General features: G+C 45.0%; 3 protein-coding genes and 2 long non-coding RNA genes across 57 annotated transcripts; 3 read left to right on the plus strand and 2 right to left on the minus strand.

The window, feature by feature from the left end:
• Positions 1 to 29,806: 29,806 nt before the first annotated feature.
• Positions 29,807 to 31,344, plus strand: LOC118376703 (uncharacterized protein C18orf19 homolog A-like). Its single transcript, XM_035763449.1, is given in 4 exon segments — positions 29,807 to 29,889; positions 30,113 to 30,133; positions 30,782 to 30,908; positions 31,075 to 31,344. Coding segments are annotated over 4 exon segments (501 nt in total).
• A 4,948-nt stretch (positions 31,345 to 36,292) lies between these two features.
• LOC127910080 (uncharacterized) lies at positions 36,293 to 42,338 on the minus strand. 50 transcript variants are annotated; one of them, XM_052473101.1, is made up of 5 exons: positions 40,555 to 42,338; positions 40,411 to 40,469; positions 40,267 to 40,325; positions 39,953 to 40,156; positions 36,293 to 39,868 (listed from the first exon to the last, which is right to left on the minus strand). In XM_052473101.1, the coding sequence occupies exon 1, from the start codon at positions 42,336 to 42,338 to the stop codon at positions 40,755 to 40,757; it is 1,584 nt and encodes a 527-aa protein (XP_052329061.1). In that variant the 3' UTR covers positions 36,293 to 39,868; positions 39,953 to 40,156; positions 40,267 to 40,325; positions 40,411 to 40,469; positions 40,555 to 40,754. The 50 variants fall into 50 exon arrangements, with proteins under 50 accessions (XP_052329061.1, XP_052329062.1, XP_052329064.1 ...); XM_052473102.1 differs by lacking the exon at positions 40,411 to 40,469; XM_052473104.1 differs by lacking the exon at positions 40,267 to 40,325.
• On the plus strand, positions 39,526 to 40,644 carry LOC127910082 (uncharacterized). 3 transcript variants are annotated; one of them, XR_008073892.1, is made up of 4 exons: positions 39,811 to 39,936; positions 40,081 to 40,194; positions 40,250 to 40,363; positions 40,394 to 40,500. It is a non-coding gene; the product is annotated as an uncharacterized LOC127910082 (long non-coding RNA). The 3 variants fall into 3 exon arrangements; XR_008073893.1 differs by lacking the exons at positions 40,081 to 40,194; positions 40,394 to 40,500 and adding an exon at positions 39,526 to 39,647 and having other exon boundaries at positions 39,767 to 39,936; positions 40,220 to 40,326; XR_008073894.1 differs by lacking the exon at positions 40,081 to 40,194 and adding an exon at positions 40,538 to 40,644 and having other exon boundaries at positions 39,789 to 39,936; positions 40,220 to 40,507.
• Positions 42,339 to 44,634: 2,296 nt separating the features above from the next.
• On the minus strand, positions 44,635 to 113,863 carry ldlrad4a (low density lipoprotein receptor class A domain containing 4a). The gene is made up of 4 exons (XM_052473135.1): positions 113,499 to 113,863; positions 47,508 to 47,674; positions 45,500 to 45,553; positions 44,635 to 45,218 (listed from the first exon to the last, which is right to left on the minus strand). Exons 1-4 carry the CDS (start codon positions 113,596 to 113,598, stop codon positions 44,637 to 44,639), a joined length of 903 nt encoding a protein of 300 aa, XP_052329095.1. The 5' UTR covers positions 113,599 to 113,863; the 3' UTR covers positions 44,635 to 44,636.
• On the plus strand, positions 57,693 to 59,864 carry LOC127910083 (uncharacterized). Of its 2 annotated transcripts, none has more exons than XR_008073896.1 (3): positions 57,693 to 57,737; positions 58,145 to 58,173; positions 59,701 to 59,864. It is a non-coding gene; the product is annotated as an uncharacterized LOC127910083 (long non-coding RNA). The 2 variants fall into 2 exon arrangements; XR_008073895.1 differs by lacking the exon at positions 58,145 to 58,173 and adding an exon at positions 58,507 to 58,535.
• Positions 113,864 to 144,179: the final 30,316 nt, after the last annotated feature.

Consider the following 144,179-nt stretch of genomic DNA (forward strand, 5'->3'; position numbering starts at 1 on the left):
CCATTCTAACATGGTGGACCATTCTAACATGGTGGGAGGAGAGGACCATTCTAACATGGTGGGAGGAGAAGACCATTCTAACATGGTGGGAGGAGAGGACCATTCTAACATGGTGGGAGGAGAAGACCATTCTAACATGGTGGGAGGAGAGGACCATTCTAACATGGTGGGAGGAGAAGACCATTCTAACATGGTGGGAGGAGAAGACCATTCTAACATGGTGGGAGGAGAAGACCATTCTAACATGGTGGGAGGAGAAGACCATTCTAACATGGTGGGAGGAGAAGACCATTCTAACATGGTGGGAGGAGAAGACCATTCTAACATGGTGGGAGGAGAAGACCATTCTAACATGGTGGGAGGAGAAGACCATTCTAACATGGTGGGAGGAGAAGACCATTCTAACATGGTGGGAGGAGAAGACCATTCTAACATGGTGGGAGGAGAAGACCATTCTAACATGGTGGGAGGAGAAGACCATTCTAACACGGTGGGAGGAGAAGACCATTCTAACATGGTGGGAGGAGAAGACCATTCTAACATGGTGGGAGGAGAAGACCATTCTAACATGGTGGGAGGAGAAGACCATTCTAACATGGTGGGAGGAAAAGACCATTATATCATGGGAAGAGAAGACCATTCTAACATGGTGGGAGGAGAAGACCATTCTAACATGGTGGGAGGAGAGAACCATTCTAACATGGTGGGAGGAGAAGACCATTCTAACATGGTGGGAGGAGAAGACCATTCTAACATGGTGGGAGGAGAGGACCATTCTAACATGGTGGGAGGAGAGGACCATTCTAACATGGTGGGAGGAAAAGACCATTATATCATGGCCAGAGAAGACCATTCTAACATGGTGGGAGGAGAAGACCATTCTAACATGGTGGGAGGAGAGGACCATTCTAACATGGTGGGAGGAGAGGACCATTCTAACATGGTGGGAGGAGAAGACCATTCTAACATGGTGGGAGGAGAAGACCATTCTAACATGGTGGGAGGAGAAGAACATTCTAACATGGTGGGAGGAGAGGACCATTCTAACATGGTGGGAGGAGAGGACCATTCTAACATGGTGGGAGGAGAAGACCATTCTAACATGGTGGGAGGAGAAGACCATTCTAACATGGTGGGAGGAGAAGACCATTCTAACATGGTGGGAGGAGAAGACCATTCTAACATGGTGGGAGGAGAAGACCATTCTAACATGGTGGGAGGAGAGGACCATTCTAACATGGTGGGAGGAGAGGACCATTCTAACATGGTGGGAGGAGAAGACCATTCTAACATGGTGGGAGGAGAAGACCATTCTAACATGGTGGGAGGAGAAGACCATTCTAACATGGTGGGAGGAGAAGACCATTCTAACATGGTGGGAGGAGAAGACCATTCTAACATGGTGGGAGGAGAAGACCATTCTAACATGGTGGGAGGAGAGAAGACCATTCTAACATGGTGGGAGGAGAAGACCATTCTAACATGGTGGGAGGAGAAGACCATTCTAACATGGTGGGAGGAGAAGACCATTCTAACATGGTGGGAGGAGAGGACCATTCTAACATGGTGGGAGGAGAAGACCATTCTAACATGGTGGGAGGAGAAGACCATTCTAACATGGTGGGAGGAGAAGACCATTCTAACATGGTGGGAGGAGAAGACCATTCTAACATGGTGGGAGGAGAAGACCATTCTAACATGGTGGGAGGAGAAGACCATTCTAACATGGTGGGAGGAGAAGACCATTCTAACATGGTGGGAGGAGAGGACCATTCTAACATGGTGGGAGGAGAGGACCATTCTAACATGGTGGGAGGAGAAGACCATTCTAACATGGTGGGAGGAGAGGACCATTCTAACATGGTGGGAGGAGAGGACCATTCTAACATGGTGGGAGGAGAAGACCATTCTAACATGGTGGGAGGAGAGGACCATTCTAACATGGTGGGAGGAGAGGACCATTCTAACATGGTGGGAGGAGAGGACCATTCTAACATGGTGGGAGGAGAAGACCATTCTAACATGGTGGGAGGAGAAGACCATTCTAACATGGTGGGAGGAGAGGACCATTCTAACATGGTGGGAGGAGAAGACCATTCTAACATGGTGGGAGGAGAAGACCATTCTAACATGGTGGGAGGAGAGGACCATTCTAACATGGTGGGAGGAGAAGACCATTCTAACATGGTGGGAGGAGAAGACCATTCTAACATGGTGGGAGGAGAAGACCATTCTAACATGGTGGGAGGAGAGGACCATTCTAACATGGTGGGAGGAGAAGACCATTCTAACATGGTGGGAGGAGAAGACCATTCTAACATGGTGGGAGGAGAAGACCATTCTAACATGGTGGGAGGAGAGGACCATTCTAACATGGTGGGAGGAGAGGACCATTCTAACATGGTGGGAGGAGAAGACCATTCTAACATGGTGGGAGGAGAAGACCATTCTAACATGGTGGGAGGAGAAGACCATTCTAACATGGTGGGAGAGAAGACCATTCTAACATGGTGGGAGGAGAAGACCATTCTAACATGGTGGGAGGAGAAGACCATTCTAACATGGTGGGAGGAGAAGACCATTCTAACATGGTGGGAGAGAAGACCATTCTAACATGGTGGGAGAGGAGAAGACCATTCTAACATGGTGGGAGGAGAGGACCATTCTAACATGGTGGGAGGAGAAGACCATTCTAACATGGTGGGAGGAGAAGACCATTCTAACACGGTGGGAGGAGAAGACCATTCTAACATGGTGGGAGGAAAAGACCATTATATCATGGCCAGAGAAGACCATTCTAACATGGTGGGAGGAGAAGACCATTCTAACATGGTGGGAGGAGAGGACCATTCTAACATGGTGGGAGGAAAAGACCATTATATCATGGCGGGAGAAGACCATTCTAACATGGTGGGAGGAGAAGACCATTCTAACATGGTGGGAGGAGAGGACCATTCTAACATGGTGGGAGGAGAGGACCATTCTAACATGGTGGGAGGAGAAGACCATTCTAACATGGTGGGAGGAGAAGACCATTCTAACATGGTGGGAGGAGAAGACCATTCTAACATGGTGGGAGGAGAAGACCATTCTAACATGGTGGGAGGAGAGGACCATTCTAACATGGTGGGAGGAGAAGACCATTCTAACATGGTGGGAGGAGAAGACCATTCTAACATGGTGGGAGGAGAGGACCATTCTAACATGGTGGGAGGAGAAGACCATTCTAACATGGCAAAGGAGAAGACCATTCTAACATGGTGGGAGGAGAAGACCATTCTAACATGGTGGGAGGAGAAGACCATTCTAACATGGTGGGAGGAGAAGACCATTCTAACATGGTGGGAGGAGAGGACCATTCTAACATGGTGGGAGGAGAGGACCATTCTAACATGGTGGGAGGAGAAGACCATTCTAACATGGTGGGAGGAGAGGACCATTCTAACATGGTGGGAGGAGAAGACCATTCTAACATGGTGGGAGGAGAAGACCATTCTAACATGGTGGGAGGAGAGGACCATTCTAACACGGTGGGAGGAGAAGACCATTCTAACATGGTGGGAGGAGAAGACCATTCTAACATGGTGGGAGGAGAAGACCATTCTAACATGGTGGGAGGAGAAGACCATTCTAACACGGTGGGAGGAGAAGACCATTCTAACATGGTGGGAGGAGAAGACCATTCTAACATGGTGGGAGGAGAAGACCATTCTAACATGGTGGGAGGAAGACCATTCTAACATGGTGGGAGGAGAAGACCATTCTAACATGGTGGGAGGAGAGGACCATTCTAACATGGTGGGAGGAGAAGACCATTCTAACATGGTGGGAGGAGAAGACCATTCTAACATGGTGGGAGGAGAGGACCATTCTAACATGTTGGGAGGAGGAGACCATTCTAACATGGTGGGAGGAGAAGACCATTCTAACATGGTGGGAGGAGAAGACCATTCTAACATGGTGGGAGGAGAAGACCATTCTAACATGGTGGGAGGAGAAGACCATTCTAACATGGTGGGAGGAAAAGACCATTATATCATGGCCAGAGAAGACCATTCTAACATGGTGGGAGGAGAAGACCATTCTAACATGGTGGGAGGAGAAGACCATTCTAACATGGTGGGAGGAGAAGACCATTCTAACATGGTGGGAGGAGAAGACCATTCTAACATGGTGGGAGGAGAAGACCATTCTAACATGGTGGGAGGAGAAGACCATTCTAACATGGTGGGAGGAAAAGACCATTATATCATGGCCAGAGAAGACCATTCTAACATGGTGGGAGGAGAAGACCATTCTAACATGGTGGGAGGAGAAGACCATTCTAACATGGTGGGAGGAGAAGACCATTCTAACATGGTGGGAGGAGAGGACCATTCTAACATGGTGGGAGGAGAAGACCATTCTAACATGGTGGGAGGAGAAGACCATTCTAACATGGTGGGAGGAGAGGACCATTCTAACATGGTGGGAGGAAAAGACCATTATATCATGGCCAGAGAAGACCATTCTAACATGGTGGGAGGAGAAGACCATTCTAACATGGTGGGAGGAGAAGACCATTCTAACATGGTGGGAGGAGAAGACCATTGTAACATGGTGGGAGGAGAAGACCATTCTAACATGGTGGGAGGAGAGGACCATTCTAACATCCCAAACAAGGGCACTGCGTTCATCCACCTCTGGCCTGCTCGCCTCCCTACCACTGAGGAAGTACAGTTCCCGCTCAGCCCAGTCAAAACTGTTCGCTGCTCTGGCCCCCCAATGGTGGAACAAACTCCCTCACGACGCCAGGACAGCGGAGTCAATCACCACCTTCCGGAGACACCTGTAACCCCACCTCTTTAAGGAATACCTAGGATAGGATAAAGTAATCCTTCTCACCCCCCTTAAAAGATTTAGATGCACTATTGTAAAGTGGCTGTTCCACTGGATGTCATAAGGTGAATGCACCAATCTGTAAGTCGCTCTGGATAAGAGCGTCTGCTAAATAACTTAAATGTAAATGTAATGGTTGAGAATCCAACATCAAGGCTGTATTCGTTAGCTGGATTCGGCAGCAAAATGTTATATTTTTTGCTAAGCATTTCGCAAAGAAAACAAAAACAAGTCTAATTATTATTATTATTATTTATATTATTATTATTATAAGTCTCTATTGGACAGAGTCAGGTCCCTCCCATTTCCGTTCCTTTTGCTCTGTTTGCTTCCGTTTGCTTCCTAGAATTAACGGTAAACGGTTTCTCTTGCAAAACGTTTTGCAGAAGAACAAATGTTTTGCACCGCAATCAGACTAATGAATTTACACCAGGTTACGCTACTTTGAACTGGTGACTCCGTTACAAAACAAACACAATGGGTCTATTGAGATAGTGTGAACACTATCTGTGTTAGCGTCCCTGCATGACAAATAGGTTTTCACTAGCTCTGATGAAGTAGCTGCTGCTGCTAACAGAAGAACAAAGAGGCTGACAGAGTCAGGAGGGAAGAGAACGAGCTCTATATCAATACAACTATTGAACTCAGATTCAGTTAGCAAACACCACAACTTCATTGCATTTGATGGTAAGGGTTTTCATTGTGTTTTGTCAATTTTATGCTCCCTTGATCATATGTCTGACTCATACTGGTTACAGTATCATATTCTGTTTAATTCACGATTATATATATCATTTTTTTCTTTGGTCTACAAAAACAAATGAATCAGCAGATGAATCCATCTATTGTACATGTACATATGGGACAGCATATAGGCCCAGAGAATCAATCTCGGTTTCAAGAGCTGTCTGTGACGCTTTCAACTTGTCCAACACACAATCATATCCATATCTCTTGAATCAGTGTACTCAGTCCATCTCTCTGTGTGAACCAGCTGTCGTAGTGCATGCTATTTTCAGCCAGTAGAACATACACGTAATAATATCCATAACCTAGTCCATAGGCTGCAGTTGCTAGCGCATAGAGCCTGAGAACATTGTGGGACTGTATGGAACTAAGGGGGTGACATTTACTGAGAGACACGCTATTAAATTCAAAATCCTTCCCAATCACACGACTATTGGGGGTGGATCTAAATCGAGGCGAGAGTGGGTAGTCACTAGTAAACACAAACACAAAGTCATAAACCTATTTCTATTATTTCTCTTTTTTTAAACTTTAACCTTGCCTAACCCTAACGTTACATTTAATTATTACATTTTTGTAGCCAATTTTGACTTTGGCTGTGGAATCAGACTTTGTGGCTATGGAAGCTGGTGGAAACTGAGAGGGAGTGAGCTTGAATGGCGAGAATCGGCAATAAAAATACAGGTTCTATTACGTTAATAATATATTTGATTCTGACTTCGGGCATAAGTTTCTATGCGAAAACCATTTCTACGATTTTAGAACTTCCTTGTGTACTGCTTGTGCTTTAAAGTCCACCATGTAGAGGGGAGGGTCTAAGGGTTGGGCTAGATAGTGAGGGACTGAGAGAACAAACAATTAAAATGTTTTGCCACTCCTGCCACAGACTCCCATTCAAGTTCCATTCTGAGGCGCTGTGAAATGGTGGTTCGACAGAGAGAGATGGTTCGACAGAGAGAGAGAGACAGCTAAGGGACGAGATTATAATCTCCAAATCTGTTGAGTCAGTCAAAATGGCGCCGGAAGAAGTGGCAGCAGTTTTACGGGCGCCCAACCAATTGTGTTATGTGGGTTTTTTCATGTTATTTGTAACGGTTTTCTTGTGTCGAAGGAGAGGTGGACCAAAACGCAGCATGGTTTTTATTCATGGTTCTTTAATAAAGAAACTATACATGAATAGACTAACAAAACCAATAAATGTGAAAAGCCAAAACAGCCCTATCTGGTGCAAACACAGAGACAGGAACAATCACTGAGGCATGGTCCTAGGGCTCAGGTCCTCAGAGAGAGAGAAAGAAAGAGAGAAAGAGAGAATTAGAGAGAGCATACTTAAATTCACACAGGACACCGAATAGGACAGGAGAAGTACTCCAGATATACCAAACTGACCCTAGCCCCCCGACACATAAACTACTGCAGCATAAATACTGGAGGCTGAGACAGGAGGGGTCAGGATACACTGTGGCCCCATCCGAGGACACCCCCGGACAGGGCCAAACAGGAAGGATATAACCACACCCACTTTGCCAAAGCACAGCCCCCACACCACTAGAGGGATATCTTCAACCACCAACTTACCATCCTGAGACAAGGCCGAGTATAGCCCACAAAGATCTCCGCCACGGCACAACCCAAGGAGGGGGGTGCCAACCCAGACAGGAAGATCACATCAGTGAGTCAACCCACTCAAGTGACGCACCCCTCCCAGGGACGGTATGAAAGAGCCCTAGTAAGCCAGTGACTCAGCCCCTGTAATAGGGTTAGAGGCAGAGAATCCCAGTGGAAAGAGGGGAACCAGCCAGGCGGTTCGTTGCTCCAGAGCCTTTCCGTTCACCTTCACACTCCTGGGCCAGACTACACTCAATCATATGACCCACTGAAGAGATGAGTCTTCAGTAAAGACTTAAAGGTTGAGACCAAGTTTGCTTCTCTTACATGGGTAGGCAGACATTCCATAAAAATGGAGCTCTATAGGAGAAAGCCCTGCCTCCAGCTGTTTGCTTAGAAATTCTAGGGACAATTAGGAGGCCTGCGTCTTGTGACCGTAGCGTACGTGTAGGTATGTACGGCAGGACCAAATCAGAGAGATAGGTAGGAGCAAGCCCATGTAATGCTTTGTAGGTTAGCAGTAAAACCTTGAAATCAGCCCTTGCCTTGACAGGAAGCCAGTGTAGGGAGGCTAGCACTGGAGTAATTTGATCACATTTTTTGGTTCTCGTCAGGATTCTAACAGCTGTATTTAGCACTAACTGAAGTTTATTTAGTGCTTTATCTGGGTAGCCGGAAAGTAGAGCATTGCAGTAGTCTAACCAAGAAGTTACAAAAGCATGTATTAATTTTTCTGCATCATTTTTGGACAGAAAGTTTCTGATTTTTGCAATGTTACGTAGATGGAAAAAAGCTGTCCTTGAAATGGTCTTGATATGTTCTTCAAAAGAGAGATCAGGGTCCAGAGTAACGCCGAGGTCCTTCACAGTTTAATTTGAGACAACTGTACAACCATTAAGATTAATTGTCAGATTCAACAGAAGATCTCTTTGTTTCTTGGGACCTAAGAACAAGCATCTCTGTTTTGTCCGAGTTTAAAAGTAGAAAGTTTGCAGCCATCCACTTCCTTATGTCTGAAACACATGCTTCTAGCGCGGGCAATTTTGGGGCTTCACCATGTTTCATTGAAATGTACAGCTGTGTGTCATCTGCATAGCAGTGAAAGTTAACATTATGTTTTCGAATGACATCCTCAAGAGGTAAAATATATAGTGAAAACAATAGTGGTCCTAAAACGGAACCTTGAGGAACACCGACATTTACAGTTGATTTGTCAGAGGACAAACCATCCACAGAGACAAACTGATATCTTTCCGACAGATAAGATCTAAACCAGGCCAGAACTTGTCCGTGTAGACCAATTTGGGTTTCCAATGGTGGTATCAAAAGCAGCACTAAGGTCTAGGAGCACGAGGACAGATGCAGAGCCTCGGTCAGATGCCATTAAAAGGTCATTTACCACCTTCACAAGTGCAGTCTCAGTGCTATGATGGGATCTAAAACCAGACTGAAGCATTTCGTATTCATTTTTTGTCTTCAGGAAGGCAGTGAGTTGCTGCGCAACAGCCTTTTCTAAAAATTTTGAGAGAAATGGAAGATTCGATATAGGCCGATAGTTTTTTATATTTTCAGGGTCAAGGTTTGGCTTTTTCAAAACAGGCTTTATTATCGCCACCTTTAGCGAGTTTGGTACACATCCGGTGGATAAAGAGCCGTTTATTATGTTCAACATAGGAGGGCCAAGCACAGGAAGCAGCTCTTTCAGTAGTTTAGTTGGAATAGGTTCCAGTATGCATGTTGAAGGTTTAGAGGCCATGATTATTTTCATCATTGTGTCAAGAGATATAGTACTAAAACACTTGAGCGTCTCTCTTGATCCTAGGTCCTGGCAGAATTGTGGAGACTCAGGACAACTGAGCTTTGAAAGAATACGCAGATTTAAGGAGGAGTCCGTAAGTTGCTTTCTAATAATCATTATCTTTTCCTCAAAGAAGTTCATGAATTTATCACTGCTGAAGTGAAAGGCATCCTCTCTTGGGGAATGCTGCTTTTTAGTTAGCTTTGCGACAGTATCAAACAGGAATTTCGGTTCGATTGTTCTTATTTTCCTCAATTAAGTTGGAAAAATAGGATGATTGAGCAGCAGTAAGGGCTCTTCGATACTGCACGGTACTGTCTTTCCAAGCTAGTCGGAAGACTTCCAGTTTGGTGTGGCGCCATTTCCGTTCCAATTTTCTGGAAGCTTGCTTCAGAGCTCGGGTATTTTCTGTGTACCAGGGAGCTAGTTTCTTATGAGAAATGTTTGTAGTTTTTAGGAGTGCAACTGCATCTCTGGTAATGTGCAAGGTTAAATTGAGTTCCTCAGTTTGGTGGTTAACTGATTTTTGTCCTCTGGCATCCTTGGGTAGACAGAGGGAATCTGGAAGGACATCAAGGAATCTTTGTGTTGTCTGTGAATTTATAGCACGACTTTTGATGTTCCTTGGTTGGGGTCTGAGCAGATTATTTGTTGCAATTGCAAAGGTAACAAAATGGTGGTCCGATAGTCCAGGATTATGAGGAAAAACATTAAGATCCAAAACATTTATTCCATGGGACAATACTAGGTCCAGAGTATGACTGTGACAGTGAGTGGGTCCAGAGACATGTTGGACAAAACCCACTGAGTCGATGATGGCTCCGAAAGCATTTTGGAGTGGGTCTGTGGACTTTTCCATGTGAATATTAAAGTCACCAAAGATTAGAATATTATCTGCCATGACTACAATGTCCGATAGAAATTCAGGGAACTCAATGAGGAATGCTGTATATGGCCCAGGAGGCCTGTAAACAGTAGCTATAAAAAGTGATTGAGTAGGCTGCATAGATTTCATGACTAGAAGCTCAAAAGACGAAAACATCTTTTTTTTTGTAAATTGAAATTTGCTATCGTAAATGTTAGCAACACCTCCGCCTTTGCGGGATGCATGGGGGATATGGTCACTAGTGTCGCCATGAGGTGAGGCTTCATTTAACACAGTAAATTAATCAGGCTTAAGCCATGTTTCAGTCAGGCCAATCACATCAAGATTATGATCAGTGATTAGTTCATTGACTATAATTGCCTTTGAAGTAAGGGATCTAACATTAAGTAGCCCTATTTTGAGATGTGAGGTATCATGATCTCTTTCAATAATGACAGGAATGGAGGAGGTCTTTATCCTAGTGAGATTGCTAAGGTGAACACCGCCATGTTTAGGTTTGCCCAACCTAGGTCGAGGCACAGACACAGTCTCAATGGGGATAGCTGAGCTGACTCCACTGACTGTGCTAGTGGCAGACTCCACTAAGCTGGCAGACTGGCTAACAGCCTGCTGCTTGGCCTGCACCCTATTTCAATGTGGAGCTAGAGGAGTTAGAGCCCTGTCTATGTTGGTAGATAAGATGAGAGCACCCCTCCAGCTAGGATGGAGTCCGTCACTCCTCAGCAGGCCAGGCTTGGTCCTGTTTGTGGGCGAGTCCCAGAAAGAGGGCCAATTATCTACAAATTCTATCTTTTGGGAGGGGCAGAAAACAGTTTTCAACCAGCGATTGAGTTGTGAGACTCTGCTGTAGAGCTCATCACTCCCCCTAACTGGGAGGGGGCCAGAGACAATTACTCGAAGACCTCCGACAGACTCATAGTGTATCTCAGTTTTATTCAGTAGTACAGCAATGTACCAGGGCCTAAAATGAATACCCGCCACCTGCCAAATGCGGGTAGATTTTGGCATTGATGGGTAAGATGTCCATTTCACCAGCCATGTTTGCGGGTGGTCAGTGCTCCACAGTGCGAGCATTTCACTAGCATTCAATACAAGAGTTGATCTGTTTAAGTTCTTTCTCAAGATTAAACTTAAGCATGTGTTTTCGCAAAATACTGATTCGGACCGAGAAATACATCAAAGAACTGGTACCCATTTTAAGCTCAAAAGCAAATTCTGTCCAAATTCTGTCCAACTCCTCGATTAATACCTAGTGTAGGTTTGTTGAACAAGAAGCCATGACAATATATAGGAGACAAACAAACCACATCCAGAAGAATCTCACTAGAACAGAAGAACAGGCACTCAATGAATTAATGAAAGATTCACCTTAGGTTATTAAACCTGCAGATAAGGGGAGTGCTGTGGTTGTTTTAGACTATGATAAATATAAAGAAGAAATTCAAAGACAACTCAGTAGTGAATGTTTCTATAGAGATCCCACACAGGTGTTCCAAAGGGATATATGCTCTAATCTGGAGCGCACTTAAACCACCTCATCTCAAAACCTGAATATGAATACCTTTGCTGCAAATGTGCCATACGTGCCTGTACATTTTACAGAAATTACACAAACCTAAAACACAACAAGGCAATTATCCAGGGAGAGGTTGCAGGAATAGGCTCAATGCTGGAGCCATTGTCAAACTTTGTAGACTCTTTTATTAAAACTCACGTGCAAGCATTGCCATCATATGTAAAAGACTCTATAGACTTCATAAACAATATCTCACCAATAACGGGTTTAAAAGAAGACTGTATTTATGTTACATTAGATGTTGAGATTCTAAATACCGCAGCATTCCCCATGTGTGTGGGGGGGCTGAATATGTTTTGACATATAACTATTGATGATGAATACTACCTCCAAACGAATGGAACGTCGATGGGATTTTTTTGTTATTAATGAAAATGAAAATCCATTTTTTTAATAAAGTCCTGAAGTGGTATCGATATATTGAAGGCATTTTTTTGCAAATTGGAAGGAACTGAAAAAGAGCTGTCAGATTTTATGGCACTACTCGATGACATTGACCCCAATCTCAAATTCACTACTGAACGTGACACTCAACGTGTTCATTACCTCGAGATGTGGATTGAGAAATCAAATGGAACCCTGTTTACAACTCTGTATAGAAAATAAAGGACAGAAATACTACAGGGGGACAGCTTCCATCCTGAGCCATTAAAAAGAGGACTTCCAAGAAGACCGTTCTTCAGACTGTGTCGTATGTGCCACTCCACAGAGGATTATCTAGAAACAGCAGAGGAGATGCGCATTAGGTTTCTAAGAAGAGGCTATTAGCCACAATGTGTGGATGAAGCTCTTAATTTGGCATTGGAAAACACATGAGATGAACTGTTACAAAAAAAGACCCGGTAAAGCTATAGAACACTCCGTAATGTTCACAACTACATATACTATGAACTCGAAAAAAGTGGGAGGTGTGGTCAAGAAACACTGGCATATTTTATCATCGGACCCAGTTTTGCCAGCTGAATTTAAAAATCCACCACTTATTGTCTATATATAGGAGAGGTCGCAATTTACGCGATAAATTGGTTCATGCCAACTGCCAGCCACAAAAGAAAATCAGCCAGGCTCTTTTACACCCTCTTCCAAATGGTAGCTATAAATGCAGAGGATGCGCACAGTGCAACAATATGATGAAGTGTGAATATTTCTGCCACCACCCACATACAGGAAAACGGTTCCTAATCAATGACATTATTACGTGCTCCACCACCCATGTTATCTACATGATTAAATGATTAAATGTCCATGTGAGCTCTGCTATGTCGGTAAAACCTCTCGTTATCTCAAACAGGGAATTAATGAACATAAAAGTTCAATCAGGAGAAACGACAGGGATTATCCAGTCGCAGTACATTTCAATGACCAAAAAGCATGACATTTCTACCTTTTAGATTTTGTGGCATAGAGAAAGTTAAGATATCAGACAGGGGAGGTGATATCAATAATACTCTGAGTAAAAGAGAATATTTTGGGATTTTCACCCTCCAGACATGATTTCCTAAGGGACTTAATGATGAAATGCCTATGTATGATATCTTGTGAATTTGAGCATGAATTATGTGCCTATTTAAGATTACTCTGTTTTTCGTACGATGTACCCAATGACTAATGAAGACTTGCTATGTCCTCATTGTGGTTTTACAGACGTGCTTCATACGTCTTATTTATACACTTTTGTGATATTTATTAAATGCATATTGATATATTTGGTAGCACTGTTTTTCCTTCAACCCCATTCGATGTGTGAACGGTCTGTGGAATTGATTTTAAATCACAAAAGCTCTGACGAAGACCGTGAGGCCGATACGTAAGCTTATTTAAATATCAATGATACTATCAAGAGCAGTGTGCGGTTTCCTTTTTCCTTCCACTAGCATTTGTGAATAAAAATAGTCAAGATTGATTAGCTGAGTGAAGAGCTGAGTGAAATATTTCTTTCTTTTGGAAGTGTTGAGCACAGGTATAACAGTTGGTCAAATTATAGTCAAATAACAGCAGTAGCTGTTTTCACAGTATTTCTGCCGTTTTGTTCCATTGCTGGTAAATTGATCGCACAAAGTCAGAGAACTAAGAGTTCTATAGCCTATCCTCACCCTGCAACACTGCCTGGCTAGAGGCTGTGCACACGTGAAGAGCTGAGTGAAATAGTTATTTTTGGAAGTGTTGTGCACAGGTATAACAGTTGGTCTAATTAACTTGAAACCAAAGTCTACTGAAGTGAGTCCTTGAGTTTCTTGGCTATTTACATTGTTTTGTTCACAAGGTTTCAATAATTGAGTTTCAACTGCTTGGGATGAGAAGACAACGCGGCTACTAGTCAGACTCTCAATCTCACAGGCACATGACTCTCGAGTCACAAAAAGCCTTAGTTGACACCCCTGCATTGGTGATTGGTCAACAGTAGGGATTCTTCAATAAAGTCTTTGCTGTCATTAAAGAAGAGCCTGCTCATTTTCATGCACATTTTTCCATTGAGAAATACTGCACAAAAATCTTAGTTATATTGTAATGTTTAACATATTCGAAAGTCTCAGCCTATCACACAATGTTATGCAAAGTAGTTGTTGTATGTGAGTATGCGAGGTGCATGATGAGGGACAGTTTTTGAGAAGACGTTTTGTGTGGCGAGTCAGTGCTGTGGTCCACTGTCTGTTCATTCAAATAAAATACAACTTGACATTTAATGGGAAATCAGTTTCCTAGACTGTTTACTGGTAAAAGTTTCTTTGGCCTTACAGGTCCGTTACAAATTGGTGACAGTGGTGGGATCAGCAACTCGCGAAACTTGGCTAAATGTAGCTGGTGGGAAAATGGATGGAGAAGTCAAACAACCCGGAAACAGCTGGTGGTGGATCAGCTGGGTGCCATGTACAGTGGGGAGAACAAGTATTTGATACACTGCCGATTTTGCAGGTTTTCCTACTAACAAAGCATGTAGAGGTCTGCAATTTTTATCATAGATACACTTCAACAGTGAGAGACGGAATCTGAAACAAAGATCCAGAAAATCACATTGTATGATTTTTAAGTAATTAATTTGCATTTAATTGCATGACATAAGTATTTGACCACCTACCAACCAGTAAGAATTCTGGCTCTCATAGACCTGTTAGTTTATCTTTAAGAAGCCCTCCTGTTCTCCAACCTGTATTAACTGCACCTGTTTGAACTCGTTACCTGTATAAAAGACACCTGTCCACACACTCAATCAAACAGACTCCAACCTCTCCACAATGGCCAAGACCAGAGAGGCTGTAAGGACATCAGGGATAAAATTGTAGACCTACACAAAGCTGGGATGGGCTACAGGACAATAGGCAAGCAGCTTGGTGAGAAGGCAACAACTGTTGGCGCAATTATTAGAAAATTGAAGAAGTTCAAGATGACGGTCAATCACCCTCGGTCTGGTGTTCCATGCAAGATCTCACCTCGTGGGGCATCAATGATCATGAGGAAGGTGAGGGATCAGCCCAGAACTACACGGCAGGACCTGGTCAATGACCTGAAGAGAGCTGGGACCACAGTCTCAAAGAAAACCATTAGTAACACACTACGCCGTTATGGATTAAAATCCTGCAGCGCACGTAAGGTCCCCCTGCTCAAGAGAGCGCATGTCCAGGCCCATCTGAAGTTTGCCAATGACCATCTGGATGATCCAGAGGAGGAATGGGAGAAGGTCATGTGGCCTGATGAGACAAAAATAGAGCTTTTTTTGTCTAAACTCCACTTGCCGTGTTTGGAGGAAGAAGAAGGATGAGTACAACCCCAATAACAGCATCCCAACCGTGAAGCATGGAGGTGGAAACATCATTCTTTGTGGATGCTTTTCCGCAAAGGGGACAGAACGACTGCACCGTATTGAGGGGAGGATGGATGGGGCCATGTATAATATATGCCATTTATGCCATGTATCGCGAGATCTTGGCCAACAACCTCCTTCCCTCAGTAAGAGCATTGAAGATGGGTCATGGCTGGGTCTTCCAGCATGACAACGACCCGAAACACACAGCCAGGGCAACTAAGGAGTGGCTCCGTAAGAATTATCTCAAGGTCCTGGAGTGGCCTAGCCAGTCTCCAGACCTGAACCCAATAGAAAATCTTTGGAGGGATCTGAAAATCCGTATTGCCCAGCGACAGACCCGAAACCTGAAGGATCTGGAGAAGGTCTGTATGGAGGAGTGGTCCAAAATCCCTGCTGCAGTGTGTGCAAACCTGGTCAAGAACTACAGGAAACGTATGATATCTGTAATTGTTAACAAAGGTTTCTGTACCAAATATTAAGTTCTGCTTTTCTGATTTATTAAATACTTATGTCATGCAATAAAATGTAAATTAATTACTTAAAAATCATACAATGTGATTTTCTGGATTTTTGTTTTAGATTCCGTCTCTCACATTTGAAGTGTACCTATGATACACATTACAGACCTCTACATGCTTTCTAAGTAGGAAAACCTGCAAAATCTACAGTGTATCAAATACTTGTTCTGCCCACTGTACATGCGGATTGACCCGAAGGTGTTCATCTGCCGTTGCTACTGTCGAAGTCCCTGGAAATTATGTGGCTGCCTCGCTGCCAGATACTGGACTGCAGTCCGCAGCTGTGCACGGCTCTCACACAATGACTCAAACATCTCTTTTGGAACTCTGACATTGTCTCCAACTGGAAGCAACCTTGCTTGTCCCACACATGTTCACTTTGTATTGAGCAGTGTCTTTGCGTGAAAAATAAATCATGTTCTGTTTTGGGGAAGTAGATTCCCTGATTTTCAGGGAAGGGGCATGGGAAGTGTGTAAAGTGGTGGTGATGAATGACATGATTATCCCCTCCAGAATTGAAATATATATTACTGGTAAAGTTGAGGGTACAGTAAACAACTGAGGGTTCTTCTTGAGCACTGTGTCAATAAGGATCGGTGTCCCGCTAGTGGGACAACTTCCGGTGAAACTGGAGGGCGCGCAATTCAAATAAAACAATCATAAATATTATGGATTTTAAACATTTAGATACTTATAAGTGTCTTATATCGGTAGAAAGCGTAAATTATTGTTAATCTAACTGCACTGTCCGATTTACAGTAGCTATCATAGCAAAAAAACATGCCATGTGATTGTTTGGGGACGGCGCCCCACATCAAAATATTATTCTGCAATATTTAGCTGATTCACCCCTTTAAAATATAGATATGTTTTAAATCCCACCGGCACAGGTTTCATACATTCACATATAACGATTAAATATTAACTTACTTTTTGAAAATCTTCCTATGATTTGTCATCCAAAGGGTCCCATAGACTGCTGACACCCTGTGGAAGTCATGGGAATTGCATTCAGGGAGCAAATGTACAATATGACTTTTCTCTTGCATTTCAATTAGGGATAGGTCTCTCCAAAAGATTATTCTGGTTGTTTTTTCTTTGGATTTTCTCCTACCATATCTATTGTGTTATATTCTTCTACATTATTTTAACATTTCTATAAATGTCAACGTTGTTTCTTTCCAATGCTACCAATTATATGCATATCCTGGCTCCAGGGCCTGAGCTACAGGCAGTTTACTTTGGGCATGTCATTCAGACAGGAAATTGAGAAAAAAGGGGCCTAATCCCTAATTAAAGTCACTGATACAAGTAACCTGTTGGTAGCATGAAACGTTTGCAGCTCAGTGAAGGGGAAACTGCCAGTGTGTGTGATGAGTGGGACTCCAGAATCACAGTTAATGAGGAAGGTGACTGAACTGCAGGGTTGCTCTGTCTGGGAGAAGGGTAGTGAAAACACTATAATTGCTAACCTACATGATTCTAACAAGCCGCCATACTCTCCCACCACAGCAAAGTGGGATGTAGAACAGTTAATGCACCTAACTGAGGTGCAGCTGAGAGCTGTAAAGGAAACGGTGGGAAGGTATGTGGGAGTGTTTAGCACTCGTGAATTTGATTTGGGCTGCACAAAACTGGTTGGATTGACACATGGGACATTTTGCAGGACATGTTAAAAAGGGGAAAACCCCTCCCACTGTCCATGGGCAGCACCAGTGGTGTAAGTCAGAAATAAGGAAATCAGCTCAATCAGGTTCTGTGCGGATTACAGAAGGTTAAACGAGAACAATGTTAAGATGCTTATCCACTTCCTAGGATCGACGAGACCTTGGACTCGCTGTGGTTCTCCACTTTAGACTTAGCCAGTGGGTACGGGCAAGATTCACCCCAAGGAGCATTACAAAACTGCTTTTGTGACAAATAAATTCCAGGTCATATGGGGTTTGGGTTGACAAAAGCAGCTTCCAGCATCACATGGACCTGGTTTTGACTGATTTACAGTGAACAACATGTTTGGTGTACTTAGATGATATCATAGTGTTTGATCTTACATTCCAAGAGCATGTGAAGCGTTTAGACAAGGTTTTCAGACGATTGGAGCAGGCAGGACCTAAGGTGAAGCCATCAAAGTGCCATTTGTTCAGGTCACATGTGAGCTACCTGGGACACATCCTCTTGGCTGAGGGAGTGTCCACTGAACCCATGAAAACATAGACAGTCAGGTCATGGCCTAGCCCCAAGTCACTGACAGAGGCAAGAAGATTCTTAGGCCTGACGTCATACGACAGGAGGTTTATAACACGTTTTGCAGCTTTGGGGGAGTCTTTGTACAGATTGACAGATAAGGGGGAAATGTTTTAATGGAATGCAGCTTGTGAAGTGTCCTTTAATTAATTAGTCCAAGCTTACCACATGGCACACACGCTTTCCTGGACACAAATCTAGATTTTATAATGGATACTGACTCACGTGACACCGGTATAGGGGCAGTCCTCTCCCAGAAACACGAGGGTTGTGAGAGAGTAGTAGAATATGCCAGTCGGCCTCTGCCAAAACAGAAGAGGAAGTATTCAACTACCAAGAAGGAGCTTCTTGCTTTAGTGGTGTTTCTTAAACATATCAGACACTTTTATGGGGAGGAAATTTCTACTGAGAACTGATCACAGCTCACTTATGTGGCTGAGTAACTTCAAACAGCCTGAGGGACAGTTGGCTAAATGGTTAGATAAACTGTCCCGGCTTCTTCCGAAGTCGGTCCCTCTCCTTGTTCGGTCGGCGGTCGGCGGTCGGCTGTCGGCGTCACCGGTCTTCTAGTCATTGCCGCTCCACTTTTCATTTTCCATTTGTTTTGTCTTGGTTTTCCACCTGGTTCACAGTCCCTCATCTGACTAAATGTATGTTACCCTCTGTTCCCACATGTCTGTTTGTTACGGTTCACATCAGGCTGGTTTGCGCCGGGTATGTGTTTGACCCGTGTGTTTTCTTTATTGTACCGTTTGTGTACTTTGGGCGTTATCGCTGTTTTCCTTGGGCATGAATTGTCACGCGGGACTAGGTGGGTGAGGAAGGAATCAGGCGCAGAGCGTTCCACTGGGAAAAAAGTGCTCTTTAATAAGGCACACAAAATTAGACAAGCCCAACAACATAGGGCGCGGACAGTAAACGTGACTACCCAAAACACAGGGTGCCAAATACAGAAAATACACACCTTTACCTAAAACGCACACACGTAACAATAAAGACAATCCCGCACAAAACAAGGACGGGTACACGTACTTTAAATAAGGAAGCTCATTAAGTACATACAAAAGAACACAGGTGAAACTAATAAGACAAAACAAACAGACAAACAAAAAAGTGATCGGTGGCAGCTAGTAGGCCGGTGACGATGACCGCCGAGCACCGCCCGAACAGGCAGGGGAGCCAACTTCAGCGGAAGTCGTGACATGAATAAAGTACGCCTGTTATCTTCTTTGGGACTGGGGGGCCGTATTGAGTAGCTTGGATGAAAAAGGTGCCCAGAGAAAACTGCCTGCTACTCAGGCCCAAAAGCTAAAATATGCATATAATTAGTAGATTTGGATAGAAAACACTGAAGTTTCTAAAACTATTTGAATGATGTCTGTGAATATAACATAACTCATATGGCAGGCAAAAACCTGTCCAATATACAGTGTCTATGGGGTCATATTGCACTTCCTTCGGCTTCCACTAGATGTCAACCGTCTTTAGAACCTTCTTTCATGCTTCTTCTGTGAAGGGGGAGCGAATAAGAGCTGTTTGACTAAGGGGTCTGGCAGAATGCCATGAGCTAAGTCAGGCGTGCGGCCGTGAGAGTTAGCTGTGTTCCTTTTCATTTCTAAAGACAAAATAATTGTCCGGTTGAAACATTATTGAAGATTTATGATAAAAACATCCTAAAGATTCTATACATCGTTTGACATGTTTGACATGTTTCTACGAACTGTAACCTTTTTGACTTTACGTCTGAACTAAGTGATCGCTCATTGAGCATTTGGATTACTGGGCTAAACGCCCGAACAAAAAGGAGGTATTTGGACATTAATTATGGACTTTATCGAACAAAACAAATATTTATTGTTGATCTGGGATTCCTGGGAGTGCATTCCGATGAAGATCATCAAAGGTACAGTGGGGCAAAAAAGTATTTAGTCAGCCACCAATTGTGCAAGTACTCCCACTTAAAAAGATGAGAGTGGCCTGTAATTTTCATCATAGGTACACTTCAACTATGACAGACAAAATGAGAAAAAAAATCTAGAAAATTACATTGTAGGATTTTAAATTAATTTATTTGCAAATTATGGTGGAAAATAACTCATCACTCAGTTGAATGCGAAGACACCCGGAAGATTTTCCACAATCCAACTTGTGCCTGGAAGAAATGGACTGGTATTCAGCTATGAGCTGGATGAGTTTCTTCTTACCAGCAGGAGACACTTGACAGGAGTCGACGTCATTATCAGTCAAACCTAAGTCATCTTGGCAGTCACTCATATATATAGTATATCAGCCATTCTCTGCACTTGCTGCTGGAAAGCTGCTGATGAATCATCCTTCACACATTAACAGTCAAAGTCCTCTAGAGCCATGCAAGGAAAGACATCGGCTAGAGTGGAATTTCGTCTCAATGTCACTGTCTCCTGAGAAGGGTTTATCACTCTAACAGGGAGCCCCCCTCCCCCCTGCAATAGAGCTATTGTCCTCCATACCAGGATTGACCTTGGTGTTGACCTTGAACTGCTGGGCTCAATGAGAACAGCACTGCCTGCTAATAGATTCTGAGTGTTTTGTAGTCTGCCCCAGACTAAGTGCTCATCCATAGGCTCTAGAGTCACAGCCCCTTTTAGTCTCACAGTTCCAACTTTGTCAGGTACTTCCCTGTCTCTCCATCTCTCCACATTAGCCATCATGTTGATTAGCTTGCTCTCCTCACCCCAGTCACACACAGGAGTATAACTCTTCCAGAGATCTCCATTAGTCTGCAGGTGGCGAATTAAGTGCTTTAGGAGATTGCTGCCCAAGATGAGGTCATCATTCTGGCCCTCAACCACCAGTGTAGGCACAGCAACTCTACATCCGTACACCTCCATCTCCAGCTCACATACTCCCAAAGGCCTCGTCTTCAACCCACCACAACCAACCAAGACTACCTCTGTAGGACTCAATGATGGACTTTTCAACACTCCAGCATGCAACAGTTCAGGTAAGACCCTAGAGCTCAAGGTACAAGCCATGGACCCACTGTCAAGCATAGCTCTCACTTCCACTTCTCCTCCTATTAACACCTTGGCATAGAATAAATCATCATACGGGGAAAGTCTCTGTGTGTTCTGCATTATGATACTCTTCTCAGTCTCCATTTCGTCACAAACACTTTTATATACAGACTCCAAATCAACAGCTCTCACTGATGGGGACTCTACAAAAGGCCCAAAACTTTCCTCTTCTACATGCAGGCCTACTAGTTTTCCCGGAGCTGAGCAGTGATTACTGTAGGGACTCCACCAGCTGTGCTCAAAGTTGCTGCCTTGGGGCACTGAGAGCGTGCGTGGCCAGCTACATGACAGAGAAAGCATTACATTTACATTTAAGTCATTTAGCAGACGCTCTTATCCAAAGCAGAGGTGATTGGCCCTGCAGTGAAAGTAAGTATCATGTCCAGCATCCCCACACACATCCCATGGCACATTAGACCTCAATTTGCTCCTATTCCCTTTATGGAACTGACGGTTAGACTGTTGTGGCCTCTGCTCCAGCACACGCTCCAAATCAAATCAAATCAAATTTATTTATATAGCCCTTCGTACATCAGCTGATATCTCAAAGTGCTGTACAGAAACCCAGCCTAAAACCCCAAACAGCAAACAATGCAGGTGTAAAAGCACGGTGGCTAGGAAAAACTCCCTAGAAAGGCCAAAACCTAGGAAGAAACCTAGAGAGGAACCGGGCTATGTGGGGTGGCCAGTCCTCTTCTGGCTGTGCCGGGTAGAGATTATAACAGAACATGACCAAGATGTTCAAATGTTCATAAATGACCAGCATGGTCAAATAATAATAAGGCAGAACAGTTGAAACTGGAGCAGCAGCACAGTCAGGTGGACTGGGGACAGCAAGGAGCCATCATGTCAGGTAGTCCTGGGGCACGGTCCTAGGGCTCAGGTCCTCCGAGAGAGAGAAAGAAAGAGAGAATTAGAGAGAGCATATGTGGGGTGGCCAGTCCTCTTCTGGCTGTGCCGGGTGGAGATTATAACAGAACGTGGACAAGATGTTCAAATGTTCATAAATGACCAGCATGGTTGAATAATAGTAAGGCAGAACAGTTGAAACTGGAGCAGGAGCATGGCCAGGTGGACTGGGGACAGCAAGGAGTCCTCATGTCAGGTAGTCCTGGGACATGGTCCTAGGGCCCAGGCCAGTTGAAACTGGAGCAGCAGCATGGCCAGGTGGACTGGGGACAGCAAGGAGTCATCATGTCAGGTAGTCCTGGGGCATGGTCCTAGGGCTCAGGTCCTCCGAGAGAGAGAAAGAAAGAGAGAAGGAGAGAATTAGAGAACGCACACTTAGATTCACACAGGACACCGAATAGGACAGGAGAAGTACTCCAGATAAACAAACTGACCCTAGCCCCCGACACATAAACTACTGCAGCATAAATACTGGAGGCTGAGACAGGAGGGGTCAGGAGACACTGTGGCCCCATCCGAGGACACCCCGGACAGGGCCAAACAGGAAGGATATAACCCCACCCACTTTGCCAAAGCACAGCCCCCACACCACTAGAGGGATATCTTCAACCACCAACTTACCATCCTGAGACAAGGCCGAGTATAGCCCACAAAGATCTCTGACACGGTACAACCCAAGGGGGGCAACCCAGACAGGCCGACCACAGTGAATCAACCCACCCAGGTGACGCACCCCCAGGGACGGCACGAGAGAGCCCCAGCAAGCCAGTGACTCAGCCCCGTAACAGGGTTAGAGGCAGAGAATCCCAGTGGAAAGAGGGGAACCGGCCAGGCAGAGACAGCAAGGGCGGTTCGTTGCTCCAGAGCCTTTCCGTTCACCTTCCCACTCCTGGGCCAGACTACACTCAATCATATGACCCACTGAAGAGATGAGTCTTCAGTAAAGACTTAAAGGTTGAGACCGAGTTTGCGTCTCTGACATGGGTAGGCAGACTGTTCCATAAAAATGGAGCTCTATAGGAGAAAGCCCTGCCTCCAGCTGTTTGCTTAGAAATTCTAGGGACAATTAGGAGGCCTGCGTCTTGTGACCGTAGCGTACGTGTAGGTATGTACGGCAGGACCAAATCAGAGAGGTAGGTAGGAGCAAGCCCATGTAATGCTTTGTAGGTTAGCAGTAAAACCTTGAAATCAGCCCTTGCTTTGACAGGAAGCCAGTGTAGAGAGGCTAGCACTGGAGTAATATGATCAAATTTTTTGGTTCTAGTCAGGATTCTAGCAGCCGTATTTAGCACTAACTGAAGTTTATTTAGTGCTTTATCCGGGTAGCCGGAAAATAGAGCATTGCAGTAGTCTAACCTAGAAGTGACAAAAGCATGGATTAATTTTTCTGCATCATTTTTGGACAGAAAGTTTCTGATTTTTGCAATGTTACGTAGATGGAAAAAGCTGTCCTCGAAATGGTCTTGATATGTTCTTCAAAAGAGAGATCAGGGTCCAGAGTAACGCCGAGGTCCTTCACAGTTTTATTTGAGACGACTGTACAACCATTAAGATTAATTGTCAGATTCAACAGAAGATCTCTTTGTTTCTTGGGACCTAGAACAAGCATCTCTGTTTTGTCCGAGTTTAATAGTAGAAAGTTTGCAGCCATCCACTTCCTTATGTCTGAAACACATGCTTCTAGCGAGGGCAATTTTGGGGCTTCACCATGTTTCATTGAAATGTACAGCTGTGTGTCATCCGCATAGCAGTGAAAGTTTACATTATGTTTTCGAATAACATCCCCAAGAGGTAAAATATATAGTGAAAACAATAGTGGTCCTAAAACAGAACCTTGAGGAACACCGAAATGTACAGTTGATTTGTCAGAGGACAAACCATTCACAGAGACAAACTGATATCTTTCCGACAGATAAGACCTAAACCAGGCCAGAACATGTCCGTGTAGACCAATTTGGGTTTCCAATCTCTCCAAAAGAATGTGGTGATCGATGGTATCAAAAGCAGCACTAAGGTCTAGGAGCACGAGGACAGATGCAGAGCCTCGGTCCGATGCCATTAAAATGTCATTTACCACCTTCACAAGTGCCGTCTCAGTGCTATGATGGGGTCTAAAACCAGACTGAAGCATTTCGTATACATTGTTTGTCTTCAGGAAGGCAGTGAGTTGCTGCGCAACAGCCTTCTCTAAAATCTTTGAGAGGAATGGAAGATTCGATATAGGCCGATAGTTTTTTATATTTTCTGGGTCAAGGTTTGGCTTTTTCAAGAGAGGCTTTATTACTGCCACTTTTAGTGAGTTTGGTACACATCCAGTGGATAGAGAGCCGTTTATTATGTTCAACATAGGAGGGCCAAGCACAGGAAGCAGCTCTTTCAGTAGTTTAGTTGGAATAGGGTCCAGTATACAGCTTGAAGGTTTAGAGGCCATGATTATTTTCATCATTGTGTCAAGAGATATAGTACTAAAACACTTGAGCGTCTCTCTTGATCCTAGGTCCTGGCAGAGTTGAGCAGACTCAGGACAACTGAGGTTTGGAGGAATACGCAGGTTTAAAGAGGAGTCCGTAATTTGCTTTCTAATAATCATAATCTTTTCCTCAAAGAAGTTCATGAATTTATCACTGCTAAAGTGAAAGTCATCCTCTTGGGGAATGCTGCTTTTTAGTTAGCTTTGCCACAGTATCAAAAGGAATTTCGGATTGTTCTTATTTTCCTCAATTAAGTTAGAAAAATAGGACGATCGAGCAGCAGTAAGGGCTCTTCGGTACTGCACGGTACCGTCCTTCCAAGCTAGTCGGAAGACTTCCAGTTTGGTGTGGCGCCATTTCCGTTCCAATTTTCTGGAAGCTTGCTTCAGAGCTCGGGTATTTTCTGTGTACCAGGGAGCTAGTTTCTTATGAGACATTTTTTAGTTTTTAGGGGTGCAACTGCATCTAGGGTATTGCGCAAGGTTAAATTGAGATCCTCAGTTAGGTGGTTAACGGATTTTTGTCCTCTGGCGTCCTTGGGTAGGCAGAGGGAGTCTGGAAGGGCATCAAGGAATCTTTGTGTTGTCTGTGAATTTATAGCACGACTTTTGATGTTCCTTGGTTGGGGTCTGAGCAGATTATTTGTTGCAATTGCAAACGTAATAAAATGGTGGTCCGATAGTCCAGGATTATGAGGAAAAACATTAAGATCCACAACATTTATTCCATGGGACAAAACTAGGTCCAGCGTATGACTGTGACAGTGAATGGGTCCAGAGACATGTTGGACAAAACCCACTGAGTCGATGATGGCTCCAAAAGCCTTTTGGAGTGGGTCTGTGGACTTTTCCATGTGAATATTAAAGTCACCAAAGATTAGAATATTATCTGCAATGACTACAAGGTCTGATAGGAATTCAGGGAACTCAGTGAGAAACATCGTTGGTGCCGACGTGGATAACAATATCTCTATACTCTCTACACTCGCCAGTTTTAGCTTTAGCCAGCACCATCTTCAGATTAGCCTTAACGTCGGTAGCCCTGCCCCCGGGTAAACAGTGTATGATCGCTGGATGATTCGCTTTAAGTCTAATACTGCGGGTAATGGAGTCGCCAATGACTAGAGTTTTCAATTTGTCAGAGCTAATGGTGGGAAGCTTCGGCGTCTCAGACCCCGTAACGGGAGGAGTAGAGACCAGAGAAGACTCGGCCTCTGACACCGACCCGCTGCTTAATGGGGAAAACCGGTTGAAAGTTTCTGTCTGCTGAATGAGCGACACCGGTTGAGCGTTCCTACAGCATTTCCTTCCAGAAACCGTGAGAAAGTTGTCCGGCTGCGGGGACTGTGCCAGGGATTTATACTACTATCTGTACTTACTGGTGGCACAGACGCTGTTTCATCCTTTCCTACACTGAAATTACCCTTGCCTAACGATTGCGTCTGAAGCTGGGCTTGCAGTACAGCTATCCTCGCCGTAAGGCGAGCACAGCGGCTGCAATTAGAAGGCATCATGTTAATGTTACTACTTAGCTTCGGCTGTTGGAGGTCCTGACGAATCGTGTCCAGATAAAGCGTCCGGAGTGAAAAAGTTGAGGAAAAAATAAATATATGAACGGTAATTAAAAAGTGAAACCCGTAAAGTTGTCAGGTAGCAAAATAGGTTGGCAACAAAACGCACAGCAATTCGAAAACAAGCCTGCAAGTTGTGGCAAGGATACGTGGCAAGGATACGTTCCATGGGCTCAGCTGAGCCCTGAATAGTCTGGGCTGGGTAAGGCAACGTATTGGGTACTTCCATGTGGGTTCTCACAGCAGGCATGGTGATCGGCATGACAGCACCAACTTCCTGCTTCATTGTTGTGATGTCTGGGGTCAACTTAGATAAGTGAGAGTACCTCCGCTCCCTCCTGTATTCATCCAGCCTCTCATGAACATCTGCAGCGGTCCATTGCTGTAATGGCTTGTACTTAAAGATAAGCGACAGTTCAGCATTAGGGCAATGTCTGATGAACATGACTGTGAGCTCACGAGATGGGTCTTCAACACTCAAGTCTCTTCAGCAACCTCCATAGCCCTGTTTAGTCTGAGCCAATGGTTGTTCATCAGTCAGAGGTAATGTGGCATAAAAGTCAGCAAGGGGCATGCTTGAAAAAGCAGTGTCACTAAAATGTTGTTTCAATACAGGTATGTCAAAGATGGGACTCGGGCCTTTAGATAAATCAACAGAGGGATTGCTGCGTATGCCAACTTTAACAACATCGCGGGCCCTTCCCATAAGCCAACCGATAACTTCAACTGCTAGGTCCATCACAGATACGCCCCTCTTACGCATGTAAACCATGACCATATCCTCCCACTCATGCACTGTGCACTTTCCAGAGCCATCCCCCCGAAAATACACCGGTTCCCTGATATCAGACTTCAATACCAGGTTCAGGCCTGACACATCCACACCCCTCGAGCTGCATACACTCCCCATAACATTGTCCCCAACATGTCCAACAATTGCCTTTGACTCCAAACAGGAGGCAATGTTCTCCCCAATGGAATGACCAATCTGCTGTACTATGTCTGCTATGAAATCCATGGAGACCTCCCCACTCCCTGTATTTGGCAAACCTCTTTCATACACATCAAAACATCCAAAACCCTCCAGTTTGGGCATAGGTGTAGAAGTAACTGGAATTTTGGCTGAACCCCTACCAACAGATGGTAACAGATTAAATGACAGGAAACCCCTACCTCTCCCAACACATTACATCTTAATAATGGGAAATCAACACACTAAAATTAAAATGCAAATAGCAAAATGTATATTTTTTAACCTCACATCAAAATCTAACCTATATCTAGTACACTGGTAAAACTTACCTTAGTTATATCAGATACACGTTAGAATTGCAAATAAACAAGTAACACAAAAGTTATATTGCTTATCTGTGAAGAGAAAGTCCCAATCAATATAGAAAGTCTCAATCAGAGAAATCATACATTTCGATAATAAAATGTTGTAGTAGTGCCCTCTTGTGACGAAATGTGATATCGCCATAAACTGCACCAGCAGCGTCTTATCTGATTCTCCAACGGCAACCACAGAAATGGAAATCCAGCCAGGGATGGTCCGATCCAGAAGAACGGCACCACTGTTTCACAAGACGACAGCCTGGTTTGCTGGTTTTCTCAAGAGTCCCTAAAACATTTAACATCCTCAATAACAATTTCATATTCATGTCACAATGCCCATAAAGCTAGCTAGCTCGCTAATGTTAGCTTGTCAGCTAGCTTGCTAAATATAAATTTTTGTAAATTAACTTTATGACAAAAAATATGTATAGTCATTTGTCTCTACATGAACTAACATATTCCTCTCAACTCTAATGTTTCTGCATGACTCGTTATGACATTATAATTACTTACATTTGCCTCCATCCCAGTATTTTTGTCAGCCATCATTGCTGAATAAAGTCTCCAGCGTTGGGTTCATCATGAGAACCACTCGATATGATTCGCCGCTGGTGATTTGCACAAAGTTGGGAATTGCTGAACTTTTTCACCTCCTCTCTCTCTTCGCGCCACCCAACGGTCCCCTAGTCACCATTTTCCTTGTTGTGTTTCACTGCACAGTTTTGCCAGTAGTGTACAGGACTGGGAGTATGTGAATACACTCGCTCGGTTCGCCTAGCTGAACAGCTGAACTGAAGCATGCTGACTCCTTTAACCCCTAACCGGCTAAATAACGGTAGCTACCAACATTAGCTAAAATGGAAAGTGAGAGACTGTGTACTGTGCACAGGTATTTGCCTACTTTTCTTAAACTATTAATGAAAATCATGCTTTGGTTTGTTTTGTGTATTAACCAGCGGGTGGACTAGGCAGCAGTAGGAAGAAGCTGCAGTGTCTCTTTAACCAGAGAACCTTGTGGCAACCAGCTGCCATGCACTCTATGCTTCTGGGCCCAGCTACCTGGGAGTCTATATACAGTCTATATATATAAGTCTATATACAGTGAGTGCAAATGAGGTAACATAAGGGAGTTAAGGCAATAAATAGGCCATGGTGGCAAAGTAATTACAATATAGCAATTAACCACTGGAATGGTAGATGTGCAGATGATGAATGTGCAAGTGGAGATACTGGGGTGCAACGGAGCAAGATAAATAAATAAATACAGTATGGGAATGAGGTAGATAGATGGGCTGTATACAGTGGGCTATGTACAGGTGCAGTGATCTGTGAGCTGCTCTGACAACTGGTACTTAAAGCTAGTGAGGGAGGTAAGAGTCTCCAGCTTCAGTGATTTTTGCTGTTCGTTCCAGTCATTGGCAGCAGAGACTGGTAAGGAAAGGCGACAAAAGGAGGAATTGGCTTTGGGGATGACCAGTGAGATATACTTGCTGGAGCGCGTGCTATGAGTGGGTGCTGCTATGGTGACCAGTGAGCTGAGATAAGGCGGGGCTTTACCTAGCAAAGACTTGTAGATAACCTGTAGCCAGTGGGTTTGGCGACGAGTATGAAGCGAGGGCCAACCAACGAGAGCGTACAGGTCGCAGTGGTGGGTAGTGTATGGGTTTTGGAGACAAAACGGATGGCACTGGGATAGACTGCATCCAATTTGTTGAGTAGAGTATTGGAGGCTATTTTATAGATGACATCGCCGAAGTCGAGGATCGGTAGGATGGTAAGTTTTACGAGGGTATGTTTGACAGCATGAGTTAAGGAGGCTTTTTTGTGATATAGGAAGCCGATATTAAATGTAATTTTGGATTGGAGATGCTTAATATGAGTCTGGAAGGAGAGTTTACAGTTTAACCAGACACCCTGGTATTTGTAGTTGTCCAAGTCAGAGCCGTCCAGAGTAGTGATGCTGGACGGGCGGGCAGGTGCGGGCAGTGATTGATTGAATAGCATGCATTTAGTTTTACTTGCATTTAAAATCAGTTGGAGGCCACAGAAGGAGAGTTGTATGGCATTGAAGCTCGTCTGGAGGTTAATTAACACAGTGTCCAAAGAGGGGCCAGAAGTATAGAGGTATAGAGGTGGATCAGACAATCACCAGCAAGAGCGACATCATTGATGTACACAGAGAAGAGAGTCGACCCGAGAAGTTAACCCTGTAGCACCCCCATAGAGACTGCCAGAGGTCCGGACAACAGGCCCTCTGATTTGACACACTGAACTCTATCAGAGAAGTAGTTGGTGAACTAGGCGAGGCAGTCATTTGAGAAACCAAGGCTGTCAGGTCTGCCAATAAGAATGCGGTGTTTGACAGAGTCGAAAGCCTTGGCCAGGTCGATGAATACGGCTCCACAGTAATGTGGTTCAGGAGGACTCTAAAGCAGAATAGGAAGGTCATGATCCCCCTTCACCTCATCACCTCCTCCATGTGGTTTGGGACATTTTACCCTCTACTCAACAAATTGGATGCAGTCTATCCCAGTGCCATTCGTTTTGTCTCCAAAACCCATACACTACCCACCACTGCGACCTGTACGCTCTCCGTGCTTTTACACCTGCATTGTTTGCTGTTTGGGGTTTTAGGCTGGGTTTCTGTACAGCACTTTGAGATATCAGCTGATGTACGAAGGGCTATATAAATAAATTTGATTTGATTTGATTTGATTTTACTATGCTGCCATGCAGCAAGTTTTTATTTCATGTGTATCTATGCAGGGAAGTCCCAATGTCTCTTTTGCAAGGGAGCAAAAGTATCTGTATCACAAAAATGCAGCATGAAATAAATAGTAAGGAATTAGTTATTCAATTACAACAGTTTTTTACTATGCAGAAAGTTAAAAGTAATAATATTGTATCAAGACATTATTTAGCAAACTGAAATGAGAGGAAGTCCAGTCCTTCTGTGGCTCAGTTGGTAGAGCATGGCGCTTGTAACGCCAGGGTAGTGGGTTCGATTCCCGGGACCACCCATATGTAGAATGTATGCACAAATGGCATATATATAGGAAGGGACAAAGACAAACCCATAAACATTCATGTACAATGTGAGATGTTTCTCTGATGCTGTTTCTGTTACTCCTCTCCATATGGGCTTTTCTCCATCCCTCGGTCAACCTGAGGTTACTGAATGACACAGACACCACTGAGTCTCATTGAGATGTACAGTATTCTGATTAAACAATCAGGGTTGTGTCTGTCTGGCCTGGCCTGACAGTGAGAGTTGACAATAAGCCGTCTTTAATTAGGCTCAGACTAGGATGGGCAGAGTGATGGTCATTCGTTTAGTTGTTGACACTTGACTGACTTGATGTAATAGAAAATTAACCATTTAGGGGTGTAAATGTTGTTCTGTTTCTGGATTATGTTGGACTCCCGCAGGAGCTTGTTAAACTGTTGGAGCATTCCCAGAGTTGCTATGCACTGAATGCTCATATCTCATTTCACGTTTGGACAGCAATTGTTTGTGATTGGATTCTCATACTATGGCAATTCCTTTGAGTGTTTTTGTATTGAAAACGATGTCCAGAGCTAAATCACCACAATATTAACACATCATAGTAATCACAATAACACTAACCACAATACTCATGTTTATTGTCTGATTGTCACAGTGTACATGGCTGAGGTGGCAATAAGGGGGACGTCATTCTCGATCAGGTACCTCCATAAACACAGCCAAATGACCACCCCACTGCCCATTAAGGAGTATCTGCAGGACAAGATGGAGGAGACCAAGGAACGCCTCTCTGAGAAGATGGATTGAAACCAAGGACGGGTTGTCTGAGAAGATGGAAGAGCTCATCGGTCGGGGAGGATTGGGGACAACAAGGACAAGTTGGCAGAGAAACTCCAGGAGACCAAAGACCAAGTGTTTTTCAGAAAGAAACCAGAGTAGATATATGTTAATTCCTGAATATGATTAAATATATGTTCATATGGCCACTTTTGCACTTAATAATTACATGTATAAAGAATGTATATTGTGGGGTCAATGGACTGAGGATAAGAACTAGGGTTATGGAAGTTACTGAGTTAGGAAAAAGGCCATCACTGATAAGGTTGTATAGCCGTGGATTAGAGAGGACTGAGGAATGTGGGCCGAGGTCAGGTAAAGTGACAAGGAACCCTTTTATTACACACATCACTTAACTTCCTGCCTAGATGTGCAAGGAGGAGACTCCACCTAATAGGCGGGTATAAATACTTGTGCTGGGGGAAACATGTCTTTGTCTTTGCAGCTGTTTGACCCAGTGGGTGAATAAACTTGGTTTGAGCTTTAACTAGTTGTCCATTAGGTTCTGACAAACAGAGTGAAAAACGAACAGTTGGCGTTGTCGGCAGGATTCACAATGATTTTTTTTGTCGACCTGGACAGTCTGAATCATTAGAGCAGGAGCCGGCACAAAAACAAGGCAGGCACAGTTCCTACACCTGTTACCACTCATTCTGATATCTTAGGGAGATGAGAATAGTAGGCTGAACAATAATAGGATACGGAGCTAGAAAGCCTAAGCTTATTCAGTAGTTCCTTTGTGTTAGGACATATGGTTTAGGGTAGGTTCCATTAGGATAAGTCCCGAGTGGAGGTGTTCCTCTGCGAGATCCATATAAATATATGGTTTAGGGCAGGTTCCGTAAGGATAAGTCCCGAGTGGAGGTGTTCCTCTGCGAGATCCATAGAAACATATGGTTTAGGGCAGGTTCCGTAAGGATAGGTCCCTAGAGGTACTATTCCCCTGCGAGGCCTGTAAGAGGGACGAAAGTCCCAGCCACAGTAGCCAGGAAGCCGTAGGATGAATATATAGGATAGGATGTGTACATCCGTAGGATGAATATATAGGATAGGATGTGTACACCCGTAGAATGAATATATAGGAAAGGATGTGTATGTACATCCGTAGGATGTGTGTGTACATCCGTAGGATGTGAGTGTATGAACGTTTGAACATGATTTGTGTGTAGTAGCAGTAGCACTAAAGAGAGGTTGGTTTATGCCCTATTGGGGCGGCGAACTGTGGCTGATCAGGTGGGTTGTTGGGAACAATGGTATTTTAGTCAAGAAATTGGACTAAAACCCCTTCCCATGCTACACATTGATCATACACAATTACCTGTGGGGAATTGACAGAAACAGTGTCGTCCAACACCAAAAGTATACAGAAGAGTGAACAAATTATTGGTAGCCTAAGCTGTTACTACTTAACCAGTTGAAGCTATGGGGGCGCTATTTCATTATTGGATAAAAAAGACTTTACCGTTTTAAGTGCAATATTTTGTCACGAAAAGATGCTCGACTATGCATATAATTGGCAGCTTTGGAAAGAAAACACTCTGCCGTTTTCAAAACTGCAAAGATATTATCTGTGAGTGCCACAGAACTCATGCTACAGGCGAAACCAAGATGAAACTTCAAACAGGAAATGAGCAGAATTTTTGAGGCTCTCTTTTTCCATCGTTTTTCCATCGTCTCCTTATATGGCTGTGAATGTGCCATGCTCTCTGCCGTTCGTCCAAGGTGTCTGCAGCATTGTGACATATTTGTAGGCATATCATTGGAAGATTGGCCATAAGAGACTACATTTGCCAGAGGTCCGCCCGGTGTCCTTTGTCTAAATTGGTGATAATTTTCACTGCAAGCATTTTCCCATGGGATTCAGAGGGGAAAGCACACTTCCACGAACGATATATCTTTGAAGAGATATGTAGAAAAACACCTTTAGGATTGATTCTAAACAACGTTTGCCATGTTTCAGTCGATATTATGGAGTTATTTTGGAAAAAGTTTGGCGTTTTTATAACTGAATTTTCGTTTTTTTTTGGTAGCCAAACATGACGCAGAAAACGGACCGATTTCTCCTGCACAAATAATCTTGAATGTTTTTCTGGTTTTTGTGAAAATGTTGCCTGCTGATGCTAACGCTAAATGCTAATGCTAAATGCTAACGCTAAATGCTAAATGCTAGTTTTTTGACAGTGTTGTTAACAAAAAGGCTGAGCTTGAGAGCTAGCATATTGATTTCATTTCATTTGCGATTTTCATGAATAGTTAACGTTGTGTTATGCTAATGAGCTTGCGGATAGATTTACACAATCCTGGATACAGGTTTTTTAGTAGCTAAACGTGACGCACAAAATGGAGCGATTTCTCCTAAACAAATAATCTTTCAGGAAAAACTGAACATTTGCTATCTAACTGAGAGTCTCCTCATTGAAAACATCAGAAGTTCTTCAAAGGTAAATGATTTTCTTTGAATGGTTGCCTGCTGAATGCTAACGCTAAATGCTAATGCTAGCTATCAATAGCTATCAATACTGTTACACAAATGCTAGTTTTGCTATGGTTGAGAAGCATATTTTTGAAAATCTGAGATGACAGTGTTGTTAACAAAAGGCTAAGCTTGAGAGCAAGCATATTGATTTCATTTTATTTGCGATTTTCATGAATAGTTAACGTTGCGTTATGGTACTGAGCTTGAGGCTGTATTCACGATCCCGGATCCGGGATGGCTCGCCGCAAGAAGTTAACGCCGTCAGGGGGCCGCAGAGTCTATAATAACTTAAATGGCTTATATGGCCAGGAGACTCACGGAGTGGGAGGAGACTCCGAGTGGGAGGGGTAGAAGGGAAAAAGTTACAAAAGCACTAGAGGCAAAAAAATATATATGACCTACTCCAAGAACCAGATAAATGTTGAGGAAAATTAGGCAAATTTGACAAAATTGGTACACATTATCCCGTCGAAGGAAAGTTGAAAACCAGCCAAGAGTGTATGGATGCAATCATAGTGTGGAACACTGAAATCAGAGAACGGTCCAGACCACGATCCTATCCATGGGATTTTATCAGCAGCAGATAAAGATGTGAAAAATAGAGACCTGCGGGGTGAAATAGAGCAGGCAGTAGACAAGAACGAGACGACAAAGAAAAAACTAGGCATATCCGAAGGTCATGCGCATAGATTAGATGAGTTCTCAGTTCACTGGTCACGATGGCAACACCCATCCGTAGCACGCGCTCCAGCAGGTGTATCTCACTGATAATCCCTAAAGCCAACACCTCATTTGGCCGCCTTTCGTTCCAGTTCTCTGCTGCCTGTGACTGGAACGAATTGCAAAAATCGCTGAAGTTGGAGACTTTTATCTCCCTTACCAACTTCAAACATCAGCTATCTGAGCAGCTAACCGATCGCTGCAGCCGTACATAGTCTATCGGTAAATAGCCCACCCATTTTTACCTACCTCATCCCCATACTGTTTTTATTTATTTACTTTTCTGCTCTTTTGCACACCAATATCTCTACCTGTACATGACCATCTGATCATTTATCACTCCAGTGTTAATCTGCAAAATTGTAATTATTTGCCTACCTCCTCATGCCTTTTGCACACAATGTATATAGACTCCTTTTTTTCTACTGTGTTATTGACCTGTTAATTGTTTACTCCATGTGTAACTCTGTGTTGTCCGTTCACACTGCTATGCTTTATCTTGGCCAGGTCGCAGTTGCAAATGAGAACTTGTTCTCAACTAGCCTCACACAGGAAGCGGCGCAGGTCCTAATCCAGGCACTTGTCATCTCCCGTCTTGATTACTGCAACTCGCTGTTGGCTGGGCTCCCTGCCTGTGCCATTAAACCCCTACAACTCATCCAGAACGCCGCAGCCCGTCTGGTGTTCAACCTTCCCAAGTTCTCTCACGTCACCCCGCTCCTCCGCTCTCTCCACTGGCTTCCAGTTGAAGCTCGCATCCGCTACAAGACCATGGTGCTCGCCACGGAGCTGTGAGGGGAACGGCACCTCAGTACCTCCAGGCTCTGATCAGGCCCTACACCCAAACAAGGGCACTGCGTTCATCCACCTCTGGCCTGCTCGCCTCCCTACCACTGAGGAAGTACAGTTCCCGCTCAGCCCAGTCAAAACTGTTCGCTGCTCTGGCCCCCAATGGTGGAACAAACTCCCTCACGACGCCAGGACAGCGGAGTCAATCACCACCTTCCGGAGACACCTGAAACCCCACCTCTTCAAGGAATACCTAGGATAGGGTAAGTAAGGGTAGGTAATCCTTCTCCCCCAACAAGATTTAGATGCAAGTGGCTGTTCCACTGGTTGTCATAAGGTGTATGCACCAATTTGTAAGTCGCTCTGGATAAGAGCGTCCGCTAAATGACTTAAATGTAGCCTACCTGGTTAAATAAAGGTGTTCTCAACTAGCCTACCTGGTTAAATAAAGGTGTTCTCAACTAGCCTACCTGGTTAAATAAAGGTGTTCTCAACTAGCCTACCTGGTTAAATAAAGGTGTTCTCAACTAGCCTACATGGTTAAATAAAGGTGTTCTCAACTAGCCTACCTGGTTAAATAAAGGTGTTCTCAACTAGCCTACCTGGTTAAATAAAGGTGTTCTCAACTAGCCTACCTGGTTAAATAAAGGTGTTCTCAACTAGCCTACCTGGTTAAATAAAGGTGTTCTCAACTGGCCTACCTGGTTAAATAAAGGTGTTCTCAACTGGCCTACCTGGTTAAATAAAGGTGTTCTCAACTGGCCTACCTGGTTAAATAAAGGTGTTCTCAACTGGCCTACCTGGTTAAATAAAGGTGTTCTCAACTGGCCTACCTGGTTAAATAAAGGTGTTCTCAACTGGCCTACCTGGTTAAATAAAGGTGTTCTCAACGAGCCTACCTGGTTAAATAAAGGTGAAATAAAAATGTTTTTAAAAAATGAACAGCAGCAGGAATTGGCTAGTGTACTAGAAAATAGTCAAAAACTAAACCAAGAATTAGAGCCCTTGAGGATAGACAAAAACAAATAATTATCAGGGCACAAGGCGAGACCCAGATGCAGACGGTTGGAGTCTTATATGTTTATTGATCCATAAAGGGGTAGACAAGAGAATATATCTATATATCTGGAGACTTCGCTATAAGATAAAACAGGGCCACCATTATACCCCTCTCTTGGATAGTGGATCAGCATTATCCAGGTAATAATAGAGATGTGCGCCCAGTATGAACAAACATGGTTACATATTATCTTGGACAAATAGTACTAGGAGAGGACAACCCTATTCCCGATGACACACAACCCGAAGTATGGATCCAAATTCAGCAGCACCATCAGCCACTGAGCGTGAGTGAAATGCGAAGAATTATGAAAGTATTATCAGTTTTTCTGAGGAAACGGTAGAATTTTGGGGTTTCATACTCGGTATTATGCTCATATTGTACCCTCGCTTTTGCCAAATGCCATACTTTCAACAATCGCACAGGGATATAAAGGGATATCTGAGGGATATCCCATGTTCTCATCTCACAGGGATATCTGAGATTTCCATACCCAGCTACAACATTTTCCGTCAAGATAGAACTGCCAAAGGGGGAGGAGTTGCAATCTACTGCAGAGATAGCCTGCAAAGTTCTGTCATACTTTCCAGGTCTATACCCAAACAGTTTGAAATTCTAACTTTATCGACAGAGGGTACTGGAGAAGACTCATGAGATGAGAACATGTACTTGGTACAGTAACCCATAAAGGTTAAGGACGACTGGAGTATAGAATGGTTCTATACCCAGAACATTAGATTCTAGAGCATAACACATTTCCTTTGTAGCAGATTATATAAGGAGTATTTTTCTGTCATTATGTGACCATCATAACTGTAGCATGTTTTATTTCCTCTGTTCTACAAAAAGACAAAGCACATTTGAGGCATTCACAAAAAAACTGATGCCCTCTTGCCGTGTTAAATGTTATTTTTAATATTATCATCTATACACATTATATTACTGTATTAACAACGTTCTCTTGTGGTTTCTACCCATTGGGTAGGATATGTGCATAATATATTAAATACATATACAGCACCGTACGAATAAACAGAGTCAGACCACTGAAGAAAGCACCATCAGTAGAGGCACATCAAAGGTGGGGCGTAGAGTGGTTTCCTATGCCTGCTCAACACACAACCATTAGGCACCGAATTTGCTCACGTAAATTGTAACATGCAAACCTCCTTAAAACTGAAAAATATATAAAAATAAAATGTTATCCGTCCTAACAAGAGCAAAAAGCTACAAGCAAAAAAAAGGAACATAAAAAAAGAGCACAAACATCTCATTTCTAAAGTCTCCAAAAAAGGCTTTAGCGAATACCAAGACACGGCCCTGCTACACTAAAGCCATCAGTCATTAGCCATCAGCCATTATCCATCAGCCATTATCCATCAGCCATTGAGAGAACGCTTGCTTTGAAATAAACTAAAGCTGCTTCGCTGCTGTGTTGTGCTCGTATTGCGCCCAGTCCAATAGCAGCGTCCAAGCTCAAGAATCGCAGCGCTCCAATTCTCGATGGCTGACCTGCATGTTAATTCTATTTTGTGAATATAAAAAAAAGAGAAAAATAAGTTGCTGTTGGTTGGTTTCTGGTGTAAAAGGTAGAAGACACAATGCTGATGGCAACACATGTACTGTAGCTGGCTTGTTGTACGGAGGAGTTGATATATATATATATATATATAGGAAAAATTGACAGCAGTAGTAGAAGTACTAGTAGCAACAGTAGTAGTAGAAGTAGTATAAGTAGTAGTGGTATAAGTAGTAGTATAAGTCGAAGTAGCAGTAGTAGTAGAGGTAGTAGTAGTAGTAGTAGTAGTAGTAACGGTAGTAGTAGTAGTAGTAGTAGTAGTAATAGTAGAAGTAGTAGTAGCAACAGTAGTAGTAGTAGTAGCAACAGTAGTAGTAGTAGTAGAAGTAGTAAAAGCAACAGTAGTAGTAGTAGTAGCAATAGTAGTAGTAGTAGTAGCAGCAGTAGTAGTAGTAGTAACAGTAGTAGTAGTAGTAGTAGTAGTAGTAGTAGTAGTAGTAGTAGCAACAGTAGTAGTAGTAGTAGTAGTAGTCGTAGTAGTAGTCGCAACAGTAGTAGTAGTAGTAGTAGTAGTAGTAGTAATAGTATAAGTAGTAGTAGCAACAGTAGTAGTAGTAGTAGCAACAGTAGTAGTAGTAGTAGAAGTAGTAAAAGCAACAGTAGTAGTAGTAGTAGCAATAGTAGTAGTAGTAGTAGCAGCAGTAGTAGTAGTAGTAACAGTAGTAGTAGTAGTAGTAGTAGTAGTAGTAGTAGTAGTAGTAGTAGTAGCAACAGTAGTAGTAGTAGCAGCAACAGTTGTAGTAGTAGTAGTAGCAGCAACAGTAGTAGTGGTAGTAGTAGTAGTAGCAGCAACAGTTGTAGTAGTAACAACAGTAGTAGTAGTAGTAGAAGTAGTAGAAGCAACAGTAGTAGTAGTAGCAACAGTAGTGGTATTAATAGTAGCAGCAACAGTTGTAGTAGTAGTAGAAGTAGTAGAAGCAACAGTAGTAGCAGTAGCAGCAACAGTAGTGGTAGTAGTAGTAGTAGTAGTAGCAGCAACAGTAGTAGTAGTAGCAGCAATAGTAGTAGTAGTAGCAGCAGCAGTTGTTGTCGTTGGTGTAGTAGTAGCAGTAGCAGCAACAGTAGTAGTAGTAGCAGTAGCAGCAGCAGTAGTAGTAGTAGTAGTAGTAGTAGTATTAGCAGTAGTAGTAGTAGTAGAATTAGCAGTATTAGTAGTAGTAGCTCTCATTAAAACAATACTTACAGAAACATATGCTATTCCATCCTCCCTTTACCCAGTAATGTAGGTATTAACTAGGGAATGACCAGAAGGTATTAACTAGGGAATGACCAGTAGGTATTAACTAGGGAATGACCAGTAGGTATTAACTAAGGAATGACCAGTAGGTATTAACTAGTGAATGACCAGTAGGTATTAACTAGGGAAACCTTTACCCAGTAGGTATTAACTAGTGAATGACCAGTAGGTATTAAATAGGGAAACCTTTACCCAGTAGGTATTAACTAGGGAATGACCAGTAGGTATTAACTAGGGAAACCTTTACCCAGTAGGTATTAACTAGGGAATGACCAGTAGGTATTAACTAGAGAATGACCAGTAGGTATTAACTAGGGAATGAACAGTAGGTACTAACCAGATAATGACCAGTAGGTATTAACTAGGGAATGACCAGTAGGTATTAACTAGGGAATGACCAGTAGGTATTAACTAAGGAATGACCAGTAGGTATTAACTAGGGAAACCTTTACCCAGTAGGTATTAACTAGGGAAACCTTTACCCAGTAGGTATTAACTAGAGAAACCTTTACCCAGTAGGTATTAACTAGATAATGACCAGTAGGTATTAACTAGGGAAACCTTTACCCAGTAGGTATTAACTAGGGAAACCTTTACCCAGTAGGTATTAACTAGAGAATGACCAGTAGGTATTAATTAACTAGGGAAACCTTTACCCAGTAGGTATTAACTAGGGAAACCTTTACCCAGTAGGTATTAACTAGAGAAACCTTTACCCAGTAGGTATTAACTAGATAATGACCAGTAGGTATTAACTAGGGAAACCTTTACCCAGTAGGTATTAACTAGAGAAACCTTTACCCAGTAGGTATTAACTAGATAATGACCAGTAGGTATTAACTAGGAAACCTTTACCCAGTAGGTATTAACTAGAGAAACCTTTACCCAGTAGGTATTAACTAGAGAAACCTTTACCCAGTAGGTATTAACTAGATAATGACCAGTAGGTATTAACTAGGGAAACCTTTACCCAGTAGGTATTAACTAGGGAAACCTTTACCCAGTAGGTATTAACTAGAGAATGACCAGTAGGTATTAATTAACTAGGGAAACCTTTACCCAGTAGGTATTAACTAGATAATGACCAGTAGGTATCAACTAGGAAATGACCAGTAGGTATTAACTAGGGAAACCTTTACCCAGTAGGTATTAACTAGGGAAACCTTTACCCAGTAGGTATTAACTAGAGAATGACCAGTAGGTATTAATTAACTAGGGAAACCTTTACCCAGTAGGTATTAACTAGATAATGACCAGTAGGTATTAACTAGGGAAACCTTTACCCAGTAGGTATTAACTAGGGAAACCTTTACCCAGTAGGTATTAACTAGAGAATGACCAGTAGGTATTAATTAACTAGGGAAACCTTTACCCAGTAGGTATTAACTAGATAATGACCAGTAGGTATTAACTAGGGAAACCTTTACCCAGTAGGTATTAACTAGGGAAACCTTTACCCAGTAGGTATTAACTAGAGAATGACCAGTAGGTATTAATTAACTAGGGAAACCTTTACCCAGTAGGTATTAACTAGATAATGACCAGTAGGTATCAACTAGGAAATGACCAGTAGGTCTTAACTAGGGAATGACCAGTAATGATTAACTCGGGAATGACCAGGAATATGTTTCTACAGACACTGTCTTCTTTGTCAGCTGCAGTAACACATTGAACAGCTAAGACTGCAGTAACATGTCACATACCTAAGACTGCAGTGACATGTTGAACAGCTAAGACTACCGTAACATGTTAAACAGCTAAGACTGCAGTAACATGTTGAACAGCTAAGACTGCAGTAACATGTTAAACAGCTAAGACTGCAGTAACATGTTGAACAGCTAAGACTGCAGTAACATGTTGAACAGCTAAGACTGCAGTAACATGTTGAACAGCTAAGACTGCAGTAACATGTTGAACAGCTAAGACTGCAGTAACATGTTAACCCACTAAGACTGCAGTAACATGTTGAACAGCTAAGACTGCAGTAACACATTGAACAGCTAAGACTGCAGTAACATGTTGAACAGCTAAGACTACAGTAACATGTTGAACAGCTAAGACTGCAGTAACATGTTGAACAGCTAAGACTGCAGTAACATGTTACACAGCTAAGACTACAGTAACATGTTGAACAGCTAAGCCTGCAGTAACATGTTAACCCACTAAGACTGCAGTAACATGTTGAACAGCTAAGACTGCAGTAACATGTTGAACAGCTAAGACTGCAGTAACATGTTGAACAGCTAAGACTGCAGTAACATGTTGAACAGCTAAGACTGCAGTAACATGTTAAACAGCTAAGACTGCAGTAACATGTTGAACAGCTAAGACTGCAGTAACATGTTGAACTGCTAAGACTGCAGTAACATGTTGAACAGCTAAGACTGCAGTAACATGTTGAACAGCTAAGACTGCAGTAACATGTTGAACAGCTAAGACTGCAGTAACATGTTGAACAGCTAAGACTGCAGTAACATGTTGAACAGCTAAGACTGCAGTAACATGTTAAACAGCTAAGACTGCAGTAACATGTTGAACAGCTAAGACTGCAGTAACATGTTGAACTGCTAAGACTGCAGTAACATGTTGAACAGCTAAGACTGCAGTAACATGTTGAACAGCTAAGACTGCAGTAACATGTTGAACAGCTAAGACTGCAGTAACATGTTGAACAGCTAAGACTGCAGTAACATGTTAACCCGCTAAGACTGCAGTAACATGTTGAACAGCTAAGACTGCAGTAACATGTTGAACAGCTAAGACTGCAGTAACATGTTGAACAACTAAGACTGCAGTAACATGTTGAACAGCTAAGACTGCAGTAACATGTTGAACAGCTAAGACTGCAGTAACATGTTGAACAGCTAAGACTGCAGTAACATGTTGAACAGCTAAGACTGCAGTAACATGTTGAACAGCTAAGACTGCAGTAACATGTTAACCCGCTAAGACTGCAGTAACATGTTGAACAGCTAAGACTGCAGTAACATGTTGAACAGCTAAGACTGCAGTAACATGTTAACCCACTAAGACTGCAGTAACATGTTGAACAGCTAAGACTGCAGTAACATGTTGAACAGCTAAGACTGCAGTAACATGTTGAACAGCTAAGACTGCAGTAACATGTTGAACAGCTAAGACTGCAGTAACATGTTGAACAGCTAAGACTGCAGTAACATGTTAACCCGCTAAGACTGCAGTAACATGTTGAACAGCTAAGACTGCAGTAACACATTGAACAGCTAAGACTGCAGTAACATGTTGAACAGCTAAGACTGCAGTAACATGTTGAACAGCTAAGACTGCAGTAACATGTTGAACAGCTAAGACTGCAGTAACATGTTGAACAGCTAAGACTGCAGTAACATGTTGAACAGCTAAGACTGCAGTAACATGTTAACCCACTAAGACTGCAGTAACATGTTGAACAGCTAAGACTGCAGTAACATGTTGAACAGCTAAGACTGCAGTAACATGTTGAACAGCTAAGACTGCAGTAACATGTTGAACAGCTAAGACTGCAGTAACATGTTGAACAGCTAAGACTGCAGTAACATGTTGAACAGCTAAGACTGCAGTAACATGTTAACCCACTAAGACTGCAGTAACATGTTAACCCACTAAGACTGCAGTAACATGTTGAACAGCTAAGACTGCAGTAACATGTTACACAGCTAAGACTGCAGTAACATGTTAAACAGCTAAGACTGCAGTAACATGTTGAACAGCTAAGACTGCAGTAACATGTTGAACAGGGGGACCTCTACTAGAGAAGTTAGTGGATGTGCAGAAGACTACAAGGCAAAGTGATCTCCATGACAACTCTAACAGACAGGAAATGTAAAGTGCTCCTCGAAAGGATTAAAGCAACATGCAACATTAATGAGAGAGAGCGCGTTAGTGAGAGAGAGAGAGAGAGAGAGAGAGAGAGAGAGAGAGAGAGAGAGAGAGAGAGAGAGAGAGAGAGAGAGAGAGAGAGAGAGAGAGAGAGAGAGAGAGAGAGAGAGAGAGAGAGAGACAGAGACAGAGACAGAGACAGAGACAGAGACAGAGACAGAGAGAGAGAGAGAGACAGAGACAGAGAGAGAGAGAGAGAGAGAGAGAGACAGAGACAGAGACAGAGAGAGAGACAGAGACAGAGAGAGAGACAGAGACAGAGAGAGAGACAGAGACAGAGACAGAGACAGAGAGAGAGACAGAGACAGAGACAGAGAGAGAGAGAGAGAGAGAGAGAGAGAGAGACAGAGACAGAGACAGAGACAGAGACAGAGACAGAGACAGAGACAGAGACAGAGACAGAGACAGAGACAGAGAGAGAGAGAGAGAGAGAGAGAGACCACCATTATTCACTTGGTCTGTCAGAAGAGACAAGGAATTGGAAAATGTAAATATAAAGACATATCTTTAACTCTATAACCGGATGTATACACTAAGTGTACAAAACATTAAGGACACCTGCTCTTTCCTTGACATAGACTGACCAGGTGAATCCAGGTGAAAGCTATGATCCCTTATTGATGTCACCTGTTAAATCTACTAAAATCAGTGTAGATGAAGGGGAGGAGACGGGTTAAAGAAGGATTTTTAAGCCTTGGGACAATTGAGACATGGATTGTGTATTTGTGCCATTCAGAGGGTGAATGGGCAAGACAAAACAAATGAAGTGCCTTTGAATGGGGTATGGTAAAAGGTGCCAGGCGCACCGGTTTGTGTCAAGAACTACAACTCTCCTGGGTTTTTCACGCTCAACAGTTTTCCGTGTGTATCAAGAATGGTCCACCACCCAAAGGACATCCAGCCAACTTGACACAACGGTGGGAAGCATTGGAGTCAACATGGGCCAGCATCCCTGTGGGAATGCTTTCGACACCTTGTAGAGTCCATGCCCTGATGAATTGAGGCTCTTCTGAGGGCAAAAGGTGGGGATGCAACTCAATATTAGGAAGTTGTTCCAAATGTTTGGTATACTCAGTGTGTCTTTAAACTGAAGTGCCGTGTTGGAGTTAGTTTTAGGGGACGTTAGGCTGGATCAGAGTTGTGGATAATAACAGAAAATTAACCAGGCATTCAAAACATTTGGAGCCCCACACAAACAATCAAACTAGGAGAAGCTTTTAAACAAGAAGTTAGGTCAACTTTTGATTTCTGATGATATATCCCGTTGATTTAGCAAAATCGTGGCACTCTGATTCTGATTGAAGGTTTGTGCACTGATCTGGGATTTTTATTTATTTAAGACAATTAAAGCCATAACTTCTATAACTGGGTGTTACAGTCATTCAAACAAAATCAGTGTCAACAATCTTATTTTAAATAAATGAAATACAAAAATAAACAAACAAGAAATGAGCTATGAAGCCTTAGTGTTCAACCACAGCTCTTGAACGCCGAACGAGGGAATACAAAAAGAGTGTTTGTAAGCTTGGCTCCTCAGGTTTCTTCATATTGTGCATGAGGAATGCTGAGAGGAGGCCACTCCCCTTCAGGTGAGAGGGGTAGGTCCTGTTTGGTACAGACCAGCTACAACCCCCCCTCACACTGGTTTGTCCCGTCGCCTGTCCCTATCCTTCTCTTTGTCCTTGACCTTGCCAGAGGAGCCTGTGGTGGTTGTGCTTTCGTTGCTCATCTGCCTGTCTCTGTCTGTCAGTGTCCTGTCTTTGCTCCCTGTCCACTGGGCGAACGGCTCTTTATTGCTGTACTGGTTCTGGTGGTGAAACACAGAGGATCCTGGGTAGTGACCCATGACCTCACTGTAGGTGGGAGGCAGTCCCTCCATGCGTTCGGCGGCACTGACACCAGCGTTACTGCTGGGGGGTCGAGGGCCACCACTGTGGACGTAAACATGGATCAGGTCGCTGTGGAAGATGGTCCTGTTAGGGGGGGGCCTGATGGATGCTCTGCTCAGCTCCAGCTGCTGCTCTGGGTCTCTTAGCTGTAAGGTACATGGGCCTTTATAGGGCGGCAGCTCCTCCCCATCAGAAAGACAGATGGTGGGCGGCAGGTCAATGTCCTGCTGCAGGTAAGGGTAGGTGGGCTGGAAGCGGCTGAAATGCTCCCGTTGCATAAAGGAGGGAGGGTTGAACCTCTCCTGGGTCGGCCTGGGCCCAAACATCACCTATAGGGGGGGAGATGTAGTCAGCACCTCAGGGATTTAACCAACACTATGGACTGCACTGCACTGTGTAGCAGCATATCAAATCCCTAGGCTAAGTAAATATTAACACTACTTTGAATGTATGTTATCTGATTCAAGTGAGACAGAGAAGCTGCTCTGAATATGTCAGGCGTCCAGCCATTATGCAATGGAACTCAGTCAACAGCAAAGGGGCTTGCACTGTGTTAACCTATCAAATGACAATGCAAGGTACGTGTAACAACGGTAGACGATCCACTCACCTCTGTGGTTCCCTGCTGCATCACCAAACTGTTGGTTGGCCACACACAGCCATCCTGCAAGAGAGAGACAGGGACAGAGAGAGAGAGAGAGACAAAGAGAGAGACAGGGACAGAGAGAGAGAGAGAGAGAGAGAGAGAGAGAGAGAGAGAGAGAGAGAGAGAGAGAGAGAGACAGGGACAGAGAGAGAGAGAGAGAGAGAGAGAGAGAGAGAGAGAGAGAGAGAGAGAGAGAGAGAGAGAAAGAGAGGGGGAGAAGGAACAGGGGAGAAAGAAAGGGGGATGAAGAGAGGCAGAGGAAAGAGAAGAGGTGGGAGAGAGCAGAGAGAGGGGTAGGAAGAGAGAAAGAGAGGCAGAGGAAAGAGAAGAGGTGGGAGAGAGCAGAGGAGAGAGGGGTAGGAAGAGAGAAAGAGAGGCAGAGGAAAGAGAAGAGGTGGGAGAGAGCAGAGGAGAGAGGGGTAGGAAGAGAGAAAGAGAGGTAGAGGAAAGAGAAGAGGTGGGAGAGAGCAGAGGAGAGAGGGGTAGGAAGAGAGAAAGAGAGGCAGAGGAAAGAGAAGAGGTGGGAGAGAGCAGAGGAGAGAGGGGTAGGAAGAGAGAAAGAGAGGTAGAGGAAAGAGAAGAGGTGGGAGAGAGCAGAGGAGAGAGGGGTAGTAGGAAGAGAGAAAGAGAGGTAGAGGAGAGGGAAAAAGAGAAGGAGGGAGGGAGGAAGAGAGATGTTGATTTATTTTCCATTTTGTACTTTATTTGCACATCGTTACAACACTGTACATAGACATAATATGACATTTGAAATATCTTTATTATGTTGTAACATTTGTGAATGTAATGTATACTGTCAATCTTTATTGTTTATTTCCCTTTTGATTATTATCTATTTCATTTGCTTTGGCAATGTAAACTACTACTTGCTCCTTCCAGCTCCTCCTAACTTCTCCAGCTTCTACTTGCTCCTCCAGCTCCTCCTAGATTATTTTAGCTCCTCCAGCTCCTACTTGCTCCTGCAGCTCCTCCTAGCTTCTACTAGCTCCTCCAGCTCCTACTTGCTCACCATCTCCTCCTAGCTCCTCCGAGCTTCTCCATCTCCTACTTGCTCACCATCTCCTCCTAGCTCCTCCTAGCTTCTCCATCTCCTACTTGCTCCTCCAGCTCCTCCTAGCTTCTCCATCTCCTACTTGCTCACCATCTCCTCCTAGCTTCTCCATCTCCTCCTAGCTCCTCCTAGCTTCTCCATCTCCTCCTAGCTTCTCCAGCTCCTACTTGCTCACCATCTCCTCCTAGCTTCTCCATCTCCTACTTGCTCCTCCAGCTCCTCCTAGCTTCTCCATCTCCTCCTAGCTTCTCCATCTCCTCCTAGCTTCTCCAGCTCCTACTTGCTCCTCCAGCTCCTCCTAGCTTCTCCATCTCCTCCTAGCTTCTCCATCTCCTCCTAGCTTCTCCAGCTCCTACTTGCTCCTCCAGCTCCTCCTAGCTCATCCAGCTCTTACTTGCTTCTCCAGCTCCTACTTGCTCACCATCTCCTCCTAGCTCCTCCTAGCTTCTCCATATCCTACTTGCTCCTCCAGCTCCTCCTAGCTCCTCCTAGCTTCTCCATCTCCTCCTAGCTTCTCCATCTCCTCCAGTTCCTCCTAGCTCATCCAGCTCTTACTTGCTTCTCCAGCTCCTACTTGCTCACCATCTCCTCCTAGCTCCTCCTAGCTTCTCCAGCTCCTACTTGCTCCTCCAGCTCCTCCTAGCTCATCCAGCTCTTACTTGCTTCTCCAGCTTCTACTTGCTCATCCATCTCATCCTAGCTCTTCCTAGCTCATCCAGCTCCTCCTAGCTCCTACTTTCTCCTCCTAACTCCTCCTAGCTCATCCAGCTCCTCCTAGCTCCTACTTTCTCCTCCTAACTCCTCCAGCTCTGCTCACTGCCCCCAGCCAGAATCATCAATAAAAATGAGGATGAAGCATCATTTATTAGTTAGACTGGTAGGTAAGTAGGTAGGTAGGTAGGTAAGAAGTTGTGTACTGACGTGCTGCATGTTGACCTGATCCCGCTGTCTGTCCTGGTCGTGGCTGTGTGTCTGTCTGCTAAAGAAGGCCAGGGCAGACAGCCTGTGGTTCAACAGACAGATAATCACCACCACCATCACTGTCATCACCACCATTATGATTACTATCTGAACAAACTCCAGTTCAGCTGAAACAGAGAGAGAAACACAGAGGTTTAATATACATGTCAAATTCCAGTGCACTATATAGAGTATGGTTTAGAATGTAGAAGATTTTGGAGCTAGGTGTTGTTATGCGTCTGACCACGAGAGGGCGACAGAGATAGCACAACCAAACAGACATGTTCACTAATGTTATTTGCTGATCCACAAGGGTGTGTGGACATGTTATTCTGAGAGAGGGTCTATACTGGGTCTATACTGGGTCTGAGGTATATACTCGGTCTATACTGGGTCTGAGGTATATACTCGGTCTATACTGGGTCTTAGGTATATACTGGGTCTATACTGGGTCTGAGGTACATACTGGGTCTATACTGTGGCTGAGGTATATACTGGGACTGAGGTACATACTGGGTCTATACTGTGTCTAAGGTATGTACTGGGTCTATACTGGGTCTATACTGGGTCTAAGGTATATACTAAGTCTATACTGGATCTAAGGTATATACTGGGTCTATACTGGGTCTATACTGGGTCTAAGGTATATACTGGGTCTATACTGGGTCTAAGGTATATACTGGGTCTATACTGGGTCTAAGGTATATACTGGGTCTATACTGGGTCTAAGGTATATACTGGGTCTGAGGTATATACCGGGTCTATACTGGGGCTGAGGTATGTACTGGGTCTATACTGGGTCTATACTGGGTCTAAGGTATATACTGGGTCTATACTGGGTCTATACTGGGTCTATACTGGGTCTAAGGTATATACTGGGTCTATACTGGGTCTAAGGTATATACTGGGTCTGAGGTATATACCGGGTCTATACTGGGGCTGAGGTATGTACTGGGTCTATACTGGGTCTAAGGTATATACTGGGTCTGAGGTATATACTGGGTCTATACTGGGTCTATACTGGGTCTAAGGTATATACTGGGTCTGAGGTATATACTGGGTATATACTGGGTCTATACTGGGTCTAAGGTATATACTGGGTCTATACTGGGTCTAAGGTATATACTGGGTCTATACTGGGTCTAAGGTATATACTGGGTCTATACTTATACTGGGGCTGAGGTATATACTGGGTCTATACTTATACTGGGTCTGAGGTATATACTGGGTCTATACTGGATCTATACTGGGTCTAACTGGGGTATATACTGGGTCTGAGGTATATACTGGGTCTATACTGGGTCTAAGGTATATACTGGGTCTACTGGGTCTGAGGTATATACTGGGTCTATACTGGGTCTATACTGGGTCTATACTGGGTCTGAGGTATATACTGGGTCTGAGGTATATACTTGGTCTGGAGGTATATACTGGGTCTATACTGGGCTGAGGTCTATACTGGGTCTGAGGTATATACTGGGTCTATACTGGGTCTAAGGTATATACTGGGTCTATACTGGGTCTAAGGTATATACTGGGTCTGAGGTATATACTGGGTCTATACTGGGTCTAAGGTATATACTGGGTCTGAGGTATATACTGGGTCTATACTGGGTCTAAGGCATGGGTGTCAAACTCTGGCCCGTGGGCCAAATTTGGCCCGCGGGGTAATTATATTTGGCCCGCGAGACAATACCAAATTACTACTAGAGCTGGCCCGCCGGTATTAAACAGCGCATTCACCACTAATACTACGAATCCCATAATGCTCTGCTGTTTTCGCGCGCCAATCAGGACAGGACCCAGAAACGCTCTCCTCTGTGACAGTAGTCATAGCAACATAGACGCTACAACTGTCAGCGAGCTAACCCTTCCCAAAAATGGCGAAAAGAAAGGCAGAAAACAGGAGCTTTCTGGACAAGCGGGAGGCAGAATATCTGTTTACATATGTAAAAGACAAACCTGTTTGTCTTGTTTGTGGAGTCAACGTGGCTGTAAGTAAGGAGTACAACATTAGACGACACTATGAAACGAAACACCATGACAAATACAAGGACCTGGACATGACTCAAAGGAGCCAGAAAGTAGAGGAGATGAAAAGAAGTTTGGTTTCACAACAGAATATGTTTAAAAAGCCACATCACAAAGCGAGGCTGCTGTAAAGGCTAGTTATATAGTGGCAGCAGAGATCGCAAAATCAGCCCGGCCCTTTAATGAGGGAGAGTTCATGAAAAAGTGCATGATGAAGGTTTGTGACCTCGTATGCCCAGAGAAAAAACAAGCATTTTCAAACGTGAGCCTGAGCAGGAACACAGTAGCTGATCGCACATGTGATCTTGCCACCAATCTGTATGACCAGCTGATGGAAAAGGGAAAAGATTTTGTTGCGTTCTCCCTCGCTGTGGATGAGAGCTGCGACGCATCTGATACTGCTCAGCTGTCAGTCTTCATCTGTGGAGTGGACTCAAATCTGTGTGTTACAGAGGAGCTATTAGGATTCAAATCAATGCATGGCACAACCACAGGAAAGGAAATCTTTGAGGAGGTTTCCAAATGTATAACTGAAATAAAGCTGCCGTGGGATAAACTCGTTGGATTAACGACAGATGGTGCGCCAGCGATGTGCGGTAAAAAGAGTGGACTGGTGGGCATGGTTCGGGAGAAGATGCGGGAAGAGAACTGTGCAGGTGAGCTAACTGTTTACCACTGCATCATACATCAGGAAGCACTGTGTGCCAAAGCCCTAAAGATGGAACATGTTATGACCACAGTAACACAGGTAGTTAACTTTATAAGAGCCAAAGGTCTAAATCACCGCCAGTTTAAATCTTTTCTGGAGGAGTGTGGTTCGGAATATGCAGACGTGCCGTATCACACAGAGGTGAGATGGCTAAGCAGAGGAAAAGTACTGAACAGATGTTTCGAGCTGCGTGAGGAAATATGTCAATTCCTGGAAACCAAAGGCAAGGATACAGCAGAGCTCCGGGAGCAAAAGTTCCTGTGTGAGCTGGCCTTTCTCTGTGACATCTCAAGCCATCTCGATGCGCTGAACCTGCAGCTTCAGGGGCGGGGGCGCATCATCACAGACATGTACGCTGCAGTGAGGGCCTTCAAAACTAAACTGTGCCTGTGGGAGAATCAGATGCTGCAAGGAAACCCTTGCCATTTTCCCTGCTGCCAATCCATAAAAGCACAGATCTCTACCGCCGTGTTCCCATGCGCACAGTTTGCTGAAAAACTCAGTGTTCTCGCCGCTGAGTTTAGCCGGCGATTTGCCGACTTCGATGCCCAGAAATGCAAGTTTGAACTGCTTAGTAATCCCTTCGCAGTTGATGTGGAAAATGCACCAACCAACATCCAAATGGAGCTGATTGAACTCCAGTGCAACGACACGCTGAAGTCAAAGTATGATGCTGTGGGCGCCGCACAGTTTCCACGGTTCATCCCTGACACAATGCCTCAGCTCCGCACCCAAGCTGCTCAGATGCTCTCCATGTTCGGCAGCACTTATCTATGCGAGCAACTTTTCTCCTCGATGAAGATGACCAAAACAACTCACAGGAGACGTCTGACTGATGAACATCTTCGCTCGATACTGAGGATTTCTTCAGCTCAGAGCTTGAGCCCAGACATTGATGAACTAGCATCCAAGAAGAGATGCCAGGTATCTGGCTTTGGCACATCAGATTAGACCAGTGTGCAATAATTAACGTTTTCTTTATGCACTTTTTCTTGCTACAAGGCATGGGCTTGAATGGTTGATTGATTTATTATCATTTTATTTGTACAATTATTAGCCAGTGGAAAAAGTTTATTTTGGTATTTAAATCAGAAGGCTGCAAATAGAAAAGAGGCATACAATTTTTATTTACATTTTATTTATTTAATAAATGAATGCCATTGATGTGTTTTTTCATTTGAAATTCGATTTTGCATGTCTCCACTATTAAATGATATATTGTATGGTAATAAGCGATGCTTGTTCCATATTCAATGTTAAAGCAAAACTTGTTTGGGTCCATATTAAAAGGTTAATTTATTCAATGTTGGCCCGTGACTTTGTTCAGGTTTTACATTTTGGCCCACTGGGTATTTGAGTTTGACACCCCTGGTCTAAGGTATATACTGGGTCTGAGGTATATACTGGGTCTATACTGGGTCTGAGGTATATACTGGGTCTATACTGGGGCTGAGGCATATACTGGGTCTATACTGGGGCTGAGGTATATACTGGGTCTGAGGTATATACTGGGTCTGGGTGGGGCTGAGGTATATACTGGGTCTATACTGGGGCTGAGGCATATACTGGGTCTGAGGTATATACTGGGTCTATACTGGGTCTATACTGGGGCTGAGGTATATACTGGGTCTGAGGTATATACTGGGTCTATACTGGGTCTAAGGTATATACTGGGTCTGAGGTATATACTGGGTCTATACTGGGTCTAAGGTATATACTGGGTCTGAGGTATATATGGGTCTATACTGGGTCTGAAGTATATACTGGGTCTATACTGGGTCTAAGGTATATACTGGGTCTGAGGTATATACTGGGTCTATACTGGGTCTAAGGTATATACTGGGTCTGAGGTATATACTGGGTCTATACTGGGTCTGAGGTATATACTGGGTCTATACTGGGTCTAAGGTATATACTGGGGCTGAGGCATATACTGGGTCTGAGGTATATACTGGGTCTGAGGTATATACTGGGTCTATACTGGGGCTGAGGCATATACTGGGTCTGAGGTATATACTGGGTCTATATACTGGGTCTATACTGGGTCTAAGGTATATACTGGGGCTGAGGCATATACTGGGTCTGAGGTATATACTGGGTCTGAGATATATACTGGGTCTATACTGGGGCTGAGGCATATACTTGGTATGAGGTATATACTGGGTCTATACTGGGGCTGAGGCATATACTGGGTCTGAGGTATATACTGGGTCTATACTGGGTCTATACTGGGTCTAAGGTATATACTGGGTCATAGGTATATACTGGGTCTATACTGGGTCTAAGGTATATACTGGGTCTGAGATATATACTGGGTCTATACTGGGGCTGAGGCATATACTGGGTCTGAGGTATATACTGGGTCTATACTGGGTCTACGGTATATACTGGGTCTGAGGTATATACTGGGTCTATACTGGGTCTAAGGTATATACTGAGTCTGAGATATATACTGGGTCTCTACTGGGTCTAAGGTATATACTGGGGCTGAGGTATATACTGGGTCTGAGGTATATACTGGGTCTATACTGGGGCTGAGGCATATACTGGGTCTGAGGTATATACTGGGTCTATACTGGGGCTGAGGTATATACTGGGTCTGAGATATATACTGGGTCTATACTGGGGCTGAGGCATATACTGGGTCTGAGGTATATACTGGGTCTATACTGGGGCTGAGGCATATACTGGGTCTGAGGTATATACTGGGTCTATACTGGGTCTATACTGGGTCTAAGGTATATACTGGGTCATAGGTATATACTGGGTCTATACTGGGTCTAAGGTATATACTGGGTCTGAGATATATACTGGGTCTATACTGGGGCTGAGGCATATACTGGGTCTGAGGTATATACTGGGTCTATACTGGGTCTAAGGTATATACTGGGTCTGAGGTATATACTGGGTCTATACTGGGTCTAAGGTATATACTGAGTCTGAGATATATACTGGGTCTCTACTGGGTCTAAGGTATATACTGGGGCTGAGGTATATACTGGGTCTGAGGTATATACTGGGTCTATACTGGGGCTGAGGCATATACTGGGTCTGAGGTATATACTGGGTCTATACTGGGGCTGAGGCATATACTGGGTCTGAGGTATATACTGGGTCTATACTGGGGCTGAGGCATATACTGGGTCTGAGGTATATACTGGGTCTATACTGTGGCTGAGGTATATACTGGGACTGAGGTACATACTGGGTCTATACTGTGGCTGAGGTATATACTGGGTCTATACTGGGGCTGAGGCACATACTGGGTCTGAGGTATATACTGGGTCTGAGGTATATACTGGGTCTATACTGGGGCTGAGGTATATACTGGGTCTATACTGGGTCTGAGGTATATACTGGGTCTATACTGGGGCTGAAGCATATACTGGGTCTGAGGTATATACTGGGGCTGAGGTATATACTGGGTATATACTGGGTCTGAGGTATATACTGGGTCTGAGGCATATACTGGGTCTGAGGTATATACTGGGTCTATACTGGGTCTGGGGTATATACTGGGTCTATACTGGGTCTGAGGTATATACTGGGTCTATACTGGGGCTGAGGCATATACTGAATCCGAGGTATATACTGGGTCTATACTGGGGCTGAGGTATATACTGGGTCTGAGGTATATACTGGGTCTATACTGGGTCTGAGGTATATACTGGGTCTATACTGGGGCTGGTATATACTGGGTCTGAGGTATATACTGAATCCGAGGTATATACTGGGTCTATACTGGGGCTGAGGTATATACTGAATCCGAGGTATATACTGGGTCTATACTGGGGCTGAGGTATATACTGGGTCTATACTGGGTCTGGGGTATATACTGGGTCTATACTGGGGCTGAGGTATATACTGGGTCTATACTGGGTCTGGGGTATATACTGGGTCTATACTGGGGCTGAGGTATATACTGGGTATATATTGGGGCTGAGGTATATACTGGGTCTGAGGTATATACTGGGTCTATACTGGGGCTGAGGTATATACTGGGTCTATACTGGGGCTGAGGTATATACTGGGTATATATTGGGGCTGAGGTATATACTGGGTCTGAGGTATATACTGGGGCTGAGGTATATACTGGGTCTATACTGGGGCTGAGGTATATAATATAATAATATAATAATAATATATACTGGGTCTATACTGGGGCTGAGGCATATACTGAATCCGAGGTATATACTGGGTCTATACTGGGGCTGAGGTATATACTGGGTATATATTGGGGCTGAGGTATATACTGGGTCTATACTGGGGCTGAGGTATATACTGGGTCTGAGGTATATACTGGGGCTGAGGTATATACTGGGTCTATACTGGGGCTGAGGTATATACTGGGTCTATACTGGGGCTGAGGTATATACTGGGTCTATACTGGGGCTGAGGTATATACTGGGTATATATTGGGGCTGAGGTATATACTGGGTCTGAGGTATATACTGGGGCTGAGGTATATACTGGGTCTATACTGGGGCTGAGGTATATACTGGGTATATATTGGGGCTGAGGTATATACTGGGTCTGAGGTATATACTGGGGCTGAGGTATATACTGGGTCTATACTGGGTCTGAGGTATATACTGGGTCTATACTGGGGCTGAGGTATATACTGGGTCTGAGGTATATACTGGGTCTATACTGGGTCTATACTGGGGCTGAGGTATATACTGGGTCTAAGGTATATACTGGGTCTGAGGTCTATACTGGGTCTAAGGTATATACTGGGTCTGAGGTATATACTGGGTCTATACTGGGTCTGAGGTATATACTGGGTCTATACTGGGTCTAAGGTATATACTGGGTCTGAGGTATATACTGGGTCTATACTGGGTCTAAGGTATATACTGGGGCTGAGGTATATACTGGGTCTGAGGTATATACTGGGTCTATACTGGGGCTGAGGCATATACTGGGTCTGAGGTATATACTGGGTCTATATACTGGGTCTATACTGGGGCTGAGGTATATACTGGGTCTGAGATATATACTGGGTCTATACTGGGGCTGAGGCATATACTTGGTATGAGGTATATACTGGGTCTATACTGGGGCTGAGGCATATACTGGGTCTGAGGTATATACTGGGTCTATACTGGGTCTATACTGGGTCTAAGGTATATACTGGGTCTAAGGTATATACTGGGTCTGAGATATATACTGGGTCTATACTGGGGCTGAGGCATATACTGGGTCTGAGGTATATACTGGGTCTATACTGGGTCTAAGGTATATACTGGGTCTGAGGTATATACTGGGTCTATACTGGGTCTAAGGTATATACTGAGTCTGAGATAAATACTGGGTCTCTACTGGGTCTAAGGTATATACTGGGTCTATACTGGGGCTGAGGTATATACTGGGTCTGAGGTATATACTGGGTCTATACTGGGTCTAAGGTATATACTGAGTCTGAGATAAATACTGGGTCTATACTGGGTCTAAGGTATATACTGGGTCTATACTGGGGCTGAGGTATATACTGGGTCTGAGGTATATACTGGGTCTATACTGGGTCTAAGGTATATACTGGGTCTGAGGTATATACTGGGTCTATACTGGGTCTAAGGTATATACTGGGTCTGAGGTATATACTGGGTCTATACTGGGTCTGAAGTATATACTGGGTCTATACTGGGTCTAAGGTATATACTGGGGCTGAGGCATATACTGGGTCTATACTGGGTCTAAGGTATATACTGGGTCTGAGGTATATACTGGGTCTATACTGGGTCTGAGGTATATACTGGGTCTATACTGGGTCTAAGGTATATACTGGGGCTGAGGCATATACTGGGTCTGAGGTATATACTGGGTCTGAGGTATATACTGGGTCTATACTGGGGCTGAGGCATATACTGGGTCTGAGGTATATACTGGGTCTATATACTGGGTCTATACTGGGTCTAAGGTATATACTGGGGCTGAGGCATATACTGGGTCTGAGGTATACTGGGTCTGAGATATATACTGGGTCTATACTGGGGCTGAGGCATATACTTGGTATGAGGTATATACTGGGTCTATACTGGGGCTGAGGCATATACTGGGTCTGAGGTATATACTGGGTCTATACTGGGTCTATACTGGGTCTAAGGTATATACTGGGTCATAGGTATATACTGGGTCTATACTGGGTCTAAGGTATATACTGGGTCTGAGATATATACTGGGTCTATACTGGGGCTGAGGCATATACTGGGTCTGAGGTATATACTGGGTCTATACTGGGTCTAAGGTATATACTGGGTCTGAGGTATATACTGGGTCTATACTGGGTCTAAGGTATATACTGAGTCTGAGATATATACTGGGTCTCTACTGGGTCTAAGGTATATACTGGGGCTGAGGTATATACTGGGTCTGAGGTATATACTGGGTCTATACTGGGGCTGAGGCATATACTGGGTCTGAGGTATATACTGGGTCTATACTGGGGCTGAGGTATATACTGGGTCTGAGATATATACTGGGTCTATACTGGGCTGAGGCATATACTGGGTCTGAGGTATATACTGGGTCTATACTGGGGCTGAGGCATATACTGGGTCTGAGGTATATACTGGGTCTATACTGGGTCTATACTGGGTCTAAGGTATATACTGGGTCATAGGTATATACTGGGTCTATACTGGGTCTAAGGTATATACTGGGTCTGAGATATATACTGGGTCTATACTGGGGCTGAGGCATATACTGGGTCTGAGGTATATACTGGGTCTATACTGGGTCTAAGGTATATACTGGGTCTGAGGTATATACTGGGTCTATACTGGGTCTAAAGGTATATACTGAGTCTGAGATATATACTGGGTCTCTACTGGGTCTAAGGTATATACTGGGGCTGAGGTATATACTGGGTCTGAGGTATATACTGGGTCTATACTGGGGCTGAGGCATATACTGGGTCTGAGGTATATACTGGGTCTATACTGGGGCTGAGGCATATACTGGGTCTGAGGTATATACTGGGTCTATACTGGGGCTGAGGCATATACTGGGTCTGAGGTATATACTGGGTCTATACTGTGGCTGAGGTATATACTGGGACTGAGGTACATACTGGGTCTATACTGTGGCTGAGGTATATACTGGGTCTATACTGGGGCTGAGGCACATACTGGGTCTGAGGTATATACTGGGTCTGAGGTATATACTGGGTCTATACTGGGGCTGAGGTATATACTGGGTCTATACTGGGTCTGAGGTATATACTGGGTCTATACTGGGGCTGAAGCATATACTGGGTCTGAGGTATATACTGGGGCTGAGGTATATACTGGGTATATACTGGGTCTGAGGTATATACTGGGTATATACTGGGGCTGAGGTATATACTGGGTCTGAGGTATATACTGGGTCTGAGGTATATACTGGGTATATACTGGGGCTGAGGTATATACTGGGTCTATACTGGGGCTGAGGCATATACTGAATCCGAGGTATATACTGGGTATATATTGGGTCTGAGGTATATACTGGGTCTGAGGTATATACTGGGTCTATACTGGGTCTGAGGTATATACTGGGTCTATACTGGGTCTGAGGTATATATTGGGTCTGAGGTATATACTGAATGAGGTATATACTGGGTCTATACTGGGGCTGAGGTATATACTGAATCCGAGGTATATACTGGGTCTATACTGGGGCTGAGGTATATACTGGGTCTATACTGGGTCTGGGGTATATACTGGGTCTATACTGGGGCTGAGGTATATACTGGGTCTATACTGGGTCTGGGGTATATACTGGGTCTATACTGGGGCTGAGGTATATACTGGGTATATATTGGGGCTGAGGTATATACTGGGTCTGAGGTATATACTGGGTCTATACTGGGGCTGAGGTATATACTGGGTCTATACTGGGGCTGAGGTATATACTGGGTATATATTGGGGCTGAGGTATATACTGGGTCTGAGGTATATACTGGGGCTGAGGTATATACTGGGTCTATACTGGGGCTGAGGTATATACTGGGTCTATACTGGGGCTGAGGCATATACTGAATCCGAGGTATATACTGGGTCTATACTGGGGCTGAGGTATATACTGGGTATATATTGGGGCTGAGGTATATACTGGGTCTATACTGGGGCTGAGGTATATACTGGGTCTGAGGTATATACTGGGTCTATACTGGGGCTGAGGTATATACTGGGTCTATACTGGGTCTGAGGTATATACTGGGTCTATACTGGGGCTGAGGTATATACTGGGTCTATACTGGGGCTGAGGTATATACTGGGTATATATTGGGGCTGAGGTATATACTGGGTCTGAGGTATATACTGGGGCTGAGGTATATACTGGGTCTATACTGGGTCTGAGGTATATACTGGGTATATATTGGGGCTGAGGTATATACTGGGTCTGAGGTATATACTGGGGCTGAGGTATATACTGGGTCTATACTGGGTCTGAGGTATATACTGGGTCTATACTGGGGCTGAGGTATATACTGGGTCTGAGGTATATACTGGGTCTATACTGGGTCTATACTGGGGCTGAGGTATATACTGGGTCTAAGGTATATACTGGGTCTGAGGTCTATACTGGGTCTAAGGTATATACTGGGTCTGAGGTATATACTGGTCTATACTGGGTCTGAGGTATATACTGGGTCTATACTGGGTCTAAGGTATATACTGGGTCTGAGGTATATACTGGGTCTATACTGGGTCTAAGGTATATACTGGGTCTGAGGTATATACTGGGTCTATACTGGGGCTGAGGCATATACTGGGTCTGAGGTATATACTGGGTCTATATACTGGGTCTATACTGGGGCTGAGGTATATACTGGGTCTGAGATATATACTGGGTCTATACTGGGGCTGAGGCATATACTTGGTATGAGGTATATACTGGGTCTATACTGGGGCTGAGGCATATACTGGGTCTGAGGTATATACTGGGTCTATACTGGGTCTATACTGGGTCTAAGGTATATACTGGGTCTAAGGTATATACTGGGTCTGAGATATATACTGGGTCTATACTGGGGCTGAGGCATATACTGGGTCTGAGGTATATACTGGGTCTATACTGGGTCTAAGGTATATACTGGGTCTGTTCTATATACTGGGTCTATACTGGGTCTAAGGTATATACTGAGTCTGAGATAAATACTGGGTCTCTACTGGGTCTCAGGTATATACTGGGTCTATACTGGGGCTGAGGTTATACTGGGTCTGAGGTATATACTGGGTCTATACTGGGGCTGAGGCATATACTGGGTCTATACTGGGTCTATACTGGGTCTGAGGTATATACTGGGTCTGAGGTATATACTGGGTATATATTGGGGCTGAGGTATATACTGGGTATATATTGGGGCTGAGGTATATACTGGGTATATATTGGGGCTGAGGTATATACTGGGTATATATTGGGGCTGAGGTATATACTGGGTATATATTGGGGCTGAGGTATATACTGGGTCTATACTGGGGCTGAGGTATATACTGGGTCTGAGGTATATACTGGGTCTATACTGGGTCTGAGGTATATACTGGGGCTGAGGTATATACTGGGTCTATACTGGGTCTGAGGTATATACTGGGTCTGAGGTATATACTGGGTCTATACTGGGTCTATACTGGGGCTGAGGTATATACTGGGTATATACTGGGGCTGAGGTATATACTGGGTCTGAGGTATATACTGGGTCTGAGGTATATACTGGGTCTATACTGGGTCTATACTGGGGCTGAGGTATATACTGGGTATATACTGGGTCTGAGGTATATACTGGGTCTATACTGGGGCTGAGGTATATACTGGGTCTATACTGGGTCTGAGGTATATACTGGGTCTGAGGTATATACTGGGTCTGAGGTATATACTGGGTCTATACTGGGGCTGAGGTATATACTGGGTATATACTGGGTCTGAGGTATATACTGGGTCTATACTGGGGCTGAGGTATATACTGGGTATATACTGGGTCTGAGGTATATACTGGGTCTGAGGTATATACTGGGTCTATACTGGGTCTATACTGGGGCTGAGGTATATACTGGGTCTATACTGGGTCTGAGGTATATACTGGGTCTATACTGGGTATATACTGGGTCTGAGGTATATACTGGGTCTATACTGGGGCTGAGGTATATACTGGGTATATACTGGGTCTGAGGTATATACTGGGTCTGAGGTATATACGGGGTCTATACTGGGTCTATACTGGGGCTGAGGTATATACTGGGTCTGAGGTATATACTGGGTCTGAGGTATATACTGGGTCTATACTGGGGCTGAGGTATATACTGGGTCTATACTGGGGCTGAGGTATATACTGGGTCTATACTGGGTAGGGTCTAGAGGTCGACCGATTATGACTTTTCAACGCCGATACCGATTATTGGAGGACCAAAAAAAGCCGATACCGATTAATCAGACGCTTTTTTAAACATTTATTTATTTGTAATAATGACAATTACAACAATACTGAATGAACACTTATTTTAACTTAATATAATACATCAATAAAATCAATTAATCCTCAAGTAAATAATGAAACATGTTCAATTTGGTTTGAATAATGCAAAAACAAAGTGTTGGAGAAGAATTTAAAAGTGAAATATGTGCCATGTCAGAAAGCTAACTTTTCAGTTCCTGGCTCAGAACATGAGAACATATGAAAGCTGGTGGTTCCTTTTAACATGAGACTTCAATATTCCCAGGTAAGAAGTTTTAGGTTGTAGTTATTATAGGACTGTTTCCCTCTATACCATTTGTATTTCATTAACCTTTGACTATTTGATGTTCTTATAGGCACTTTAGTATTGCCAGTGTAACGGTATAGCCTCCGTCCCTCTCCTCGCTCCTCCCTGGGCTCGAACCAGCAACACAACGACAACAGCCACCACATTGAAGCAGCGTTACCCATGCAGAGCAAGGGGAACAACTACTAGAAGGCTCAGAGCAAGTGAAGTTTGAAATGCTAGCCAGCCATTTCACTTCGGTTACACCAGCCTCATCTCGGGAGTTGATAGGCTTGAAGTCATAAACAGAGCAATGCTTGACACACAACGAAGAGCTGCTGGCAAAACTCACGAAAGTGCTGTTTGAATGAATGTTTACGCGCCTGCTTCTGCCTACCACCGCTCAGTCAGATACTTAGATACTTGTATGCTCAGTCAGATTATATGCAACACAGGACACGCTAGATAATATCTAGTAATATCATCAACCATGTGTAGTTAACTAGTGATTATGATTGATTGTTTTTTATAAGATAAGTTTAATGCTAGCTAGCAACTTACCTTGGCTTACTGCATTCGCGTAACAGGCAGTCTCCTTGTGGAGTGCAAGGTTGCAAGATTGGATCCCCCGAGCTGACAAGGTGAAAATCTGTCGTTCTGCCCCTGAACAGGCAGTTAACCCACCGTTCCTAGGCCGTCATTGAAAATAAGAATGTGTACTTAGGTATGAAAACCATATATATTTTTTTAAATCAGCAAATCGGTGCCCAAAAATACTGATTATCGAATGTTATGAAAACTTGAAATCGTCCCTAATTAATCGGCCATTCCGATTAATCGGCCGACCTCTAATACTGGGTATGAGGTATATACTGGGGCTGGGGTTCCTGTGTGGGTATATATTTGGGGCTGGGTATCCTGTGTGGGTATATACTGGGGCTGGGTATCCTGTGTGGGTATATACTGGGGCTGGGGATCCCGTGTCGGTATATATTTGGGGCTGGGTATCCTGTGTGGGTATATATTTGGGGCTGGGTATCCTGTGTGGGTATATATTTGGGGCTGGGGATCCTGTGTGGGTATATAATGGGGCTGGGGATCCTGTGTGGGTATATACTGGGGCTGGGGATCCTGTGTGGGTATATACTGTGGCTGGGGGTCCTGTATGGGTATATATTTGGGGCTGGGTATCCTGTGTGGGTATATACTGGGGCTGGGGATCCTGTGTGGGTATATACTGGGGCTGGGGATCCCGTGTTGGTATATATTTGGGGCTGGGTATCCTGTGTGGGTATATATTTGGGGCTGGGTATCCTGTGTGGGTATATATTTGGGGCTGGGGATCCTGTGTGGGTATATAATGGGGCTGGGGATCCTGTGTGGCTATATACTGGGGCTGGGGATCCTGTGTGGGTATATACTGTGGCTGGGGGTCCTGTATGGGTATATATTTGGGGCTGGGGATCCTGTGTGGGTATATATTTGGGGCTGGGGATCCTGTGTGGGTATATACTGGGGCTGGGTATCCTGTGTGGGTATATACTGGGGCTGGGGATCCTGTGTGGGTATATATTTGGGTCTGGGGTTCCTGTGTGGGTATATACTGGGGCTGGGGATCCTGTGTGGGTATATACTGGGTCTGGGGTTCCTGTGTGGGTATATACTGGGGCTGGGGATCCTGTGTGGGTATATACTGGGTCTGGGGTTCCTGTGTGGGTATATACTGGGGCTGGGGATCAGTGTGGGTATATACTGGGGCTGGGGTTCCTGTGTGGGTATATACTGGGGCTGGGTATCCTGTGTGGGTATATACTGGGGCTGGGTATCCTGTGTGGGTATGTACTGGGGCTGGGGATCCTGTGTGGGTATATACTGGGGCTGGGTATCCTGTGTGGGTATATACTGGGGCTGGGGATCCTGTGTGGGTATATACTGGGGCTGGGTATCCTGTGTGGGTATATACTGGGGCTGGGTATCCTGTGTGGGTATATACTGGGGCTGGGGATCCTGTGTGGGTATATACTGGGGCTGGGTATCCTGTGTGGGTATATACTGGGGCTGGGGATCCTGTGTGGGTATATACTGGGGCTGGGTATCCTGTGTGGGTATATACTGGGGCTGGGGATCCTGTGTGGGTATATACTGGGGCTGGGTATCCTGTGTGGGTATATACTGGGGCTGGGTATCCTGTGTGGGTATATACTGGGGCTGGGTATCCTGTGTGGGTATATACTGGGGCTGGGGATCCTGTGTGGGTATATACTGGGGCTGGGTATCCTGTGTGGGTATATACTGGGGCTGGGTATCCTGTATGGGTATATACTGGGGCTGGGTATCCTGTGTGGGTATATACTGGGGCTGGGATCCTGTGTGGGTATATACTGGGGCTGGGTATCCTGTGTGGGTATATACTGGGGCTGGGTATCCTGTGTGGGTATATACTGGGGCTGGGGTATCCTGTGTGGGTATATACTGGGGCTGGGTATCCTGTGTGGGTATATACTGGGGCTGGGGATCCTGTGTGGGTATATACTGGGGCTGGGGATCCTGTGTGGGTATATACTGGGGCTGGGTATCCTGTGTGGGTATATACTGGGGCTGGGTATCCTGTGTGGGTATATACTGGGGTTGGGGATCCTGTGTGGGTATATACTGGGGCTGGGGATCCTGTGTGGGTATATACTGGGGCTGGGTATCCTGTGTGGGTATATACTGGGGCTGGGGATCCTGTGTGGGTATATACTGGGGCTGGGTATCCTGTGTGGGTATATACTGGGGCTGGGTATCCTGTGTGGGTATATACTGGGGCTGGGGATCCTGTGTGGGTATATACTGGGGCTGGGGATCCTGTGTGGGTATATACTGGGGCTGGGGATCCTGTGTGGGTATATACTGGGGCTGGGTATCCTGTGTGGGTATATACTGGGGCTGGGTATCCTGTGTGGGTATATACTGGGGCTGGGTATCCTGTGTGGGTATATACTGGGGCTGGGGATCCTGTGTGGGTATATACTGGGGCTGGGTATCCTGTGTGGGTATATACTGGGGCTGGGTATCCTGTGTGGGTATATACTGGGGCTGGGTATCCTGTGTGGGTATATACTGGGGCTGGGGATCCTGTGTGGGTATATACTGGGGCTGGGGATCCTGTGTGGGTATATACTGGGGCTGGGTATCCTGTGTGGGTATATACTGGGGCTGGGTATCCTGTGTGGGTATATACTGGGGCTGGGGATCCTGTGTGGGTATATACTGGGGCTGGGGATCCTGTGTGGGTATATACTGGGGCTGGGGATCCTGGGGCTGGGGATCCTGTGTGGGTATATATTTGGGGCTGGGGATCCTGTGTGGGTATATACTGGGGCTGGGTATCCTGTGTGGGTATATACTGGGGCTGGGTATCCTGTGTGGGTATATACTGGGGCTGGGGATCCTGTGTGGGTATATACTGGGGCTGGGTATCCTGTGTGGGTATATACTGGGGCTGGGTATCCTGTGTGGGTATATACTGGGGCTGGGGATCCTGTGTGGGTATATACTGGGGCTGGGGATCCTGTGTGGGTATATACTGGGGCTGGGTATCCTGTGTGGGTATATACTGGGGCTGGGGATCCTGTGTGGGTATATACTGGGGCTGGGGATCCTGTGTGGGTATATACTGGGGCTGGGGATCCTGTGTGGGTATATACTGGGGCTGGGTATCCTGTGTGGGTATATACTGGGGCTGGGGATCCTGTGTGGGTATATACTGGGGCTGGGGATCCTGTGTGGGTATATACTGGGGCTGGGTATCCTGTGTGGGTATATACTGGGACTGGGGATCCTGTGTGGGTATATACTGGGGCTGGGGATCCTGTGTGGGTATATACTGGGGCTGGGGATCCTGTGTGGGTATATACTGGGGCTGGGGATCCTGTGTGGGTATATACTGGGGCTGGGTATCCTGTGTGGGTATATACTGGGGCTGGGGATCCTGTGTGGGTATATACTGGGGCTGGGGATCCTGTGTGGGTATATACTGGGGCTGGGTATCCTGTGTGGGTATATACTGGGGCTGGGTATCCTGTGTGGGTATATACTGGGGCTGGGGATCCTGTGTGGGTATATACTGGGGCTGGGGATCCTGTGTGGGTATATACTGGGGCTGGGGATCCTGTGTGGGTATATACTGGGGCTGGGGATCCTGTGTGGGTATATACTGGGGCTGGGGATCCTGTGTGGGTATATACTGGGGCTGGGGATCCTGTGTGGGTATATACTGGGGCTGGGTATCCTGTGTGGGTATATACTGGGGCTGGGGATCCTGTGTGGGTATATACTGGGGCTGGGTATCCTGTGTGGGTATATACTGGGGCTGGGTATCCTGTGTGGGTATATACTGGGGCTGGGGATCCTGTGTGGGTATATACTGGGGCTGGGGATCCTGTGTGGGTATATACTGGGGCTGGGTATCCTGTGTGGGTATATACTGGGGCTGGGTATCCTGTGTGGGTATATACTGGGGCTGGGTATCCTGTGTGGGTATATACTGGGGCTGGGGATCCTGTGTGGGTATATACTGGGGCTGGGTATCCTGTGTGGGTATATACTGGGGCTGGGTATCCTGTGTGGGTATATACTGGGGCTGGGTATCCTGTGTGGGTATATACTGGGGCTGGGTATCCTGTGTGGGTATATACTGGGGCTGGGTATCCTGTGTGGGTATATACTGGGGCTGGGGATCCTGTGTGGGTATATACTGGGGCTGGGGATCCTGTGTGGGTATATACTGGGGCTGGGGATCCTGTGTGGGTATATACTGGGGCTGGGGATCCTGTGTGGGTATATACTGGGGCTGGGGATCCTGTGTGGGTATATACTGGGGCTGGGGATCCTGTGTGGGTATATACTGGGGCTGGGGATCCTGTGTGGGTATATACTGGGGCTGGGGTTCCTGTGTGGGTATATACTGGGGCTGGGGATCCTGTGTGGGTATATACTGGGGCTGGGGATCCTGTGTGGGTATATACTGGGGCTGGGGATCCTGTGTGGGTATATACTGGGGCTGGGTATCCTGTGTGGGTATATACTGGGGCTGGGGTTCCTGTGTGGGTATATACTGGGTCTGGGGTTCCTGTGTGGGTATATACTGGGGCTGGGGATCCTGTGTGGGTATATACTGGGGCTGGGGATCCTGTGTGGGTATATACTGGGGCTGGGGATCCTGTGTGGGTATATACTGGGGCTGGGGATCCTGTGTGGGTATATACTGGGGCTGGGTATCCTGTGTGGGTATATACTGGGGCTGGGGATCCTGTGTGGGTATATACTGGGGCTGGGTATCCTGTGTGGGTATATACTGGGGCTGGGGATCCTGTGTGGGTATATACTGGGGCTGGGTATCCTGTGTGGGTATATACTGGGGCTGGGGATCCTGTGTGGGTATATACTGGGGCTGGGGATCCTGTGTGGGTATATACTGGGGCTGGGTATCCTGTGTGGGTATATACTGGGGCTGGGGATCCTGTGTGGGTATATACTGGGGCTGGGGATCCTGTGTGGGTATATACTGGGGCTGGGGATCCTGTGTGGGTATATACTGGGGCTGGATCCTGTGTGGGTATATACTGGGGCTGGGTATCCTGTGTGGGTATATACTGGGGCTGGGGATCCTGTGTGGGTATATACTGGGGCTGGGGATCCTGTGTGGGTATATACTGGGGCTGGGTATCCTGTGTGGGTATATACTGGGGCTGGGTATCCTGTGTGGGTATATACTGGGGCTGGGGATCCTGTGTGGGTATATACTGGGGCTGGGGATCCTGTGTGGGTATATACTGGGGCTGGGGATCCTGTGTGGGTATATACTGGGGCTGGGGATCCTGTGTGGGTATATACTGGGGCTGGGGATCCTGTGTGGGTATATACTGGGGCTGGGTATCCTGTGTGGGTATATACTGGGGCTGGGGATCCTGTGTGGGTATATACTGGGGCTGGGATCCTGTGTGGGTATATACTGGGGCTGGGTATCCTGTGTGGGTATATACTGGGGCTGGGTATCCTGTGTGGGTATATACTGGGGCTGGGGATCCTGTGTGGGTATATACTGGGGCTGGGGATCCTGTGTGGGTATATACTGGGTCTGGGGTTCCTGTGTGGGTATATACTGGGGCTGGGGCTCCTGTGTGGGTATATACTGGGGCTGGGGTTCCTGTGTGGGTATATACTGGGGCTGGGTATCCTGTGTGGGTATATACTGGGGCTGGGTATCCTGTGTGGGTATATACTGGGGCTGGGGATCCTGTGTGGGTATATACTGGGGCTGGGTATCCTGTGTGGGTATATACTGGGGCTGGGGATCCTGTGTGGGTATATACTGGGGCTGGGGATCCTGTGTGGGTATATACTGGGGCTGGGGATCCTGTGTGGGTATATACTGGGGCTGGGTATCCTGTGTGGGTATATACTGGGGCTGGGTATCCTGTGTGGGTATATACTGGGGCTGGGTATCCTGTGTGGGTATATACTGGGGCTGGGGATCCTGTGTGGGTATATACTGGGGCTGGGTATCCTGTGTGGGTATATACTGGGGCTGGGTATCCTGTGTGGGTATATACTGGGGCTGGGTATCCTGTGTGGGTATATACTGGGGCTGGGGATCCTGTGTGGGTATATACTGGGGCTGGGTATCCTGTGTGGGTATATACTGGGGCTGGGGATCCAGTGTGGGTATATACTGGGGCTGGGGATCCAGTGTGGTATATACTGGGGCTGGGGATCCTGTGTGGGTATATACTGGGGCTGGGGATCCTGTGTGGGTATATACTGGGGCTGGGGATCCTGTGTGGGTATATACTGGGGCTGGGGATCCAGTGTGGGTATATACTGGGGCTGGGGATCCAGTGTGGGTATATACTGGGGCTGGGGATCCTGTGTGGGTATATACTGGGGCTGGGGATCCTGTGTGGGTATATACTGGGGCTGGGATCCAGTGTGGGTATATACTGGGGCTGGGGATCCTGTGTGGGTATATACTGGGGCTGGGTATCCTGTGTGGGTATATACTGGGGCTGGGGATCCTGTGTGGGTATATACTGGGGCTGGGCCTATCCAGTGTGGGTATATACTGGGGCTGGGGATCCAGTGTGGGTATATACTGGGGCTGGGGATCCTGTGTGGGTATATACTGGGGCTGGGGATCCTGTGTGGGTATATACTGGGGCTGGGGATCCTGTGTGGGTATATACTGGGGCTGGGGTTCCTGTGTGGGTATATACTGGGGCTGGGGATCCTGTGTGGGTATATACTGGGGCTGGGGATCCTGTGTGGGTATATACTGGGTCTGGGTTTCCTGTGTGGGTATATACTGGGGCTGGGTATCCTGTGTGGGTATATACTGGGGCTGGGTATCCTGTGTGGGTATATACTGGGGCTGGGTATCCTGTGTGGGTATATACTGGGGCTGGGGATCCTGTGTGACTCAGGTGGTAGAGAAACCCCCTCTCCACCCTAGGCGCGTCATCAGAGCATGGCTGTCCGGAGTGTTTACGGACATATTCAATCTCTCTATCCCAGTCTGTTGTCTGTTGCTTCAAGATGTTCACCATTGTTTCTCTACCCAAGCAAGTTTAGAAAACCAAGGTGACTGAATGAAATGACTACCGCCCCACAGCACTCACCTCTGTCATCATGAAGTGCTTTGAGTCTAATCAAGGCCCATATCACCTCCACCTTGCTCGACGCCCTAGAGTAAACCCTCTACAATTTGCATTCCGCCCCAATAGGTCCACGGACGACGCATTCGCCATCACACTGCCCTATCTCATCTGGACAAGAGGACCTACAGTATGTAAGAATGCTGTGAATCGACTGCAGCTCAGCCATCAACAACACAGTGCCCTCCAAGCTCATCACTAAGGACCCTAGGTCTGGACCCTAGGTCTGGACCCTAGGTCTGAACCCTAGGTCTGGACCCTAGGTCTGAACCCTAGGTCTGGACCCTAGGTCTGAACCCTAGGTCTGAACCCTAGGTCTGAACCCTGGGTCTGGACCCTAGGTCTGAACCCTAGGTCTGAACCCTAGGTCTGAACCCTGGGTCTGAACCCTGGGTCTGAACCCTAGGTCTGAACCCTAGGTCTGAACCCTGGGTCTGAACCCTGGGTCTGAACCCTAGGTCTGAACCCTAGGTCTGGACCCTAGGTCTGGACCCTAGGTCTGGACCCTAGGTCTGGACCCTAGGTCTGAACCCTAGGTCTGAACCCTAGGTCTGAACCCTAGGTCTGGACCCTAGGTCTGAACCCTAGGTCTGGACCCTAGGTCTGAACCCTAGGTCTGAACCCTAGGTCTGAACCCTAGGTCTGGACCCTAGGTCTGAACCCTAGGTCTGGACCCTAGGTCTGAACCCTAGGTCTGAACCCCGCCCTGTGCAAATGGGTCCTGGACTTCTTGATGGGTGGTGAAGGTATGCAACACCACTTTCACCATACACAATTCAGGTCAACGCAAGCGTCTGGCTTATTAAAGGAATATGGCGCTGGCTGGTGTGTGTGTGTGCGCGTGTGTGTGCGTGTGTGTGTGTGTGTGCGTGTGTGTGTACGTGTGTGTGTGTGTGTGCGCGTGTGTGTGTGTGTGTGTGTGTGTTGCGTGTGTGTGTGTGTGTGTGTGTGTGTGTGTGTGTGTGTGTGTGTGTGTGTGTGTGTGTGTGTGTGTGTGTGTGTGTCTTGGAGAATGCAGCAGGAGAGGAGAGGCATTACATAAGACCCTCTCTAACTTCTTTATGTGAGCTCAGATACTGAGAAAAGTACACACATACACACACACACGCACGCACGCACGCACGCACGCACGCACGCACGCACGCACGCACGCACACACACACACACACACACACACACACACACACACACACACAGAGTGAACCTGGCTGAGGCTCTGTTTAGGCTGCAGAATCAGATCTATATTTCATGAAACCATTTTCTGTTTCCTCTCTTAGGCCTGTCGTTTCATAACAGAAAGAAAACAGCTGTGCTGACCGGATAGGAGGGAGGGAGGGAAACCAAGTCAGTTGCATAACTGAATGTATTTAACCGAAATGTGTCTACCGCATTTAACCCAACCCCTCTGAATCAGAGAGGTGGAGGTGGGCTGCACGTCATTGGCGCCCAGGGAGCTGTTGTTTTGAGGGTTAACTGCCTTGTTTTGAGGTTTAACTGCCTTGTTTTGGGGGTAATTGCCTTGTTTTGGGGGTAACTGCCTTGTTTTGAGGGGGTAACTGCCTTGTTTTGGTGGTTAACTGCCTTGTTTTGAGGTTTAACTGCCTTGTTTTGGGGGTTAACTGCCTTGGAGAAAGGGTGATCTGAGGGGGGAGGAGGGAGAGGAGAAGGGGAGATCTGGGGGTAGGAAGGAGAGGAGAAGGGGAGATCTGGGGGTAGGAAGGAGAGGAGAAGGGGAGATCTAAGGGGGAGATCTGACTGGGGAGGAGGGAGAGGAGAAGGGGAGATCTGGGGAGGAAGGAGAGGAGAAGGGGAGATCTGAGGGGGGAGGAAGGAGAGGAGAAGGGGAGATCAGGGGGAAGGAGGGGAAGGAGAGGAGAAGGGGAGATCTGACTGGGGAGGAGGGAGAGGAGAAGGGGAGATCTGACTGGGGAGGAGGGAGAGGAGAAGGGGAGATCTGAGGGGGAGGAAGGAGAGGAGAAGGGGAGATCTGAGGGGGAGAAGGGGAGATCTGACTGGGGAGGAGGGAGAGGAGAAGGGGAGATCTGAGGGGGGAGGAAGGAGAGGCGAAGGGGAGATCTGAGGGGGGAGATCTGAGGGGGGAGGAAGGAGAGGAGAAGGGAAGATCTGAGGGGGAGGAAGGAGAGGAGATATGAGGAGGGAGAGGAGAAGGGGAGATCTGAGGGGGAGGAAGGAGAGGAGATATGAGGAGGGAGGAGGGAGAGGAGAAGGGGAGATCTGGGGGAGGAAGGAGAGGAGATATGAGGAGGGAGGAGGGAGAGGAGAAGGGGAGATCTGAGGGGGGAAGATGGAAAGGAGACAGGGTGATCTGACAGGGGAGGAGGGAGGGAGGGAGAGTGAGGAAGCCCAGGATTGGAGGCTGAGACTGGAGAGGAGGAGACTGAGACAGCCAAACACAGCCAGCTAGCTGTATGCCTCCAAACCCTCTACAGCCACATATCACCCTGTGACACACAGTCACACACACACTAAAACGTCCCAAAAATCCCCCATGCAAAACTACACACACACACAGACACTAAAATTGTACCTAAAATGTCCCTGCCAAACCTCGACTGTCTACCACATGTTTAATGTGAAACGGAAATGCCAAACTTCAACCCACATTGCCATGTAACGGGATCATCTTATAAGGGGGAGGACAGGCAAACAGACAGACGGGCAGGCAGACTTCCAGACAGACAGACAGTCAAACTGACAGACAGGTAGGCAGACAGTCAGACAGGTAGGCAGACAGGCAGACAGACAGACAAGCAGAAAGACAAGCAGACAGAAAAGCGAGTCCTCACATCATCATGACTGTGCTGCTTCAGTAAACTAGTTTTTTCTCCTTTCTACCCCCTCCCTCCCCAATGAGACTCAGACTGAGGGACAGGACTGAGATCACCTTACCACAAGCTAACCTCAACCTTGCATCCTAAATAACCAACCAGCCTTACAACCACATATTGGTTTGCATAAATAATAACAGAGAGTAGCAGCAGTGTGGGTGTCGGGGGGGGGGGGTTAGAAAGGGGGCAATGCAAATGGTCTGGTTAGCCATTTGATTAGCTGTTCCGGAGTCTTACGGCTTGGGGGTAGAAGCTATTTAAAGGCCTCTTGGACCTAGACTTGGCGCTCCAGTACCGCTTACCGTGCAGTGGCAGAGAGAACAATCTATGATAATATATAAAAATAATATATGCCATTTAGCAGACGCTTTTATCCAAAGCGACTTACAGTCATGTGTGCATACATTCTACATAGTCCCGGGAGAACATGCTCTACCAACTGAGCTACAGAAGGACCACAGAGACTATGACTAGGGTGGCTGGAGTCTTTGACAATTTTTAGGGGCTTCCTCTGACACCGCCTGGTATAGAGGTCCTGGATGGCAGGAAGCTTGGCTCCAGTGATGTACTGGGCCTTCCTCTGACACCGCCTGGTATAGAGGTCCTGGATGGCAGGAAGCTTGGCCCTAGTGATGTACTGGGCCTTCCTCTGGCACCGCCTGGTATAGAGGTCCTGGATGGCAGGAAGCTTGGCCCTAGTGATGTACTGGGCCTTCCTCTGGCACCGCCTGGTATAGAGGTCCTGGATGGCAGGAAGTTTGGCCCCAGTGATGTACTGGGCCGTACGTACCACCCTCTACAGGGCCTTCCTCTGACACCGCCTGGTATAGAGGTCCTGGATGGCAGGAAGCTTGGCTCCAGTGATGTACTTGGCCGTTCACACTACCCTCTTTAGTGCCTTCTGGTCGGAGGCCGAGCAGTTGCCATACCAGGCAGTGAAACAACCAGTCAGGATTAGAGGTCGACCGATTATGATTTTTCACCGCCGATACCGATTATTGGAGGACAAAAAAGCAGATACCGATTAATCGGTCGATTTTTAAAATCTATATATATATATATATATATAAACATTTGTGTAATAATGACAATTGCAACAATACTGAATGAACACTTTTATTTGAACTTAATATAATACATTTGGGCTTTTGGATGGGTGTTCTTAAGGTGATTCCACAGGTTGGTGGTATTTTTTGATTTAGCCGTTGCTGACCCCATGCTTACATCTTTATCACAAATAAGACCCCTTGCTTTCGCCGGTGCCAATTCCATGTAATAGTCCCACACTGGTGCTCTGCTTTTCTCTGCCATCTGTAAAACACACACACAGCTCTGAAGTGACAATGATACTGAAGAGTCTGCTTAGGAGACAAATACTCTCAACTGTTTGAATAAAAATAGAGTTCAAGTTACCTGTGATGAATGTTGAAAACAAAAACTGTAATTTCTATATGCAGGAAATCCTATTTTAATAATGGACATGGTAAGAATTGACTACCAAAGTGCAAGTCATAATTCCCATGTCACCTTCTAGCAAAATCTGAAAAGCAAAATCATTTATTCCATAGGATATTTTTATATTCACTTAAAATAAGGTCTGTGTTTCGTGTAGGCTTACACCACCTTGCCAATTTTATAACTGTGTAGATATCCATAGGACAAGGTAACTCTGATCAATATTGGCTAAATATAAGCGAAGATCATTTTTTTGTAGAGTGGATTTAAGAAAATATTTTGACAAACGTTACCTTATCCTAGTGAGATTTACACGGGTATCAAAACGCAGAGGCGGAAACACAGACCTTATTGAAGTAGATAGACATAAGGGGAACAGAGGAATTAAACCTGCACCCTAACCTGCACGAAACACAGACCTTATTGGAAGTAGATCAAGACATTCTCTATGGAAGACATGAACGGTAAAATAACGAAGGAACCCCTTTCAAGTTCAGCCGCAAGTTATTACAGGAATTATAACGCGTCAACTATTTCTCTCTAAACCATAATATACCTTTGACTATTACGAGCCTGCTGCTGCATACCACCCCTCAATCAAACTGCTCGCGGTCCCAGGAAACTATTCAGTTTTTAGTTTTTTTACGTGTCATTTCTTACATTGGTGCCCCAGGTAGGTTTCATCTTAGGTTTCATTACATACAGTCGGGAAGAACTACTGAATATAAGAGCAGCATCAACTCACCATCAGTACGACCAGGAATATGACTTTCCCGAAGCGGATCCTGTGTTCTGCCTTTCACCCAGGACAACGGAATGGATCCAAGCCTGCGCCCCAAAACAAAGACGTTGTAAAAGAGGCAAACGAAGCGGTCTTCTGGTCAGGCTCCGGAGACGGGCACATTGCGCACCACTCCCTAGTATACTACTCGCCAATGTCCAGTCTCTTGACAACAAGGTTGATGAAATCCGAGCAAGGGTAGCATTCCAGAGGGACATCAGAGACTGTAACGTTCTTTGCTTCACGGAAACATGGCTCACTCGAGAGACGCTAACGGAATCGGTGCAGCCAGCTGGACAGAAACAAACATCTTTCTGGTAAGAAGAGGGGCGGGGGCGTCTGCCTTATGGTTAACGAGACGTGGTGTGGTCACAACAACATGCAGGAACTCAAGTCCTTCTGTTCACCTGATTTAGAATTCCTCACATTCAAATGTCGACCGCATTATCTACCAAGGGAATTCTCTTCGATTATAATCACAGCCGTATATATTCCCCCCCAAGCAGACACATCAATGGCTGTGAACTAACTTTATTTGAGTCTTTGCAAACTGGAAACCACATATCCTGAGGCTGCATTCATTGTAGCTGGGGATTTTAACAAGGCTAATCTGAAAACAAGACTCCCTAAATTGTATCAGCATATCGATTGTGCAACCAGGGCTGGTAAAACCTTGGATCATTGCTATTCTAACTTCCGCGACGCATATGAAGCCCTCCCTTGCCCTCCTTTCGGAAAAGCTGACCACGACTCCATTTTGTTGCTCCCTGCATACAGCCAGAAGCTAAAACAAGAAGTTCCCACGCTGAGGTCTGTTCAACGCTGGTCCGACCAAGCTGACTCCACACTCCAAGACTGCTTCCATCACGTGGACTGGGATATGTTCCGCACTGCGTCCAACAACAACATTGACAAATACGCTGATTCGTGTGCGATTTCATTACATTCGCATGAAACTGAAAATGCGAACCACTGCTTTTAACCAGGGCAAGGTGACCGGAAACATGACCGAATACAAACAGTGTAGCTATTCCCTCCACAAGGCAATCAAACAAGCTAAGTGTCAGTATAGAGACCAAGTAGAGTCGCAATTCAACGGCTCAGACACAAGAGGTATGTGGCAGGGTCTACAGTCAATCACAGATTACAAAAAGAAAACCAGCCCCGTCACGGACCAGGATGTCTTGCTCCCAGGCAGACTAAATAACTTTTTTGCCTGCTTTGAGGACAATACAGTGCCACCGACACGGCCTGCAACAAAAACATGCAGACTCACTGCAGCCGACGTGAGTAAAACATTTAAACGTGTTAACCCTCGCAAGGCTGCCGGCCCAGATGGCATCCCCAGCCGCATCCTCAGAGCATGCGCAGACCAACTGTCTAGTGTGTTTACGGACATATTCAATCAACCCTTATCCCAGTCTGCTGTTCCCACATGCTTCAAGAGGGCCACCATTGTCCCTGTTCCCAAGAAAGCTAAGGTAACTGAGCTAAACGACTACCGCCCGTAGCACTCACTTCCGTCAACATGAAGTGCTTTGAGAGACTAGTCAAGGACCATATCACCTCCACCCTACCTGACACCCTAGACCCACTCCAATTTTCTAACTGCCCAAATAGGTCCACAGACGATGCAATCTCAACCACACTGCACACTGCCCTAACCCATCTGGACAAGAGGAATACCTATGTGAGAATGCTGTTCATCGACTACAGCTCAGCATTTAACACCATAGTACCCTCCAAGCTCGTCATCAAGTTCGAGACCCTGGGTCTCGACCCCGCCCTGTGCAACTGGGTCTTGGACATCCTGACGGGCCGCCCCCAGGTGGTCAGGGTAGGTAACAACATCTCCACCCCGCTGATCCTCAACACTGGGGCCCCACAAGGGTGCGTTCTGAGCCTTCTCCTGTACTCCCTGTTCACCCACGACTGCGTGGCCATGCACGCCTCCAACTTAATCATCAAGTTTGCAGACGACACTACAGTGGTAGGCTTGATTACCAACAACGACGAGACGGCCTACAGGGAAGAGGTGAGGGCCCTCGGAGTGTGGTGTCAGGAAAATAACCTCACACTCAACTTCAACAAAACTAAGGAGATGATTGTGGACTTCAGGAAACAGCAGAGGGAGCACCCCCTATCCACATCGATGGGACAGTAGTGGAGAGGGTAGTAAGTTTTAAGTTCCTCTCGTACACATCACAGACAAACTGAATTGGTCCACCCACACAGACAGCGTTCTGAAGAAGGCGCAGCAGCGCTCTTCAACCTCAGGAGGCTGAAGAAATTTGGCTTGTCACGAAAGGACTCACAAACTTCTACAGATGCACAATCGAGAGCATCCTGTCGGGCTGTATCACCGCCTGGTATGGCAACTGCTCCGCCCTCAACCGTAAGGCTCTCCAGAGGGTAGTGAGGTCTGCACAACGCATCACCGGGGGCAAACTACCTGCCCTCCAGGACACCCACACCACCCGATGTCACAGGAAGGCCATAAAGATCATCAAGGACAACAACCACCCGAGCCACTGCCTGTTCACTCCGCTATCATCCAGAAGGCGAGGTCAGCACAGGTGCATCAAAGCAGGGACCGAGAGACTGAAAAACAGCTTCTATCTCAAGGCCATCAGACTGTTAAACAGCCACCACTAACATTAAGTGGCTGCTGCCAACACACTGACTCAACTCCAGCCACTTTAATAATGGGAATTGATGTAAAATATATCACTAGCCACTTTAAACAATGCTACTTAATATAATGTTTACATACTCTACATTACTCATCTCATATGTACAGTGGGGCAAAAAGTATTTAGTCAGCCACCAATTGTGCAAGTTCTCCTACTTAAAAAGATGAGAGAGGCCTGTAATTTTCATCATAGGTACACTTCAACTATGACAGACAGAATGAGAAAAAAATCCAGAAAATCACATTGTAGGATTTTAATGAATTTATTTGCAAATTATGGTGGAAAATAAGTATTTGGTCAATAACAAAAGTTTATCTCAATACTTTGTTATATACCCTTTGTTGGCAATGACAGAAATCAAACGTTTTCTGTAAGTCTTCACAAGGTTTTCACACACTGTTGCTGGTATTTTGGCCCATTCCTCCATGCAGATCTCCTCTAGAGCAGTGATGTTTTGGGGCTGTTGCTGGGCAACACGGACTTTCAACTCCCTCCAAAGATTTTCTATGGGGTTGAGATCTGGAGACTGGCTCGGTCACTCCAGGACCTTGAAATGCTTCTTACGAAGCCACTCCTTCATTGCCCAGGCGGTGTGTTTGGGATCATTGTCAGGCCTCTCTCATCTTTTTAAGTGGGAGAACTTGCACAATTGGTGGCTGACTAAATACTTTTTGCCCCACTGTATATACTGTACTCGATACCATCTACTGCATCTTGCCTTTGCCGTTCTGTACCATCACTCATTCATATATCTTTATGTACATATTCTTTATCCCTTTACACTTGTGTGTATAAGGTAGTAGTTTTGGAATTGTTAGGTTAGATTACTCGTTGGTTATTACTGCATTGTCAGAACTAGAAGCACAAGCATTTCGCTACACTCGCATTAACATCTGCTAACCATGTGTATGTGACAAATAAATTTGATTTCATTTTTTTATTTGATTTAAACACACAGAAATACGAGCCTTAGGTCAAATCCTGGAATCTATCACCTCGAAAACAAAACATTTATTCCATTCCGTATTTTATCTAACGGATGGCATCCATGAGTCTAAATATTCCTGTTACATTGCACAACCTTCAATGTTATTTCATAATTATGTAAAATTCTGGCAAATTAGTTCGCAAAGCGGCCCAAAGTGTTGCATATACCCTGACTCTGCGTGCAATGAACGCAAGAGAAGTGACACAATTTCACCTGGTAAATATTGCCTGCTAACCTGGATTTCTTTTAGCTAAATATACAGGTTTAAAATATATATACTTGTGCATTGATGTTTATGGTTAAGTACACATTGGCGCAACGACAGTCGTTGATTGATTGTTTTTTATAAGATAACGTTAATGCTAGCTAACAACTTACCTTGGCTTACTGCATTTGCGTAACAGGCAGGCTCCTCGTGAGGCAGGTTGTTAGAGCATTGGACTAGTTAACTGTAAGATTGCAAGATTGGATCCCCGAGCTGACAAGGTAAAAATCTGTCATTGAAAATAAGAATGTGTTCTTAACTGACTTGCCTAGTTAAATAAAGATTAAATAAATGTGTAAATGATCGGCAAAATCGGCGCCCAAAAATACAAATTTCCGATTGTTATGAAAACTTCAAATTAGCTCTAATTCATCGGCCATTCCCATTAATCGGTCGACCTCTAGTCAGGATGCTATCATGCATGTTTCAGTGTTACTTGCCTCGAAGCGAGCATAGAAGCTATTTAGCCTCGTCTGGTAGGCTCATGTCACTGGGCAGCTCATGACTGTGCTTCCCTTTGTAGTCTGTAATAGTTAGAAAGACCTGACACATCCTCAGACAGGAGAAGAGTCTTAGAATCGGCTTCCTATTTTGCAACAATGCATCCTTCACTCATGCTGCCAAACATACCCTCGTAAAACTGACTATATTACAGATCCTTCACTTCGGCGATGTCATTTACAAAATAGCCTCCAAAACTCTACTCAGCAAATGGGATGCAGTCTATCACAGTGCCATCTGTTTTGTCACCAAAGCCCCATGTACTACCCACTGCGACCTGTATGCTCTCGTTGGCTGGCCCTCGCATCATATTAGTCGCCAAACCCACTGGCTCCAGGTCATCTATAAGTCTTTGCTAGGTAAAGCCCCACCTTATCTCAGCTCACTGGTCACCATAGCAGCACCCACCCATAGCACGCGCTCCAGAAGGTATATTTCCCTGGTCACCCCCAAAGCCAATTCCTCCTTTGGCCGCCTTTCCTTCCAGTTCTCTGCTGCCAATGACTGGAAGCAACAGCAAAATCACTGAAGCTGGAAACTCATATTTCCTCACTAACTTTGAGCATCAGCTGTCAGAGCTCACAGATCACTGCAGCTGTACATAGCCCATCTGTAAATAGCCCACCCAACTACCTCATCCCCATATTGTTTTTTTGTTGCTTCCTAGCACCCCAGTATCTCTACTTGCACATTCATCTTCTGCACATCTATCACTCCCGTGTTTATTCGCTAAATTGTAATTATTTTGCCACTATGGCCTATTTATTGCCTTACATCCCTAATCGTACCTCATTTGCACACACTGTATATAGACTTTTCTATTGTGTTATTGACTGTACGTTTGTTTACCCTCCTACCCTCCTACCAGCCTAGTGAACGTTATCTGGACCACTTCAGACCTACCCTCCTACATTCTGTAGAACAACATGGTATACATCATTGGGTGGTGGAGAGACTAATAGTCCTCTAGACTTGACTGACTGGTGCTCTAAGCTTGTGAGACAGTGCGTCCTAAAAACAGCAGCTAGGCGTCCTTTACTGTGTGACAGCCTTTTTCCAATCAGACTAGAAACACTGGGGTCTCCCTCCTCTCTCCTACTGCCTCTGCCACCATCACAGTCACAAGGCAGGAAGGATAGAAAATGAGACACTGAAGGATCACAAACCAGACTGGTAAAGCATACACCTGGTGGAAACCTGGTGAACATGATCAGTGTTCTATTCATTAATGCACACAGTAGCAAAACATTTTGCAACACAAAAAGAGCAGTTCTTGGAGTTATTCCGTGTCTCAGTGTTTTTTAAAAGATTTGATACGTAATGAACAGGACCCAGGTCAGCACCAACCCCAGGTATAGGGGAGGGGCTGGCTAAACAGACCTATTCATCAAGCTGCGTCACGCTGAGTGAATGTCAACGGAGCTCTGGGTGTTGTCACAGAGCATGGCCACTGACTCCCTTCTTCTCTAATCTCAGATAAAGACTGACTGACTGACTGACTGACTGACTGACTGACTGACTGACTGACTGAGTGGCTGGCTGACTCCTGGATTGACTGACTGACTGAGTGGCTGGCTGACTCCTGGATTGACTGACTGACTGGCTGACTGAGTGGCTGGCTGACTGATTGACTGACTGAGTGGCTGGCTGACTCCTGGATTGACTGACTGACTGAGTGGCTGGCTGACTCCTGGATTGACTGACTGACTGAGTGGCTGGCTGACTCCTGGATTGACTGACTGACTGACTGGCTGGCTGACTCCTGGACTGACTGACTGAGTGGCTGGCTGACTCCTGGACTGACTGACTGAGTGGCTGGCTGACTCCTGGATTGACTGACTGACTGAGTGGCTGGCTGACTCCTGGATTGACTGACTGACTGGCTGGCTGACTCCTGGACTGACTGGCTGGCTGACTCCTGGACTGACTGACTGGCTGGCTGAGTGACTAACTGGCTGGCTGACTGTCTGGATGACTGACTGGCTGGCTGATAGTGCTGGCTGGCTGACTCCTGGACTGACTGACTGACTGACTGACTGAATGGCTGACTGGCTGACTGATAGTGCTAGCTGGCTGACTGACTTTCTGAATGACTGGCTGACTGTTTGACTGGCTGACCGACTGACTGACTGGCTGAATGGTATCAAAGACCTGCCTGGCTGATGGTGATAACACCCATGTAGAATATTGGCCTGTCACACAGTTCACACTGGTTCTGATTTATCTCTAGAGAAACTACAACTCCCTACTACATCACACAGTTCAGACTGGATCTGATTTATCTCTAGAGAAACTACAACTCCCTACTACATCACACAGTTCAGACTGGATCTGATTTATCTCTAGAGAAACTACAACTCCCTACTACATCACACAGTTCAGACTGGATCTGATTTATCTCTAGAGAAACTGTGCAATGTGCACGTTGAGCTCACAGAAGAAGAAAAAACGAATTAAATGGAATTCAAATAATTGAACCGACGTTGGTCAATTAGTTATTTAAAACCAAATGTTTTGTTAATCGATGTGAAATGTGAAATGTCTCTATTCTTATGAAACTTTTATGAGTGCAATGTTTACTGTTCATGTTTATTTCACTTTTTATTATCTATTGCACTTGTCTTGGCAAAGTAAGCATATGCTTCCTATGCCAATAAAGCCCTTTGAGTTTAATTGAATTGAGCAAAGGGGAGTACTGGAAAGAGAGAGAGAGAGAGAGGGGCAGAGAGAGAGACTGGAGAGTCCAGAAAGAGAAAGGCAGAGAGAGTCAGAGAGAGACTGGAGAGTCCAGAGAGAAAGAGAGAGGCAGAGAGAGACTGGAGATTCCAGAAAGAGAGAGACAATCAGAGAGAGACTGGAGAGTCCAGAAAGAGAGAGAGAGAGTCAGAGAGAGACTGGAGAGTCCAGAAAGAGAGAGAGAGTCAGAGAGACTGGAGAGTCCAGAAAGAGAGAGAGAGTCAGAGAGAGACTGGAGAGTCCAGAAAGAGAGAGAGAGTCAGAGAGAGAGTACCAGAGAAAGATAGTCAGAGAGAGAGACTGGAGAGTCCAGAAAGAGAGAGAGTCAGAGAGAGAGTACCAGAGAAAGAGAGTCAGAGAGAGACTGGAGAGTCTAGAAAGAGAGAGAGAGTAAGAGAGAGACTGGAGAGTCCAGAAAGAGATAGGCAGAGAGTCAGAGAGAGACTGGAGAGTCCAGAAAGAGAGACAGAGTCAGAGAGAGAGACTGGAGAGTCCAGAAAGAGAGACAGAGTCAGAGAGAGAGACTGGAGAGTCCAGAAAGAGGGAGAGAGAGACTGGAGAGTCCAGAAAGAGAGAGAGAGTAAGAGAGAGACTGGAGAGTCCAGAAAGAGAGAGAGAGTCAGAGAGGGACTGGAGAGTCCAGAAAGAAAGACAGAGGCAGAGAGAGACTGGAGAGTCCAGAGAGAAAGACAGAGGCAGAGAGAGAGTACCAGAGAAAGACAGAGAGAGTCAGAGAGAGAATGGAGAGTCCAGAAAGAGAGAGGCAGAGAGTCAGAGAGAGACTGGAGAGTCCAGAAAGAGAGAGGCAGAGAGTCAGAGAGAGACTGGAGAGTCCAGAAAGAGAGAGTCAGAGAGAGAGACTGGAGAGTCCAGAAAGAGAGAGAGAGAGAGAGAGAGAGAGAGAGAGAGAGAGAGAGAGAGAGAGAGAGAGAGTCAAAGAGAGACTGGAGAGTCCAGAGAGAAAGAGAGTCAGAGAGAGAGTACCAGAGACAGACAGAGTCAGAGAGAGACTGGAGAGTCCAGAGAGAAAGTGAGAGTCAGAGAGAGTACCAGAGAGAGTCAGAGAGAGAGAATGGAGAGTCCAGAAAGAGAGAGAGAGACTGGAGAGTCCAGAAAGAGAGAGAGTCAGAGAGAGACTGAGAGTCCAGAGAGAAAGACAGAGGCAGAGAGAGAGTACCAGAGAAAGACAGAGAGAGTCCGAGAGAGAGAATGGAGAGTCCAGAAAGAGAGAGGCAGAGAGTCAGAGAGAGACTGGAGAGTCCAGAAAGAGAGAGAGAGTCGGAGAGAGACTGGAGAGTCCAGAAAGAGAGAGAGTCAGAGAGAGACTGGAGAGTCCAGAGAGAAAGACAGAGGCAGAGAGAGAGTACCAGAGAAAGACAGAGAGAGTCAGAGAGAGAGAATGGAGAGTCCAGAAAGAGAGAGGCAGAGAGTCAGAGAGAGACTGGAGAGTCCAGAAAGAGAGAGTCAGAGAGAGAGACTGGAGAGTCCAGAAAGAAGAGAGAGAGAGAGAGAGAGAGAGAGAGAGAGAGAGAGAGAGAGAGAGAGAGAGAGAGAGAGAGAGAGTCAAAGAGAGACTGGAGAGTCCAGAGAGAAAGAGAGTCAGAGAGAGAGTACCAGAGACAGACAGAGTCAGAGAGAGACTGGAGAGTCCAGAGAGAAAGTGAGAGTAAGAGAGAGACTGGAGAGTCCAGAAAGAGAGAGAGAGTCGGAGAGAGACTGGAGAGTCCAGAAAGAGAGAGAGTCAGAGAGAGACTGGAGAGTCCAGAGAGAAAGACAGAGGCAGAGAGAGAGTACCAGAGAAAGACAGAGAGAGTCAGAGAGAGAGAATGGAGAGTCCAGAAAGAGAGAGGCAGAGAGTCAGAGAGAGACTGGAGAGTCCAGAAAGAAGAGTCAGAGAGAGACTGGAGAGTCCAGAAAGAGAGAAAGAGAGAGAGTCAGAGAGAGACTGGAGAGTCCAGAGAGAGAGAGAGAGTCAGAGAGAGACTGAGAGTCCAGAAAGAGAGAGAGAGACTGAAGAGTCCAGAAAGAGAGAGAGAGTCAGAGAGAGACTGGAGAGTCAGAGAGAGACTGGATAGTCCAGAAAGAGAGAGGCAGAGAGTCAGAGAGAAACTGGATAGTCCAGAAAGAAGAGTCAGAGAGAGACTGGAGAGTCCAGAAAGAGAGAAAGAGAGAGAGTCAGAGAGAGACTGGAGAGTCCAGAGAGAGAGAGAGAGTCAGAGAGAGACTGGAGAGTCCAGAAAGAGAGAGAGAGACTGAAGAGTCCAGAAAGAGAGAGAGAGTCAGAGAGAGACTGGAGAGTCAGAGAGAGACTGGATAGTCCAGAAAGAGAGAGGCAGAGAGTCAGAGAGAAACTGGAGAGTCCAGAAAGAGAGAGAGTCAGAGAGAGACTGGAGAGTCCAGAGAGAAAGACAGAGGCAGAGAGAGAGTACCAGAGAAAGACAGAGAGAGTCAGAGAGAGAGAATGGAGAGTCCAGAAAGAGAGAGGCAGAGAGTCAGAGAGAGACTGGAGAGTCCAGAAAGAGAGAGTCGGAGAGAGACTGGAGAGTCCAGAAAGAGAGAGAGTCAGAGAGAGACTGGAGAGTCCAGAGAGAAAGACAGAGGCAGAGAGAGAGTACCAGAGACAGACAGAGAGAGTCAGAGAGAGAGAATGGAGAGTCCAGAAAGAGAGAGAGAGTCAGAGAGAGACTGGAGAGTCCAGAAAGAGAGAGAGAGAGAGAGAGAGAGAGAGAGAGAGAGTCAAAGAGAGACTGGAGAGTCCAGAGAGAAAGAGAGTCAGAGAGAGAGTACCAGAGACAGACAGAGTCAGAGAGAGACTGGAGAGTCCAGAGAGAAAGTGAGAGTCAGAGAGAGAGTACCAGAGAAAGACAGAGAGAGTCAGAGAGAGAGAATGGAGAGTCCAGAAAGAGAGAGAGAGACTGGAGAGTCCAGAAAGAGAGAGAGTCAGAGAGAGACTGGAGAGTCCAGAGAGAAAGACAGAGGCAGAGAGAGAGTACCAGAGAAAGACAGAGAGAGTCAGAGAGTCAGAGAGAGACTGGAGAGTCCAGAAAGAGAGAGAGAGTCGGAGAGAGACTGGAGAGTCCAGAAAGAGAGAGAGTCAGAGAGAGACTGGAGAGTCCAGAGAGAAAGACAGAGGCAGAGAGAGAGTACCAGAGAAAGACAGAGAGAGTCAGAGAGAGAGAATGGAGAGTCCAGAAAAGAGAGAGGCAGAGAGTCAGAGAGAGACTGGAGAGTCCAGAAAGAGAGAGAGAGTCGGAGAGAGACTGGAGAGTCCAGAAAGAGAGAGAGTCAGAGAGAGACTGGAGAGTCCAGAGAGAAAGACAGAGGCAGAGAGAGAGTACCAGAGAAAGATAGAGAGAGTCAGAGAGAGAGAATGGAGAGTCCAGAAAGAGAGAGGCAGAGAGTCAGAGAGAGACTGAGAGTCCAGAAAGAGAGAGAGAGAGAGTCAGAGAGAGACTGGAGAGTCCAGAAAGAGAGAAAGAGAGAGAGTCAGAGAGAGACTGGAGAGTCCAGAGAGAGAGAGTCAGAGAGAGACTGGAGAGTCCAGAAAGAGAGAGAGAGACTGAAGAGTCCAGAAAGAGAGAGAGAGTCAGAGAGAGACTGGAGAGTCAGAGAGAGACTGGAGAGTCCAGAAAGAGAGAGAGAGACTGAAGAGTCCAGAAAGAGAGAGAGAGTCAGAGAGAGACTGAGAGTCAGAGAGAGACTGGATAGTCCAGAAAGAGAGAGGCAGAGAGTCAGAGAGAAACTGGAGAGTCCAGAAAGAGAGAGAGTCAGAGAGAGACTGGAGAGTCCAGAGAGAAAGACAGAGGCAGAGAGAGAGTACCAGAGAAAGACAGAGAGAGTCAGAGAGAGAGAATGGAGAGTCCAGAAAGAGAGAGGCAGAGAGTCAGAGAGAGACTGGAGAGTCCAGAAAGAGAGAGTCGGAGAGAGACTGGAGAGTCCAGAAAGAGAGAGAGTCAGAGAGAGACTGGAGAGTCCAGAGAGAAAGACAGAGGCAGAGAGAGAGTACCAGAGACAGACAGAGAGAGTCAGAGAGAGAGAATGGAGAGTCCAGAAAGAGAGAGAGAGAGTCAGAGAGAGACTGGAGAGTCCAGAAAGAGAGAGAGAGAGAGAGAGAGAGAGAGAGAGTCAAAGAGAGACTGGAGAGTCCAGAGAGAAAGAGAGTCAGAGAGAGAGTACCAGAGACAGACAGAGTCAGAGAGAGACTGGAGAGTCCAGAGAGAAAGTGAGAGTCAGAGAGAGAGTACCAGAGAAAGACAGAGAGAGTCAGAGAGAGAGAATGGAGAGTCCAGAAAGAGAGAGAGAGACTGAGAGTCCAGAAAGAGAGAGAGTCAGAGAGAGACTGGAGAGTCCAGAGAGAAAGACAGAGGCAGAGAGAGAGTACCAGAGAAAGACAGAGAGAGTCAGAGAGTCAGAGAGAGACTGGAGAGTCCAGAAAGAGAGAGAGAGTCGGAGAGAGACTGGAGAGTCCAGAAAGAGAGAGAGTCAGAGAGAGACTGGAGAGTCCAGAGAGAAAGACAGAGGCAGAGAGAGAGTACCAGAGAAAGACAGAGAGAGTCAGAGAGAGAGAATGGAGAGTCCAGAAAGAGAGAGGCAGAGAGTCAGAGAGAGACTGAGAGTCCAGAAAGAGAGAGAGAGTCGGAGAGAGACTGGAGAGTCCAGAAAGAGAGAGAGTCAGAGAGAGACTGGAGAGTCCAGAGAGAAAGACAGAGGCAGAGAGAGAGTACCAGAGAAAGATAGAGAGAGTCAGAGAGAGAGAATGGAGAGTCCAGAAAGAGAGAGGCAGAGAGTCAGAGAGAGACTGGAGAGTCCAGAAAGAGAGAGAGAGAGAGTCAGAGAGAGACTGAGAGTCCAGAAAGAGAGAAAGAGAGAGAGTCAGAGAGAGACTGGAGAGTCCAGAGAGAGAGAGAGAGTCAGAGAGAGACTGGAGAGTCCAGAAAGAGAGAGAGAGACTGAAGAGTCCAGAAAGAGAGAGAGAGTCAGAGAGAGACTGAGAGTCAGAGAGAGACTGGATAGTCCAGAAAGAGAGAGGCAGAGAGTCAGAGAGAAACTGGAGAGTCCAGAAAGAGAGAGAGTCAGAGAGAGACTGGAGAGTCCAGAGAGAAAGACAGAGGCAGAGAGAGAGTACCAGAGAAAGACAGAGAGAGTCAGAGAGAGAGAATGGAGAGTCCAGAAAGAGAGAGGCAGAGAGTCAGAGAGAGACTGGAGAGTCCAGAAAGAGAGTCGGAGAGAGACTGGAGAGTCCAGAAAGAGAGAGAGTCAGAGAGAGACTGAGAGTCCAGAGAGAAAGACAGAGGCAGAGAGAGAGTACCAGAGACAGACAGAGAGAGTCAGAGAGAGATAATGGAGAGTCCAGAAAGAGAGAGAGAGAGTCAGAGAGAGACTGGAGAGTCCAGAAAAAGAGAGAGAGAGAGAGAGAGAGAGAGAGAGAGAGAGAGAGTCAAAGAGAGACTGGAGAGTCCAGAGAGAAAGAGAGTCAGAGAGAGAGTACCAGAGACAGACAGAGTCAGAGAGAGACTGGAGAGTCCAGAGAGAAAGTGAGAGTCAGAGAGAGAGTACCAGAGAAAGACAGAGAGAGTCAGAGAGAGAGAATGGAGAGTCCAGAAAGAGAGAGAGAGACTGGAGAGTCCAGAAAGAGAGAGAGTCAGAGAGAGACTGGAGAGTCCAGAGAGAAAGACAGAGGCAGAGAGAGAGAGTACCAGAGAAAGACAGAGAGAGTCAGAGAGAGAGAATGGAGAGTCCAGAAAGAGAGAGGCAGAGAGTCAGAGAGAGACTGGAGAGTCCAGAAAGAGAGAGAGAGTCGGAGAGAGACTGGAGAGTCCAGAAAGAGAGAGAGTCAGAGAGAGACTGGAGAGTCCAGAGAGAAAGACAGAGGCAGAGAGAGAGTACCAGAGAAAGACAGAGAGAGTCAGAGAGAGAGAATGGAGAGTCCAGAAAGAGAGAGGCAGAGAGTCAGAGAGAGACTGGAGAGTCCAGAAAGAGAGAGAGAGTCAGAGAGAGACTGGAGAGTCCAGAAAGAGAGAAAGAGAGAGAGTCAGAGAGAGACTGGAGAGTCCAGAGAGAGAGAGAGAGTCAGAGAGAGACTGGAGAGTCCAGAAAGAGAGAGAGAGACTGAAGAGTCCAGAAAGAGAGAGAGAGTCAGAGAGAGACTGAGAGTCAGAGAGAGACTGGATAGTCCAGAAAGAGAGAGGCAGAGAGTCAGAGAGAAACTGGAGAGTCCAGAAAGAGAGAGAGTCAGAGAGAGACTGGAGAGTCCAGAGAGAAAGACAGAGGCAGAGAGAGAGTACCAGAGAAAGACAGAGAGAGTCAGAGAGAGAGAATGGAGAGTCCAGAAAGAGAGAGGCAGAGAGTCAGAGAGAGACTGGAGAGTCCAGAAAGAGAGAGTCGGAGAGAGACTGGAGAGTCCAGAAAGAGAGAGAGTCAGAGAGAGACTGGAGAGTCCAGAGAGAAAGACAGAGGCAGAGAGAGAGTACCAGAGACAGACAGAGAGAGTCAGAGAGAGAGAATGGAGAGTCCAGAAAGAGAGAGAGAGAGTCAGAGAGAGACTGGAGAGTCCAGAAAGAGAGAGAGAGACTGAAGAGTCCAGAAAGAGAGAGAGAGTCAGAGAGAGACTGGAGAGTCAGAGAGAGACTGGAGAGTCCAGAGAGAAAGTGAGAGTCAGAGAGAGAGTACCAGAGAAAGAGTCAGAGAGAGACTGGTGAGTCCAGAAAGAGAGAGATAGTCAGAGAGAGACTGGAGAGTCAGAGAGAGACTCGAGAGTCCAGAGAGAAAGTGAGAGTCAGAGAGAGAGTACCAGAGAAAGAGTCAGAGAGAGACTGGTGAGTCCAGAAAGAGAGAGAGAGTCAGAGAGAGACTGGAGAGTTCAGAGAGAGACTGGAGAGTCCAGAGAGAAAGTGAGAGTCAGAGAGAGAGTACCAGAGAAAGAGTCAGAGAGAGACTGGTGAGTCCAGAAAAGAGAGAGAGTCAGAGAGAGACTGGAGAGTTCAGAGAGAGACTGGAGAGTCCAGAGAGAAAGTGAGAGTCAGAGAGAGAGAGACTGAAGAGTCCAGAAAGAGAGAGAGAGTCAGAGAGAGACTGGAGAGTCCAGAAAGAGAGAGAGAGTCAGAGAGAGACTGGAGAGTCCAGAAAAAGAGAGAGAGTCAGAGAGAGACTGGAGATGCCAGAGAGAAAGAGAGTCAGAGAGAGAGTACCAGAGAAAGACAGAGAGAGTCAGAGAGAGATAATGGTGAGTCCAGAAAGAGAGAGAGAGACTGGAGAGTCCAGAAAGAGAGAGAGTCATAGAAAGACTGGAGATTCCAGAGAGAAAGAGAGAGAGAGTCAGAGACAGAGACTGGAGAGTCCAGAAAGAGAGAGAGTCAGAGAGAGACTGAGAGTCCAGAGAGAAAGAGAGAGGCAGAGAGAGAGTACCAGAGAAAGACAGAGAGAGTCAGAGAGAGATAATGGTGAGTCCAGAAAGAGAGAGAGAGACTGGAGAGTCCAGAAAGAGAGAGGAGAGTCATAGAAAGACTGGAGATTCCAGAGAGAAAGAGAGAGAGTCAGAGACAGAGACTGGAGAGTCCAGAAAGAGAGAGAGAGTCAGAGAGAGACTGGAGAGTCCAGAGAGAAAGAGAAAGGCAGAGAGAGAGTACCAGAGAAAGAGAGAGAGAGTCAGAGACAGAGACTGGAGAGTCCAGAAAGAGAGAGTCAGAGAGAGACTGGAGAGTCCAGAGAGAAAGAGAAAGGCAGAGAGAGAGTACCAGAGAAAGAGAGAGAGAGTCAGAGAGAGACTGGAGAGTCCAGAAAGAGAGAGAGAGTCATAGAAAGACTGGAGATTCCAGAGAGAAAGAGAGAGAGAGTCAGAGACAGAGACTGGAGAGTCCAGAAAGAGAGAGAGAGTCAGAGAGAGACTGGAGAGTCCAGAAAGAGAGAGAGAGTCAGAGAGAGACTGGAGAGTCCAGAAAGAGAGAGAGGCAGAGAAAGAGAGTGAAACTCGAACCCATATGTATGCTTATTTATTTTCCCATTTGTACATTAACCATTTGTACATCGTTACAACACTGTACATATACATAATATGGCATTTGAAATGTCTTTAACATACGTTTCCCATGCCAATAAAGCCCCTTGAATAAATTGAGAGAGAGAGAGAGAGAGAGAGAGAGAGAGAGAGAGAGAGAGAGAGAGAGAGAGAGAGAGAGAGAGTACCAGAGACAGATAGAGTCAGAGAGAGACTGGAGAGTCCAGAGAGAAAGTGAGAGTTTGACAGTGATGAGGGGTGGTCGTTTGACCGCAGACCCATTACGGATGCAGGCAATAAGGCAGTGATCGCTGAGATCTTGGTTGAAAACAGCAGAGGTGTATTTGGAGGGCGAGTTAGTTAGGATGACATCTAAGAGGGTGCCCGTGTTTACGGATTTGGGGTTGTATCTGGTAGGTTCATTGATCATTTGTGTGAGATTGAGGGCATCAAATCAAATCAAATTTTATTTGTCACATACACATGGTTAGCAGATGTTAATGCGAGTGTAGCGAAATGCTTGTGCTTCTAGTTCCGACAATGCAGTGATAACCAACAAGTAATCTAACTAACAATTCCAAAACGACTGTCTTATACACAGTGTAAGGGGATAAGGAATATGTACATAAGGATATATGAATGAGTGATGGTACAGAGCAGCATACAGTAGATGGTATCGGGTACAGTATATACATATGAGATGAGTATGTAGACAAAGTAAACAAAGTGGCATAGTTAAAGTGGCTAGTGATACATGTATTACATAAGGATGCAGTCGATGATGTAGAGTACAGTATATACGTATGCATATGAGATGAATAATGTAAGGTAAGTAACATTATATAAGGTAGCATTGTTTAAAGTGGCTAGTGATATATTTACATCATTTCCCATCAATTCCCATTATTAAAGTGGCTGGAGTTGGGTCAGTGTCAATGACAGTGTGTTGTCAGCAGCCACTCGATGTTAGTGGTGGCTGTTTAACCGTCTGATGGCCTTGAGATAGAAGCTGTTTTTCAGTCTCTCGGTCCCAGCTTTGATGCACCTGTACTGACCTCGCCTTCTGGATGATAGCGGGGTGAACAGGCAGTGGTTCGGGTGGTTGATGTCCTTGATGATCTTTATGGCCTTCCTGTAACATCGGGTGGTGTAGGTGTCCTGGAGGGCAGGTAGTTTGCCCCGGTGATGCGTTGTGCAGACCTCACTACCCTCTGGAGAGCCTTACGATTGAGGGCGGAGCAGTTGCCGTACCAGGCGGTGATACAGCCCGCCAGGATGCTCTCGATTGTGCATCTGTAGAAGTTTGTGAGTGCTTTTGGTGACAAGCCAAATTTCTTCAGCCTCCTGAGGTTGAAGAGGCGCTGCTGCGCCTTCTTCACGACGCTGTCAGTGTGAGTGGACCAATTCAGTTTGTCTGTGATGTGTATGCCGAGGAACTTAAAACTTGCTACCCTTTACACTACTGTTCCATCGATGTGGATAGGGGGTGTTCCTCTGCTCTTTCCTGAAGTCCACAATCATCTCCTTAGTTTTGTTGACGTTGAGTGTGAGGTTATTTTCCTGACACCACACTCCGAGGGCCCTCACCTCCTCCCTGTAGGCCGTCTCGCCGTTGTTGGTAATCAAGCCTACCACTGTTGTGTTGTCCGCAAACTTGATGATTGAGTTGGAGGCCTGCGTGGCCACGCAGTCGTGGGTGAACAGGGAGTACAGGAGAGGGCTCAGAACGCACCCCTTGTGGGGCCCCCGTGTTGAGGATCAGCGGGGAGGAGATGTTGTTGCCTACCTCACCACCTGGGGCGGCCCGTCAGGAAGTCCAGTACCCAGTTGCACAGGGCGGGTCGAGACCCAGGGTCTCGAGCTTGATGACGAGCTTGGAGGTTACTATGGTGTTGAATGCCGAGCTGTAGTCGATGAACAGCATTCTCACATAGGTATTCCTCTTGTCCAGATGGGTTAGGGCAGTGTGCAGTGTGGTTGAGATTGCATCGTCTGTGGACCTATTTGGGAGGTAAGCAAATTGGAGTGGGTCTAGGGTGTCAGGTAGGGTGGAGGTGATATGGTCCTTGACTAGTCTCTCAAAGCACTTCATGATGACGGAAGTGAGTGCTACGGGGCGGTAGTCGTTTAGCTCAGTTACCTTAGCTTTCTTGGGAACAGGAACAATGGTGGCCCTCTTGAAGCATGTGGGAACAGCTGACTGGTATAGGGATTGATTGAATATGTCCGTAAACACACCGGCCAGCTGGTCTGCATATGCTCTGAGGGCGCGGCTGGGGATGCCGTCTGGGCCTGCAGCCTTGCGAGGGTTAACACGTTTAAATGTCTTACTCACCTCGGCTGCAGTGAAGGAGAGACCGCATGTTTTCGTTGCAGGCCGTGTCAGTGGCACTGTATTGTCCTTAAAGCGGGCAAAAAAGTTATTTAGTCTGCCTGGGAGCAAGACATCCTGGTCCGTGACTGGGCTGGGTTTCTTCTTGTAGTCCGTGATTGACTGTAGACCCTGCCACATGCCTCTTGTGTCTGAGCCGTTGAATTGAGATTCTACTTTGTCTCTGTACTGACGCTTAGCTTGTTTGATTCCTTGCGGAGGGAATAGCTGCACTGTTTGTATTCGGTCATGTTGCCAGACACCTTGCCCTGATTAAAAGCAGTGGTTCGCGCTTTCATTTTCACGCGAATGCTGCCATCAATCCACGGTTTCTGGTTAGGGAATGTTTTTATCGTTGCTATGGGAACGACATCTTCGACGCACGTTCTAATGAACTCGCACACCGAATCAGCGTATTCGTCAATATTTTCATCTGACGCAATACGAAACATGTCCCAGTCCACGTGATGGAAGCAGTCTTGGAGTGTGGAGTCAGCTTGGTCTGACCAGCGTTGTACAGACCTCAGCGTGGGAGCCTCTTGTTTTAGCTTCTGCCTGTAGGCAGGGATCAGCAAAATGGAGTCGTGGTCAGCTTTTCCGAAAGGGGGCGGGGGCAGGGCCTTATATGCGTCGCGGAAGTTAGAGTAACAATGATCCAAGGTTTTACCACCCCTGGTTGCGCAATCGATATGCTGATAAAATTTAGGAGTCTTGTTTTCAGATTAGCTTTGTTAAAATCCCCAGCTACAATGAATGCAGCCTCCGGATAAATGGTTTCCAGTTTGCAAAGAGTTAAATAAAGTTTGTTCAGAGCCATCGATGTGTCTGCTTGGGGGATATATACGGCTGTGATTATAATCGAAGAGAATTCTCTTGGAAGATAATGCGGTCTACATTTGATTGTGAGGAATTCTAAATCAGGTGAACAGAAGGATTTGAGTTCCTGTATGTTTCCTTCATCACACCATGTCTCTCATCAAGCTTAGATTGTAGGATGGCCGGGGTGTTAAGCATGTCCCAGTTTAGGTCACCTAGCAGCACGAGCTCAGAAGATAGATGAGGGGCAATCAACTCACATATGGTATCCAGGGCACAGCTGGTGGCAGAGGTTTTTGATGCCTACTACTACAAATAATAATAATAATATTGATGTTAATGGTAACACCATTTCCACTAATATTACTACTACTACTATTGATGCCTTATTGATGGTAATACCATTTCCACTAATACAATGACTATAATTATAATTTTTTAATTTCACCTTTATTTAAGCTATTGACAAAATCCAACTCGAACGTGTACACTGCTTCGGACAGTGAGGGCAGAGGTATGAACGCCCAATCACTGCCAATTTTGCTTCATTTAAAGATAAAATAATGGTTAAACGTCTGCGTATAAGACTTGCTGGGACCAAAATTGGCATGAATGACCAGTTCCCGAAGGAAATTGCAGAATGGCGTAAAGTTCTGTACCCAATTTTCAAGGAAAATAAATGAAAAGGTAAACGAGTAGCTCTCATCGTTGATAAACTATATATTGATAACCAGTTGTTCAGAGACACAAAGACAACTCCATGGTTATTTTAAAAATTACCAAGTTCTCATAGATGAGGAAAATAATGAAACACAATTCTTGCCCGGTTATGGATTCAAAAAATATAGCTTTTCTATACATCTTCAAATATAACTAATTGGAACACAAAAGCACTGATTCAACATGGTGAAGATAAAAACTCAGTAAACAGAAGGCGCAGTATGTGTGGATGGATGGTGTGTGTTTTTTTATGTTTGGGAAAGTGTGGCGTTGAGTGAGAAAGGAAATGGATATCCCAGAACCAATGTATTGCTGTGAGAGGGGGTGTGGGAGAGCTTTCAATGTTGTTCACATGATGGATATACTTTTTATCATGAATTATACGTCTTATTGATTTATTGTCCTATCATGTGGAACTACATTTTTAAAATAAATTATTTCTAATGTATTTAGTTATGATCCTATATTGATGGAACGGTCCACAACCCTATACCCTAGACACCCACCTGAATGACCCAGATACTAAGGAGAAGTCCTAATGTAATGGTACGGTCCATGACCCTATACCCTAGACACCCACCTGAATGACCCAGATACTAAGGAGAAGTCCTAATGTAATGGTACGGTCCACAACCCTATACCCCCACCTGAATGACCCAGATACTAAGGAGAAGTCCTAATGTAATGGTACGGTCCATGACCCTATACCCTAGACACCCACCTGAATGACCCAGATACTAAGGAGAAGTCCTAATGTAATGGTACGGTCCATAACCCTATACCCTAGACACCCACCTGAATGACCCAGATACTAAGGAGAAGTCCTAATGTAATGGAACGGTCCACAACCCTATACCCTAGACACCCACCTGAATGACCCAGATACTAAGGAGAAGTCCTAATGTAATGGTACGGTCCACGACCCTATACCCTAGACACCCACCTGAATGACCCAGATACTAAGGAGAAGTCCTAATGTAATGGAACGGTCCACAACCCTATACCCTAGACACCCACCTGAATGACCCAGATACTAAGGAGAAGTCCTAATGTAATGGTACGGTCCATAACCCTATACCCTAGACACCCACCTGAATGACCCAGATACTAAGGAGAAGTCCTAATGTAATGGTACGGTCCACAACCCTTTACCCTAGACACCCACCTGAATGACCCAGATACTAAGGAGAAGTCCTAATGTAATGGTACGGTCCACAACCCTATACCCTAGACACCCACCTGAATGACCCAGATACTAAGGAGAAGTCCTAATGTAATGGTACGGTCCATGACCCTATACCCTAGACACCCACCTGAATGACCCAGATACTAAGGAGAAGTCCTAATGTAATGGTACGGTCCATGACCCTATACCCTAGACACCCACCTGAATGACCCAGATACTAAGGAGAAGTCCTAATGTAATGGTACGGTCCACAACCCTATACCCTAGACACCCACCTGAATGACCCAGATACTAAGGAGAAGTCCTAATGTAATGGTACGGTCCACGACCCTATACCCTAGACACCCACCTGAATGACCCAGATACTAAGGAGAAGTCCTAATGTAATGGTACGGTCCACAACCCTATACCCTAGACACCCACCTGAATGACCCAGATACTAAGGAGAAGTCCTAATGTAATGGTACGGTCCACAACCCTTTACCCTAGACACCCACCTGAATGACCCAGATACTAAGGAGAAGTCCTAATGTAATGGTACGGTCCACAACCCTATACCCTAGACACCCACCTGAATGACCCAGATACTGAGGAGAAGTCCTAATGTAATGGTACGGTCCACAGCCCTATACCCTAGACACCCACCTGAATGACCCAGATACTAAGGAGAAGTCCTAATGTAATGGTACGGTCCACAACCCTTTACCCTAGACACCCACCTGAATGACCCAGATACTAAGGAGAAGTCCTAATGTAATGGTACGGTCCACAACCCTATACCCTAGACACCCACCTGAATGACCCAGATACTAAGGAGAAGTCCTAATGTAATGGTACGGTACACAACCCTATACCCTAGACACCCACCTGAATGACCCAGACACTAAGGAGAAGTCCTAATGTAATGGTACGGTACACAACCCTATACCCTAGACACCCACCTGAATGACCCAGATACTAAGGAGAAGTCCTAATGTAATGGTACGGTCCATGACCCTATACCCTAGACACCCACCTGAATGACCCAGAGACTAAGGAGGAGTCCTAATGTAATGGTACGGTCCACAACCCTATACCCTAGACACCAACCTGAATGACCCAGATACTAAGGAGAAGTCCTAATGTAATGGAACGGTCCACAACCCTATACCCTAGACACCCACCTGAATGACCCAAATACTAAGGAGAAGTCCTAATGTAATGGTACGGTCCACGACCCTATACCCTAGACACCCACCTGAATGACCCAGATACTAAGGAGAAGTCCTAATGTAATGGTACGGTCCACAACCCTATACCCTAGACACCCACCTGAATGACTCAGATACTAAGGAGAAGTCCTAATGTAATGGTACGGTCCACGACCCTATACCCTAGACACCCACCTGAATGACCCAGATACTAAGGAGAAGTCCTAATGTAATGGTCCGGTCCACGACCCTATACCCTAGACACCCACCTGAATGACCCAGATACTAAGGAGAAGTCCTAATGTAATGGTCCGGTCCACGACCCTATACCCGAGACACCCACCTGAATGACCCAGATACTAAGGAGAAGTCCTAATGTAATGGTACGGTCCATAACCCTATACCCTAGACACCCACCTGAACGACCCAGATACTAAGGAGAAGTCCTAATGTAATGGTACGGTCCACGACCCTATACCCTAGACACCCACCTGAATGACCCAGATACTAAGGAGAAGTCCTAATGTAATGGTACGGTCCACAACCCTATACCCTAGACACCCACCTGAACGACCCAGATACTAAGGAGAAGTCCTAATGTAATGGTACGGTCCACAACCCTATACCCTAGACACCCACCTGAATGACCCAGATACTAAGGAGAAGTCCTAATGTAATGGTACGGTCCACAACCCTATACCCTAGACACCCACCTGAATGACCCAGATACTAAGGAGAAGTCCTAATGTAATGGTACGGTCCATAACCCTATACCCTAGACACCCACCTGAATGACCCAGATACTAAGGAGAAGTCCTAATGTAATGGTACGGTCCACAACCCTATACCCTAGACACCCACCTGAATGACCCAGATACTGAGGAGAAGTCCTAATGTAATGGAACGGTCCACAACCCTATACCCTAGACACCCACCTGAATGACCCAGATACTAAGGAGAAGTCCTAATGTAATGGTACGGTCCACAACCCATACCCTAGACACCCACCTGAATGACCCAGAGACTAAGGAGAAGTCCTAATGTAATGGTACGGTCCACAACCCATACCCTAGACACCCACCTGAATGACCCAGATACTAAGGAGAAGTCCTAATGTAATGGTACGGTCCACAACCCTATACCCTAGACACCCACCTGAATGACCCAGATACTAAGGAGAAGTCCTAATGTAATGGTACGGTCCCATAACCCTATACCCTAGACACCCACCTGAATGACCCAGATACTAAGGAGAAGTCCTAATGTAATGGTACAATCCACAACCCTAGACACCCACCTGAATGACCCAGATACTAAGGAGAAGTCCTAATGTAATGGAACGATCCACAACCCTATACCCTAGACACCCACCTGAATGACCCAGATACTAAGGAGAAGTCCTAATGTAATGGTACGGTCCATGACCCTATACCCTAGACACCCACCTGAATGACCCAGATACTAAGGAGAAGTCCTAATGTAATGGTACGGTCCACGACCCTATACCCTAGACACCCACCTGAATGACCCAGATACTAAGGAGAAGTCCTAATGTAATGGTACGGTCCATGACCCTATACCCTAGACACCCACCTGAATGACCCAGATACTAAGGAGAAGTCCTAATGTAATGGTACGGTCCACGACCCTATACCCTAGACACCCACCTGAATGACCCAGATACTAAGGAGAAGTCCTAATGTAATGGTACGGTCCACGGCCCTATACCCTAGACACCCACCTGAATGACCCAGATACTAAGGAGAAGTCCTAATGTAATGGTACGGTCCATGGCCCTATACCCTAGACACCAACCTGAATGACCCAGATACTAAGGAGAAGTCCTAATGTAATGGTACGGTCCATAACCCTATACCCTAGACACCCACCTGAATGACCCAGATACTAAGGAGAAGTCCTAATGTAATGGTACGGTCCACAACCCTATACCCTAGACACCAACCTGAATGACCCAGATACTAAGGAGAAGTCCTAATGTAATGGTACGGTCCATGGCCCTATACCCTAGACACCAACCTGAATGACCCAGATACTAAGGAGAAGTCCTAATGTAATGGTACGGTCCATAACCCTATACCCTAGACACCCACCTGAATGACCCAGATACTAAGGAGAAGTCCTAATGTAATGGTACGGTCCACAACCCTATACCCTAGACACCCACCTGAATGACTCAGATACTAAGGAGAAGTCCTAATGTAATGGTACGGTCCACAACCCTATACCCTAGACACCCACCTGAATGACCCAGATACTAAGGAGAAGTCCTAATGTAATGGTCCGGTCCTGACCTAATGAGATATACATGGAGGAGGTTTAATATCCTGACCTAGTGAGATATACATGGAGGAGGTTTAATATCCTGACCTAGTGAGATATACATGGAGGAGGTTTAATATCCTGACCTAATGAGATATACATGGAGGAGGTTTAATATCCTGACCTAGTGAGATATACATGGAGGTTTAATATCCTGACCTAATGAGATATACATGGAGGAGGTTTAATACCCTGACCTAGTGAGATATACATGGAGGAGGTTTAATACCCTGACCTAATGAGATATACATGGAGGAGGTTTAATATCCTGACCTAATGAGATATACATGGAGGAGGTTTAATACCCTGACCTAGTGAGATATACATGGAGGAGGTTTAATACCCTGACCTAGTGAGATATACATGGAGGAGGTTTAATATCCTGACCTAATGAGATATACATGGCGGAGGCTTAATCAAGCTAGTCGTCTTGATTACTTTCTTATACCATTCTCTCTGGCACCAAAAGTTTAAAAGGTGTTGATAGGGGACAGAATGTGGTCGGATCATCACATAATTGGCATATATACAGTGGGGCAAAAAAAGGATTTAGTCAGCCACCAATTGTGCAAGTTCTCCCACGTAAAAAGATGAGAGAGTCCTGTAATTTTCATCATAGGTACACTTCAACTATGAAAGACAAAATTAGAAAAGCAAATCCAGAAAATCACATTGTAGGATTTTTTATGAATTTATTTGCAAATTATGGTGGAAAATAAGTATTTGGTCAATAATAAAAGTGTATCTCAATACTTTGTTATATACACTTTGTTGGCAATGACAGAGGTCAAACGTTTTCTGTAAGTCTTCACAAGGTTTTCACACACTGTTTGCTGGTATTTTGGCCCATTCCTCCATGCAGATCTCCTCTAGAGCAGTGATGTTTTGGGGCTGTTGCTGGGCAACACGGACTTTCAACTCCCTCCAAAGATTTTCTATGGGGTTAAGATCTGACGACTGGCTAGGCCACTCCGGGACCTTGAAATGCTTCTTACGAAACCACTCCTTCTTTGCCCGGGCGGTGTGTTTGGGATCATTGTCATGCTGAAAGACCCAGCCACGTTTCATCTTCAATGCCCTTGCTGATGGAAGGAGGTTTTCACTCAAAATCTCACGATACATGGCCCCATTCATTCTTTCCTTTACACGGATCAGTCGTCCTGGTCCCTTTGCAGAAAAACAGCCCCAAAGCATGATGCTTCCACCCCCATGCTTCACAGTAGGTATGGTGTTCTTTATGATGAAACTCAGCATTCTTTGTCCTCCAAACACGACGATTTGAGTTTTTACCAAAAAGTTATATTTTGGTTTCATCTGACCATATGACATTCTCCCAATCATCTTCTGGATCATCCAAATGCTCTCTAGCAAACTTCAGACGGGCCTGGACATGTACTGGCTTAAGCAGGATTTGAGTCCCTGGTGGCGTAGATGGTAGGTTTTGTTACTTTGGTCCCAGCTCTCTGCAGGTCATTCACTAGGTCCCCCCGTGTGGTTCTGGGATTTTTTCTCACCGTTCTTGTGATCATTTTGACCCCACGGGGTGAGATCTTGCGTGGAGCCCCAGATCGAGGGAGATTATCAGTGGTCTTGTATGTCTTTCATTTCCTAATAATTGCTCCCACAGTTGATTTCTTCAAACCAAGCTGCTTACCTATTGCAGATTCAGTCTTCCCAGCCTGATGGAGGTCTACAATTTTGTTTCTGGTGTCCTTTGACAGCTCTTTGGTCTTGGCCATAGTGGAGTTTGGAGTGTGACTGTTTGAAGTTGTGGACAGGTGTCTTTTATACTGATAACAAGTTCAAACAGTTGCCATTAATACAGGTAACGAGTGGAGGACAGAGAAGCCTCTTAAAGAAGAAGTTACAGGTCTGTGAGAGCCAGAAATCTTGCTTGTTTGTAGGTGACCAAATACCAGGAAATGAACAGGATTTCTGAGGCTACGTTTTCCATGATCGCCTTATATGGCTGTGAATGCGACAGGAATGAACGGACACTTTCTCTTGTTTCCCCAAGGTGTCTGCAGCATTGTGACGTATTTGTAGGCATATCATTGGAAGATTGACCATAAGAGACTACAATTGCCAAGTGTCCCGCACGTACCTTCAGAAATCCTGTTCATTTCCTGGTCGCTCAAACATCTTGGTTTTGCCTGAAGCTTTTGTTATAAGGCACTCACAGTGAAAATCTTTGCAGTTCTGGAAACGTAAGAGTGTCTTCTTTCCAAAACGATCAATTCCAAGCATAGTCGAGCATCTTTTCGTGACAAAATATTGCGCTTAAAATGGGCACGTCTTTTTATCCAAAAATGAAATAATGCCCCTAGTGGACTAACAGGTTAAAATTAGATTAAAGAATAATATTAAGGGATTAGAAATCTGTGGCTTAAAAACTAAGGTGTCATTGTACGCTGATGATTCATGTTTTCTTTTAAAACCACAATTGGAGTCTCTCCACGGCCTCTTAGAGGATCTAGATACTTTTGCTATCCTCTCTGGATTAAAACCAAATTATGATAAATGTACTATATTACGTATTGGATCTCTAAAAAATGCTAATTTTACATTACCGTGTAGTTTACCAATTAAATGGTCTGACGGAGATGTAGACACTCAGTATACAAATCCCAAAATAAATAAATTCTCACTCCAATAAATGTTTATAGAAAGTTAGAAAAAATAGACAAGATCTTGTTACCATGGAAAGGAAAATACGTGTCTATTTGTGTAAAAATCACCCTGATTAACTCTTTAGTCACATCATAGTTTACCCTGATTAACTCTTTAGTCACATCACAGTTTACCCTGATTAACTCTTTAGTCATATCCCAGTTTACCCTGATTAACTCTTTAGTCACATCATAGTTTACCCTGATTAACTCTTTAGTCACATCATAGTTTACCCTGATTAACTCTTTAGTCACATCATAGTTTACCCTGATTAACTCTTTAGTTATATCACAGTTTACCCTGATTAACTCTTTAGTTATATCACAGTTTACCCTGATTAACTCTTCAGTCATATCACAGTTTACCCTGATTAACTCTTTAGTCATATCCCGGTTTACCCTAATGAACTCTTTGACAGTTTACCCTGATTAACTCTTTAGTCATACAGTTTACCCTGATTAACTCTTTAGTCACATCATAGTTTACCCTGATTAACTCTTTAGTTATATCACAGTTTACCCTGATTAACTCTTTAGTCACATCATAGTTTACCCTGATTAACTCTTTAGTCATATCCCAGTTTACCCTGATTAACTCTGTAGTTATATCACAGTTTACCCTGATTAACTCTTTAGTCATATCCCAGTTTACCCTGATTAACTCTTTAGTCATATCCCAGTTTACCCTGATAAACTCTTTAGTCATATCCCAGTTTACCCTGATTAACTCTTTAGTCATATCACAGTTTACCCTGATTAACTCTTTAGTCATATCACAGTTTACCCTGATTAACTCTTTAGTCATATCCCAGTTTACCCTGATTAACTCTTTAGTCACATCATAGTTTACCCTGATTAACTCTTTAGTTATATCACAGTTTACCCTGATTAACTCTTTAGTCACATCATAGTTTACCCTGATTAACTCTTTAGTTATATCACAGTTTACCCTGATTAACTCTTTAGTTATATCACAGTTTACCCTGATTAACTCTTTAGTCACATCATAGTTTACCCTGATTAACTCTTTAGTTATATCACAGTTTACCCTGATTAACTCTTTAGTTATATCACAGTTTACCCTGATTAACTCTTTAGTCACATCATAGTTTACCCTGATTAACTCTTTAGTCATATCACAGTTTACCCTGATTAACTCTTTAGTCATATCACAGTTTACCCTGATTAACTCTTTAGTCATATCACAGTTTACCCTGATTAACTCTTTAGTCATATCCCAGTTTACCCTGATTAACTCTTTAGTTATATCACAGTTTACCCTGATTAACTATTTAGTTATATCACAGTTTACCCTGATAAACTCTTTAGTCATATCACAGTTTACCCTGATTAACTCTTTAGTCATATCACAGTTTACCCTGATTAACTCTTTAGTCATATCCCAGTTTACCCTGATTAACTCTTTAGTCATATCCCAGTTTACCCTGATTAACTATTTAGTTATATCACAGTTTACCCTGATAAACTCTTTAGTCATATCCCGGTTTACCCTGATTAACTCTTTAGTCATATCCGGTTTACCCTGATAAACTCTTTAGTCATATCCCAGTTTACCCTGATTAACTCTTTAGTCACATCCCAGTTTACCCTGATTAACTCTTTAGTTATATCACAGTTTACCCTGATTAACTCTTTAGTCATATCCCAGTTTACCCTGATTAACTCTTTAGTCATATCCCAGTTTACCCTGATAAACTCTTTAGTCATATCAGTTTACCCTGATTAACTCTTTAGTCATATCACAGTTTACCCTGATTAACTCTTTAGTCATATCACAGTTTACCCTGATTAACTCTTTAGTCATATCCCAGTTTACCCTGATTAACTATTTAGTTATATCACAGTTTACCCTGATAAACTCTTTAGTCATATCGGTTTACCCTGATTACTCTTTAGTCATATCCCGGTTTACCCTGATAAACTCTTTAGTCATATCCCAGTTTACCCTGATTAACTCTTTAGTCACATCCCAGTTTACCCTGATTAACTCTTTAGTTATATCACAGTTTACCCTGATTAACTCTTTAGTCATATCCCAGTTTACCCTGATTAACTCTTTAGTCATATCCCAGTTTACCCTGATAAACTCTTTAGTCATATCCCAGTTTACCCTGATTAACTCTTTAGTCATATCACAGTTTACCCTGATTAACTCTTTAGTCATATCACAGTTTACCCTGATTAACTCTTTAGTCATATCCCAGTTTACCCTGATTAACTCTTTAGTCACATCATAGTTTACCCTGATTAACTCTTTAGTTATATCACAGTTTACCCTGATTAACTCTTTAGTCACATCATAGTTTACCCTGATTAACTCTTTAGTTATATCACAGTTTACCCTGATTAACTCTTTAGTTATATCACAGTTTACCCTGATTAACTCTTTAGTCATATCATAGTTTACCCTGATTAACTCTTTAGTCACATCATAGTTTACCCTGATTAACTCTTTAGTCATATCACAGTTTACCCTGATGAACTCTTTAGTCATATCACAGTTTACCCTGATTAACTCTTTAGTCATATCACAGTTTACCCTGATTAACTCTTTAGTCATATCCCAGTTTACCCTGATTAACTCTTTAGTTATATCACAGTTTACCCTGATTAACTATTTAGTTATATCACAACCCTGATAAACTCTTTAGTCATATCACAGTTTACCCTGATTAACTCTTTAGTCATATCACAGTTTACCCTGATTAACTCTTTAGTCATATCCCAGTTTACCCTGATTAACTCTTTAGTCATATCCCAGTTTACCTGATTAACTATTTAGTTATATCACAGTTTACCCTGATAAACTCTTTAGTCATATCCCGGTTTACCTGATTAACTCTTTAGTCATATCCCGGTTTACCCTGATAAACCTTTAGTCATATCCCAGTTTACCCTGATTAACTCTTTAGTCATATCCCAGTTTACCCTGATTAACTCTTTAGTTATATCACAGTTTACCCTGATTAACTCTTTAGTCATATCCCAGTTTACCCTGATTAACTCTTTAGTCATATCCCAGTTTACCCTGATAAACTCTTTAGTCATATCCCAGTTTACCCTGATTAACTCTTTAGTCATATCACAGTTTACCCTGATTAACTCTTTAGTCATATCACAGTTTACCCTGATTAACTCTTTAGTCATATCACAGTTTACCCTGATTAACTCTTTAGTCATATCACAGTTTACCCTGATTAACTCTTTAGTCATATCCCAGTTTACCCTGATTAACTCTTTAGTCACATCATCGTTTACCCTGATTAACTCTTTAGTTATATCACAGTTTACCCTGATTAACTCTTTAGTCACATCATAGTTTACCCTGATTAACTCTTTAGTTATATCACAGTTTACCCTGATTAACTCTTTAGTTATATCACAGTTTACCCTGATTAACTCTTTAGTCATATCATAGTTTACCCTGATTAACTCTTTAGTCACATCATAGTTTACCCTGATTAACTCTTTAGTCATATCACAGTTTACCCTGATGAACTCTTTAGTCATATCACAGTTTACCCTGATTAACTCTTTAGTCATATCACAGTTTACCCTGATTAACTCTTTAGTCATATCCCAGTTTACCCTGATTAACTCTTTAGTTATATCACAGTTTACCCTGATTAACTATTTAGTTATATCACAGTTTACCCTGATAAACTCTTTAGTCATATCACAGTTTACCCTGATTAACTCTTTAGTCATATCACAGTTTACCCTGATTAACTCTTTAGTCATATCCCAGTTTACCCTGATTAACTCTTTAGTCATATCCCAGTTTACCCTGATTAACTATTTAGTTATATCACAGTTTACCCTGATAAACTCTTTAGTCATATCCCGGTTTACCCTGATTAACTCTTTAGTCATATCCCGGTTTACCCTGATAAACTCTTTAGTCATATCCCAGTTTACCCTGATTAACTCTTTAGTCATATCCCAGTTTACCCTGATTAACTCTTTAGTTATATCACAGTTTACCCTGATTAACTCTTTAGTCATATCCCAGTTTACCCTGATTAACTCTTTAGTCATATCCCAGTTTACCCTGATAAACTCTTTAGTCATATCCCAGTTTACCCTGATTAACTCTTTAGTCATATCACAGTTTACCCTGATTAACTCTTTAGTCATATCACAGTTTACCCTGATTAACTCTTTAGTCATATCCCAGTTTACCCTGATTAACTCTTTAGTCACATCATAGTTTACCCTGATTAACTCTTTAGTTATATCACAGTTTACCCTGATTAACTCTTTAGTTATATCCCAGTTTACCCTGATTAACTCTTTAGTCATATCACAGTTTTCCCTGATTAACTATTTAGTCAGATCCCAGTTCACCCTGATTAACTCTTTAGTCATATCACAGTTTACCCTGATTGACTCTTTAGTCATATCACAGTTTACCCTGATTAACTATTTAGTCATATCACAGTTTACCCTGATTAACTCTTTAGTCACATCACAGTTGACCTGTTTGCTTATGGTTTTGCCTACACCTAGTGACCTGCTTTTTAAATTATATGAACAAAAATACTCCATTTTATTTGGAATAACATGCCAGACAAAATTAAAAGGGCCTATTTATGTAACGAGTATGAATTCGGAGGGCAGAAATGATTAAATATTAAAGCATTAGACCTCTCACTAAAGGCATCAGTCATACAAAAGTTACATTTCAATCCAAACTGGTTCTCTAGTAAATTGGTAGGAATGTCTCATCCTATGTTCAGGAAGGGCCTTTTATCCATTTATTCAGATTACACCTGCTCACTTTCAGTTGTTTGAAAAATAAATAATCTCCAAAATATCATTATCTTTAAAACAAGACAATTGGTTGCATTTTCAGTTTAATCCACCTGAAAAGACAGAACAAATAATATAACAAAAATTGTGGTTAAACTTAAAAAGATTTTTTTTTTAATGTATTTTTTGATAAAAATTTTAAAAAATGTATAATTTTAGTGAATGATATCATACATAGGATTGGTGGAGTTAACACAGACATATGGAAATGTCTCTACCAAAATTACAACCAACTAATTGCAGCATTACCACAAAAATGGAATTCGAATTTCAAAAACAAATTAGAAAACTTTGGATTGTTCAATTTAAATGACTATACAACATTATTATTATAATATTATTATTAATAATGACTATACAACATTCTTATTATAATATTATTATTAATAATGACTATACAACATTATTATTATAATGTTATTATTAATAATGACTATACAACATTCTTGCAACCAATAGAATGTTATATATATGGGGGATATTATCTTCCCAGCTATGCAGATTTTGCAGTGAGGAGGCAGTCATTAGATCATTTATTTTGGCATTTTCCATATGTAGCTTGTTTTTGGTCACAGGTCCAGGAATGGCTGAAGAATTGCAACATTTGCCGAGAACTAACGCTACAGATACTGGGTGATCTGAAAAGCCATAGTCAATCAATCAATAATATAATCATTATTTTAGCAAAAATGTTTATTTTTAATTTACAATCTGTAGAGGCTATGATAATAGAAAGGTTCAGTACTTTTGTGAATCATCACAGTACAGTTGAAAAATATATAGCAAATAGAAATCCAAAATGGATGGTGTTGAGAGATAGATGGGAGGGGTTGAATGGAGCTGAAGGGTGGGATTAATAACAAGATATCCAATGTTGTCACGGCCCTGACCTTAGTTATCTTAGTTTTCTTTATTCATTTGGTTAGGTCAGGGTGTGACGAGGGTGCTATGTGTGTTTTTGTCTTGTCTAGGGTTTTTGTACTTCTATGGGGTTTTGGTTTTGTCGAGGTATATTTGTAGGTCTATGGTGGCCTGAATTGGTTCCCAATCAGAGATAGCTGTTTATCGTCAATCAGAGACAGCTGTTTATCGTTGTCTCTGATTGGGGATCCTATTTAGGTTGCCATTTCCATGTTGGTTTTGTGGGTTATTGTCTATGTGTAGTTGCCTGTCAGCACTCGTGTCTTATAGCTTCATGGTCGATAACGAAGATGACTAAGGTCAGGGCGTGACAAATGTAAAACATACGGGATCTGTAAAATGTATATAGGTTCAGAAATTTGGTTAAATAGCAGTTACAAATAGAACTCAAACTGGATGGACATCAGAAATAGACAAAAGACTAATAACAAACAAAATATAACTATTGTAAAATAGATTGTGTCTGTTATTATTATTATTATTAAAATGTGTTTCAGATATATAAACTGAAGGTAGAAGCCTAAGTGTTACTGTTTATTAGTTTACACCAATTGGGGGAAGGGTGGTAGGGTTTGCGGGGAATAATAAAGGTATATTCTAAAAAAAGTGTGTATGTCTATATCAGTACTGTATATGGATGTATATGTGTATATATGTATGCATGTATATTGATGTATATATTTACCCCCAAAAATATATGGGAAATTATGCAGACAATTACATTGATGGAACCAACAATCTTTCTGAAATATTAAGCTGATCCACCCCTAAAAATATAAATAAATACTAATACTATTATGGATGCCTTATTGATGTTGGTCCCACCATTGTTGATATATGTATACCTTTTAGAGGTCGACCGATTATGATTTTCAACACCGATACCGATACCAATTATTGGAGGACCAAAAGCCGATACCGATACCAATTATTGGAGGACCAAAAGCCGATACCGATACCAATTATTGGAGGACCAAAAAGCCGATACCGATACCAATTATTGGAGGACCAAAAAGCCGATACCGATACATTTACATTTACATTTAAGTCATTTAGCAGACGCTCTTATCCAGAGCGACTTACAAATTGGTGCATTCACCTTATGACATCCAGTGGAACAGCCACTTTACAATAGTGCATCTAAATCTTTTAGGGGGGTGAGAAGGATTACTTTATCCTATCCTAGGTATTCCTTAAAGAGGTGGGGTTTCAGGTGTCTCCGGAAAGTGGTGATTGACTCCGCTGTCCTGGCGTCGTGAGGGAGATTGTTCCACCATTGGGGGGCCAGAGCAGCGAACAGTTTTGACTGGGCTGAGCGGGAACTGTACTTCCTCAGTGGTAGGGAGGGATACCAATTATTGGAGGACCAAAAGCCAATACCGATACCAATTATTGGAGGACCAAAAGCCAATACCGATACCAATTATTGGAGGACCAAAAGCCGATACCGATTATTGGAGGACCAAAAGCCGATACTGATTATTGGAGGACCAAAAGCCGATACTGATACCAATTATTGGAGGACCAAAAGCCGATACCGATTATTGGAGGACCAAAAGCCGATACTGATTAATCGGATGACTTTAGTATTGCCAGTGTAACGGTATAGCCTCCGTCCCTCTCCTCGCTCCTCCCTGGGCTCGAACCAGCAACACAACGACAACAGCCACCACATTGAAGCAGCGTTACCCATGCAGAGCAAGGGGAACAACTACTAGAAGGCTCAGAGCGAGTGAAGTTTGAAACACTATTAGCGCGCACTAACTAGCCAGCCATTTCACTTCGGTCACACCAGCGTCATCTCGGGAGTTGATAGGTTTGAAGTAATAAACAGTGCAATGCTTGACCACCGCTCAGTCAGATACTTAGATACTTAGATACTTGTATGCTCAGTCAGATTATATGCAACACAGGACACGCTAGATAATATCTAGTAATATCATCAACCATGTGTAGTTAACTAGTGATTATGATTGATTGTTTTTTATAAGATAAGTTTAATGCTAGCTGCGTTGGACTAGCTAAATGTAAGGCTGCCAGATTGGATCCCCCGAGCTGACAAGGTGAAAATCTGTCTTTCTGCCCCTGAACGAGGCAGTTAACCCACCGTTCATAGGCCGTCCTAGGCCGTCAGTTAAGAATGTGTTCTTAACTGACTTGCTTAGTTAAATAAAGATGAAGATATGCAAAAAAAATACAGATTTCCGATTGTTATGAAAACTTGAAATAGGCCCTAATTAATTGGCCATTCCGATTAATCGGTCGACCTCTACCTTGTATATAACCATGTTATTACCTGGTTCTCCCTGTATATAGCCGTGTTATTACATCGTACCCCCGCACATCAACTCAGTACTGGTACTTCCTGTATATAGCCATGTTATTACATCGTACCCCCGCACATCGACTCAGTACTGGTACTTCCTGTATATACCCATGTTATTACATCATACCCCCCCACATTGACTCAGTACTGGTACTTCCTGTATATACCCATGTTATTACATCGTACCCCCGCACATTGACTCAGTACTGGTACTTCCTGTATATAGCCATGTTATTACATCGTACCCCTGCACATCAACTCAGTACTGGTACTTCCTGTATATACCCATGTTATTACATCGTACCCCCGCACATCAACTCAGTACTGGTACTTCCTGTATATAGCCATGTTATTACATCGTACCCCTGCACATCAACTCAATACTGGTACTTCCTGTATATACCCATGTTATTACATCGTACCCCCGCACATTGACTCAGTACTAGTACTTCCTGTATATAGCCATGTTATTACATCGTACCCCTGCACATCAACTCAGTACTGGTACTTCCTGTATATACCCATGTTATTACATCGTACCCCCGCACATCAACTCAGTACTGGTACTTCCTGTATATAGCCTTGTTATTACATCGTACCCCTGCACATCAACTCAGTACTGGTACTTCCTGTATATACCCATGTTATTACATCGTACCCCCGCACATCAACTCAGTACTGGTACTTCCTGTATATAGCCTTGTTATTACATCGTACCCCTGCACATCAACTCAGTACTGGTACTTCCTGTATATAGCCTTGTTATTACATCGTACCCCTGCACATCAACTCAGTACTGGTACTTCCTGTATATACCCATGTTATTACATCGTACCCCCGCACATCAACTCAGTACTGGTACTTCCTGTATATAGCCTTGTTATTACATCGTACCCCTGCACATCAACTCAGTACTGGTACTTCCTGTATATAGCCATGTTATTACATCGTACCCCTGCACATCAACTCAGTACTGGTACTTCTTGTATATAGCCATGTTATTACATCGTACCCCTGCACATCAACTCAGTTCTGGTACTTCCTGTATATACCCATGTTATTACATCGTACCCCTGCACATCAGTTCTGGTACTTCCTGTATATACCCATTTTATTACATCGTACCCCCGCACATTGACTCAGTACTGGTACTTCCTGTATATAGCCATGTTATTACATCGTACCCCCGCACATTGACTCAGTACTGGTACTTCCTGTATATAGCCATGTTATTACATCGTACCCCCGCACATTGACTCAGTACTGGTACTTCCTGTATATAGCCATGTTATTACATCGTACCCCTGCACATTGACTCAGTACTGGTACTTCCTGTATATAGCCATGTTATTACATCGTACCCCTGCACATCAACTCAGTACTGGTACTTCCTGTATATAGCCATGTTATTACATCGTACCCCCGCACATTGACTCAGTACTGGTACTTCCTGTATATAGCCATGTTATTACATCGTACCCCCGCACATTGACTCAGTACTGGTACTTCCTGTATATAGCCATGTTATTACATCGTACCTGTATATAGCCATGTTATTACATCGACCCTGCACATCAACAATACTGATACTTCCTGTATATAGCCATGTTATTACATCGTACCCCTGCACATCAACAATACTGATACTTCCTGTATATAGCCTTGTTATTACATCGTACCCCCGCACATTGACTCAGTACTGGTACTTCCTGTATATAGCCATGTTATTACATCGTACCCCTGCACATCAACTCAGTACTGGTACTTCCTGTATATAGCCATGCTATTACATCGTACCCCCGCACATTGACTCAGTACTGATACTTCCTGTATATAGCCATGTTATTACATCGTACCCCCGCACATTGACTCAGTACTGGTACTTCCTGTATATAGCCATGTTATTACATCGTACCCCCGCACATTGACTCAGCACTGGTACTTCCTGTATATAGCCATGTTATTACATCGTACCCCTGCACATCAACAATACTGATACTTCCTGTATATAGCCATGTTATTACATCGTACCCCTGCACATCAACAATACTGATACTTCCTGTATATAGCCTTGTTATTACATCGTACCCCCGCACATTGACTCAGTACTGGTACTTCCTGTATATAGCCATGTTATTACATCGTACCCCTGCACATCAACTCAGTACTGGTACTTCCTGTATATAGCCATGTTATTACATCGTACCCCCGCACATTGACTCAGTACTGGTACTTCCTGTATATAGCCATGTTATTACATCGTACCCCCGCACATTGACTCAGTACTGGTACTTCCTGTATATAGCCATGTTATTACATCGTACGGTGTACAGTGCTTTCGGGAAGTATTCAGAACCCTGACTTTTTCAACAACAAGACATACATTACAGGCTTATTCTAAAATGGATTATATATTTTGTTCATCAATCAACACACATTACCCTTATAATGACATCACAATACACTTAAAATGACAAAACAAAAACTTTTAATGTTTTTATTTGAGCAAATTTGGAAAAACATGTAACTGAAATATCACATTTACATAAGTATTCAGACCCTTCACTCAGTATTTTGCTGAATCCTCTAATCTTCTTGGGTATGACGTTATAAACTTGGCACACCTGTATTTGGAGAGTTTCTCCCATTCTTCTCTACAGATCCTTTCACGCTCTGTCAGGTTGGATGGGGAGCATCGCTGCACAGCTATTTTCAGGTCTCTCCAGAGATCGGGTTCAAATCTGGGCTCTGGCTGGGCCACTCAAAGACATTCAGAGACTTGTCCCGAAGCCATTCCTGAGTTGTCTTGTCTATGTGTTTAAGGTCATTGTCCTGTTGGAAGGTGAACCTTCACCCCAGTCTGAGGTCCTGAGAGCTCTGGAGCAGGTTTTCATCAAGGATCTCTCTGTACTTTGCTCGGATCATCTTTGCCTCGATCCTGACTAGTCTCCCAGTCCCTGCTGCTGAAAATCATCCCCACAGCATGATGCTGCCACCACCATGCTTTACCGTAGGGATGGTGCCAGGTTTCTTTCAGACGTGATGCTTGGCAATCAGGCCAAAGAGTTCAATCATGGTTTCATCAGACCAGAGAATCTTGCCAAAAGGCAAGGTGTCTTTTGGCAAACTCCAACCAGGCTGTCATGTGCCTGTTACTGAGGAGTGGTTTCTGTCTGGACACTCTACCATAAAGGCCAGATTGGTGGAGGGCTGCAGAGATGGTTGTCCTTCTGGAAGGTTCTCCCATCTCCACAGATGAACTCTGGAACTCTGTCAAAGTGACCATTGAGTCTTTGGTCACCTCCCTGACCAAGGCCCTTCTCCCCCGATTGCTCAGTTTGGTCAGGCGGTCAGCTCTAGGAAGGGTCTTGGTGGTTCCAAACTTCTTCCATTTAAGAATGATGGAGGCCACTGTGTTCTTGGACCTTCAATGCTGCAGACATTTTTTAGTACCCTTCCCCAGATCTGTGCCTCAATGCACCTGAGCTCAATTTTGAGTCTCATAGTAAGTAAAGGGTCTGAATACTTATGTAAATAAAATATTTCTGTTTTTTATTTGTAATACATTTGTCTACATTTCTAAAATCCTGTTTTTGTTTTGTCATTATGGGGTATTGTGATGTCATTATGGGGTATTGTAATGTCATTATGGGGTATTGTGATGTCATTATGGGGTATTGTGATGTCATTATGGGGTATTGTGATGTCATTATGGGGTATTGTGATGTCATTATGGGGTATTGTGTGTAGAATGGGTTAGGGGGGGTAGAGGGTTAGGGGGGATCATTTAAAAATACATTTCATACATTTTTCAATAAGGCTGTAACGTAACAAAATGTGGAAAAGGGAAAGGGGGTCTGAATACTTTGTGAATGCACAAGTTAACATTCATTTGTGTATTTATTCTTGGTGTTATTATTTTATATTATTTTTCTATCTTTCTCTCTGCTTTTTGGGAAGCCCTCATTATTAAGCATTGCACTTTTAGTCCACAACTACAAAGCATGTGACAAATAACATTTGAGTTATTTGTAAGACATATTGGAATAAACCATTTCCCTACATGAGGTTGATCTATAATCAATCTAAGGACATGTCACAGTCTTCCTCTAGCTCCACTAGACAGCTGGGACAAGAGTCTCTTCTACACCTCATTTACATGTTAGAATATATTTGGGCCATGTGTTCCAACCATGGGCTGCACTAACACACACCAGGCAGAGTCCCGGTGAGAGCCTTAGTTCCCATGCTCATTATTGCAAGGCCTTTGTCCACTGTGTGTTTCAGACAGCCCTAACCCACAGCCCTGTCTGGATGTTTAGGCAAGACGGTCTGCTCTGCACTGCACTGGGGGAGGTGGGGGTAGGGTAAACCCACCGCCTGCCTGTCTGCCTGCCTGTCTGCCAACCAGTCTGCCTGCCTGTCTGCTGTGAATTACTGTCTCTGTCTGACAATATCACATATTCCACCACTATAACGGGATGTAGGCTAGGCCACAGATGACAAAGAGCTATTAGCTATTTCCAGTCTGAGCCGTTAGCTGTAGCCTGCCTATCCCCTACTGTAGTCTACTGTATGTAGGCCTACGTCTACCAAACTATGAGACATTTTTGAATGTGGGAGTAGGCCAAGTTAGCCGAGACTGCAGGAGTTTTGGGGAATGTCTGCGCAGCCCCTCTGGAGCTGAAGACGTAATGTGACATGGATAGTTTCGAGTTAGGTTTCACTGAGAAACAGGCATACATGTGGAAATGTGCACCCAACATAACCATCGACAATATCATTATGAACTTTATTTGTTTGTTTTTTTTAAATACAAATGAAGTCCAGAGTCATTGTGACCTCAATTAAATAATATCCTAATGCAATGCACCACACATCACGTCTGCGTTTTCTAAAACTCAGATGGACAGAAAGATCGAAAATACTCTGCCACCAACCATCCAGTGAATAAATACAACACCGTTTATCTAAAACACACACGAAATTCAGCAAAACCTATATTGCGGTTACGCTCGGTCGAGAGACTGCTGTCACAATTTAACGGTTACAGGTTAAACCAACTGTCCTGTCGCTCTTTCGGTCGGTTTATTGTAACAATAAATGCGCAAATCGGTTTCATTTTAAAACAGCAACGTCGTGTCATAAATGCGTAGTTACTTACATATATCCATCCCCTGTGACTGGGATCCAGTGCAGTTGCAGGAGCAAATGACATTGGAGTTAGAGTTGATGGAGCTGCCCGGTACCGTTGTGTTTTGCATGGGGCTCGGGAGTAGCGGGACGCCGGGGAAGAGCCGCCGACAGTGGCCCTACACAGGGCTGACAACTTGTACAGCAGCTCCCGCTGTCAGAGTCGGCCTCTATGGTTCCACATTTCTCACGTCATTCCAACCTAGTCACGATGTAGCGATGTTACCTATGGTGAATAGACACCCCACATCTTGAAATGTTCTCCAGCGTCCCTCTCGCATTCATTCAAAAGAATGGCTGTGTTCCGTGCTCCTGGTGTGGGCAGGCTTACACCCCACCCCTCCTCCCTCCGCTTTCCAAAAGGGGAGCGGTTCCAGACAGGCTGCCAGACATGGGGGGTTAGACTCGGGAGCAGTGGGATGGTGGAGGAGGGAGACTGCTGCTGGTGACAATGACAGTGAGAGAAAGAGGGGGAGAGGGGCTGGCCTAGCCATTGGGAGCTGTGAGAGAGAGAGACAACCTCCCTGACCTGCTAGTCCGACACCCGAAGGACCTACACATAGCGAACCCAGGCCAAGAAGACCACGGCATCACCAGCCACGCCCCAACCAGCTGAGACCCCCCCCCCCCAAAAAAAAACTAGCTGCACCCCATACAGTGCTTTCGGAAAGTATTCAGACCCCTTGACTTTTACCACATTAGGTTACAGCCTAAAATTAATTAAAATGTATTTTCTTCTTATCAATCTACCCACAATATCCCATAATGACAAAGTCAGGATATTTTTGGAATTTTTGATCATTTATAAAAATTAAAAATAAACTGAAATAAACATTTACATAAGTTTTCAGACTCTTTACTCAGTACTTTGTTAAGCACCTTTGGCGGCGATTACAGACTATTGTCTTCTTGGGTGTGACGCTACAAGCTTGGCACAACTGTACTTGGGGAGTTTCTCCCATTTTCTGCAGATCCTCTGAAGCTCTGTCAGGTTGGATGGGGAGCGTTGCTGCAGTCTCTCCAGAGATGTTCAATCAGGTTTAAGTCGGGGCTCTGGCTAGGCCCCTCAAGGACATTCAGGGACTAGTCCCGAAGCCACTCCTGCGTTATCATGGCTGTGTGCTTCGGGTGGTTGTCCTGTTGGAAGGTGAATCTTCGCCCCCAGTCTGAGGTCCTGAGCGCTCTGGAGCAGGTTTTCATCAAGGATCTCTCTGTACTTTGCTCCGTTCATCGTTGTCTTGATCCTGACTAGTCTATCAGTCCCTGCTGCTGAAAAACATCTCCACAGCATGATGCTGCCACCACCACGCTTCACCATAGGGATGGTGCCAAGTTTCCTCCAGACTTGATGCTTGGCATTCAGGCCAAATAGTTCAATCTTGGTTTGATCAGACCAGAGAATCTTGTTTCTCGTGGTCTGAGAGCCTTTAGGTGCCTTTTGGAAAACTCCAAGGGGGCTGTCATGTGCCTTTTACTGAGGAGTGGCTTCCGTCTGGCCAATCTACCATAAAGGCGCTTTTTGGTGGAGTTTTGCAGACATGATTGTCCTTCTGGCAGGTTCTCCCATCTCTAGAGAGGACCTCTAGAGCTCTGTCAGAGTCGTTGGTCACCTCCCTGACCAAGGCCCTTCTCCCCCGATTGCTCAGTTTTGGCCGGGCGGCCAGGATCGATCGATACCATTGTAGTCTACGTGAGGACGTCCTTCGGGAGCTGGCCTGTAGAGACACCACCCTCTCCTTCGACCAGCTGGTGGACATGTCCATCCGGCTGGACAACATGCTGGCTACTTGTGGACGTCTAGATCGGGGTCTGGTTGTGCCATCCTCCCGCACCCTCTCTCCCAAACCTATGGAATTGGGAGGGATGGTGCGCAGGGAGACCGGAGGGGATTCCCGCTCGAGCACCATCTATGGTCGCAGAGAGCACACTGCTGGTCGGTGCAGAGTTGGTTCCTCTGGGAATAGAGAAGGCAGGCAGGGCACCTGGGCATCACCCCAGGTGAGTAGGCACCATTCTCATCCAGAGCCCTCTGTTGCACTAATGTTTGTCTCTGTCACTTGTCCGGATTTTTCCCTGCATTCCCAGTATAAGGCGCTAGTAGATTCAGTTGCGGCTGGGAATTTCATTAATAAAAGTCTAGCTCATAGTTTAGGGATCCCTATTGTTCCTGTGGATATTCCTTTCCCTGTTCATGCCTTAGATAGTCGACCATTAGGGTCAGGGTTTATCAGGGAGGTTACCGCACCTTTGTGTATGATAACGCAGGAGGGTCACAAGGAGAAGATTAGTCTTTTCCTTATTGATTCTCCTGCCTATTCTGTGGTGCTAGGCCTACCCTGGTTAGCTTGCCATAACCCCACTGTTTCTTGGCCACAGAGGGCTCTCACGGGGTGGTCGCGAGAGTCCTCAGGTAGGTGTTTAGGGGTTTCCGTACGGTGGAAAGTCCAGACCAGGTCTCCACCTTGCGCATTCCCCTCGAATATGCTGTAAAAAGAAGGCGACTCAATTACCACCCCATCGACGGGGGGATTGTGCGATAGATCTCCTGGTAGACACGTGTATCCCCTGTCGCAAGCGGAGACGGAGGCTATGGAGACATATGTCTCTGAATCCCTGCATCAGGGGTTCATTCAGCCATCCATTTCACCCGTCTCCTCGAGTTTCTTTTTTTGTGAAAAAGAAGGATGACGGTTTACGCCCGTGCATTGATTATCGAGGTCTACATAAAATCACGGTGAAATATAGCTACCTCTGATAAATACGGTTATTGAGTCAATGCATGGGGCATGCTTCTTCACAAAATTGGATCTCAGGAGTGTGTACAATCTGGTGCGTATTCGGAAAGGGTGATAAGTGGAAGACGGCATTTAGCACCACCTCAGGTCATTATGAGTACCTTGTCATGCCATATGGGTTGATGAATGCTCCATCAGTCTTCCAATCATTTGTAGATGAGATCTTCAGGGACCTGCACGGGCAGGGTGTAGTGGTGTATATCAATGATATTCTAATATACTCCACTACACGCGCCAAGCATGTGTCTCTGGTGCGCAGGGTGCTTGGTCACCTGTTGGAGCATGATCTATATGTCAAGGCTGAGAAATGCTTGTTCTTCCATTTCCTTCATAGGGCATTGGATTTCCACTTCAGGAGTGGAAATGGAGAGCGACCGCATTGCAGCCGTGTGTAATTGGCCGACTACAACCACTGCGTTTTTTAGGGTTTTCCAATTACTACCGGAGGTTTATCCGGGGTTTTGGTCAGGTTGCTGCTCCCATTACCTCACTGCTAAAGGGGGGGGGGGGGGTGCGCTTGCAGTGGTCAGCTGAGGCGAACAGGGCTTTTCGACACCTGAAGACTCTGTTTACCTCGGTGCCTGTGTTGGCTCATCCGGATCCCTCTTTGCCATTCATAGTGGAGGTGGACGCATCCGAAGCTGGGATAGGAACAGTGCTCTCTCAGCGTTCGGGTACGCCACTGAAGCTTCGCCCCTGTGCTTTCTTTTCGAAGAAGCTCAGCCCGGCGGAGCGAAACTATGATGTGGGGGACCGGGAGCTGTTAGCTGTCGTAAAAGCCTTGAAGGCGTGGAGGCATTGGCTTGAGGGGGCTAAACACCCTTTTCTCATCTGGACTGACCACCGCAATCTGGAGTACATCCGGCAGACGAAGAGACTGAATCCTCGCCAGGCAAGGTGGGCCATGTTTTTCACTCGTTTTGTGTTTACTCTTTCTTACAGACCAGGCTCCCAGAACGTCAAGGCAGACGCATTGTCTCGGCTGTATGACACAGAGGAGGATGGATCCCATACTCCCAGCTTCGTGTTTGGTGGCGCCAGTAGTGTGGGAGCTGGACGCGGACATTGAGCGGGCGTCACGTGCAGAGCCCTCTCCCCCTGAGTGTCCAGCTGGTCGGCTGTACGTTCCATCTGCTGTCCGCGACCGATTGATCTATTGGGCTCACACGTCACCCTCCTCTGGTCATCCTGGGATAGGTCGGATGATGCGCTGTCTTGATGGGAGGTACTGGTGGCCCACTTTAGCTGAGGACGTGAGGATTTATGTTTCCTCCTGCTCGGTGTGCGCCCAGTGCAAGGCTCCTAGACACCTGCCCAGAGGTAAGCTATAACATTTACCCGTTTCTCAACGGCCGTGGTCGCACCTGTCGGTGGATTTTTGGACTGAACTTCCACCTTCACAGGGTTACACCACGATCCTGGTCATTGTGGATCGGTTTTCGAAGTCCTGTTGTCTCCTCCCTTTGCCCGGTCTCCCTACGGCCTTACAAACTGCAGAGGCCCTGTTTACACACGTTTTCCGGCACTATGGGGTGCCTGAGGATATAGTGTCTGATCGGGGTCCCCAGTTCACATCAAGGGTCTGGAAGGCGTTGGAACGTCTGGGGAACGTCTGAGGATCTCGGTTAGTCTTACCTCAGGTTTTCACCCCGAGAGTAATGGGCAGGTAGAGCGTGAACGGGCCTTGGATGGTTGATGTGTTGGATGATCTTCTTGGCCTTCCTGTGACATCTGGTGCTCTAAGTGTCCTGGAGGGAAGGCAGTATAGCCCCGGCGATGCGTTGGGCAGACTGCCCCACTCTCTGGAGAACCTTGTGATTGAGAGCGGTGCAGTTGCCGTACCAGGAGGTGATACAGCCCAATTGTGCATCTGTAAAAGTTTGTGAGGGTTTTAGGTAAAAAGCCTAATTTCTTCAGCCTCCTGGAGGTTGAAGGGGCGTTGTTGTGCTTTCTTCACCACATTGTATGTATGGGTGGACCATTTCAGTTTGTCTGTGATGTGTACGCAGCGGAACTTAAAACATTCCACTTTCGATGGAGACACGTGATGCTGCGGAGCTGAGCAGACGTTGACAAACCAAGCTCTTCAAAGTTATTCTATTTTTACCTAAATAACAACGTTGAAACAATATTCTAACATCGGCTGATAAATTGTCAAGTACTTACCTTCCCAAAGAGCCATGGACCCCCGACCGAGAGGCAAGAAGGACGACCAAAACGTCATTGATTCCCAAGATAACGATAACGATAACCTCTTGCGAGCCTTCCGACATGCTGGCTCCTCTCCTCCGGGAAATTCAGGATGGTAACAGAGGTCTTTCTCTGAAAATTGATAAGAAATCGGCTGAACTCCATTCTTCCATTGACGACCTGAAATCCTCCATGAAGGATCTCCTTTTGAGAACGACTGAGGCAGAGCTGCGCATTAGCACAGTTGAAGATACCATCGCTAGACATGACCAGGTCTTGACACAACTGCAAAGGGACAATGTCTACCTCAAAAACAAAGTAGATCAGATGGAGAACCAGAGTAGACATAGTAATATCTGTGTGGTGGGATTGAAAGAGGACAGCGAGGGCCGTGACCCGGTCCGTTTCTTCACTCAATGGATCCCGGATGTCCTAGGCATAACCGACTTCACCAAGCCGCTGGAAATCGAACGCGCCCACAGAACATCAGCGCCGAAACCCCGGCCAGATGAGCCCCCACGAGCCGTCCTGATCAGGTTCCTCCGTTTCCAAGACAGAGAGAAGATACTGCAACTCGCAAGAGCCAAAGGGGACATCGCCATCGATGGGAAGAGGGTCAGCCTTTTCCCGGATATGAGCGTGGACCTCGCCAGACGCCACAAGCAGTTCAGACCTGCCGCCAAAGCACTGAAGGAGAAGAACATCACCGGCTACCTCATCCACCCTGCGCGGATGAAAGTTCAGTACAAAGGCCGAAGCCATCTCTTCAACACACCGGGAGAAGTGCACACTTTTCTCAAAGAACTGAGCAACGTCTGAGTCTGAGCCAGGACGGTCTCTCTGGGGGATAAAATGCAGTTTCTCTTATCCGGATTGAACTGCTGGTATCTCCCGGTCACTTTAATTGATTTGTACATTTTCAACTAACCGTATCTTCCTGGGGTGAGTTCTATTACATTTACAGGAGTGTATATTTTGGTTTAGTCCATATCTACTGGGCGAAGCAATAAGTGGGTTTAGGCCCACTGCTTTCCCCCTCATTTATGTTAATCTTTCGTAAAGAGACTCAAGCAGCCCTTACCGTGGGCAGTAAATATTCAGCCATAAATATCTATTCACAACGTTTGTTTTCAATTTAGAGAGCTCGCAGGTTTTAGTTTACGCCAAGGTTTAGCTAGTAAGAGCAAGATGGAAAGCGAGCAGCAACGTATCTCTACAAGTGTATTCATGTTTGATTGTTGGGACTGTTGTTCTAGTCTGACAATCGGGGTGGATGGGATTTTTATTTATTTTTTCTTCCTTTTTTCTATGTTTATTGTTTACTTCCTAAAGAGACACACAGGTCACTTTTGTGCTCAAACCAAAGTTGAAACATTTCCTAATTATTGATAGATTTCCATTCAGTTACATATTTGAAACCCAACCTATGCTTAATCCACTAAAATATGTCACAAAATGTCACATTCAACGTAAAAAGGTCTTAACAGCCCGATTAAAAGGAAAAGAGTCTAAACATACCTTCAGAAATTAAAGGCTGACATTGTGTTTTTACAAGAAACACATCTTACAGCCAGTGAACGAACACAAGAAATTGAAGAGGGAATGGGTAGGACACGTTTTTGCATCCTCTTTTAACTCCAAAGCAAGAGGAACTGCAATTTTGATAAGTAGACACATCCCCTTCTGCGTCAACAACACCATCTCTGATCCCTCTGGCAGGTTTGTTTTGGTGCAGGGGCATATGTTTTCAGAGTCTTGGACCCTACTGAATATTTATGCTCCTAACTTCGATGACCATATGTTTATTCAGAATGTCTTCCTTCAGGTTGCTCAAGCACCACCAGGATGGCTACTGGTTGGAGGAGATTTAAATGTTTGCTTAGATACAGTTCTTGATAGGTCTTCTGATAAACCCTCACTTCTTACCAAAGCCGGCAAGCTCACCATGTCATTCATGAAAGATCTCAATTTACTAGACATCTGGAGACAGTTGCACCCACAGGATAGGGACTACTCTTTTTATTCACACCCACACAAGACACACACACGCATAGATAACTTTTTACTTTCGACACAGTGTTAGATGTTGAGTATCTCCCCAGATTGCTTAGTGACCATTCTCCTCTGGTATTATCAATCTCCATTCCTACCAAGGTAAATGGAGTAATAATAATAATAATAATATATGCCATTTAGCAGACGCTTTTTTCCAAAGCGACTTACAGTCATGTGTGCATACATTCTACGTATGGGTGGTCCCGGGAATCGAACCCACTACCCTGGCGTTACAAGCGCCATGCTCTACCAACTGAGCTACAGAAGTATATAGATGGAGACTAAATTCTACACTTCTAAAGCAACCTGAATTTTGTGCATTCATCAAAGAGCAGATCAATATTTTTACTTTGACAAACAAACCCTTTGCTCCTGACAGCTTCATTCATTGGGACACATTGAAGGCCTACCTGAGGGGACAGATTATTTCCTATACTAAAGGGCTGAAGAAAAAACACGGTGCGGAACTGAGTGCTCTTGAATCTGAAATCTCAGAGCTAGAGAAAACCTACCAAAGAGGCCCAACTAAAGATCTATATAGGCTTTTGGTAAATAAAAAACTTAAATATAATATTCTGAACACATATCAAGCTGAGAGGGCCATCACTAAATCCAAACAAAGTAAGAGGACAATTAATGCCATAGAAACTCTCACTAAAGAGATATCTTTCGACCCTACTGAAATTAATAATACTTTTAAGAAATACTATGAAGACCTCTACACTTCCCAATCAAGCGATGATCTATCAGAGATAGACTCCTTTCTCTCCTCTCTCAACCTCCCATGCCTGTCAGGGGAAGACAGCGAGTGCCTGAGTGAACACTTCTCAGTCCCTGAATTGTTGGAGGCCATTAAATCCTTACCTTCTAATAAATCTCCTGGGGAGGATGGCTTCTCTCCAGAGTTCTATAAAGAATTTAGGGAGCTGTTGGTCCCCTACCTTATGGAGGTACTTAAAAAAGCCAGAGAAGACAATTGCTTTCCAGAGTCCTTCTCTCAAGCAGTGATTACTGTAATCCACAAGAAAGGGAAAAACCCGCTAAAGTGCGCCTCCTATAGACCAATCTCTCTCCTTAACACAGATTGTAAACTGGTCACCAAGATGCTATCTAAGAGACTGGAGTCATGTCTTCCCCTGTTGGTCAACCCAGATCAGACTGGCTTCATAATTAATAGATTGTCCTCCAATAATCTCAGAAGGTTCTTTGATATAATTCACCTTGCTAACAAAAACAAAATACCTGGTGTCGCAGTCTCCCTCGACGCTGAAAAGGCCTTTGATAGGGTTGAATGGCCATACCTCTTTCGCGTCTTGGAAAAGTTTGGTTTAGGTACCGTGTTTGTAAATTTGATAAAATCACTCTACAAATCCCCCAAAGCTAGGATTGCTACCAATGGGATTACTTCCTCCTCTTTCCCTCTTTATAGGGGGAACAGACAAGGTTGCCCAATTAGCCCCCACCTCTTTGCCCTCGCCATCGAACCGTTGGCTGAGGCTATTAGAATGTGCCCTGATATACATGGCTTTGAGGTGGGACCCCATACCCATAAATTATCACTCTTTGCGGACGACCTTATCTTATTCCTAACAAACCCAGAACACTCCCTTTCTCACTTGCAGATCCTACTACAGTGTTATAGTTCTTTCTCTGGATATAAGGTCAATCTTGATAAAAGCGAAATCTTACCGTTGTCTGTCTTTGACCATCATACCATCAAGCACAAGTTTCCTTTTAGATGGTCGCCTATGGGCTTCACATATTTGGGCATAATGGTGGATGGTAATCTGAACAACCTCTATAAACTCAATCTGGCCAGTTTGTTGTAAAGGTGGAGGTTGACCTTTGTAAATGGATGGACTTACCTCTCACTCTACTGGGTAGAATCAATGTAATTAAAATGAATGTCCTGCCCAGGTTTCATATCTGTTTCAATCTCTCCCTATCCCTGTTCCCGCAGCATTTTTTCCTCTCTCGACAAGCTGACCAGACGGTTTATCTGGCACGGCAAAACCCCTAGGGTTGGCCTGGATAAACTGACCCTTGATTACAGTCAAGGGGGCTTAAACCTCCCCAATTTTAGAATGTACTACTGGGCTGCACAGTCTAGGTTTCTGGCTCAGAGGTTTGACAATGGTTCCTCTCCCTCATGGTTGAACATTGAAAAGCTTGAGGTAAATGATGACACTGGGGCAGATTTGTTTTACAAATGGGACAGAAAATCTATAAAAACCATCACAGACAACCCTTTAATCATACATTCTGTCCTGGCATGGTGCAAACTGCATGAGCTGTTCGGACGAGGGGGATTCCTTTCCCCTAAAACCCCTTTATGGAACAATAGATTGATCCCTATGTTTTTCCAGAATAGTAACTTTAGACCATGGTCTGATAAGGGGATCACTCTTCTGGAACATTGTTACGAGGAGGGAGTTCTTATGTCTTTTGATCAGCTGAAACAGAAATACCACTTGCCTAACAGGGACTTCTTTAGCTACCTACAACTACGAAACTTTATTAAGGTGACTCTCAAGGGACAATGGAACCTACCTAAGATGTCACCTATTGAACAACTCTGCCACGCAGACCAACCACTGTTCAAGACCATTTCCCGTGTTTACAATGCTCTTATGTCAGGACTAACACTGCCTGGGCTAGACAAACCCAGACTTAGATGGGAGAGAGATCTGGGTATTGATCTTGATGAGGATCTATGGAGTGACCTATGCAGGGATGGGGTTACATCCACATTGAACTCCAGATACAGACTGATCCAGTTTAATTTCCTCCATCAGCTCTATAGCACCCCATCTAGACTGCACGGGTTCAACCCAGATATCTCCTCCCTATGTTTTAGATGTGGCTCAGATGAAGGAACATTCCTCAATTCCACTTGGCAGTGTTCAAAACTACACGGTTTCTGGCAGGGGGTATGCGATACCATATCCTCAATTCACGGGGTTGAATTCCCTTTAGACCCGGAGGTCTGTCTACTGAGTAACTTTACTAACACCAATCTTAGGCAAAGCCATACTATAAAGCTAACAGAAATATTGCTAGCGATTGCCAAGAAATGTATTGCCTTGAAATGGAAATTGGATTCCTCCCTGCCAGTTGCAATGTGGCTTTCGGAAGTTAATAGTTGTATCCCTTTGGAGAAAATCACTTACTGCTTGAGGAATAAGTTAAAGACATTTTACAGAATTTGGCAACCTTTTATTGACTATATGGAGAATCTCCCCCCACATCTCATTGATTGAATCTATATATAATCCTCACATAATGTTTCATACGTAATGTATATTATGTAGCCTACGGCAGGTGATCCAATGTCTCGTTATTTTTTTTATTTTTTACATTTTTTACATTTTTTTTGTTTTTAATTAAATTTTTTATTATTGTATGTTTGTTTATATAACTATAATTATAATTTATTTTTGTTACGTTCGTCTGTTACTGTCACTTTGTCCTATCGTTGTCTAATATCTTTTCACTTTTGTTTTGAATGTTCTTAATTGGAAAATGCAAAAATAAAATATTTTTAAAAAATGAAAATAAAAAATAAAACATTCCACTATCCCCACTGCTGTGCCGTTGATGTGGATGAGGGGTTGCTCCTCTGCTGTTTGCTGAAGTCCACGATCATCTCCTTTGTTTTGTTGACGTTGAGTGAGAGGTTGTTTTCCTGACACCATACTCTGAGTGCCCTCACCTCCTCCCTATAGGCTGTCTCGTTGTTGTTATTAATCAAGCCCACTACCATTGTGTCATCTGCAAACTTGATGATTGAGTTGGAGGCGTGCATGGCCACGCAGTCATGGGTGAACAGGGAGTACAAGAGAGGGCTGAGAATGCACTCTTGTGGGGCCCAAGTGTTGAGGATCGGTGAAGTGGGGGTGTTGTGTCCTACCTTCACCACCTGGAGGCAGCCCATCAGGAATTCCAGGACCCAGTTGCACAGGGCGGGGTTGAGACCCAGGGCCTCAAACTTAATGATGAGATTGGAGGGTACTATGGTTTTGAACGGTGAGCTATAGTCAATTAACAGCATTCTTACATTAGGTATTCATCTTGTCCAGATGGGATAGGGCAGTGTGCAGTGTGGTTGAGATTGCATCGTCTGTGGATCTATTGGGGCGGTAAGCAAATTGAAGTGGGTCTAGGGTGGCAGGTAAGGTAGAGGTGATATGATCCTTGACTAGTCTCTCAAAGCACTTCATGATGACAGAGGTGAGTGCTACGGGGCGATAGTCATTAAGTTCAGTTACCTTTGCCTTCTTGGGTACAGGAACAATGGTGGCCATCTTGAGGCATGTGTGGACAGCAGACTGGGATAGGGAGAGATCAGGTAATTTGGTGTCTAACCTTTAGTCTTCTTTTGGTTCTGTGTCTTTTCCTCATCTCTTATCTTTCTCTCAGCCCCCTTGAACATCCAGACACATGGATAAAGGAATGGATGGATGGATGGATGGATACATTATTGAGTAGATGGATGGATGGATGGATGGATGGATGGATGGATGGATGGATGGATGGATGGATGGATGGATTGGATGGATGGATGGATGGATGGATGGATGGATGGATGGATGGATGGATGGATGGATGGATGGATGGATGGATACATTATTGAGTAGATGGATGGATGGATACATTATTGAGTAGATGGATGGATTAATTAATGGATGGATGGATACATTGGTTGGTTGGATGGATGGTTGGTTGGATGGATTAATGAATGAATAGATGGATGGATGGATGGATTCATTATTTGAGTATGATGGATGGATGGATGGGATTCATAAATTAATGGTGGATGGATGGATGGATGGATGGATGGATGGATGGATGGATGGATGGATGGATGCATTCATAAATTAATGAGTAGGTGGATGTGGATGGATGGATGGATGGATTCATAAATTAATGGATGGGATGGATGGATGGATGGATGGATGGATTAATAAATGAATGAGTAGGTGGATGGATGGATGGATTCATAAATTAATGAGTAGGTGGATGGATGGATGGATTAATTAATAGGTGGATGGATGGATGGATGGATGGATGGATGGATGGATGGATGGATGGATGGATGGATGTATTAATAAATGAATGAGTGGATGGATGGATGGATGGATGGATGGATTCATAAATTAATGAGTAGGTGGATGGATGGATGGATGGATGGATGGATGGATTCATAAATTAATGAGTAGGTGGATGGATGGATGGATGGATGGATGGATGGATGGATGGATGGATTCATAAATTAATGAGTAGGTGGATGGATGGATGGATGGATGGATGGATTGGATGGATGGATGGATGGATGGATGGATGGATTAATAAATGAATGAGTGGATGGATGGATAGATGGATTCATAAATTAATGAGTAGATGGATGGATGGATGGATGGATGGATGGATGGATGGATGGATGGATGGATAGATGGATTCATAAATTAATGAGTAGGTGGATGGATGGATGGATGGATGGATGGATGGATGGATGGATGGATGGATGGATGGATGGATGGATTAATACATGAATGGATGGATGGATAGATGAATCAGCTTCAGACCCAACAGCACTGATGGGAATGATTAAAAACAGTTGAACTAGTCTCTCTCACAGACTCATGTCGCCCTGTAAAAAGAAAAGAAAAGGAAATGTATCCACTCACTACTGTAAGTCTCTCTGGATAAGAGAGTCTGCTAACTGACTCAAATGTAAATGTAAAGAGACTACCATTTAAATATGGTGATTTGTTTTACGTGCAGAAGCCACCAGGGGAAAGCAGAGAGTCAGAAACGCTTGAGTCGAGTCAGATTCTAAGAGTACAGGGGAGGATGAATCATAGGGCAACGAGGAGATCTGAAGATCTAAAGTAGCTCTTCAGGGTTGAAAGTTCATTAATGAAGTGGGTCATGAAGGAGAGGTTAGAGGTCAGAGAGAGACTCACATTGTCACAGAAGACCTTGATCTGAGAGAAGGCTCTGTGGAGGGGCTTGTTGTTGTGGTTCTTGTAGCTATAGGTGTCAATCTGGATCATCAGAGGAAGACCCTTCACCCCCTTCTGAGACGAGAAGTCTGTACTCAGACAGTTAATAAAACCTATATCTCAGTTGGGAGATCTTCCAAATACAACATCATATTCATATTGACTAAATATCAAACTTTACAAAGCGTGGGAACCAAATTACTTAATGTTGTTACGTAAGAATAGGGCCAGCTCCCACTGTTCTATGCCTGTGGTGTCTCATATCAGGTAGTCAGCCTGCGTTAGTAAGACATTTCTCCCATAAGGAGAGAACAGAGTGTCTCATACCGGGTAGTCAACCTTTGTTAGTAAGGCATTTCTCCAATAAGGAAGAGAGCAGGACAAAACAGAGCAGAACAGAAAAGAGAGCTGGGATGTGCTGAGACAAGCCATGGTCTCAACAGTCTGTCTGCCTCAGGGCCACAGCATATCAAAGAGACAACAGAGAAAATAGAATCAACTCAAAGATGTCTTTTTTATTTTTATTTTAGCCTACTAAAACAGACCTGTTTTCTTTTCTCTCACAACAGTATTTCCTGAACCACCATGTTTCAACATGTGGGTAAACACATCATTGTGTGTTTGCCAAAATAAAAATATATATGTGTTCTCAGACAGTATTTTGAGATTATTTCAATAAAATCTGCCACAGTGGTAAAGGTCTAGTCCACTGAAAGCCAGAGTGGGGGTATAGGGTCTATAATCACTGTATTAACATGCCTTGGGAGCCAGAGTGGGGCTATATCATCACCAAGCCTATCTCAAACCTTTTTAACATTTACATTTACATTTAAGTCATTTAGCAGACGCTCTTATCCAGAGCGACTTACAAATTGGTGCATTCACCTTATGACATTTAACTTGTCTCTTCTGTCCCGGCAGGTTTTCATTGCTTGGAAGTGTCACGAATCTCGCAGAAGATGGTGCCTCTTCCTGTTCGCTCAGCGGTCGTCCCCGTCCTATTAGCTGCCATCGATTCCCTTTCTGTTTGTTTCTGTTTATTGGGTTTAATTGGGTACACCTGTTTTAAGTTAGTGTTTGTTTGTAGGCTATTTAAGGGCACTAGGCCCGCTGGGTATTTGTGCGGGCTTGTTCTCTGTTATCTGGTGTATGAGTGTTATCTATATTTTTCCGGACAGTTTATGCGCCCTGGTGTTTTGCATGTCCGTGGCTCCACAGTCTTTGGAATAAAATATCCACGTACAGAATTACCTGCTCTCTGCGCTTGACTCCTCCACTCACCATTGTTACAGAAGACCGCACCTTCAATGGAGTCAGCAGGAGCAGCAACCACCCCTCTCCCAACTATGGAGGAGCGCGTCCATCACCATACAGCTGTCCTCCATCGGATCGGTTCAGCGATGTACCAGATGATGGAGCGATGGGAGAGGAGTGGAACAGCCCAGACTCGGCTCGGGACTACTACCTGGAGTTCACCCGCCGTTTTCGAGCTGTGTTCGACCACCCACCAGAGGGCAAAGCGGTGAGCGACTGTTCCACCTCAGACAGGAGACGAGGAGTGCGCAGGACTTCGCGTTGGAGTTCAGGACCCTGGCTGCTGGTGCTGGGTGGAATGACAGGACCATTACTGTTGCAGTCTCCGGGAGGACGTCCGCCGGGAGCTAGCTTGTCGGGACACAACTCTCTCCCTTGATGAACTGATAGACATGTCGATTCGACTGGACAACCTGGGCGTTCAGAAGGGGTCCTGTCAATTACACCTTCGAGCTGGCAGGCGGAACACTTCTCGGCCACCCCAGGTGAGTAGGCACCAAACTCACCCAGAGCTCCCTGTTGGTCACATGTTTTTGTTTATTTTTTTCCCTGCGATTTTTCCCTCTCTTCAGCATAAGGCGCTAGTCGATTCAGGCGCAGCTGGGAGTTTTATGGATCGCGGACTCGCCCGTAAAATTGGGTATTCCGTTAGTGCAGATAGACCCACCTGTCCCCCTGCACTCCTTAGATAGCCGACCGTTAGGGTCAGGGCTGGTCAGGAGGCCACGATTCCGCTGGACATGGTAACGCAGGGGAATCATAGGGAGAGGATCAGTTTCTACCTTATTGATTCACCTGGGTTCCCGGTGGTGTTGGGGATTCCCTGGCTGGCTATTCACAATCCCGTCATTTCCTGGAAACAGGGGCTCTTCAGGGGTGGTCAGACGAGTGTTCGGGTAGGTGTATAGTTGTTTCCATTGGTGCCACGGCGGTGGAGAGTCCAGGCCAGGTTTCCACCGTGCGCAAACCCCCAGAATATGCCGATTTGGCTATCGCTTTTAGTAAGAAAAAAGCAACCAAATTACCACCTCATCGACGGTGGGATTGCGTGATAAACCTGCAGGAGAACGCTGCACTTCCCCGGAGTCACGTGTACCCACTGTCACAGGAGGAGACGTTGGCTATGGAGACATATGTCACGGAAGCTCTGGGACAGGGGTACATTCGGCCCTCCATGTCACCCTTCTTCTCGAGTTTCTTTTTGTGAGGAAAAGGAGGGAGGTCTGCGTCCGTGCATTGATTATCGAGGTCTCAATTCGATCACAGTGGGTTTTAGTTATCCGCTACCTCTCATTGCTACGGCGGTGGAATCATTCCACGGAGCGCGTTTCTTCACAAAACTGGACCTCAGGAGCGCGTATAATCTGGTGCGTATTCGGGGAGAGACGAGTTGAAGGCGCTGTTCACTGAAGCTCCCGTGTTGGCGCATCCGGACCCTTCGTTAGCATTCATAGTGGAAGTGGATGCATCCGAGGCTGGGTTTGGAGCCGTGCTGTCTCAGCGCTCGGGCACGCCACCGAAGCTCCGTCCCTGCGCTTTCTTTTCTAAGAAGCTGGGTCCGGCGGAGCGGAACTATGATGTGGGGGACCGGGAGTTACTAGCTATGGTGAAAGCCCTGAAGGTGTGGAGACACTGGCTTGCGGGGGCTAAACACCCTTTCCTCATCTGGACTGACCACCGCAATCTGGAGTATATTCGAGCGGCGAGGAGACTGAATCCGCGTCAGGCTAGGTGGGCCATGTTTTTTACAAGCTTTAGATTTACGATCTCTTATAGACCAGGTTCCCATAACACTAAGGCCGACGCGCTGTCCTGTCTCTATGACACCGAGGACCGGTCCATCGATCCTACTCCCGTCCTTCCAGCCTCTTGGCTGGTGGCCCCGGTGGTATGGGAGCTGGACGCGGACATCGAGCGGGCGTTGAGGGTTGAACCTGTGCCTACACAGTGTCCGACCGGTCGTAGGTACGTGCCGCTTGGTGTCCGTGATAAATTGATTCGGTGAGCTCACACACTACCATCTTCGGGTCATCCGGGGATTGATAGGACAGTGCCGGGATCTTAGGGGAAATACTGGTGGCCCTCCTTAGTTAAGGATGTGAAGCTCTATGTCTCTTCCTGTTCGGTATGCGCTCAGAATAAGGCTCCTAGGCATCTGCCTAGAGGGAAGTTGCAACCCCTCCCGGTTCCACAACAGCCTCGGTCCCATCTCTCGGTAGATTTCCTTACGGATCTTCCCCCATCTCAGGGGAACACTACCGTTCTGGTCGATGTGGTTCTCTAAGTCTTGCCGTCTCCTCCCATTGCCTGGTCTCCCTACGGCCCTACAGACTGCAGAGGCTCTATTTACACACGTCTTCCGGCACTACGGGGTTCCAGAGGACATCGTATCTGATCGGGGTCCCCAGTTCACGTCCCGGGTTTGGAAGGCGTTTATGGAGCGTCTGGGGATCTCGGTCAGCCTTACGTCTGGTTATCACCCCGAAAGTAATGGGCAGGTGGAGAGAGTAAACCAGGAAGTGGGTAGGTTTCTGAGGTCGTATTGCCAGGACCGGCCAGGAGAATGGGCGAGGTACGTCCCGTGGGCAGAGTTGGCCCAGAACTCACTTCGTCATTCATCCACAAATTTGTCGCCATTCGAATGCGTACTGGGCTACCAGCCGGTCCTGGGTCCGTGGCATCAGAGTCAGACCGAAGCTCCTGCGGTGGAGGAGTGGGTACAGCGTTCTAGAGAGACCTGGTGGGCAGTCCAGGATTCTTTCAGGCAGGCCAGTGAACGGCAGAAGAGAAACGCTGACCGCCACCGCAGTGAGGCCCTGGTGTTCGCACCAGGGGACAGGGTCTGGCTCTCAACCCGAAACCTGCCCCTCCGCCTGCCCTGCCGGAAGCTGGGGCCGCAGTGTGTGGGACCATTTAAAGTCCTGAGGAGGATAAACGAGGTGTGTTATAGATTGCAACTTCCCTCTTACTATCGCATTAACCCCTCGTTTCATGTGTCTCTCCTCAGGCCGGTGGTAGCTGGTCCCCTACAGGAAGGTGAGGTGCCGGAGGTCCCTCCACCCCCTCTGGACATCGAGGGTCCCCGGCGTACATAGTACGAGCTATTCTGGACTCGAGACGCTGGGTGAGTGGCCTGCAGTACTTTGTGGACTGGGAGGGGTACGGTCCGGAGGAGAGGTGCTGGGTACCGGGGAGGGACATTTTAGATCCTTCCCTCTTGAGGGATTTCCATCGCCTCCACCCGGATCGCCCCGTGCCTCGTCCTCCGGGTGTCCCCGAGGCCGGGTCGGCGCGCTGTGGGAGCCGTGCGTCGGGGGGTACTGTCACGATTCTCGCCGAAGATGGTGCCTCTTCCTGTTCGCTCAGCGGTCGTCCCCGGCCTATTAGCTGCCATCGATTCCCTTTCTGTTTGTTTCTGTTTATTGGGTTTAATTGGGTACACCTGTTTTAAGTTAGTGTTTGTTTGTAGGCTATTTAAGGGCACTAGGCCCGCTGGGTATTTGTGCGGGCTTGTTGTCTGTTATCTGGTGTATGAGTGTTATCTATATTTTTCCGGACAGTTTTAGTCTGTTGTATTTTGGGACGGGTAGTTTCATGCGCCCTGGTGTTTTGCATGTCTGTGGCTCCACAGTCTTTGGAATAAAATATCCACGTACAGAATTACCTGCTCTCTGCGCTTGACTCCTCCACTCACCATTGTTAGAAGTTATAACAGGAAGGCAGCCACGATTCGTCCTTTATTTAAACGACATCACGCTACCACGTTCCCCAAGGGCACCCCTCCCCACACTCAACTCAAAAGGTGGCGCACAGAATGCAAAAATATTCTTAGAAATATTTAACCTCCACACATTAACAAGTCCAATAGCTCAAATGAAAGATAAACACCTTGTTCATCTACCCAGCAAGTCAGATTTCTAAAATGTTTTACGGCGAAAACATAGCACATATTTATGTCAAACCACCACCAAAGACACAGCTAATTTAAATAGCCATTTTGTCGAACAACAGATGTAATCACAAACGCAGGATTAGAAGAAAAATAATTCACTAACCTTTTGAAAATCTTCATCAGATGACAGTAATAGGACATGTTACACAGTACATTTATGTTTTTTTCAATAATATGCCATTTATATCCATAAATCTCTGTTTACAATGACGACATGTTCAAAAAATGCTACTAAAATGTCTGGAGAAATTATGATAACTCCACCAGATAACAGCAATACACATCATACACTTTGACTAAATATACATGTTCTACATATAGTTAGAAAGATACACTGCTTCTTAATGCAACCGCTGTGTTACATTTATTTTTAACGTTACAGAATTCGTTTACTAGACAATAATCTGAGACGGCGCTCAGACATTAGCAATATTTCTCCGCTATGTTGGAGTCAACAGAAACGCAAACTTACCACATAAATATTCCCTTACCTTTGATGGTCTTCGATCAGAAGTCGTGGAAGGAGTCATGCTTACCAAAAACAGCGTTTGGCTTTCAAGTCTGCGTCTTTGGGTTATCAAACCCGACAAATTCCGGCTGAAATGCAGCCAAAATTCGAGGAGTTGCCTGCAACCTTAAAGGTCCTCAATGATGTCACCATTGCCCTTGATTCTATGCAATATTGTGCTGATATTTTTATTGACTTGACACGTACGCTAAGGTCACAAAAACTAATTGTCCCTAAATTTCTAAGCAAACAGCTGGAGGCAGGGCTTTCTCCTATAGAGCTCCATTTTTATGGAATGGTCTGCCTACCAATGTTTACTTTACCTCAATCTTTACTGAAGACTCAACTCTTCAGTGGGTCACAGAGATGCTTGTTCTAGGTCCCAAGAAACAAAGAGATCTTCTGTTGAATCTGACAATTAATCTTAATGGTTGTACAGTCGTCTCAAATAAAACTGTGAAGGACCTCGGCGTTACTCTGGACCCTGATCTCTCTTTTGAAGAACATATCAAGACCATTTCGAGGACAGCTTTTTTCCATCTACGTAACATTGCAAAAATCAGAAACTTTCTGTCCAAAAATGATGCAGAAAAATTAATCCATGCTTTTGTCACTTCTAGGTTAGACTACTGCAATGCTCTATTTTCCGGCTACCCGGATAAAGCACTAAATAAACTTCAGTTAGTGCTAAATACAGCTGCTAGAATCCTGACTAGAACCAAAAAATTTGATCATATTACTCCAGTGCTAGCCTCTCTACACTGGCTTCCTGTCAAAGCAAGGGCTGATTTCAAGGTTTTACTGCTAACCTACAAAGCATTACATGGGCTTGCTCCTACCTACCTCTCTGATTTGGTCCTGCCGTACATACCTACATGACGCTAACAAGACGCAGGCCTCCTAATTGTCCCTAGAATTTCTAAGCAAACAGCTGGAGGCAGGGCTTTCTCCTATAGAGCTCAATTTTATGGAACGGTCTGCCTACCCATGTCAGAGACGCAAACTCGGTCTCAACCTTTAAGTCTTTACTGAAGACTCATCTCTTCAGTGGGTCATATGATTCTAGTCTGGCCCAGGAGTGGGAAGGTGAACGGAAGGCTCTGGAGCAACGAACCGCCCTTGCTGTCTCTGCCTGGCCGGTTCCCCTCTTTCCACTGGGATTCTCTGCCTCTAACCCTGTTGGGGGGCTGAGTCACTGGCTTGCTGGGGCTCTTACGTCCCTGGGGGGGGTGCGTCACCTGGGTGGGTTGATTCACTGTTGTGGTCGGCCTGTCTGGGTTGCCCCCCTTGGGTTGTACCGTGGCGGAGATCTTTGTGGGCTATACTCGGCCTTGTCTCAGGATGGTAAGTTGGTGGTTGAAGATATCCCTCTAGTGGTGTGGGGGATGTGCTTTGGCAAAGTGGGTGGGGTTATATGTCCTCGGATGGGGCCACAGTGTCTCCTGACCCCTCCTGTCTCAGCCTCCAGTATTTATGCTGCAGTAGTTTATGTGTCGGGGCTAGGGTCAGTTTGTTATATCTGAGTACTTCTCCTGTCCTATTGTGTCCTGTGTGAATCTAAGTGTGCGTTCTCTAATTCTCTCCTTCTCTCTTTCTTTCTCTCTCTCGGAGGACCTGAGCCCTAGGACCATGTCCCAGGACTACCTGACATGAGGACTCCTTGCTGTCCCCAGTCCACCTGGCCATGCTCCTGCTCCAGTTTCAACTGACCTGAGCCCTAGGACCGTGCCCCAGGACTACCTGACATGAAGGCTCCTTGCTGTCCCCAGTCCACCTGACTGTGCTGCTGCTCAGTTTCAACTGTTCTGCCTTAGAGCTCGACCATGCTGGTCATTTATGAACATTTGAACATCTTGGTCATGTTCTGTTATAATCTCTACCAACAGTGAGGATGGCCAATAGCCCGGTTCCTCTCTAGGTTTCTTCCTAGGTTTTGGCCTTTCTAGGGAGTTTTTCCTAGCCACCGTGCTTTTACACCTGCATTGTTTGCAGTGGTTTCTGTACAGCACTTTGAGATATCAGCCAGGGCTATATAAATAAATTTGATTTGATTTGATATGATTGAGTGTAGTCTGGTCCAGGAGTGGGAAGGTGAACGGAAAGGCTCTGGAGCAACGAACCGCCCTTGCTGTCTCTGCCTGGTCGGTTCCCCTCTCTCCACTGGGATTCTCTGCCTCTAACCGTATTACAGGGGCTGAGTCACTGGCTTACTGGTGCTCTTTCATGCCGTCCCTAGGAGGGGTGCGTCACTTGAGTCTCAGCCACCAGTTTTATGCTGCAGTAGTTTATGTGTCGGGGGGCTAGGGTCAGTTTGTTATATCTGGAGTACTTTTCCTGTCTTATCCGGTATCTTGTGTGAATTTAAGTATGCTCTCTCTAATTCTCTTTCTCTCTTTCCTTCTCTCTCTCGGAGGACCTGAGCCCTAGGACCATGCCTCAGGACTACCTGGCATGATGACTCCTTGCTGTCCCCAGTCCACCTGGCTGTGCTGCTGCTCCAGTTTCAACTGTTCTGCCTGCGGCTATGGAATCCTGACCTGTTCACCGGACGTGCTACCTGTCCCAGACCTATTATTTGACCATGCTGGTAATTTATGAACATTTGAACATCTTGGCCATGTTCTGTTATAATCTCCACCCAGCACAGCCAGAAGAGGACTGGCATCCCCTCGTAGCCTGGTTCCTCTCTAGGTTTCTTCCTAGGTTTTGGCCTTTCTAGGGAGTTTTTCCTAGCCAATGTGCTTCAACACCTGCATTGCTTGCTGTTTGGGGTTTTAGGCTGGGTTTCTGTACAGCACTTTGAGATATCAGCTACATTCTACATTTATTTAACTAGGCAAGTCAGTTAAGAACAAATTCTTAACTTTGTTCTTACATAACTATTGGTCACATACACATGGTTAGCAGATGTTAATGTGAGAGTAGCGAAATGCTTGTGCTTCTAGTTCCGACAGTGCAGTAATATCTAACAAGTAATCAAACGATTCCACAAGATCTACCTTATACACACAAAGTAAAGGGATGGAATGAGAATATGTACAGTCGTGGCAAAAAGTTTTGAGAATGACACAAATATATATTTTTACAGTCTGCTGCATCAGTGTCTTTAGATATGTTTGTCAGATGTTACTATGGATACTGAAGTATAATTACAAGCATTTCATAAGTGTCAAAGGCTTTTATTGACAATTACATGAAGTTGATGCAAAGAGTCAATATTTGCAGTGTTGACCCTTCTTTTTCAAGACCTCTGCAATCCGCCCCGGCATGCTGTCAATTCACTTCTGGGCCAAACCCTGTTTGATGGCAGCACATTCTTGCATAACCAATGCTTGGAGTTAGTCAGAATTTTTGGGGTTTTGTTTGTCCACCAGCCTCTTGAGGATTGACCACAAGTTCTCAATGGGATTAAGGTCTGGAGTGTTTCCTTGCCATGGACCCATAATATCAATGGTTTGTTCCCCGAGCCACTTAGTTATCACTTTCGCCATATGGCAAGGTGCTCCACATCATGCTGGAAAAGGCATTGTTCATCACCAAACTGTTTCTGGATGGTTGGGAGAAGTTGCTCTCGGAGGATGTGTTGGTACCATTCTTTATTCATGGCTGTGTTCTTTGGCAAAATTGTTAGTGAGCCCACTCCCTTGGCTGAGAAGCAACCCCACACATGACTGGTCTCAGGATGCTTTACTGTTGGCATGACACAGGACTGATGGTGGCGCTCACCTTGTCTTCTCCGGACAAGCTTTTTTCCGGATGCCCCAATCAATCGGAAAGGGAATTCATCAGAGAAAATGACTTTACCCCAGTCCTCAGCAGTCTAATCCCTGTAACTTTTGCAGAATATCAGTCTGTCCCTGATGTTTTTCCTGGAGAGAAGTGGCTTCTTTGCTGCCATTCTTGACACCAGGCCATCCTCCAAAAGTCTACGCCTCACTGTGCATGCAGATAAACTCACACCTGCCTGCTGTCATTCCTGAGCAAGCTCTGTACTGCTGGTGCCCCGATCCCGCAGCTGAATCAACTTTAGGAGATGGGTCTGGCTCTTGCTGGACTCTCTTGGGCGCCCTGAAGCCTTTTTCACAACATTTGACCCGCTCTCCTTGAAGTTCTTGATGATCCGATAAATGTTTGGTTTAGGTGCACAATCTTACTGGCAGCAATATCCAGCAATATCCCTTTTTGTGCAAAGCAATGATGATGGCACGTGTGTCCTTGCAGGTAACCATGTTTGACAGAGGATGAGCAATGATTCCAATCACCACCCTCCTTTTGAAGCTTCCAGTCTGTTAATCGAACTCAATCAACATGACAGAGTGATCTCCAGCCTTGTTCTCATCAACACTCACACCTGTGTTAACGAGAGAATCCCTGACATGATGTCAGCTGGTCCTTTTGTGGCAGGGCTGAAATGCAGTGGAAATGTTTTTGGGGGATTCTGTTCATTTGCATGGCAAAGAGGGACTTTGCAATGAATTGCAATTAATCTGATCACTCTTCATAAGATTCTGGAGTATATGCAAAATGCCATCATACAAACTGAGGCAGCAGACTTTGTGAAAATGAATATTTGTGTCATTCTCAAAACTTTTGGCCACAACTGCACATATAAATACATGGATGAGCGATGGCTGAGCGGCATAGGCAAGATGCAATAGATGGCATAAAATAAAGTATATGCATATGAGATGAGTAATGTAAGATATGTAAACATTATTCAAACTTGTTATGGCTGCAATCCCAATACCGGGATCGATATGACAACTACCAGTGAAAATATAGAGCGCCAAATTCAAACCACAGATATCTCATAATTACAATTCCTAAAACATACATGTGTTTAATATCATTTTAAAGGTAATATTGTCATTAATCCCACCAAAGTGTCCGATTTCAAATATGCTTTTCAGCGAAAGCACTACAAACGATTATGCTAGGTCTCCACCAAACCACAATAAGCACAGCCATTTTCCAGCGAAATATAGCATTCACAAAAAGCAGAAATAAAGATAAAATGAATCACTAACCTTGAATTATCTTCATCAGATGACACTCATAGGACATCATGTTACACAATACATGCATGTTTTGTTTGATAAAGTTCATATTTATATAAAAAAAGAACAGAACAGAAGTCAAATAAGCCGCCATGTTGGAGTCAACAGAAACCCGAAAATACATGTCAAACGATGTACTGAATCAATCTTTAGAATGTTGTTTTGAATAACGTTCCAACCGGAGAATTAGAATGACTTCAGATGACCGGTGGAACGCAGGTGCTTCCCCTGTGAACACGCATAGTGAATGCATGGTCAACTCGTGGCAGTGGTGACTATTTCCTGTGTCATTCGACCCCCTTCACATTAGAGTCATCAGACAAAGTTCTATTGACTGTTGACATCTAGTGGAAGGCGTAGGATGTGAAAACTCATCCATATCGTGCTGTAATTTCAATAAGAGCTTGGTTGAAGATCTGCCGGGAAAAAAGAAAGAAAAGAAGTGGAATTTCTCAGGTTTTTGCCTGCTATATGAGTTATGTTATACTCACAGACATAATTCAAACAGTTTTAGAAACGTCAGAGTGTTTTCTATCCAATACTAATAATAATATGCATGTATTAGCAACTGAGACTGAGGAGCTGGCCGTTTACAATGGGCACCTTTTCATACAAGCTACTCAATACTGCCCCTGCAGACATAAAAAGTTAAAGTGGCATTATTTAAAGTGACTAGTGATCCATTTCTTAAAGTGGCCAATGATTGGGTCTGTATGTAGGCGGCAGCCTCTCTGTGTTAGTGATGGCTATTTAGCAGTCTGATGGCCTTGAGATATAAGCTTTTTTTCAGTCTCTCTGTCCCAGCTTTGATGCACCTGTACCGACCTCGCCTTCTGGATGATAACTGGGTGAACCAGCAGTCGCTCGGGTGGTTAATGTCCTAGATTATCTTTTTGGCCTTTCTGTGACATCGGGTGCTGTTGGTGTCCTGAAGGGCAGGTAGTTTTCCCCGGGTGATGCGTTGTGCAGACCGCACCACCCTCTGGAGATCCTTGCGGTTGATGGCAGTGCAGTTGCTGTACCAGGCGGTGATACAGCCCAACAGGATGCTCTCGATTGTGCATCTGTAAAAGTTTGAGGGTTTTAGGTGACAAGCCACATTTCTTCAGCCTCCTGAGGTTGAAGAGGCACTGTTGCACCTTCTTCACCACACTGTCTGTGTGGAAGGACCATTTCAGTTTGTCTGTGATGTGTATGCAGAGGAACTTAAAACTTTCCACCTTCTCTACTACTTTCCTGTTGATGTGGATAGGGGGGTGCTCCCTCTGCTGTTTCCTGAAGTCCACGATAATATCCTTTGTTTTGTTGACATTGAGTTAGAGGATGTTTTCCTGACACCACACTCCCAGTGCCCTCACCTCCTCCCTGTAGTCTGTCTCGTCGTTGTTGGTAATCAAGCCCACTACTGTTGTGTCATCTGCAAATTTGATGATTGAGTTGGAGGCGTGCTTTGCCACGCAGTCATGGGTGAACAGGGAGTACATGAGGGGCTGAGCACGCACCCTTGTGGGATGCCAGTGTTGAGGATCATCGAAGTTGAGATTTTGTTTCCTACCTTCACGACCTGGTGGCGGTCCGTCAGAAAGTCCAGGACCCAATTTCCCAGGGCAGGGTTGAGACCCAGGGCCTTAAAACTTCTTCGGGATCAGTGTCCCTTCCACGGGACGGTTGAGCTAACGTAGGCTAATGCGATTAGCATTAGGTTCTAAGTAAACAAGAACATTTCCCAGGACATAGACACATCTGATATTGGCAGAAATCTTAAATTCTTGTTAATCTAACTGCACAGTCCAATTTACAGTGGCTATTACAGTGAAAGAATACCATGCAATTGTTTGAAGAGAGTGCACAATTTTGAACACGAAAAGTTATTAATAAACAAATTAGGCACATTTCGGTAGTCTTGATACAAACAGAAAGGCAATGGTTTATTGGATCAGCCTAAAAACGTTGCACATACACTGCTGCCATCTAGTGGCCAAAATCTAAATAGCACCTGGGCTGGAATAATACATTATGGCCTTTCTCTTGCATTTCAAAGATGATAGTAAAAATGTTTGTTTTTTTAATACTAAACAATGGTTGTTTTTTTCTTGGTATTATCTTTTTCCAAATCTAATGTGTTATATTCTCCTACTTCACCACCCACCGCTTCTGAGCATATTACTCGCCAATCTCCAGTCTCTAGACAACAAGGTGGTCAAAATCAGGGGAAGTATTGCCTTCCAGAGAGACAGCAGAGCAACAGCCTCTCGGGATGCCCCTGGCTGATTTATTTATTTTACCTTTATGGCAAGTCAGTTAAGGCAAGTCAGTTAAGAACAAATTCTTATTTTCAATGACGGCCAGTGGGTTAACTGCCTGTTCAGGGGCAGAACGACAGATTTGTACCTTGTCAGCTCAGGGATTCGAACTTGCAACCTTTCGGTTACTAAGTCCAACGCTCTAACCACTAGGCTACCCTGCCGCCCGATAATTTGTGGAATGAGCTGCTTGCTTTAACCTTATACCACATCATACACAACTAATAGCAACTACTGTATAGGTACAAAACACATCGAAGTGTATCTGACCAAATTATGAAAGACAAGCATTGTAATTTTGAATTCCGTAAAGTGAGTGTGGAAGAGGTGAACAAATTATTGTTGTCTATTACTCAGGATAATAGCGGACTATATTGCCACTCCTATTTGCCATATTTTCAATTTAAGCCTACGAGAAAGTGTGCCCCCAGGCTTGGAGGGAATAGTAAAGCCCTCTTTACTGGCTCAAATAGCCGAACAATCAGCCTGTTACCAACCCTTCGTAAACTTTTGGAAAAATAGTGTTTGACCAGATATTTGACTCTTTCACAGTAAACAAATTGACAACAGACTTTCAACACCCTTATATGGAAGGACATTCAACAGGCACAGAACATGACTGATGATTGGCTGAGAGGAATTGATGATAAAAAGATTGTGGGGGCTGTTTTTTTAGACTTCGGTGCAGCTTTTGACATTATAGATCATAGCCTGGAGCTGGAAAAACATATGTGTTATGGCTTTACACCCCCTGCTATAATGTGGATAAAGAGTTACCTGTCTAACAGAACACAGAGGGTGTTATGGCTTTACACCCCCTGCTATAATGTGGATAAAGATAAAGTTACCTGTCTAACAGAACACAGAGGGTGTTATGGCTTTACACCTCCTGCTATAATGTGGATAAAGAGTTACCTGTCTAACAGAACACAGAGGGTGTTATGGCTTTACACCTCCTGCTATAATGTGGATAAAGAGTTACCTGTCTAACAGAACACAGATGGTGTTATGGCTTTACACCCCCTGCTATAATGTGGATAAAGAGTTACCTGTCTAACAGAACACAGAGGGTGTTGTGGCTTTACACCCCCTGCTATAATGTGGATAAAGAGTTACCTGTCTAACAGAACACAGAGGGTGTTGTGGCTTTACACCCCCCTGCTATAATGTGGATAAAGAGTTACCTGTCTAACAGAACACAGAGGGTGTTCTTTAATGGAAGCCTCTCCAACATTATCCAGGTAAATTCAGGAATTCCCCAGGGCAGCTGTCTAGGCCTTTTAATTTTTTGAATCTTTACTAATGACATGCCACCGGCTATGAAGAAGGCCAGTGTGTCTATGTATGCTGATGACTCAACACTATACATGTCAGCTACTACAGTGACTGAAATGACTACAACACTTAATAAAGAGCTGCTGTTAGTTTCAGATGAGTGACAAGGAATAAATGAGTCCTAAATATTTCAAAAACTAAAAACATTGTGTTTGGGACAAATCATTCACTAAACCCTAAACCTCAACTAAATCTTGTAATAAATCATGTGGAAAGTTGAGGTGACTAAACTGCTTGGAGTAACCCTGGATTGTAACCTGTCATGGTCAAAACATATTGATTAAACAGTGGCTAAGATGGGATAAGTCTGTCCATTATAAAGCGCTGCTCTGCCTTTTTAACACTACAAGCAACAAGGCAGGTCCTACAGGCTCTAGTTTTGTCGCACCTGGACACCTGAATTACTGTTCAGTCATTTGGTCAGGTGCCACAAAAAGGGACTTAGGAAAATTGCAATTGGCTTAGAACAAGGCAGCATGGCTGGCCCTTGGATGTCGACAGCCTGTCTCTGCTCTCTGTCATACACCGACCTCTGCACATAGTGCTTTGGAGTAGGCCTCAAAAACACTAAAGATCAACACTAGTATTGACACAATAATCATGTTCGGCCACTTATGCTTATTCTAATGTTAGATGGAAAAACATTTTAAAAATACAACTATTAATCTAGATTTCTTCATATGCAATGTACATTTTCCTAACAAGATGGCGCCAACAGAGATGGTCGCCTCGCTTCAGATCCTTTAGGAAATGATGCAGTTATCTGATTTTTCATGTATTATTTTGTGTATTATTTCTTACATTGTTAGCCCAGGTAATCTCAAGCGTTATTACATACAGCTGGGAAGAACTATTGGATATGAAAGCGATGACCGGGAATACGACTTTCCCGAAGTGGATCCTTTGTTCGGACCTCCACACTGGACATGGGATCTAATCCCAGAGGGCAACCCAAAGCAACGCGGTCGCCGCAGGAGAGGCAGATGGAGCGGCCTACTGATCAGAATTAGAAGGCGAGCCCACCATCCACCACTTCCGAGCATATTACTCGCCAATGTCCAATCTCTAGGTAACAAGGTGGATGAAATTAGGCACGCGTTGCCTTCCAGATAGACATCAGAGATTGTAACATGGCTCACTCGGGATACGTTGTCAGAGTCGGTACAGCCACCCGGTTTCTTCACGCATCGCGCAGATAGAAACAACTTCTGGTAAGAAGGAGGGTGGGGATGTATGTCTTATGATTAACGACTCATGGTGTCATCACAACAACATACAGGAACTCAATACCTTTTTTTCACCTAACCTAGAATTCCTTACAATCAAATTACGACCGCATCATCTTCCAAGAGAATTCTCTTCGATTATAGTCACAGCCGTGTATTTCCCCACCAAGCAGATACATCGATGGCCCTGAAAGAACTTCACTGGACTCTATGTAAACTGGAAACCACACATCCTGAGGCTGCATATATTGTAGCCGTGGATTTTAACACAGCTAACCTGAGAACGAGACTTCCTAAATTCTATCAGCATATCGAATGCGCCACACGGCTAGTAGCATTCTGGATCATTGCTACTCTAACTTCTGCGATGCATACAAGGCTCTCCCGCGCCCTCCCTTTGGCAAATCTGACCATGACTCCATTTTGTTGCTCCCAGCCCATAGACAGAAACTAAAACAGGAAACGCCAGCGCTCAGATAGGTACAACGCTGGTCTGACCAATCAGATTCCACGCTTCAGGATTTCTTCGGTTACGTGGACTGGGATATGTTCTGGATAGCCTCAGACAACAACATTGATGTATACGCTGGCTCGGTGGGTGAGTTTATTAGCAAAAGTGCATCGGCGATGTTGTACCCACTGTCACTATTAAAACATTTTATAACCAGAAACCGTGGCTTGATGCCAGCATTCGCGCAAAACTGAAAGCGCGAACCACCGCTTTTAATCATGGCAGGAAGACCGAAAACATGATCAAATACAAACAATGCAGCTATTCCCTCTGCAAGGCAATGGAACAAGCAGAGCGTCAGTATAGAGACAAAATGGAGTAGCAATTCAACGGTTCAAACACAAGATGTATGTGGCAGGGTCTACAGTCAATCACGGATTACAAAGGGAAAACCAGCTCCGTCGCGGACATCGACGTCTCGCTCCCAGCCAAATTAAACAACTTCTTTGCTCGCTTTGAGAACAATACAGTGCCACTGACACGGGTCGCTACCAAAGCCTGTGGGCTCTCCTTCTCCGTGGCCAATGTGAGTAAAACATTTGAACGTGTTAACACTCGCAAGGCTGCCGGCCCAGACGGCATCCCAAGCCGCGTCCTCAGAGCATGCACAGACCAGCTGGCTGGTGTGTTTACGGACATACTCAAACAATCCCTATCCCAGTCTGTTGTCTCCATAAGGTTGAAGATGGCCACCATTGTTCCTGTTCCTAAGAAAGCTAAGGTAAGTAAACTAAATGACTGTCGCCCCGTTGCACTCACTTCTGTCATCATGAAGTGCTTTGAGAGACTAGTCAAGGATCATATCACCTCCACCCTACCTGACACCCTAGACCCACTCAAATTTGCTTACCGCCCCAATAGGTCCCCTGACGATGCAATCGCCATCACACTGCACACTGCCCTATCCCATCTGGATAAGAGGAATACCATTGTGAGAGTGCTGTTCATTGACTACAGCTCTGCATTTACTACCATAGTACCCTCCAAACTCGTCATTAAGCTCGAGACCCTGTGTCTCAACACCACCCTGTGCAACTGGGTCCTGGACTTTCTGACGGGCAGCCCCCAGGAGGAAACAACATCTCCACCTCCCAGATCCTCAACATTGGGGCCTCACAAGGGTGCATGCTCAGCCCTCTCCTTTACTCCCTGTTCACCCATGACTGCGTGGCCATGCACGCTTCCAACTCAATCATCAAGTTTGCAGACGACACTACAGTGGTAGGCTTGATTATCAACAACGACATGACGGCCTACAGGGAGGAGGTGAGGGCCCTCGGAGTGTGGTGTCAGGAAAATAACCTCTCACTCAACGTCAACAAAGCAAATGAGATGATCGTGGACTTCAGGAAACAGCAGAGGGAGCAAACTGAAATGGTCCACCCACACAGACAGCGTGGT

Source organism: Oncorhynchus keta, chromosome 20 (assembly GCF_023373465.1).
Source record: "Oncorhynchus keta strain PuntledgeMale-10-30-2019 chromosome 20, Oket_V2, whole genome shotgun sequence".
Lineage (NCBI taxonomy): Eukaryota > Metazoa > Chordata > Actinopteri > Salmoniformes > Salmonidae > Oncorhynchus > Oncorhynchus keta.

What these genes read in the sequence shown, in the direction of transcription:
- LOC127910080 (XM_052473133.1), bottom strand. Translation starts at nt 42,338, where the DNA reads ATGTGTTACTGCAGTCTTAGCTGTTCAACATGTTACTGCAGTCTTAGC.
- ldlrad4a (XM_052473135.1), bottom strand. Translation starts at nt 113,598, where the DNA reads ATGCAAAACACAACGGTACCGGGCAGCTCCATCAACTCTAACTCCAAT. An exon ending in ATCAGGTCAACATGCAGCAC is followed by an intron (nt 45,554 to 47,507) that starts GTCAGTACACAA and finishes TCTCTCTTGCAG; the next exon opens with GATGGCTGTGTGTGGCCAAC. An exon ending in TGCAGCAGGGAACCACAGAG is followed by an intron (nt 45,219 to 45,499) that starts GTGAGTGGATCG and finishes CCCCCCCTATAG; the next exon opens with GTGATGTTTGGGCCCAGGCC.